At 41.0% G+C, this 144,179-nt stretch overlaps 5 protein-coding genes across 5 annotated transcripts; 3 read left to right on the top strand and 2 right to left on the bottom strand.

Annotated features, from left to right (window-relative positions):
• Positions 1-49,331: 49,331 nt before the first annotated feature.
• On the bottom strand, positions 49,332-55,877 carry hscb (HscB mitochondrial iron-sulfur cluster cochaperone). The gene is made up of 6 exons (XM_084358997.1): positions 55,406-55,877; positions 55,193-55,289; positions 51,508-51,597; positions 51,192-51,336; positions 49,801-49,848; positions 49,332-49,643 (listed from the first exon to the last, which is right to left on the bottom strand). The coding sequence occupies exons 1-6, from the start codon at positions 55,774-55,776 to the stop codon at positions 49,549-49,551; spliced, it is 846 nt and encodes a 281-aa protein (XP_084215123.1). The 5' UTR covers positions 55,777-55,877; the 3' UTR covers positions 49,332-49,548.
• Positions 55,878-55,963: 86 nt separating this feature from the next.
• lrrc8ab (leucine rich repeat containing 8 VRAC subunit Ab) lies at positions 55,964-63,530 on the top strand. The gene is made up of 4 exons (XM_084358996.1): positions 55,964-56,076; positions 56,715-56,840; positions 58,733-60,851; positions 61,020-63,530. Exons 3-4 carry the CDS (start codon positions 58,740-58,742, stop codon positions 61,293-61,295), a joined length of 2,388 nt encoding a protein of 795 aa, XP_084215122.1. The 5' UTR covers positions 55,964-56,076; positions 56,715-56,840; positions 58,733-58,739; the 3' UTR covers positions 61,296-63,530.
• Positions 63,531-66,595: 3,065 nt separating this feature from the next.
• ppil3 (peptidylprolyl isomerase (cyclophilin)-like 3) lies at positions 66,596-68,392 on the top strand. Its single transcript, XM_084359703.1, has 6 exons — positions 66,596-66,672; positions 66,953-67,027; positions 67,295-67,388; positions 67,478-67,545; positions 67,667-67,785; positions 67,877-68,392. The coding sequence occupies exons 1-6, from the start codon at positions 66,670-66,672 to the stop codon at positions 68,001-68,003; spliced, it is 486 nt and encodes a 161-aa protein (XP_084215829.1). The 5' UTR covers positions 66,596-66,669; the 3' UTR covers positions 68,004-68,392.
• Positions 68,393-68,528: 136 nt separating this feature from the next.
• LOC311261040 (3-oxoacyl-[acyl-carrier-protein] reductase FabG) lies at positions 68,529-70,631 on the top strand. Its single transcript, XM_084359393.1, has 8 exons — positions 68,529-68,610; positions 68,778-68,948; positions 69,439-69,617; positions 69,719-69,812; positions 69,894-69,963; positions 70,046-70,082; positions 70,199-70,262; positions 70,425-70,631. Exons 1-8 carry the CDS (start codon positions 68,587-68,589, stop codon positions 70,581-70,583), a joined length of 798 nt encoding a protein of 265 aa, XP_084215519.1. The 5' UTR covers positions 68,529-68,586; the 3' UTR covers positions 70,584-70,631.
• Positions 70,632-70,865: 234 nt separating this feature from the next.
• On the bottom strand, positions 70,866-138,504 carry col27a1b (collagen, type XXVII, alpha 1b). Its single transcript, XM_084359392.1, has 61 exons — positions 138,217-138,504; positions 136,705-136,769; positions 130,348-131,672; positions 126,503-126,556; positions 121,657-121,710; positions 118,370-118,423; positions 118,216-118,269; positions 110,391-110,435; positions 107,490-107,543; positions 106,186-106,230; positions 105,204-105,257; positions 103,241-103,285; positions 101,170-101,223; positions 100,306-100,350; positions 99,609-99,662; positions 99,373-99,417; positions 99,100-99,153; positions 98,637-98,690; positions 97,329-97,382; positions 97,139-97,192; positions 96,998-97,051; positions 96,868-96,912; positions 95,402-95,455; positions 95,127-95,171; positions 94,897-94,950; positions 94,511-94,564; positions 94,228-94,281; positions 93,243-93,296; positions 90,269-90,322; positions 89,785-89,829; positions 88,806-88,850; positions 88,618-88,671; positions 87,899-87,952; positions 87,760-87,813; positions 86,879-86,932; positions 86,582-86,635; positions 84,552-84,659; positions 84,399-84,452; positions 84,037-84,144; positions 83,907-83,960; positions 82,416-82,469; positions 81,292-81,348; positions 81,148-81,201; positions 80,979-81,032; positions 80,809-80,862; positions 80,623-80,676; positions 80,407-80,514; positions 80,212-80,319; positions 79,413-79,520; positions 79,264-79,317; positions 77,393-77,455; positions 77,169-77,222; positions 77,033-77,068; positions 76,498-76,515; positions 76,333-76,368; positions 75,263-75,289; positions 75,073-75,138; positions 74,701-74,860; positions 74,278-74,387; positions 73,243-73,461; positions 70,866-72,450 (listed from the first exon to the last, which is right to left on the bottom strand). Exons 1-61 carry the CDS (start codon positions 138,267-138,269, stop codon positions 72,304-72,306), a joined length of 5,109 nt encoding a protein of 1,702 aa, XP_084215518.1. The 5' UTR covers positions 138,270-138,504; the 3' UTR covers positions 70,866-72,303.
• Positions 138,505-144,179: the final 5,675 nt, after the last annotated feature.

The raw sequence follows: 144,179 nt of genomic DNA, 5'->3' as shown, positions 1-144,179 counted from the left end.
ATGCCTGATGTAGGTGCACTCCATGCTGAAAGTTGTCTTTTCACCTGAGGCTCGTTCATAGAAGAGAATACTTTCTTTCCGTTTGATGTGAGACAACTGTGGTGGCAAAAATATCTGCAGTGAAGATAACACTTTTTTCACGCACTAATGAGGTAAATCCAGCAAAAACATTGTCTGCTATTGAGTTACTCTGTTGAAAAAGGAGGTTCACGTAAAGGGAGGCAGAAGATTTTGAGAAAGATGTTTAATCTTTGAGAAAATATAGATTTAATACTGTAAGTTGACTACATGTCACACCTGAACTGCATATTGTGAGCTATTATAATTGACTAAGTAGGTAGTTAATACTACATTAGAAAGAAAAAAACTCAAAGATGATTACTGAAACACCCACTGAGGAGACCCCAGCATGCAATGGCCTCTATCCCCCCCTCTGTAGTTATTCCTTAGGCCATCTGAACCCATGATGCACCGCAGCAACGCTTCTCCTCCCACGCTTACCCCAAATCCACCGAGGTACCGGAACGGTTTGGCTCCGGGTCGGTAGAAATGGAAGAGGTGTTGGCATGTTGCAGATGAGGCTCAGAGATTGGAATATGCAAACGGGGAAGATGTGAGAGCGTGACGGAGATGAAGGCGGCGAACCATCAGAGCAGGTGTTAATTGGATACATCTGTGTACTGCTTTCCCACCCTCCTGAGTGTTGGAGCAAGGGAGCCACTGCTGCAGGAGGAGCAGTGGCGACGTGATGGCTGTGGACCGCAGCGGGGCATTGATTATGCACCGTCTGATCCTGGGGGAGACAGCGGCTGCAGCAGGAAGAGGCTGTGTTTAAAGAAGCGCTCTAAATGCAGTCTCAACCTGTTTTTATGTGGGCGTGTTGGTGTGTTAAGTGGGTGTGCGTTCACAATTTCCCTCCCTAACCCGGAGGGATCGGCCTCGGGACTGGAAGGCAGTTTTGGGAAAGACTCATTATGATCATACCCTGTGAAGTGCTTTCCCTAAGTCCCCACTTACATCTGCTACTAGTCCTCAAGCAACTAATTTTTATCAGTTACCTGTCCAAATCTCCATCGCCCTTGTAAACACAGCAGCAACCTGTAATGACATGCAGGAGCAGCCAGAGCATCTTACCCATAGCGACTGTTTCCTCAGGTAGACAGAAGCGCTCCCTTCCTCGATAGTTACGGCTCTGTCTAAGAATAGTCGGTGTCATGACGACTGTTAAGAAAATCGATACTCGCAGGTGATGAGGAGTCAGGCGTTCATTTTGCTGTGTTAATTGCTGGGAGTTTGTGCGACAGGCAAGACAACAGCCAGACCCCATCAGAGGCCCCAGATGCCACATGTCATCGTTCAGGCAGCAGGAAATGGATGTGCTTCATTTCGCCGCCCATAATATCTGCAGGGGCAACCACGCGACTCCCCAGAGGGCTTGTGCTGCTGTATTAAAACTGTCCATCGTCTTCGCAGCCATGTCTCTTGCCTTTCTGGCCGACCTACCAGGGGCCCGAGAGCCGAGGGAATTGCCGTACAGAAGGTTTGCGCTGAGGAAACTGCGCCTCGGCTCAAATATCATTCGTCTGCATGGCAACGGTGGCTGCTTGAGTCAGTCGCTCGCCGGATAAAGTCACAGAAAACTTGGCGAAATGGCAGTGATCAGGCAAGGGATTGGAGTCAAAACATGTCAGCGTAAGACGCTAGAATTAGTTGCTTTTCTTAAGAGAAATGCTTGCTTTCTTTTCCTCACCCACTGGGTTTTGAACTTTATTGAAGTTCACGTTTGACTGTACACTGATAGTGCTGCGCTGCATCTCCGTGCTGGTGACAGTTGATTCGCTGCAAACAACATGCAGCTGTTTGAGCAGCCAAAGTCTGAGGGATAGAGAATATTAATCTGCGTATTACTCACACGAGCCACATCGTTTCCGTGAAAAGTTTAGTCTGCAAAATACCCAGTGATTATGACAGCCATGAGCAGGTCACTCTTCAGCACTAATGCACATTACAAAGTGAAAGTAGGTCTCATGTCCCTAAGTCACAAAATAATAACGCGGGTGAAAGCACATTATGAGTTGACATGTTACGCAGAGGCGAGAGCTGCAGAGGAGGTTATGCGCCGGAGAGTTTTGAGGGTGAAAGAGCATGCAGCACGCAAACAAGACAGGCCGCCTCGCTCTGCATTCATTTTCAACTTTTAACAGCAGGGTGCAACCAGAATGTGTGCTCGTTCACCTCTATTGTTTATTCATGCAAGAGAGCATCCTTCACCAATATTCAGAGGGGCAGAACAACAACGAGAAGAGAAACATCCTGCAGTGCCTGGTTGTATTTTGAAAATTGTCTCTGATTTTATTAACAAATGTATTTTGATTATAACGACCTCAGCCACACCCTCACAAACAGCAATCAGCATCCTAGGAGCAACTTGTTTATCCACTAACATTTTGCTCTGATCCTGGATTAAATCTGTCCTTTGATTTTTTCCCCCCCTCCTCTTATTTCTACATCGTCCTTTGTTGTTGTGTTTTTTAGTTTTTTTTCTTTTTTTTGTTTCATCAATTTTTCCCAGGGAGTAATGGATAACATCTGATACTCATCTATAACTCTCACAGCTGCCCTAAAAATGTCATCACGGCACCACCATACCTCCCTGAGGGCCAGTATCCTTCCCCACGCTGCTCCAGCGCCTCGCCTTGTCTTCGCTGTGCCTCCTCTCTCTCTCTCGTCTCTTCCTCGCCTTCCCCACCCTTTCAACTTGTGCTGCGAGCTGAGGCCCTCTAACGCTTTTCTGTTTAGTTTTGTTCTTTCCTTTCCTCCCTTGCAAAAAAGCGCGCCGCACTTGATCAGACCGGTTTTTAAACAAAGGCTTCAAAATGATGTAACTTAGTTCTTTGACTCGATGTCGCCTTTGTTGTTGATTCGGAGGCCACGGCTCTGTGTTTCTTGTTAGTGATGTATCATACCCCGACGAAAGGAGGGTAGAAGTTGCGTATCAGGACTTCTGCAGCAGTGAGGCAACTTTGCGGCTCGCCCACAAAGATTCATGATGACATCTGAGCTGAGATTTTTCATACAAATGTTATAGCCGCCTAGAAGCAGCGGCATGTCCACACTGCACCTTTCACCATGACCTGATCATATCAAGCTTTTGCGCTTTCCATCTCGCCGTTAGCTCGCAGCCTTCCTGTTTGTGCGCCACCCGCTTCTGTTCTGATTACTGACGACTGCAGCATGTCTTGAACCATCTAATTCCTCTTCCTCGTGGCATCAGGATAGATTAATCAGTGTAAATTTACCTTTCACAAGCTTCAACTTTCACACACATTCGCACCGTCTTTAAAGCTGCAAAGTAAGAGAGCCACAGTCACGATTCCCCGAGGAGATAGCGTGTATTTTTAGCAGCAACCAAGCCTAACTATTGTTCCCAGAATAGGTCCGTGATGGACATACCCTAACGAGATACTGGCCTAGTTGTAAGGTTGTGTATTTCTTCGGAGCAGTGTGTGAGCTGGTCTCCTGCGTAGACCCAGTAGGATTCCAATTTATCCAGCGCAGCTTGATGTCATTGTTCGATCAGCTCCGTGAGGAATGCGCCAAGGCTGACTGATTCTGCCCTTCATCAAGATATGCAGGAATAAAGTTGCAGCGTGCCGGGGTTCCTCCGTATGTCATGAATAGTGATGCTGCAGATAAACAAGCGAGTTCTGTTAATTCCAGTCACAACCTGCATGTGTAGCTGGAATATAGCACGTTAGATGTCCGTGGCTAGAGGAGAAGGGAAGGAGTGCAGCTGCAGAATCACCTCCGTGGCCCTGATTTGTCTTCCAACCCATCTCTGTGGCTCCCTCAGGAGAAGCATGTACTGCAGTCTGAACCCCGGTGTTTGCTCTTGCTTTGTTCCCTTTCTCCTTTTCTCTGGCTCTGTCCTCGCCTTCCTCATCTCCTTTACGCTATTCTCTCCGTCTGTCTTCCCTTAACTCTTACACTAACTTCCATCTCATCTTCTACAGTATGTAATTCATACAGTGTTGAGAATTCAAGCTTTTCGGGGCACGCATGCTTCTTAATCATGCATATACATACACCATCGCCTGCAGTAGCCCGTGTTTGCTTCTCTCTGATCATTCGCAGCGTCGGCCTCCCAGGTCAGAGAAGACAGCGTGTTGTAAAAGGCAGCCCCAGAGAGTGAGAGCTGTTGTTTCAGGCAAACATACTTGTTCAATCACTGAAATGAAAGCTTTGCTAATTAGATTCCGAGAAGGAGGCAAGAGAAAGTACTGATTTTCAATTACTCCCAATATGAATCATTAGTCATCTAATTTGCTAATATTGGATTAGGTGGTAGCATAACGCTGGTGTGAAAAATGAAAACCTCCAGAGGTTTTCCCTTGAAGGGGGTTCTCATCAAGCTCTTTGGTGCCGAGCTTTCGCCTCCATGTGGTGCATTTCAGGCGTGAATGGAGACTTGAAGAGAGCATCTTCTGCTTCCAAAATAAAGAGAGATAAATAAGGCGTTCAGTGGGCTATTCATTTCTTTGTTTGCTTATTTCAAAAAGAGGACATTCAGGCTGCGAGAGTCATAGTGTCCTGTTGTCCTGCTGCATTCACAGCACGTGACAAATTTCCTCTTACCCCTTCCTGAGATGTACAAAGACCAGTTTGAGCTTATCAGCGTGACCCAGATAGATGGAGGACAAGTGTTGCAGCGGTTGGTCTTGTTTAATTCCACTGATTTGTGGCACAGACATTATAAAGAGACAGATTGTCCTCACAAGACTTCTGGCTCCCCTGGGAATTCACAGGAGAACCCTGTTAAGATCCGGGCAAATTACAGTTTCGGCAAGCCTTGAGGAACACGCTGCTCCTAAAGAAGAAAATGCCTTTCTTAGCACTCACTGAGGATACATGATTTAGTGGCGATACGGCATAATGACTCTCACTCCGGGGGCCTGAAAAATGCTTTGACTATGATGCTAACCTGTCCTAATAGATCTCGTTGCAAGGAGCCTCTTCAAGCATGCAGCTGAGATGAATGGAGTTTAGTGCAAACTTTGCTTAAGGGTAGTAACACTCCAGCAGTCGGGTATGTTGTGCTGTCGTCTCAGTTTGCTGTGATGTGAGTGTTCTTTTGGGGGATTGAGTGTTCTTTTGTTTGACTCAGGGGCAAATAACCTCTGACACTAATGAGGATATTACTGAAAGACTACAAAAGAAACGGTGCAAGCCCAGACTCTGGTGCGTGTGTACCCAAACTCCTACTATTTGATCATAAAGCATATTATAGACCAGCGACTGGATGTCTGACTGCTCTATAAAAGCAATCATTTAGCACACCTGTCTTTCTCAGGCAAACTCCGAACAGAACACAAAATTAGGGCTTGCTGTTCTGTATTCATTAAAGGTGTAAAATGTAAGAATCAGCCAACTGTCAGATTCACACACAATACAAGCAGGGAGCAGCATAGCATCAGATTAACCACTGACTGTAGCTACCGTTAGCTCGGTTAGCCGTGCATCTACTGTCCAGACTCCAAACTGCTATGTCTTCACATACTGCTGATCATTTTAGACTTTTTTTTTTATGTTTACAACTATTCTTACATATTGCACCTTTAATGTACAATGCAGAAGAGTAACAACAACCCAATGTTGGCAAAGTACGTTTCTACAAAACCACAAATTAGTTAAAACAATACTTACGATTTTCAATGTCTCTCTTGCCACAACCCTGTGCTTAGCTTTAGGCACAATATCCACTTTGTTAGTGTTCAGAAAACCTTGTGTTTTGGCTTAAAATACCTGTTTTGTTGCCACAAAGATGGCTGCATATGTACCAACTTCCCATCAAAAATATACAGTGACATCTAGTGTCCTGCTTACAAATGCTGAAACAGGCCGAATCACGGTCACTGGCTGGGGAGCCTTGTCACCTCTGACTCCACCACCTTCTCCTCCACCACCCAACACCGAATTATGTAAACACGATATGGCACGTCTTGTAGACATGTCAGTATTGTACATATTCTATGACACATACCTGTAGTTTGCTGAAACGCTAACTGCTTACATTGTATCCTAGTGACTGGGCAGGTAACAAATACCAAATACCAAATAATGTTTACTTAACAGCCTGCATACACTCTGCATTACAAATGTGTTGTAAATGTGGGAATTTGAAAACTTCAAAAACCAAAGCAGTTTGCTTCTATTTGCACTGATTTTGCTGGTTTAAACTGTTAAAGTGTGAGTGATTTAATACCGGTGGGAAATAGAGTTAAGTTCATATTACACCGCAGCTTTCGGGAGAGCCCTATTTTTGTGGGGGTGGGTCGTTACTCTTTATAATCACGTGCATTAACATACACTCAATAATATACTATCAGTACAATACAATGCAATAAAAATGCCAAAACACGATGGACAGGCAGTGTTTGTTAGACAGAGACCTCGGTTGCATTCTATGAAAATTATGAACATGCCCACAGCCTCAAATGTTGCTTTTATGGAAAATATTGCAAGATAATTTTTCTAACAGCTACTCTAAAGACGACACCTATGCTCACTGCACACTAATGCAAATGCAAATACACCATCATACAGTAGGCTCTGAGATTAGATGATGAAACGTTTACAGTGTGTAACATGCGTTCAGTGAGCGTCCATGCATTGTTGACAGGGAATAGGCAGAATTGTATTTATTAGACACAAATGCATGAATAAACACACACGGTGACAAGTTGACAAGTGTTTTCATTTTAAAATGTGAATTATTTCAGCAAACGTACAGTAAAATATACATTTATACAGAAAATAAGAACAGTAGCATCAACAAAGACAATATTTCATAGCTTCCCATGAGTCTCTTAAATGTGGCTTTCTGGGGAGCTCATGTGTCTTTCAATACAGCCGAGCTTATGTCGCCCTCATTTTGAACCCTGTACCTAAGTACATTTTTGAGTCACATTTATTTGGTCCATTTCATGCTGCTTTACACTTCTACTTCATTACTCATTCATTCTCCACTTTATGTACCTTTCGGTAGATGTGGTTTTAATCGGCTTCAACCAAAGCAGTAGTTTAAAAGTGCTTTTGACACGTTAATGCAGAAAAAGTTATGACCCATTTCATAATAATATGACACTGTGAAAGGAGCCATTCAACATGATTTGTACATTTATTTTTTTTATACTTTAAAGGGCTCTATGTAATAGTTTGTACCAATTTACATGTATTACACTTTCAATTGGCCATATGTGAGCTGATTATGAACATCACGTGAAAAACGAGACCTTCCCTGTCGCTCTCAGTTGTCTATACAAGCCTGTGGATGATTTGTTTAAGTTGTTTAATGCTGCTGGACTGTGGATTTCTTTGTAAAGGACTGTGACAGACCAAAGGATGTGACTTTATACACGTTCTCAAGAGCCTCGACTTAGTGCCTCTCTCCGCTCCGCTAACAGAGAGCAACAGTAGCTAACGTTAGTTTAGAAATGGAGTCCGCTAACGTAAACTAATGACCGGCTTCGAGCCCAACAAAGAAGTTCCACAGAGGGAAGGTTGCATTCTTGTTCTTTAAAATGTATTTGCCCCTTAGATGCAGCAGAACAAACTGCATACATGGCACTATATAATAATATGCATAACATACAATGATGAGTAATAACTAACTATTTGTAGAGCAACTTTAAAAACAGAGTTGCTTTGACAGAACAAAAGCAGGACACTCAGGAAGATAATGTAACAGGAGCAGTCAAGCCACACTAGTTGAAGTTAAAACGAGAAGGCACAAAAAAGAAGAAAGAGAGCACAAATACATACACATAGATACATACATATACATACATACATACATACATACACAAAGATACATACATACATACACACATACATACACATAGATACATACATATACATACACATAGATACATACACATCCATCCATACATACATACATTCACATAGATACATACATATACATACATCCATACATACATACATACACATAGATACGTACTGTACATATACATACAGACATACATATGTACATGCATGCATGTATACACCGACATGTGTACATGTCAGCCACAGCATCAAAACCACCAACACAATCACCTTATAAAGTTAGAGGGAGATGGTGAACATTAGCAAAGAATTGACAAATCTGGGAGGACACAGCAACATTAGCATTCATTTTGAGTCGTGTTTCTGACCACCTGATGGATGTAAGTCCGATATTCACTCTCCTTTCAGATTCTGTTTAGCTCCTAACTAACTCCTGGGGGAAATAATGTCTCTTTACCTGCTAAATCTATATTTGCTATGTTAAACAGGTAGTTGCTCTGTGTGTTTGCCATGTGGGTACTTACAAGTTTTATCAAAGCTTTAATACAGAAAACAGTAAACTCTTCTCCTCCTGCTGGTGGCAATGAGTGAATACAGTATGGTTGTGGTCCATAAAATCAAACCAGTTAGCTAAAAGATTGCTAAAAAGCTCAAGCTTCGATGAACTGCAGACTTTCTATAGGTTTGTCACGAATATTGGCAAACTCATTCTGATAAAACATTTCTCTTTTCCCTCAAATAATGTTGTAACATGCAGAGGTTTTAGTATTTTCAATTTCACAGTAAGTATCTGGACACTCGTCACTAGTCAACACAATATCAAATGTTCACGCTGATAAACTGCAGTAAATCTACAGCAGCTACTAAGACATGGCAACAGCCAAAGTCTTATCTATATACAGAAAGGCCCCCACTGGAGAGAAGACAGACGATGCGGCACAGTGCATTAAACTACTCTGATTAGGTTAGACCGCAGACTACAGAAGGCAGTTAATTTTCAGCAGGGCTGCAGCATCATCTGCCTCAGCTGCACATTTATTTGAATAAGCCAACACCACCGAGCGGCTCACAGCACTCGCTAGCAAACACCAGCGATAGAGGTGCGATAATGAAAGTAAAACAGTGGCGGATTATTCCTGTAAATTGTGCCTGATCCAGCCGATGCCTCCCCCTACCAAAGCTCCCTACTCCCTCCCTCATCAAGACTAATGTAATGTACCAAGCAGGGAGAACACACAACCTGTCTCTGCATTGTTAGCGCGGCTGCTCGCTGCATTATGGATAAATACCTCCTGCTACTTCACAGAGGAGGCCAGAGAGATTTGAGCCGTACTGCTCCGGTGATGGTATAAATGCAAGAAGAGAGGCACGGTGTTCCACCTCTGTGTCACCAGCTGTTCCAGAGCAAAGAAGTGGTTATTTAAAGCTCCATTGAGTCTCCACACTGAAGTCTGGATAATCAGAAATGTACTGTACCTGAATGGTGTTACTGTAAATTCATCCTTGTTTCAACTGTCTTGTGAATGTCAAATAAAAGTGAAAGGTGTGTGATTATTTATAACAGCTAGCTGGAAGTCATGGTTCAACATAAACATAATTAAAGGATTTCAATAATTTCACAGTTTTTTTTTTGTCTACATAAAGGAGCACCAATCTACTAAAATAGATGAAAGACTCGTCGTCAGAACCGTATTATTAATTCATTAAAGTGAAAATAACTTTTCAAGGTCTACAAAAATATTATTATTCCACAACCTTGTGACACCTGATGGCTTTGTGCTCGCAGCGATTACACAACCTTTTTTTCTTTCTTTTTTTAAAGAAAATCTTGCCAAGTATGCACTCATAATTAAAGGAATTGGTCGTATTAAAGCAACACTATGTAACTTTTTTACATTAAAAGCTTCATCAAATCATGTTAATGGTACAGTGTCTTGTAATAGGGTGAATAGTGTCTCTGTCTCAGCCGGCCCACTCCCCTAACACTTGTTTCTCTTCTCTTTACCTTAAAAACCACGAGAGAGTATTTTTTCTTGATTTTGATAACAACTGTGGTGCAAACACTAATGTATGTGATGTTTTTGCATTTAATTTTTCACTTGGCATGATTTCTTGTGGATGATTCTGTCAATAAAGTTTGACTTCCTATATGCAAAAGGTAGTTTTTTGTTCTTTCACTGTATCACAAGGGCTGCAAATAAACTTTTGTTGCTGCTGCAGAAAACACATAATGCATAATTTCAGGTGCACTGGAGAATATTTCCAGAGAAAGAGCTCCTCAGTGAGTACTTTAAAGTAGTTTGCTTAACCCATATTGTGTTATTGCGACAGTAGGCAGATGAGCAGTTGAAAATATGGTAAATTATTGCTCTGAATTGTTCAAATGGCTATAAATTGCCCCGATGTTCAAACGTACAAATAACAAAGCTTTACCGCATGAAGCTAAGTGCTGAATTCGGGTATCTCAGCGAGTTTCCGACTTAACACTATTAGTTTCCTGCTCTCTAACAAAAGTCATGTTGCCAAGTCTGACAGCAATTATCAGACACAGTGGTGTTGCATCTGAAAGTTGCACTGGCTCAGCACCCAGGGGTGTCCTAGTTGGAGAGTTAGGTTTTTTAGTTTTTTAGGTTTTACACAAGTTCTGTCACATAAAAGAAGACAATGTCACTGGGAACGATAGATAGCACAAATAAGGAAATACTGTAGAAACATTTTTTATTCTAAATAAGCGCTATTTTTCAGGATACATTGATCTTTGTAAAGCTTGTATTATCTGTGGCCCGCTGTGTGTGGATGTGAGTATGTGCGTGTGTGTGTGCTTGTGTGTGTGTGTGTGTGTGTGTGAGTGTGAGAGAGAGAGAGAGAAAGAGTGAGAGAAAGTAAGAGAGAAAAATCACAGGTGTGGAAGCAGGGAATGAAAGGGATCCGGTCTGATAATGGGTCGAGAATGACACCTCAACTCCCCAGAGAGCCTGTCACAATGGCCGTTTTATACTAAGACCTTCCCATACACACACACACACACACACACACACACTGCTGCGTTTGCTCACTGGCAATATATTGAGCACTGGAAGGAAGTCATTAAAACGGCAATCAGTGTTGCTTAATTACTCGGCATTGCAGAAAGATATTTGGTCTGGGGGGGCCAAGGGACAATTCTTAAACCTTCAGCTCCTTTCCAGTCAATTATGTGGGCCGCGTGTTAAAGACTTGCTCCTCCATTTCCATTCTGTTCAAAAACAGACTTAATGAAAATGCCCGGCTATCCGAAAGGCTGTGCCTTGTTAGTAGTCAAAATACAATCAACAATGGACTCCAACTTTAATTTGTGTCAGGCCTTGCTTTAATCGCCTCCCCCAAAATTACCATCAACAATAGTCGAGCGCTCTAAACAAGTTTAAGCACTACTCTAGGCGAGCTTTAAAAGGAGCCAGCTGTGAATGCAGGTAAATACTTCCTATGCTGGATATGGTAAAGACTCTCTCGCTTAATCCATACAATGAGCATTGCATTCTTGCAGAAGAAGAGAAATAAGTCTCGACTTCACTTGCAATTCAATGAGCCAATTTGATGGAATGTGGCCTGAGGGAAAGCTGCATAATTAGCAGACATGTCTTAAAAATGGAGTGTCTGCTGCAGCGTTGCGTCTGTCTCTGTTTGACTCCCTCACTGATAAACAGAAACCTTCCCTTTACATGGCCACGAAGAAGCATGTATGTGCTCACAGGGACAGCATGCACAGCCAGTCAAGGACACGTTCGCATAGAGACTTTTTCCGTGTCTCTATATCACATTCTCACACTGCATCAACAGGCACAGCAGGAAGTGTGCCCATCCACACAGTGCTTGTATCCTGATTAGTGGTGGCAGTTTCTGTGAGTGCCAGAGAAGACAGCTTGGAGGGCTTGTTTGGAATAAATGCTCCTCTGCAGGAGCAGAGGTTAAAAACCCATTGAGATAGTCACGAATATACTCAGAGTGAGTGTATTCTTCCCTGACAGAGGAGATTTAGAGCACCACTACCTCGGGCCTCGAGGACTGGGGGCAAAGTGTGGCATCACTGGTGCATGAATGAAAATTTTAAGAGCCAATCACGCAAATCAAGAGCAATATCCTGCAGTGGTTCCCAACACTACACACAATTTGTGTTCATTTGAATGTTTTTCTAAATGGACTATATTTAACACAATACTTTTAATGCTGAAGCTGCTATAAACAATATTTTTTAAGTAAAATAAGTGTTAAATAGCTCTTTATTTTAACAACAATCAATGAGTGTTTGGTCAGTAATCCATGCCCCTCCTCTTCCTGCTCGTGGAGTAAAAGAGAGGAGACATTTTCTGGTATTCCTGTCCACTTTATCCAATCAGGATGGAGAATTTCATAAAGAGGCAGTCCCGTCTGCTCGTGAATGCGCAGAGAGCAGGATCTTCCTGTTTACTGCAATGTCTGGCAATTAGCGTTGCACGTTCATGTGGTGACGTGGAGAGGAGGGAGGGGAACGCTAACTGCTAAACAAACAGACAGGAAGTTTGCCGACAGGACAACAACACTTACAGCAGCTTTAAGTTTAATAGAAATGTGATTATATTTAACACTATTTAAACTGCAGTAGACAATATTTAACATTTCAATGTGTGTGTGTGTGTGTGTGTGTGTGTGTGTGTGTGTGTGTGTGTGTGTGTGTGTCTAAATCAAGCAACCAATGAGGTTTCGCCGGCATGTAACCAGCTAACAACATTGTCTCTGAACAAAAGAGGGTAATCTGGGTTCTACGTGTCTTGGTTTCTTCTTTCTTTTTTACTGGGTTTGTTGTGCCAAGAGCTGTCGCGAGTGGCGATACATTTCCAATATCCCCTTTGTCTACAACGATGTTTAGTACAAAACACATGTGTGAACATGTGCCGGCTTCACACCGAGTTTTGGACACATTATGTGTGATGCCACGGTGCTCGTATCGAAGATTGGCAAAGAGGCGTGATGACCAATAACTTTTACGAAATAGGATACAGTGGAGTGTGTGTGTGTGTTTAGCGTACTGGCTGTGCAGCTTTTACCGACACAAAGCCGAAGCATGTCCAATTTCCTTTTCTGTGTTATTACAGGTCAGTGTGACAGTGTAATAATACGCCCCCCCCTTCCAGAGAAATCATGTCCTCCGCTGTTTCCTGCCCAACACCAACAAAGCAGAGTGCTACTGAGGCAGTCTAAAGAGATGTCTAGACCATCCTCACAGGCATCGCAGCTTACTCTGAAGCCTGGAGTGCTCTGCCCTAGGGCTGCAAAGCGCCAGAGGGGCGGCTCTGAGAAGACGAGTAGCGGGGAGAGGGACTTGGGGTCCTGGCGAGGGTCATGCTGTGGAGAGCGGGGGCCTTGCAGGGCAACCGACTCCATCTGCTTCCATTTAAACTTATCGTTATCGTTTTGTGGGAGCAGCTTAACAGAGCGATACCAGGCAGTGGAGAGAGAGGCGAGAGGTTTTGCTTTGTGTGTCTTCAAATTTCTGAACGCAGCTGAGTGGAAACAGAAAGTTGTGATACATTTAGATTGAACTAGAGAGAAACTCTAAAAGGCACTTTATCATGTTTTATCTACCATATGGGCATCCGAGAGGGCCACTTTGGCACCTGGGGGCCACTGGTGCCAGAACGGACAAACCAAACACTGGCTTTAGAGAGGGCCTTTTACACTTTTGCAGTTTTCGCTGCCACCATAGGAGAGATTGTGGCGAGGGGTATTTTGTTGGTTGCAATCTGAAACCTTACCGTGAGATGCCACGAAATCCTACACACTGGTCCTATAGTTTATCCATCACTCTAACCATTTATTCAATCTGTGTAGTTTTTCACCATTATTCAATTGGCTTACTATTCCAATAATGTATGTGTTACTTTTAGTTTTCAATCTAATTTCAGATTTCCTTACTTGTTTGATAACTAGTTTTCATGCATTTCCAATCACAACATGTAGTATTCCAGTGTTACAGCTGACTGTGGTCTACAGTCCTTCCAAGTAACCCCTGGCAACTGCAGAGGTACCCCTGGTTAGGAGCAAGTGCTTGAAAGCATCATGGTTGCAGTTTAAAGATTTGATTTATTGCCACAAAATAACACTTTTAAAGAAAAACTCGACTCAGGGAGACCTCAAAACAGCTGTGAGCCTCTCAGCTCAGCCTCTTGGCTTCGGCTCTGTTGCCTGTTGTGTTTTGAGTGGTGTTGTTAGAAGTAGCCCTTTTCTCATTGGGATTTATCTGTCAGCTTGTTTACTCTCTTTTAGTTGCTTCGGATTAGAATGAGCACCAGCCGGCCCCTGTCTGTTCCCTGCATGAAGTCGTTCTCACAAAAAAAAGAAGACCCAGCATCTCAGCATCTGAACTCCTCTGGAGATGAATACATGAATGTCCAAACACCCTGCTCCAAAAATGTTTGGAGTCAGCTCAAGTTTTCTTGCGCATTAGGCAAGGTCAAGGTGTAATCTCATGAGGGGGTGTGAATCCCCAAACTTTATGAAACTCAACAATAACACTAATAAGGCTGGAGCTCACCCGAGGAGGCTGTAGGCTTGCTGGAAAAAAAACTGATAAACGCCTATCAAGAAGTTGCTGAATTATTTATCACCTTTGCTCTGCTGTCAATTTGTTCCTGCCATTTGGTTTTGCTGTAAATTAAATCTGTTTGAACCGCAGATGGAATGCAGACGATTGGGCCACAATATAAGAAGAAGGGGATTATGCATTTCTTTTGTTTGACTGGGAGTTTTGTGCAACGTTACCAAAGCCCCTCGGCAAATAGAATCATCTCCCAATGAGCAATTGGCAAACAGCATAGGCTTTACAAGATTTAATTACGCCTAATTGTATCTGTTTCAGTGTGGTCGCATCAATCAGTCTGAGCCGTTTTCGGTCTCTTATGCATATTTAAATAGACGGAGTCCTGATTCTTTGATAATGATGAGAGGATGGGAGGAGAAAGAAAAGAATCGACGCTTATATAAGATGTTGCAGTTTCTATACTCAACATATCAAGGCAGTCCTAGCTGGTGAGTGCACTATTGATGTTGTTGTGTTTGATCACCCGCTGCCATCGCTGGGATTCTGTATGATGCAACCACCGAGAAAGCAGATGACGTTCCAGCCCGTGGCTTAAAGAGTGGCACACCACAAACAACAAATGTCACGGCATCTGCCCTCCAGACTCTTATCTGCAAACCTGTCTCACAGCCTCTGCTCTCCACGCGCCTCTGTGTCCTCTGTGTCCGCCTGTAAATGATGTCCCCGTAGACTGAGCCCCCTCCTGACCACAGGATTAGTTCCACCTCCTCTCACCCCTGAAGTTTTCCTCTAAAGGATTTGAGCTGGTTTATCTCCCCTGTGTATATTATAAACCAGCATATATTTGCGATAGTGTGTGGTCTGTTGACCCATCAGCACTTGTTATTAAATCTGCAGCATATTGTCATCCTCGAAGATGATTCAACAACAAATGGCCGCTAAAGTGGCACGAATAAATGTAAGATCCGTGACAAATAGGACCTCTATTCTACATGATTTTACAGTTTCTCAGAGGGCGGACATGCTGCTTTTAACTGAGACTAATACTTTCAACTTGGCTCAAGCCTGGTGAGAGCTGTCAGCTGGCTGAAGTGTAAGGAAAACAAATAGGACCCCACTCCTGGCAAGAACTGGGGGGGCAGGTTTTTTTTAGCTCCATGGCTTGGGAGCCGAGATGTGGGTCTTGATGTTGTTTTAATTGCTCACTGGCAAGACTTAAACCAATGATTCATACAGATAAAATGATATGCATTTATCATAAGTTTCCAGAGCCCTAGATGTTGTCTTAAAATTGATTGTTTTGTCAGAATAACAGTTAAACAAGGCTCAGAGTCTGCAGCTGTGTTAGACGCTCTGTGAGGCTGTGCTCAGGAACTGCAATGCTTTGAGTTAAATGCCAATATTTTTTTCAATAAGTAAGTAAAGTAAATACGTCAAGTTTATTTATATATAGCACATTTCAAACGACAGGCATGGACTCAATGTGCTTAAATATACAAATTAAAAGTAAACACCAAACATGATAAAATCATATACAATAAAAACATAGCTTGATAATAACATCATTAGTTAGTTAGTAATGGAAAAATTAAAAATTTTAACTCATCCTGAGGTGTTGCAGTTCTCCCTCAGGGGGACATGAATGTCTGCACAAGCATTTTACGTTAATCCATTTTTTGTTGCGATATTTCACTTAAAGAAAGTGTCAAACAAATGTCAACTGAGGAAAAGTCAGGGATCATCAAAGCTGGTAAGATTTATCCTCTGGGGATCAAGAATGTCAAACATTTTGCTCCTGGGTTCAATTCATGTATTGAATGTTTGTTTTTTGTTTTTTGTGCTTTACAGGTATTGGGGGTGATGCATTGTATTAACATGTTACTGTTACCAAACAATAATGTTGTTACTTGCGTTACATTAGTGCTTTAATTATCTGCATAACAGGCAAATATCATCAAATACTGTATGTCTTTTCCTGCTCGCTTGCGCAACATTCTCCTGATATCCATGAAATTCAACACAGTGACACTGTCAAGTGGGCCCGTGGAGAGGCTCTTCAGCCTCTGAAGTGAGGACAGATTGTCTGACAAACCATTTGAGAGACTCCTCTTCATGAGGTATAGCCACTGCTTTAGTTATAAGCCCATTAAACTTGACTAGTCAAGGTTTGGTAAGCGAATGAGTTTGTTGCAGTCTGTTTGGCCGGTCACATGTGGTTCATGTGTCATTTATGCATGATTTTGTTGTTGTTGCAGTTGTTGTTGTTGTTGTTGTTGTTGTTTTGTTAGCTTTAAACGGGCAATGTGTAAGACAATATGTCCATTGCAGAGACATCTACTGAAGTTAGCATGCTAATCAGCTAGTGATGTAATATGTATATATGTTTTAAGTATGAATTCAACAGGTCGCCAATTCCTACATATTGCACCTTTGACGTTATATTCCTAACAGACAATTACATGACAATGCATCTCAGGGAACATAGTGGTCTAATGCAAAAGTTGTGAAACATGTGGTGCAAGTAATTATTTTCTAAAGAATGTACACAGGTCATGTAATGCATTATATTACTTTAAAAAATGTGTAATAACCTGGCGCTTTAATAATAATTTGCTTCTGTTTGTCACTCCTGTTTTGAGAAGAGCTGAACTCCTGTTTGACGGTGGCAGCGTAAGCTAATGATGAGATGCTTTCTTATGGTTTGTTTTGCCCCCTGTGAGCCTGTATGAGTTTATTACACCCTCTGTAAACCAACAAACAATTACATACATGGAGGCAGCTCATCTCCCCATCAACCATATGTAACAGCTCCCAACACTGTGTATAAAAATGAAATGAGTTGTCATGTTTTTCAGTTCCTCGAAATGAAACCTGCCTTCCCTAAGTTCAATCTTCTACATATTAAACGCTCTGCCGTCATATGTCAGCGCATGTCATGTGGAGGTAGAATATGAAATGTACCACTTTTAATACTACAGCTGCAGTAGCTGTCACAGGACCCCAGAACAGCTCCCACAGTCCAATGACACTGACATACTTATCCTGTCATATTTCAAGTTAGTGACATTACAAAAAGAGACGGCTGAGTATTTTCTAGGGCGACTTCTGCAGCCATTACTTTCATGTTTCATGTGTAGGGGGGGAAATGATCTGCTATAGAAACTGATGGCCAGCGTGATATTTCAAAAGGTTACGCTGCATCTTGCTCAGCGATTGTTTTCCACAGATTTATATTTGTTTAAAGGGGGGTTGTGGTTGTCAGCAATAACAAATGCACTGACAAATAACTGGGCAGTGTGCCATTTGGAATTAATTTTGCAAGACAAGGTAGAGATAAGGTGCCACCCCGACTGTCTGCGGGCGACACTTCGTAAATCAGAGAACAGCATGGACGGATTACTCTGGTGAGAAAGTCTCTCTTCTGAAGGACAACAGCCGTGTGTCTATTTGCAAGCAGCTGGCCTACAGAATAGGTCAGCGCTCGCTCCTCCCCTCGTGTCCTTTTGAAAATGTTACACCAGGCCAGGATGCAGAGAGCGACTGGAAGAAAGAATACCAATCCAGAGTCACTTTAGCTGCTTTCATATCTTTGTAAAGGCAGTATGTTCAAGTGTCATCGCTCATTACTGTTCTGTCATCCGTGTGCCACATCTCTTGAATTAGACAGACAATATACTAGCTTAACAGTACGTCGTCTTAGTGATGGATGATGCTAGAAATCAAATCAAGATATATTATGTACACGTAGGGAGTTATACGACACCTTCTTGTGGTAAAAATGAATTGATTAAACCAACGCATTGTGGTATTGTTTTACAACAGAGATATAGATGAGTAATTATGAATCTCTGTCCGTGGATCTAACCTAAATCCATTGGAGGAATCATTAAAGGACATGACAGTGATATTCAAATTCATCGTCTGTAATGGTAAATATGTTTTTGAGAAGATAGAGAATGGAAAGATAGAAGAGAAAAAGTCTGTTTTTTCCAATATTATATAGGAGCTTGTTTTGACATCAAGCCCAATGTTTCATAAATCACACTGCAGCTTTGATTTTCTGCTGAATACAAAATGTGTTTAAAAGCCTTTTATAAAATAATTTCCCATGAATAATACAAGCCACTGTGCTCATTGAATATATCAGGGGCCAGGCAAAAGCTCATCAAGCAGAGTACATTGCACGCAGATACAATGAGAATTGCCCACTGAGCAATTTAGATCATGATTGGAGGGAGCCTGACAGAGATGCGGCCGCAAACTTTCCGTCCGTGTGTTTAAACCAACTTTGTCCGAGTGAAATGGTCTGGGCTAAACGACGTGGTTTCGAGTGGAAATGTTTGAAATTGAGCAGACGTCATTTGATTAAAGTTATGTTGATCTATAGAGCTCAATGGAAAACTGTCAGAGATCAAAAATAATGGTGAGTGTCATGTAGTCGTGGAGTGTGGTGCAGCCTATGTGTTGCTTTCAGTCCAGTCATGTCATTGCCCCTGGGTCAGTTTGATTAGGGACAGTATAACGGGGGTGCCCAGTGTCTTTTTATGAAAAATAAAAAACATAAAAATCCTACACATAGTCTGCCTGATGTTCAGACTCATTCAGCTTAAATGAAGTTCATGTACTAAACAAAATATTTCCAGAGATTCACAGCGAAAAACGGTGCAGCATCCTCCTCACCAATTGAAATTGTAAAAAAAAAAACAACCTAAGACCCAGAGAGATGTTAAAGCGGAAACGTTCACTGTAGCTGCAAAGTTAAAAGCATAAGCAATGTTTTTTTGTATTTTTTGTTTGTTTTTTTTATGTTGAGTAACAAATCTTAATGTTTTTAGGAGAATGCTGCAACGTTGTTTTGCTTTGAAGCTCCAGAACTGTTTTGCGGACTGCAAGACTTCATCCGACTTTCCATCGGCATGGGGCTGGAGATAATGACTGAACTTTCATTCCTTGGGTGAACTTATCCATTTATCTTATATACTGAGCTCTAGTTGGTCAAGAATTTCTTCCAGTCATCGGAAACATCTGTCGGAGTGCACCACAACTGATCTGTTTAAATAACTGAACACATTTGAGTAACTTTATGGGCAGCAAGACTTCTGGATCCAGACTAATGCAAAGTCGCTTTAAAAAAGTCTTGTTTCACTGAACAGTAATTTTGTTTGGCGTCCACAGGGAAATTTGTGTATTAAGTTTGACTATAATCTGATTAAAAATGCAGAGTAAACATCAGGCCGCCTCTGTTTTTAATCATTTCAGTGAGGAGCTTCTAAGTAATGATGTGTCCACCTCCACCTGATTTATGTCACTTTAGACTGAAAGGCTAAGAAGCTGAACACACATCGCACATTTTTGCACATATTTGGCAATTCCTAATAAACAATTAAATGCATAAATGACTGAAATCTGTATGTGTGATCACATGCTTGGAATATGAACATACAATGTTTATGTACTTTTTCCTAAATTATTATAATTCATAGTCACATGACAGGTAACCGCAAAGCTGGGGAGGCTCGCCACACATCTCCCATCCAACAAACATTGTTGGAACCCCTTGATGCCAAGACACCCAACTTATTAACTTTTATAAAAAATAGTTTGCTAATAAGCCCAACTTACATTTGAAGAGTTAAACAACGAAGCATTGATCAAATGCCATAAAACCTTGCAGTGTACTCCGCGTGCTGCTGCTGTCTGTGACTCAAATGCGACCTTAAAAAAGAAAAAAAACAGGGTCTTACATTTATCCTGAAGGGGGAACAGCAAAAACATAATCCTGCTTGTGGCCGAATCTACAGTCGCAGTAAAACAACCATAGAGAATAAATGGAAAACGTTGAGGGAGTTAGCTCCATTCTAGCTGCCCCTGACAGCTTCTGGGCCTCGCTGCATCTTCACCAGTTGCACCGTTGATATTTACGCCATTGGTATTTACTACTGTAATAGTGATGGCTGACATTGATTTGCACAGCTTGTTTGGAAAGTATAACTCCAAATGATGCAAGCTCAGATAAAATATGTGCATTATCATTCCCGAGGTATTCAGTTCCATAGGCAGAGAATCAATCAGCTAAAAAGCAGGGGAAAACTGAACACAGACAGACATGACTGATCCACAGCTCTCTCCACTGTGTGCCTATATTATGCATGCAGAGTCCAATATTTAACCATGCCAAAAATGTGCTGAGATATGCAAAAACTGCAGCACGGCTTGTGATATCTGTGGCGTGATTTATTTCAATAGATATCTTTGGAGGAGAGACATGAGAAAAAAAATGTAATTTTTATGCAAAGAAAAATGACAGTGTGGTGGAGTTTTTCTTATCGTCTCTCATTTCGCCGCCACTTCGTACCCGTCTGGAGTTGTTAGTGGATGGAGCATGTTGTAATGTATTACTCAAAGTCACCTTACCCTTCGCCGCGTATAGAAGCTGATTCAGTCCGACACCGTTGTGCTATCGATAACACAACTTTGTCAGTGCATCATTGGAAAGTTGGTGCCAATGATTTCGTCTCAGGAGATGCATCTGGTCCTTTTATTGTCTTTGATAATTGCTGGCCCAGACATGAAGCATTCAATTTGCTCAGTAGAAACCTTTATAATTTGTGTGAAAGGGAAATCTTTAATTCCGTTCAATAACAGAATCGATTGAGGTCGGGGAGTAGAAAAAAAGATTTATTTGGCTGGAAATAACAAGTATATTTCATTTTGTCTCACATCATTAAATAGCTGTCTCAATGCTTTTGACTTCACTACCCTGTGTTCGTGGCACTAATTCCTACTGAACGCTCATAGTGATGCATCTTCACCAGGAGTAAGTAACCTCCTGAATGTCCTTTTAGGAGTAAAAGGAACAACTCCTTTCTTTTACTCCCTACATTTTCACACAAATATCTGTACTTTCTACTCCTTACATTTTCAAAACAGGCAGAGGAGAATTGCACACCACCTTCCCAACATCACACGACTGACTTAACAGTGCATATCGTAGGAAGACAAGACAACTTAAAAGACGTAACAAGATGGAAATGGACAGAGCGGTAAACTGTAATGGGGAGAAAAGGTGTGCTAGTGTCTTGTATCTGCAGAGACCCTGCAGCCCTCTGCCTGGATTTTCTTATTTTTTGTTCTGCTCAGGACGCTTTATCAACCCAAAATGTCGGTATTTGGCATCCTGACAATGAGACTCAACAATCAAGTATCTTTCTGGTGTGCTTAGAAACAGCTCGGATAAATTCTACTGATTCTACATCTTAAAAGTCCTTGAATTGTATCAATACGTCATGAGGTTCAGTTAGCTTTGCACAGAAATGGCCGGTAGAAATGTCCTTCAGTGGGACACGTTTTACTTTTATACCTTGAGTTCATTTCAGAGCTTGTGCTTTCTTACCTTTATATCAGTAAAGAAAGTTGAATCAGCACTTCTACTTTGACTCTTTTTTTACACAAGTTTTTCACAAGTTATCTACTTGAGTAAAGGACGTGTGTACTTTTGCCATCTCTACTAAAGTTTGTTTTGCCACCAAAGGCAAATTGTTTAATTCGCCTCTTTGCTCACTTAGAATGAAAGTGAACAGGAGACAAATATTCATCACTGTTAATTACGCGCATGTGTGAGCATGCCCACACTGCCAGAATCGCCTCACCTGCTCACCCTCCCAACTCAGCTGTTTCCCATTATCTGATTGGCTCTCTTGTACATATACCAATCTATATCCACTTGGTCTTTGATGGTTTTGATCCTGATCTTGTGTTTCGACCCAGCCTGTATTATTCAGACTTTGCATCAGCCTCGTCCTGTTGCCCTGTAATTGCCTGTCTGGAATTTTTTGTATCCTTCCTTCCTTTTGAGTTGTGCCTTTGAATTCAATTGTGCTCACAGAGCAACAATGTGGATCATCAATGTGTTATAAGCAGGTTTTACGCAACAATGGAGGTCTATACCTCAAACGAACTACCTATATTTTGGTTTGGCTCTTTTTGGGATTTGTTGACAATAAGAAAAATATATGATTATATTTGTATATATAATATCTATACAGGATATAATAATATCCTGTTAGAAATGCACTGCAGCTGAACAAGACATGCCCTGTCTTTGAGAGTTCTAACTTTAACATCTAAAGCCAAAGTCCTGGAACAGGAATCAGAAGATATATTGCAAAACATACATGAGATAAAGGAAATGAGGCCAAATATAACCAATTTTCTACTCACGACAAAAATATAGTGCACATGAAAATAGCTAAAGCTTTTACAATCAGGTCAGTCATGAAGTCAGTTTATAACAACAGACTGTTTGAAGGTTATCCTGAGTATTTCATGTAGGGCAGAGAAAGTGCCCGGCTTTATTTCCTGAGCTGAGTGGCAGATACAGTACAACGCTTCATTGCGCTCAGAGCACTTTACTCTGGGCCCAAGCATGTGGCCTTGATTTAGGTGAATGAGCACATCCCATTTATATTCAAGCAATCAGCAATCGCTCACAGAGACACATGCACACACACAATCACATTGACTCTCTCGCTCACTCTTCGTCTCTCCTATGCTCTCTCAGCCAGTGGTGCTCATTACGCTGCTGAGACGAGCGAGCGAAAGTAAAGCAGAGACAGAGAGACCCCAGACGCAGGGGAGATCTGCTCCCACACCAGGCTGTTCACTCCACGCCGACAGTCGGAGTCACTGATCCTGGCACCATCTGCGTGGTGCCTCGCTCGCCCCGCTCCTTCCCCTCTCTGCCAGGGAGGTCTGTAGCGACAGGGCCCCCGGACTACAGATCCCAGGCCACCCAGCACCATGACCATGCAGTGCAAACCAGGTGAGGTGTGATGCTGCAAGGGACTTCAGTGGAGCAGGATGGAGGAGAGAGAGGTGGGGTGCACAGGAAGGTAACATAAGGACAAGCTAAAACTGACAACTGCCTCAGGGTTTTTTCCAGATTCAAGTTGTGCTGGTGCACACAGAAGTTCAAACACACATGTAACAACAGTGAAATGATACTTTATGAAGCTCTCGCGAAAGTTCAGACTGGAAGACATGCTTTATTTATCATGCCATCCTCTCACTCACTCCTCTTACTCATGCTCACTCATAATTGCCTGTCACTTTCTGGGGCTGATATCGGCTGCTCACATCAGCCGGGCACATCTATCCAATAGCACAGTGACACACCTTCACTGTTAGCCAATCATCTTGCTGCCGTCTTTTTAAATATAATTGTCTCCTGCCTTTAGATCATTAATGCTTGCTGTTTTGCACGTTCCCTCCAACTCCCCATCACCACCTAGCCTTCGCAGATTCACCAGCTTCATCGGCTTCGTCGTTTCATCAGCCTATCTGTCTCAGAAGAGTCATCAGCCACCAGCGCCACCCGTCTCTGGACTCCGTGGGGGGATTCGTCTTGCTGCTGCTCGGGGCAGACGCCCTTCGATCACAAAATCTCCCTGTAGAGTCTAAGCGCTAAAGACTTTCCAACAGGACTCATTATGACATATCATCTTTTATCTTTATTCACTAGTCTCTCCTGATTGAAATGAAACTGATGGAAATGTATATTCCACATACCTAGGGCTAGTTTGTGAAGCCAGGGGTCAGGAAGCCCAGGGCCCCACCCTCGCCAACCTATATCTCTGCCCTGCAGGTGGTGAGCCAACGGGGCATAGTGACCAAAAGAATGAGATTGCGGCAACAAGCGGCTGAAATGAGTCTCCTCTGCGGGGTGGCTGGGCGCTGCTTTTGAGACAGGGTGAGGAGCTCGGACATCCAGAGGGAGCTCGGAGTGAAGCCGCCGCTCCTTCGGGTTGAAAGGAGGTGGTTTGGGCATCTGATTAAGATGCCTCTTGGGTGCCTCCCTCTGGAGGTTTTCTGAGCATGACCAACTGGGAAGAGACCTTGGGGCAGACCCAGAACTCGCTTGAGGGATTATACATCTCATCTGGCCTGGGAATGCCTTGGGATCCTACAGGGGGAGCTGGAAAGCGTTGCTGGGGAAAAGGACGTCTGGAATACCCTACTAAGCCTGCTGCCACCAGTACGTGACCTCAGATAAGCTGATGATATAACATACTGAGGGATGTAACGTTACCTAATACCAGAGTCCTGCCGCAAATATTAGGACGCTTAATCAACTCTATGATAATTTTTACAACTTTAAAGCACCATCTTTGCTTTAACAGTGGAGTCCACTCACATTGCCTGTAATTTTAGCTCTGTTTTTAATCTCCAAGAGCTGGCTGTTCAGCTGCTGTTCAACTCTATTTACAAGCTAGTCGCTACTCTTTCAGCCATTTGATTAAGAGAGTAGGTTTACAAGAACTTTTGCAGGGTGCTGCCTGCTGGAAAAGGGGTTGATAAGAGTCGAGTCTGTGGGTCATAAAACCAAAAACAATTAGCAGGGCTAAAAAAACTCGAGCTCACAAAGCTGTGCTGCAGAGCTATAAGGGGATAGTCTACCTTCAATTGGTTCATCACTATGTGCGACTTTTTTCACATTTCTTAATAGAGTAGTAATTTGATCCATCAAATATAGAAAATTATTATTAGCGGAGCGGCTTAAATATACAAATAATACAAACAAAATGGCGATGGTCTGAGCTCTGTATCCATATTTAGCAGGAGGCTTAGTGTATTCCATCAGACTTTAACTGAAGTAATCAACACCTCTCTAACAGTCTCAACAAAAGCACTGTAAGCTGCGCAGTGCTGCTGAATCAAATCACATTATACTGTACAGGTGTTAATGACTGAGATGGTTTGTAGAGCCAGATGTTAGAGTCATGTGGTTGGCATTGCAGATGGTGCAAAACATGGCTGTGATGCAGCTTTTAAACAAGTGTAAGTGCCATGCTGGTGGCATTTTAACAAGAGTAAGAAAGGTAGACACAATGTCACAACAGTGCCGTTGGAAAACCACGGGAATTTAAAAAGCTCCTGTGCTTCTGCAGAGTCAGTAATTATTTTTCTGGGTAAAAACTTGATAGCAGCAGGATTAGAACTCATTTTTTTTGTTTCTTTCCCTTTTGACAAAACTCGCTCCGATTCCTGCAGCTGTGTCTCAAGACACACACTTCACTCGCGTACTCGGGATTATTATAGGGAGCTGTCAGCGTGGAGGATTATGCTAACAGCTTAATTAGAATATTGCGCTGCTTGCAGTGTTGATAATAGTCATTATTGTGCGTATGTAATTGTAGCCAGTGATCAATTAAAAAAATCTATTACGTTGTTAAATTGAATTACATTTAAAATCCTGTATTTATTAAACATTATCATTCCTTTAATCATTGGTGTGTTAAACTGATAACGTTTAAATCACATTACGACTGCACAAGACGCACTACTTTTCCACCAATTACACATATTAAAGCAGTAAGGATGATGGAGGGTTGGCAGACAGGTGGGGATGGAGGGATGGGCTGAGCTGACAGGTCCATCACTGAGGCTTGCGAGGGAAGCTCCATCTCGCCTCAGGGTCTAATCTCACCATAAATCTGTGCTTGTCCACACTGACGTACAAAAATCACAGCAGCACAATATCTGACAACAGTGCAGTTAATAATAAATGACATACTAAATGAACAACCGTTCGATGCGTGATATGATGAGCAACACAATTCTTTGTGAGCTCTGCTTGTAGTAGAGATTGTGTGATTCCTCCACTAACAGTGTGCTCCATTCATGCCGAGCGAGGAGAGGAACAGGTGACATCTTGTTGCTACAGTTACAGGGAGATACAGCCATTTAAATCGAGCACTCAAGGTGGAGACGGGAAGGTTATTTGCTGTTGACAAACTAGATTAAAATAAGCTGCAACAGATAGCGCTCGGTTTCAATAAGTGGACTTGATTGTATTAACCGATTATTTTGACTTTTATTGCCTTGGATGGTTGTCGTCAATGAGATACAGAATGACCCCATCTGCAGAATTACAAGAGATACAAGATGACAGGTAAGCAATTCCTGTGTTCATACTGGTGCTCACGTAACTGTAAAGTCCATTTATTATTTATTATGTCCTTTAAGGTAGGTTTGTTTATTCAGTCTTTAATTTGGTTTGTTTCAGCATGAAAAATCAGCCAATGAAGATTTTTTCGCTTCTGGTTAAAATTTCTTCCCCATAGCTACATAGTGCACATTTAAGAGAAGATTTTTTTTGCTTCACTCCATTACAATTTTCTGACCACTTTAGTGGTTGGACAGAACAAACATTGTGAAGGTGTGTTTTTGTGCTCTGGGTAACTATGACAGCATTTCTCACTATTTTCTAACTACAACAGTAAAAAACCTGCTCTTATATCAGTGCAAGAAGATTAATTATCTAAAGATGTAATAACATAATGTTCAAGTACATGTTGTTGATGTTTTTCTTCACTTAGTACTTTTTTTTATATAGTTAAGTAAGTAACATTTTCAACGCAGGACTTTTACTTGTGATGGAGTAGCCTATATTTACAGTGTGTTATCAGTACTTTTAATTAAAGCTAGGGTTGGTAAGATCGTAGAAACCAGCATAGCAAGCTACATTTTGAAAGTATCCAACCATAAAAAAGAGAACCACTCCTCTGAAACACATGAACGCACATTGACTACACCGACTTCCCCGTAGCTCTCGCTGGCCAGCAGGAAGATGCATTAGCAGCCAGTTTGCAACAATCAACGAGCTCCCCTCGCTTTTTTAGCCTAATAAATACATAAGCAAACAACTCTGTGAAATTCTGAAATGCCACTATCACAAGCAAAATAGCTGTTAGAAGTGTCTGAAAAGGCTACCCGACGGTAGCACGGCAGCTACTCCGCACAGCTGTAGGTGTGTGATTTGTGCTAACACTAGCGGCTGAAGGAGGCTGTGGTGCCACGGCTCTGTTCCTCAGTTTTGGCTGCACTTCTCGGCAGCCATTCTTGTGCCACTAGCTTGCTCATAGCGTTAGCAATACAGTACATCCATAGTCAGTGGAAGACGCAGGCAGGCAGGTACGTAGCAATACTGACAGATAGTCTGTCCAATATATTCGGGCCAATCAAAAATCAGATGAGCTTATTAGAGGCCTGCAACCGCCACAGTTACTGCATTCTTCTCTTCTATTCGTCAGAGCGTGCGATTTATTGATTGCGGTCTGGGTGTCTGCAAAAGAGATGTTCTGCAAATATAACAAAACATCCTTCCAGGATAACTTACCAACCCCTGCTTTAAGTAAAGGATCTGAATGCAACTGGTGTTCATCTGTGAAAACTCCATGACACACAGGTCATGTTGAATCCACCATGCTGGGAGGAACAGCATCGACCGCGTATTAGAAACATATATTTTCCACACATTTCGGTCCCTGCAGTGTTCCCGCTGTGACTTATACAGCCATGCTAGAGATGCCTGGACCCCCACGGAGGACCGATGGAAGCAAATGACATTTCCTGTCAACACTGTAACATGTGTCAGTGTCAGTAAAGGATGTCAACAGCGTTACAGTCTCAGGGTACACTGATGAGTCTCGGAGGGATCGAAAAATATTTTCTGAGGTTTTCTCACTCTCTGCGTGCCTTAACAACCTGCCGTGCTCTTACTATTCACATCCAGATAACAAAGCTATAAAGAGTCATTTTTGCACGCCTATGCAGGAACCTTCTTAAATGGAAATAAGACTCATTTTGAGAATTCGTGTGTGTTCTTCTGTTGGCCCTGGAAAGTTCATGCAGGGTTTTGGAGAAACTTTCCTCCAAAGCTTCAAAACTGAGAGTGCTGAAAGTCTAATCTGCATTGTCACATCGATGTACAGCCTGGAGCTGCTCCATTAACTATGATAACAGGGAGGAACAAACTCTTTTCTCTTGTTTCTGTCTATGGCAGACAGCGCTCACTGTTCACTAATACAGGCTGAACTCTCCTAGGGCAACGAGATGACACATTTCAAACCTCAGTACGGCGGCTCTCGTCTTTGTATTTCCACCACCTCCGAGGCTTTAACACTTTCACCATGGAATTTTGTTATTTTAAGCACAGGGCTGAGATTTCCAGGGCAAAAGAAAAAAAATCTAGTTAATGCTTGAGTTTTTTGAGCGTGATTTTTTAATGAGCATGATTCAAAGTAAACTCTCCTACCCGGAGAGCCTCGCTGGGAGCTTCCCCAGTAAGATCTTGCATCTGATCTTCATTGAAATTCTCTGTCCCAGTGGCTCAATGGAGAGAGTGACTCAGCAATGCAACCCTTTTCTCAACTCGTTCCTAATTTATTTTGTCTACTGCCATTCCATCGGCACAAACCCTTGTCAACACCGTTTACCAAATTTCCGATTTGATTTTAATTGCAAGGGAATGTGCTGCAATCCTTTATTTTTAAAATCTGTCATTTAAAACCACTGACTGAAGATAATGATGGATGATATAAGCTCCCCTAAAGTGAAGCCAAAATGTTTGATTGCTTCTTGGTGGCTGGCTGTAGTAGGTAATAAACCTCCTTCATGGCCAGTCTGATACAATTGCTGTGCCCCCCTCACGAGGGCTCCCCCCATCACATATGCATAATATGTTTCTATCTTATATTAGGTTCTATTAATTCACAGTAAATCCAATGTTATGTCATAGTTCATGCGACTGAATGAATGAGTTTTCTCATGTTATAAAAAGGATGATGTCACGATTGAGCCAAGTGTACAGTATGTATGGACGGGACCTTGATACCACAGCTTCAACCCCTGATAACTACTGTGTGCGTGGCTTACTCTTGTGGTCAAAAACATTGATCTAAAGCTGAATTCCAAGGTTGTTCAATGAATATTTTTCTAATAAACAATAATTACAGCAACTTCTGATCAAACCCACAACCTCCAGCTAGTCTGGTTCCCGCTCGCCCCTAACTTGGTCTATGCTTTAAACATTAGATGTTGCTGTATGTCTATACAAAGGCTACACACACTCACACTGTTCGTGCCATGAAAAAAAGACGTGAATCATTTCGATAAATCATAACATGTTATAAAATGGAAGTGCTGCACAAATGTCTGAAACTTGGAAAAACAAAAGTGGGTCTGAATGTATGAGAGTCATGTATTTCCCCAAAATCCTCTGAGTCTACACACAGCTTACACGTGCTCTATGTGTCTGGCTGTTTCCTGTCCTCTTCCTAACTCTGCCTCTTCTCCATCCCAGCAGTCCCATCCCTCTGCTTTATCTCCTCTTTCCCCCCAAATCTATTTCTCACGGCTTGTTTTGCTGTTTCCTCCTGCTCAAGCCTGCTCTCTCTCTCTCTCTCCCTCCATCTGTCTCTCTTTCTTCCCTTATCTCCCTCTGTCTCCTCCCCTTTCCCTTTACTTCTGCCTCTCCATTCTATCTCTCCCTCGCTCCCTCCCTCTTTCAGTCTTAAGCAAAAATCCTGGCTCCCATCTTATCTCCAGCCTCCATGTAGCGACGCCAACCATGACCAAAAAACAGTGAGGACTTACATTTCCTTGGCTAGTTGCCATCTTCACTGCCTCCTCTCCTTCCCCACGGCTTCGGACGGGTCATGTATCTGCCTGCCAGCAAGCAGAGAGTTGCAGGAGGGATATAAAAAAGAAAAAAAAACACAGACGATGGGTCTGCTTTACCTCGCCTTGAGTTGGTAGATTAGCACCTTTAACACCTTATCTCTTCAGAAGTTTAAGCAGTCGACTCAGCTATCGAGCCTGTGTCAGTAGCTATATAGTGTGTGAAGATTTGTATGGAAAGAGACAACTCACTTTTTTAGTGACCTGCGGACAGATTCCAAAAAGTGTTTTATGCTACCCTCAAGAGTTCTTCAAAATAACACTAAAGCTTCATAAGAAAGATATTTCTCTTATTTGTAGAACTGCTGAAAGCATTTTTTTCTTTTAAAAAAGATTTTTACCTCAGAATAGGTCAAAATCCACATTTAACAGAATAGGCAGGCTTCACAATGTTGCTATTATGTGCAAGAGAAACTGATTCACAGGCAGATCAGTCTGTATCAGTGAATTTATCAGACAAACATAAAAGCATAAGTGTTATAAATTATGAAAATTATAGAGGTTACAGGCAGGTTATGGCTTTCTCAGGCTGTACAGAAGGATGCTGAAAATGAAGTTTGTGCCACACTCAATTATGCAAGACTAAAAAATAGACGCTGAGAGGGATCAAACCTTGCCTACTTTCTCACCTCAAAACTCCTTGACGACCAGTTATCTGTTATTATTATTATTAGTAGTATCCCAAGTGTGGACATTTTGTGAGCCACAATGGATTATTTTGTAAATAATCGAGCAAGAGACTCTGAATAACTCTCCACTTCAGAAACCGCCAGAGAATGGCAGAGGGTGAGGCTGATATGCAGCCTCAATAAGACTGCTGTCGAATTGTTTATACTGTACATGGCACTATACCACCCTACACATAACTGTAGACCCAGTTCAATATACATCGGAATTTTATACAGTATGTGTAGTAAGAGGGTCACTTTTCTGTTTCTATATCAGCTAAGGGGTCTTTTGCCAGAAATCGTTGAAGTCCCCTGGTCCAAAGTATCCCCAAAGTGCATTCCTGATGATGCTAGATGAGAAGTCAATAAGAAGCCATTGAATATTTATACCGAAACTGGTGGCAGTGCATCCTGATTGTTGAAATATTTCACTCAAAACCAAAGAAGGATCACCAATGTCGGCATCATTTATTCTCTGGGGAACATTGACGTCTGTGCAAAATCACATTGCAGTTTATTCCTTTATCAATGAGCCAACCAACATTGCCATAGAAAAAAAGAACAAATCAATTAAAACAGCCAAATTAAGATTTTAAAAACTATTTAACAACTGGTTGGCCCACTTTCGAAACACTTCACCAGCAGGTGTCACATTCAGGACACTTTGGGCTTGAGTCCTTTCGACTGGCCCTGACTTTTCACAGATTAAGGAACTACAGTAGATGTGGAGCACTTCAATTATTTTAAGACCACAAACTCAGGAGTCTCAACATTAGAAGTGACTGATTTTCTTTTAAATTCGCCTGCTTGAAGCTACCTTAAGCCTTCAAGAATTTCACCTTAAAAATATGATTATATCCGAGCAAGACTAAAAGCTAACACAAAGCCTCTTAGCTCCTGAGGTGGAAAACTTGAGAAGTTTTCTTATGGAGCTTTAGAGTTTTTTTAGGCAAATGTCTACAGGAAGCCGAGACGGGAGGAAAGTACTCCAAACCCTGAACAACCGCGAGTTAGAGATGTCATTAGAGATGTATTTGGGTTCCTTAGAAACCGTACTAATCCTTTCTTGTCATGAATGTTCAGACTCAGTTTCACTTGTGAGCGTGCCAACAAATTAGTATTAATGGATAACACATCCCTGCTGTTGTGCTGTGTGGGGTCATTGATAGGACACATTTGCATCATTGCTCACTTGCTTCTTTTTAGCGTCTTTTTCGTGTGTCCTCTTCACTACGATTAAGAGTCAGTTACACTACATTTCAAATATTAAATCATTCTAAATATTTGATGAAGAAGGATTTTCATTTGTGAGAGAATCACAAGACAGCGATTCAATATAGACTAAATCGTGTTAGAATGGATTCATGAGAGCGTTCATGAGTGACTGAAGGAGGAGCGCTGAGTTTTCAGAAACTAAGAAGGAACAAAATACCTCCTCACTTGTAGAAAACCTCGCTCTGAGTCACTGTGTTCCTCAATCACCTCCTACGCCGAGACACCTTGCTAGGACTTTTTTTTAGGCAATGTTATGAGCTCTTTGCAAGTTTTTTTTTTTTCTTTTCTTATGATGTTCATGAACATTGCCCCAAAAAATTCTCCTCACATTCATGACTGTGAGAATAATTCCTCATGTTGTATTTGGAAAGCATCATAAATCGCTGCGTGTGCCCCGAAGACGCATGGTGGGCTGCGGTGATCGATAAATGTATTTACCATGGATGCTGAGCAGCTCATGAATTTAACATAGATAGATCGTATGGGAAAATCTCCCTCGCAGAAAAGGAACATGAATGGAGAAAGCAGAATGAATCATTACCATGGTGGACTGTGGGAACACTTTGGATGATATATTGACAGATATCCATTCCGGGCCACGGAGAGATACACTATTTGAAAACCATGTCTCTGTCTGTTATTGGTGAAATAATGCAGTCTGCAGTCGCTGGCTATCAGCGTCGAGACACAAGGCAAACAAATGTGTCTGACTCGGCAACACTGGGTACTGCAACACACGGCCAATACCTTTTTCCTGTGTGTTTGTAGCAGAACATAATTATGACACCCACGCAGTGACATTATTGCTACCCTGCTTTCTATTCTCACCAAACATTGTGAGCCTCAGCATAATAAATAATAAACAAAACTGGGAGAAAAAGAAGAGACATAGAAAAGCCAAACCATATTTGCACTGGAAATGATGAATAATTGAATCTGGGAGGCATACACACAGATGCAGACACAGACGTGCTTGCGTGCACACACACATTCACATGCACACACACACGTGCGCACGCACACACACACACATACTGGGGGGGAATAGTCAACTGGGTCTCCAGTGCCATCTAGAGTTGGTTTGCAGAAATGTGCATAAAAAATGCTAATGTTGGTTTTGATGATTTGGGGAGTTTTTGCAGTCATGGTGAGTCCAAATGTACTTGTTTTTGTCTCCAAATTGTCAATAGCAACATTCAGTCACATTATAAATATGAGGGATTGTTAATGGTTTCAACTCAATGAAGTTGCAGCCCTCCATGACCCTGAACAGACAGAGGCTGGTACAGAAAAGTCAATGATTCAATAGGTCTTCTCAGCAGGATGTATGGGGAAATCAAGACTTCTATGTTCCACACAGCGCAACAGTGAGTGCTCAGCAAACAACAGAGTGCACGCCAAGGGCCACCATGCACCGATCTCTGCGTCTGGCAGCTGTGTGCTCTCCCATATGCTCTCCGTAATAATGAGTAGATATGTCATTCTTCCGGCTGGCCGCTCATGACAAAGCGAGAAGCCATGCATGAAGTTTTATCAGCTTGTCAACACCAGCTGAGTGGTTATCCCTCAGTGCAACCGTGTTGCCATACATGACTTTTTCTTCAATTTTTGAGGTTAGTAACAGCTTTCTTAACCATCACTTGACATTGATCGCTGTTTGTCTGTCACCTCTCTGTGCAAAAACCTTTCTCTGTCTCCAGAAGGTTATCCTCTTATTAGAAGGGTTTTTTTACTGGTGCTACATGTGCTATTTTCCATCCAACCATTTTGTACCTGAAAAATTGAAGGGGCAATTTGTAGTTTTGGAGAAGAGAGGTATAAATAAAAATGTGATGAAATTTTAGTACATTTACTGAGGCCCTGTACTTAAGTAGAAATGTTAGGTACTTGTCCTTTCTATTTTATTTTATTATTTTTTGTATTATTATGAGTACATGTTAAGCTACTAAATCCACTACATTGCTGAGAAAAATATTATAATTTACTTCAATACATTTATGTAACAGCTATAGTTAGGATTTGAACTGCAAAACATAAAACCATTGTGTAAAATATGATGCATATTAATGCACTAATAGATAGTTGATTGTCAAGTTTCAGTCCTAGAACACCAAATACAGGCGGTTTGCATCCAAGCTGCCCACCCAAAGTGTCAGTTTTTGACAATCTGGGGATGAGACTGAACCATCAACTGTCTTTATCCAGGAAGTGACATTATATTGCTTTAAAGAACCCAAAAATTGAAAACCATTTACCTGCTGCTTGCATTTTCAGTGGTTTTGTAGCATGCATCAAATATTACAATAAATCTTTTAAAGGGATACTGCAATATGGCCACTTTTACTTAAAATAAAGTCCTGATGCACTTTTTGTCCAGAACACTTTAATTGCAGCATTTTTACCTGCAGTGGAGTATTTATACAGTACATTGTGGCACCTACTATCTACCACTGCTGTTTAGTTATTTTCTGCAACCAGCCGTCGATAGAGCATGTAGGAGCGCACACAAACATTCCAGGAACTTTCACAAACACACATCATGTCTGACAACCCTTTTCCCTATGGGCACTGGCACAGGAACACACATTATCAGCAGCTGTTGTTCTTTCCACCGCTATAGACGTTAATGTCGAGTTTCCCATTGGCAGCACTTCAGATGCCATTGGCAGAACCTGCGCTCGGAACATGGCACCACTCCAGAGGTTTTCCGTCCCTTGCCATTTAGTGTCTCTGCCTGCACTCCCAGTTCAGGGTCATTTTCCCCTCACAGCAGAACAACTGCGCCGGGTAAGAGTAGAAAAAGGTGCAGCAAGGCCGTTTGAGTAAGTTAAAAAAAAAAAAAAAAAGAAATCACTGATGCCATCTTTTGATCCTGTTTCTTGCACGGTAGAGTTTGAACTGAAAAAGAACAGCCAATACTGAGAGGGAAAGAGGTGGAAGGGAAACTTTTAATTGGCTACACAGAGCACAGCTGTGTTTTGTTGTTCCCCCCCAAATTCCATTTGTCAGAAGTGCAGAGGACTGTAATAGGGAGGCAGTACCTGAAACTAATACTTACTGTAAACAGCAGTGACAGGATTTACAGAGAGGCGGTCACCTTCCAGAGTCATCCGTCCCAATTTCCTGTGTATGCTAACTAACCAATACAATAGCAGGGCAGTTATTCAAATCGCAAACTATCGTATTTGTGAAAATGACAGGGGATATGTAACTACTGAATGTTTGAAGCAGGCTGCGTCTGACCCAAAATATATCTGCACAGGGCGGCGTTCCAGTGTAACATTTACTTTGATATGTTTTATTCATTCTCCTTGACTCCAGAGAAGGGAGGCGATGTTGGGAATCAGACCGTGTTTCCAATCAGGGACAGCGCTGCCTCATTTCACTAATCATTATTCAAATGAGATTGATTTGCTTCCCCACCCCTGCACCTAGTTTGAGTGTAAAATGGTTTACAGCCGAGCGGATTGCCTCCAATAAGGATTTGTATTGTACCCCTCCCTCGCCGAATTGCAGTTGAATGGTCCCCAAGTTCCCAACAATAAGCTCATGAATACTGAAGTAGTATTTTATTTCTCTCTGCCTGCCTCGATTTCATTCACTGTCATAAAAGAAATGAAATCCACTTGAAAAGGAGGTCTTTTGGATCATTTGCATCCAAGCTCAGCCCCGTAATGGAATGAAATATGACACACCAATTTAATTACTGCTTCAGAATTGTCTCGCCTCACAGTATAAATATTGATTCAGGTTTCTCTCTCCTTGGATTCCCTTTCGCTCCTTCTTCTGCTGCTGCTGCTGCTGCTGCTTCCACCTCTCTCATATTGTATTCCAGTCCCTTCTCTTTCTAAAACACTCCCCCTCTCTCTCTTTGTGACACACACTCAACGCTGCCGCCTCCCCCTCAATTTTCCCTCTCAGTCCATCCACCTCTCATCTCCCCTCCCCAGCTGCCCGCTCCCCAGTCTGTCCATTCCTTATTCTGCTAGCATCAGGTGATGCATGTCATGTTGTCGGGGGCAAAGACTGGCAAAAGGACCATCGAATATGAGATTCTGCCCTGGGTGCTCCAGTGTGATGATAGCAGCGCTCTATATGCATGCCTGCACTTTCACCGTTAACGGGCCCTGAAATTACACACAATTTCCATAGCAATAGGCTTTATAGAAGGCAAATGGGTCCCTGAGGGGGGCCCGGCCACGCCTTTACAGTGCAGGACAGAGCAGGGGAAGAGAAGATAGGCAGCGTGTACAAAAGCACAGAGGAGGAGTAGGAGGGGTAATTTCCCCTCAGGCATCTCCCATGTGGGCTTCTATAAACTCTTTGGCCCCGCCGCTTCTCCTAGAGTGTGTGATGGGTCAGCCTCATGGCAGACCTCAGCTCTTAGTGGGAGGGATAGCGGCCCAGAGACGTGGCCCTGACTGTGAATTTGTCGGCTGCGTTGTGGCTGTCTTGACTTCAGCCACTGCCAAGAGGCGGGAGGAGAAAGAGGGAGAAGATGCTGGTCCAGAAAGCCTGTAATGAATTAAACACATTGAGCCAACGATGCCCTTTTAAGCCTTTAAATGGAGAAGATCAGAGAGCCGGTGCTCTTAGCTCCTTGGACCTTTTTCTCCCCAAAGCTTTTCTGAGTCAGAGGGAAGAAAACACGTGGTATCCATAAAAGCCGAGGCGTTTTGTAAACAACAGATCCTTCCACTCAAGGACTAAATGTTCCTCATGTTTTCACAGCTCTTAACAGGCTGAGTGCCTAACAGGGGTGTCCAAACACGAGATGGAGAATTGAATCCTTGTCGAGTTTATCCATGAAAAGTGAACCGTCAATATGCTCCTAACAGCTCTTGTTGTCTTATTTCTATTAAATGGATTACGTTTTTACAAGTTTTAATGAGTGAGTTTTAATGAAGCCTGAAGACAATTAAGAAGATGGATCTGTAAATGTGTTTGTGCACAATGTCTGCCTCACACGCAGGGAGAGGGTATGTGGGCTATTAGGGCGCCTGTCTTCCAGAAAGCCTGCACTTTCAACCCACTCGCTTTCCTCCTCACAGGGTCATGAAAACATCCATTTCCTAATGGCTCACTCGTGTGAATCATCACAATGTAGCCTAAAGAAAATGTGACAGCGCTGCCCGAGCTGACGCATCGTTAACACAGTGTAGCCGGAGCAAAAGGAAAGGCAGAGGCATGACCCACCGGAAGATTAATCCACCAAATATTGAAGTTAAGGTCAGTGGCCGCAGCTACGGCCACCAGCACAACGCAGCCATTGTCACCGATGCCGAGAGGCAGACAAAATTAATGTGACTAAACTTTTTGATTACGAGAAACAAAACAGGAATTTAAGAGGTGGGAAAGGAGAGAGAAGAATGTGGAGGGAAAGCAGATGTTTTGTGTCAGTGATTAAACATCTCCGTCTGCAGGGATCTCACCAGCAACGATTATGCGACGACTGCAGTCTCTGATTTTTGTCTTCATGTCAGCTTACAAGCTCTCATGCTGAAATGTTGTGTTTGATCTTTCAATTAGCTTTTTTTTGCAGAACTGTTTGTGCAATCTGTGCATAAAGTAGAATTGAAGGAACCATTTTAGGGCGGGATCGGAATTTTTACGTGGCAAATGTGATCATTCACCAGAGTCCTCGCAGTCCAATTAAATCGCACTTTTATCAGTTCATGCTGGAAGTTGCAGCATTTATTAGCAATGCAACTCAACTGAGAAATATGTGCGCCTCTATTTCAGCCAGTGACATTAAGATTTTTTGGATGGACAGAAAAGACTTCCAGCTCACCACAAAACAGACCGACTCATCAGAGACCCCAACTATCCCTTTAAGGAGGCAATAAGTATGGTTTTTACTGCCCCATAGCACAAAACGACCATAATATATCAGCAGAGGGTTGATAGGGTTATGCTTTGAAAACTCATTTTCTGCCTCATACTCTGTTTTAAAGCACAAACTTTGAATTCCCAAAAGTCCACTGGCTTTTAAGACACCAGTATCCCAAAGTTTATTCTTCTCAGGGCAAAGCTGTCAGTGACAAAGCACTATTTATATTAGTTATTAATGTGACTGGGATAATTATTGCATCTTCACGTGACGTTCCTGTGGGACCTCCGCTTTAATTATCTGGCTCACGTCTCTCTAATAGGAAAACGTGACTTAATTGTTTGTCAATGTTGATAGTCCCCACAGAGTTTGATATGGGTTTAGGGTGCAGAGATGACTCAGTGATGCTGTAATTACTACTGCTCATCTCCTGAGGTGGATTTATTATCAAATACCTGATGCACCTGTAAGTTATGAAGCAGCTTTTAGGGTCTGATGAAATTTATACTTGTGACAAGGACGCCAATCAAAGCATTGTCAACCTGCGACTGTGCGCTGGCAAAGATGGAAATAGTTTGTTACAGATGCTGCCCTGTGCCAGAGATCTTATGGGGATGCAACCAAATGCCTTTTTTGGCTTTAAATACCTGTTTTGGTCACCACAAACACAGCTGGAGATTTCCCGACTTTTGTCCAAAATACCCACGGCTGGAAACTGTCCTGAGCTCTCCTTAAAGGAGCACTGTGTAGTTCTGGGAAGACATTTTAATCAGAAGAGAAAAATCTTCATTGACTGACTTTTTATGCCTAAAGAAACTAAATAAACAACCTCTTTGTTTCATGACTGAATAAACTGAATAAATAAACAGACCTTAAAGGGCAACACAGTTTCAAACTGTTTCACTTTGTTGATATTTGGCAGACCCTGCCACCTTTCTAGCTTCAAACAGTGTACCTTATTTTCCTCTGAGAACAGCGTGTTCATTCAGTAATGGAAACAATAAATATTTTGGAGTTTGTATTATCATCTTATTAATATTTAAAATATAAAAACTCTGAGCTTGAGTTTCTTCTCCAAAACTTCACATATTAAAAATATCTAGTGGTGTCACAGTTACAAATATTGAAACACAGTGGTTTTGCACTTAAAAATGTTGAAACGCAGTCTCAAACTGCGGTCATTGGCTTGGCAGCCTTCTTCACCTCCTAATATGAAAGTCAAGTCTTGAACATGCAATATGAGCTTTAATAACGACCACTAACATAAGCTAAAAACTGGCTTCCAGCAAAACACAGAAGTTTCAAAGAGCCGCTTTAATAGCAGGTAGATCGTGTATCAAACCTCATGTGACTACACTCTTAAAAGCAAACTCGTGAACTACAGTCTTGTAAATCCGCCGGCCAGCCAGCCATTAATCAGGCCATTAGAAATGCTTGGGTCCCTGTGCATCTACTGCACTCTATTATGTTAGTTGTTACAGAATGTAAAAGCTCAGTAAAGGCAATAATACTGCTTAAGTGAACGTGTGTAATTGTGCAATACAATTGAGGGTCTCTGAGCATTTCTCAGTGAGAAAATGCTAATTTATGTGCTTTCCATATATGTGAAAGTCCATCGGGATGAAACTAATAAAAATATGTTTGATAATTTAAATTTTAATAGAGCGTAGGTGGGGGAGATAGCGTCATTTTGCTCACAGTCCCAGAAGAGCTGAAAGAGCAGAGAGCAAACACTCTGAGCCGGTAAACTGGAGCAAATTTAATTTTCTTGCATACTCACATTGAAACATAAGACTGCTTAACCTTGATGAATATTTAATCTTTCTGTTCAGATATATAGGCAATGTTGGCGCACTACAACTTGCCCTCGCGTGGTCCCAAAATATAGAAAATCATTAGATCTTTTTATGGTTCAAAAAAGAGAGAATGAGGATGATCAGTATCTTTTTATGCATACCTCCACCTGGACGACTTGCAGGCGAATCTTGCAGTATGTGGAGACATTTTATTCCTTATCATAAGAACTGCTCGGCATATTTTACAGAGCAGGGTCTCTTGCTGCTGGAATGAAGAAAGACAAAACAACCGGTTCACTATGTCAGTCATACTCTGAACATAAAACACAGCCCTGAGACCTGCAAGTATTAAAGAGTTGATAAAATGTCACCATTTTGACTTGGCAGCTTATTTCTCGTTTCGTTTTATTCGAGGATGCATCTCCACTCAAGAAAAAGTTTTCTTCTAATGCCAACTTACCAAAGCTTCAATTTATTGGACTTCGCTGTCAGGTGCTAAGTTGACAGCTTGTTTTTCCGAGGTCGACCCAGGTAGTGAAATTCTGCAGGCTAAGCAAATTTTCACACCTGGACAAACCGACCGATATCTTCATCCCTTTGAATATGCGTCGGCAGTGGGCAGAAAATAAACTTTGGCAAGCAAGTCAGAAAAGCTTGTCTGGGACATAATGAAGCAGGCAACATCCTTAAGCCTTCCGGTTACCAGTGCAGAGCATTTCTCTCTATCTGAACAGCATGTTGTCCCATGCAGGCTAATGTCAACTCAGCTGTTACATCTGCCCAGGCTCTCCAAATCTCCTCCTTAATTCCTCCAGCAGGCAGCTGGAATCAGCGGAGGGGACATGCCAGAGATGGAGAATCAGGTGGCAGCCGTTCTGAACTCTTTATATATTTTATTACACTTTTTTTTTGTGGTGATTCCCTTTTCATAAAGGGTTCTCTGTTCAGAGCAGCAATGTATAACAGTGACTTTAAAGGCTATCACATATCTATTCAAGAGTGCGCAAGATGATATGCTTACTCTAGCACTTGCATTTGCTCTGCCAGGGGACTAACCAGTGTTAGAAAGTACATCAGCGAGTGGAACATTTAAGAGATTTCGGGGAGGGCTGTGAAGATAAGTGTAATGGCTGTAATAGTGTACTAATCCAATTACAGCTATCCCATTACATTAAATTACAAAATTTCTCTTTAATAAGGTATTACCATGGGAGGGGTCACGGTGCGGCAGGGTTTCCATGGCTACAGCCAGAAACCCAGAGTTAAATGAAATATAGAGAGGAATATAACACCCACGCACACTACACGGTTTCAGGACTTCAAAATATTTCCCCTATCTGCCGGCAAGTATTTGTCAGGCAGAGAAAACAGATGGAGTCAAACCCACAGGATGAGTTCATATAACCGACAGATAGGTGGAAGATGATATTTTGTCAGGCGGTAAATGAACAGGTAAGATAAAAGAAATGAGCACACGTCTTATTGAGATGTATCAGCGGCGGGAAGAGGGAGAGAGATCCATACTGAGGTGGGAGACTCTGATTAGCCAGATTCAGACTGTCTGCTGGGGGAAATATGTATATTCCACATGACCTATGCTGTCAAAAATGCTGCTCAGATCCGACACAGTACCAGTGGAAACACACCGACAGACAAGTCAGATATAGCTGGCTTCATTACATGTCGACCATCTGCTTTATTTCTCTTCATCTGACTTCCATTCAACAGCAAGTGGGTGTCCAGCTCCAAAACAACCATACCACATTGCTCTTTGAGACCAATTATACAAGACAGTTTCCAAACATTGAGGTTATTATGTGATTATTTTTGACAAGTGGCCTAAAAAAGGGTTTGTTTTTATATTATCATTTTGAAAAGGGAACTGGGAATCAGGTAAACTTGTGGCCAGAGATATTTCTAGAATAGCTAGAATAGCAATTAAATCTAGTAATGATGGCAATTTTTCATCTCGACATATGGTTGAATTAAAATAATAACACCAGTGATTCTCGAATTAAGATTCCAATGTTTCCCACTAATAGATTCAATTGTGTGGAAGATAACAGTCATTAATTTCCATTTAGCTCGGTGGAGAAGGTGTTTTGTGGAAATCTGTGCAGGAGACAAATACCCAGGAAAGAGCAGGACTACATTCTGGGCTGTCAAATGAAAAAGAATAAGATATCCTAAGCGTGTTGTCTACCTCACAGGCAAGCAAGCCCCTCGAGAGGCATTGAAGTAAACATCAAGTTTGTCCAAAAAAATGAATCAAGGGGAGGCGGTGATATGTGGGACGACACCTGCTGAATGAGCTTTCTCTGCTGCAGGTTTGACGAAATATCATGATGTTGTCTCTTCCTGGCTGAATTTTCTTTTTTTTTTTTTTGGATCCATGAACTTTGTTAGCTCGAGATGTGTCGACAGTTTTGCTTAAGCAGCATGACTGGAGCTGATCTGAGGACGCGGTGAGCTAGCGCCGACAAACAATCCTCGGTGCTGCGGCGTATAACTAGCATGAAATCAGCTGCAACTTCCTGACAGCACGGCTCCACGTTAATGCTGACAATGCACCTGCACTCAAACGATTCATATATATCATCACATTTAGCAGTGTGCCATTATCTGTGTTGTCTTATTTTTGCGCGAGCCTAATCACTGTAAAGAGCGAGGGTCCGCGGAATTACAGCATACAAGCATCATCGATCCGTCACTGTCTGTGAACTCCTGCTCTCCTGGCACAGATTCAGGCAGTGAATTAATCAAAGGAACCGTTATTGCCAAATTACTGACATGGGTTCAAAGATAAATGTCTCCTGGCTGACGCCAACTGACAGCCCAGAGAGTGATTAATCTCATCCTACTCCTGTGATTGGCAAGAGACTCAAACTGAGGCTGGGGCATCATCATCACATGTTGCTCATGTTTTTCAGAATTCAGAATCCTATTACTTTGCGAGCTGAGGTGGACAACATATTCTTGGGGTTTTTTTTATTGCTGAAGAGGCACAGAGTGAAGCCCGTGGGTCAACGGCACAGGACTCTCTCAAAAGCCTCAATTTGAGCCGGTGACAGGATTGAGTTATGTTGTCGCTTTCCTGTCAGATGCAATAAGGAAAGCAAGGCAGAGAAGAGCCCAGTGTTTTCTTTCTCGAGAGCCTCATATAACACAGCTATCCAATACCTGCTTGCAGGCAATAATGCAGCTGGTTTCATATAGTGCGAGGACAGGTCTGCATCTTTTCCTTAGAAAGAGACTCACCTGGATATAGTATGCGGTTGAATGCAACCCCCCTGCAAAAACGCCGGAGGAATCCAGTCATAGCTCCGACGCTCTGCTCAGAACTATTCAACTGTGGCAAATTTGTAAGTGGAGCAAAGACATTATCACCTTTTGATCTCTGCCTGTTAGCCTAAACACCACTATCAGTCTTGATATCGGTCCCGTGGAGAGAAGCGAGATCAATCAAATCCATTTTCTGGCTTTTGTGTTTATCACGCTTTAAAGTTGCAGCAGGGGCTTGCGTTGTCATAGAAACAGCTGCAGTAGAAAGAGGTTAGATTGTTGTTGAACTTGGTAGGATGCATGGAGTAATGAGAGTCATCATTATGTGAGATATCAGCAGCACAATTGGAGAGGGGACTGCTTCTTTTGTTTGTTTGAAAAGCAAGGCCTTACAAATTAATGTGCGCCGGCGACTGCAGATTCTTCTCTTCCCTCCTTTATGAAAGTGCGGGGGAATATGGTGAGGCTCACGGACAATATCGAGTCAAGGCAATATACTGCCACAGGTGCAGGGATTTGGCTGAATTCCTGCATAGTAATAAAACTCACTGATAGAATTTTGTTTTCGGGGCTCACAATTGGTTTGTGCCTGCACCACAATGCAATCATCTTGTCTTGCCTTCCTTCAGAAATGAATCCTGTCTGGCCCACCTGCAGTAAAGCTGTGGCACGGTGTGATGTCTCTTTTACTTGAGGATTGCACATTAGCATTCACACCAACTGGTGAGCTTACCGAGCGCCCGCAATACTGCTTACAATCTCTGAGACGCAAGGCTGTTTGGAACAAGTGTTTGTGCTTCAACTCAATTTTACAAAGACATGACAGTAAGAGATCTGTTATGTGAAGAGCCATTTCATTTTCACACATGGAAACCACATTACTGCCTGGTGCGTTTATCCAGGCAAGAGAGGACATTTTGTATTTGATGCAAAATCAAAATCCGATACAAATCTTATTTCCACATGAGTTCCAAGTAGCAAACTGACAGTTTGTCAGTTATTGGAGGAAAACTGCTGTAATCAGATCAAACAATTATATGCACGTAAAAGGGGAAGCTTGTATCCACAGAGATTATGTCTGATTCTGTTTCCCTTAAGCTCAAAATGGAGCATTTTGATGTCTTTCAGCTGACTGTTTTTGTTTTGTTTTGCTTCCCTCCCGCCGCTCTCATTAATGTCATTTTCAGCATAAGCAGGCAGCTAATTTAAAAAAAACAAAAAACTGTAAAATCCCAATCTAGGCCATCTGCTCCAGCACAAAACAACAGACAGGCAAAGTTAGCAACTAGGTGGTGAATATAGTGGATTATTTCAGTGCTACAGAGACAATATATTTCTCCGGGGCTGGTGGAGACAAAAGCAGGGCTAAATGGAGATTCACTGTATCAAATCTATACAGTGATAATTTGTCAATGGCATATTATTTCGCCTTGGATGCCCCTATGGTAGATAAAACATGATAAACTGCCCTCGAGGTTGCCTTTCCAGTGCTCTTTCTCTGCGCTCATGCCCTACCAAATATAGCAGGTGCCCTTCTTATTTTTTTGCCCCTGCCCCTCAATCATCCTCAGCCTGCCACTGGTCAGTGGTGTATTTTCAGCTTTTTGCACTGCCCTCAGGGCTTACACGTTGGTTCAAAGTTCATGCAGGCAAGCGAAGTGGCTCAATTGGGCCAGTAAACTAATCCATTTCAATCAATCTTTATTTGTAGAGCACCTCCCATACGGGTCATACAGGTCAGAGTGCTACAGTTACAGGTGACTCACAAACTGGGTCACAACAGTTATAGGGCAGAATAATGTACTAAAAGAGTAAAACTATAGAGAAATAAGATTAAAATGTGAATACAATTGCTTTAAGATAAGATAAAAGGCAATAAAATCATTAAACAAAACAACTAAAGATAGGATATATATATTATTATGATATATATTTTTGTAATTCCACTCTTATGATACAATAACCTTGATGGTGGTTGTGGGTTTGAGCGTTTACATCTGATATCATGATACTGTATTTCTTCAAATTTCCGTAATTTTATGATGGAAAATCTATAAATCTGAAAATGGAATTTGTAAGGCTCATTTGTCAGCAACGATGGACATAGACAGACATCTAGTATATAACTATGAAAGATGAAAGTATTTCCTAACAGAGGCAGCATGGCGAACGTTTCTCTCTGTTTCTTCCGTCTGAGTCACAGTTTGCACTTGATGTTGATGGCTATAGATTACTACTCAAGAAGATTCACCAGGGAAGTGCAGCGAGTACAAAAGTTTTATCTTGTGAGAGCCACAAGGTCAGAGTGGAATCAGAGTTGAATCCAGTGTTTCAGCGCTGTGCAAGGTATTCAGACAAGATGAGAAAACAAAGCGGCCAGATTCGAAGCGTGGACAATGTGATTGCTGCGAGATAAACAGCGGGGAGTATCGGCTGCAGCATCGCAGAGGAGATAAGGTGAGGAGAGCCTTCTCACCAGAGGTGAGTGGTTTGCACTCAACTCAGCTGAAAGTGAATGGCTGATCTGTGTTTCCACACGCATACACCTTGTTTAAAACCCCCAGTTCTTGGCTTTCAAAGGCTTTCCAAACTCAAGAAGCACAAAGGGGCCTTTTGAAGCAAAATCTCCTGGTGTTTCAATGGGACAGCTGAGCGCCACCAAAAAATTCCTCTAAACTTGCGGATCCACCCACCGCCTGCTGCCTCACAGATGTTTAGTTAAAACCGGACCCCTTCTTTTCCCCTGAGGATTCTACTCAGAATGGTGGTAAACATTGCAGATGTTTGATACTTATTTTTATTGGACTATTTGACTTCGTAGACGCAAACATATTAATCTTTGCAAAGCCACACATTCAGGTGAAAAAAATCCTGCTGTAAAATGTGGAAAATCAAGACCCAGTTAAGTTTGAAACACGTTTTCCTGCACAAGCTCTGCAGTGGAAATTGGGTTTTTCTGTACACCTTCTCCATCCTTAAAAATTTAGTAGAGAAAGTTACAATAGTGACCCCATTTGCACACCCATAACAAGTAGCTGGATCATGACTTTGTTTTGCTAGCAAACAAGAGAGACCTAATATTCACCAGTGGCACACTTTAAAAATCAGACTGATTTGAATAATGAAAGGAAAAACCTGCCATCTTCTGTAAATCTTGGAACATACAGCAACACAATTTAGCGGGCTCACAGAAAGGAAACTGATAATACGGATTACTTGATAAGTGCTTTTTTTAATGGGACGATTACCCATTCTGAGAAGTCAAAGGGATTTGAAGATTTGGCTGCTCTTAGTTCTACAATCACGTGTGCACAAACACACAAACATGCTGTGTCTAAATGCAAAGGCCTTTTGATTCCCCCAGAAACCTCTCAGCAGGGCCTATATCAAAAGCTCAGAGGAGAGGCTCGCACCTCAGGGAATTACCCACACAAACATGCAGCCGAGAAGAAAGGCGGTTATTGTCCAAGTGTGTTTTGATTTGACTCATAATTACATTCAATGAGGGAAAACAACAAAGCAATCTGGAGTGCTTGAGATGTCACATCCATAGTTTTAATGAACTGATTCCCCATTAAAGGTGACGATAAGATGTTTACGATAAGCAGAAGGTGAAGACAATCTGCGAGAAAATGGATGAGTGCTTACCCACAGACAAATAGCAGCATTTGTTTCATGCTGCCGGCTTCTATTTTCCAATACGTTCATTGGATCACGTTAGCAGACATACATATGGGACAAAGTGTCACCAATATGCATGGCTGTGCTCAGACTAGAAACCATATCAAGGCACATTCAAAACTAAGAAAAGGAAAGCGGGAGTGAAAACATTCAGAGAGCAATAGGTTTCAAAGTAGGCCAACAGTTCAGGAGCTTTATGGAGCGGCAAAGACACGGCTTGGTTATGCGATGAGGCAAACAATATAAAAACGTGGATTAAGGGGCGGAAAGAAAGCCTTATGGAGGTAGATTATAATTCCATTACCACCTGGTGAGACACGAGCACACACGGCAGGTTTGAGGTGTCTGTGGGATGACGGGGCTGACACACAGCTGAGTCACACAGCAGCCGAGCGGAGGGGCGAGGATCATACAGACTGCTGCTCAGCACCAGTGAGTCATTCTCCATCGGTTTAGACCTTCGTCAATCAGACCTTTCATCAGCTGTGTTTGTATCCACAGCTGAAGTTTGGATTGTGTTTGTACTCCATCATTATGAGCCAAATAGTCTATAATCTCAGTCTTAATGTGACTAAGAGAACATTATGATTAAGACGTGGGTCACGAAAACACATTAATCTTATTATGGTATTTATGTTTAGGCCATATGGAGGTGATTAATATACTGCAATTATGACACGCACTGTTAGTCACGTTGTTGGGGGCTTATTTAGACACTTTAATCCAGGTAAGATTGTTCTCCACTGATGTTTTAAGTTGCACGGTTACCCATTATTCCTCAAATAATTTGATTTTTCACAGGTCTCAGGTTGGGTTGCAAGAAAACAACATCTTTAATACAAAGGGACTCTTCTGGATGCTATGAAAAATGAAAAACAAAATAAGCCCCATTTATTACAAAATTCCAAATAAATGAAAATAAATATTTAGGTATTAATGCATGCAGACAGTCTCATTATTATCCCCACTGTGTTACAGGAATGATTTGATATTTTGGGAAACACGCTTGATCGCTTTCTTGCCGAGAGTTTGACATGCATCAAATGTGAAGCTACAGCCTGCAGCTGGTTAGCTTAGCTTAGCATGAACAAAGGGAAACCAGCCAGCTTGCTTTTGCTCCAAGGTAACAGAAGCATACACTTGCATGAACTTAACCCACAGTGCGTCATTTCTGCTGCCAGGAGTCCCTCACTGAAAACAAAAGATGGAGTTTGATGATGTCGTGACATACCGTGGGATCATGGGAGTTGTTATCCTCACTGTTAAACAACCAGTATTTCCAAGGAACAAGACTTTCTTCCTCGCTCTCTCACATATCATCAGTGTTTTCTGGTGTTTCTCTGGAAGTTATAGCAAAGGCTCTAGCTTCACATTTAGCAGACAGATATGAGAGTGCTATTGTTCTTCTCATCTAACTCTCAACAAGAATTTGAGCAAGCTTATTTCCCAAACTGTCGAACTGCTGCAGTAACTAACATAACTAAGAGGAAGCCCTCATACTGGGTCATGTAGACTTGTTTAGAATATTTGAAATAACCCAGTGAACCATGACCAGTAAATCTAAGTAAACACTCTGGCAGTAGCAGTAAAGTGTGTAGTGTGCCTGATGCTGACCTAACTCATTCCATGGTGGTCCCATGTACCTAGTTCATTTTGCCAAGCTTTCCCATCCAAGTCAATTTCACAGCCCAGCTGTAGTGAGTTTTTTTTTTACCCCCTGCCTTTCGTCTCTTTCAAACTCAATTTCAAAGAGTTCTGGGAGACAGCAGCGTCTTCAGCGTTGGTCGATCACATTTTCTCATTAATTTAAAGGCGCCATAGATGCCTTCCGATTGCGACATGAATAATGAATAGGCCTGTTAGTCTCCTTGTGGCGGGAGAAGCCCTGTTTAATTCGCTGTCTATCCATGTGTATTAAGGAAACTGCTTCTCCGTGGCAAAAAAACCTTAAACAGCTTCAGACACATGACATTGTTGTTCCAGAGTTAATAAACAACCAGTCAGGATGTGTTACAGCGGGATCTTCCAGCAGGGCTCTGGGGCACAGAAAAGAGTGTCATTGTAAAGCCACTAATAAACACAAAACGGTTTAGGATGCGATGCTAGTGTGTGTCAAATAACATTTTTCATATGACATATGATCTGATCGTTCACTTTCTGCTATCAGATTGAGCGACGCCTCCCATATTTCAGTGCGATTACACCTGTATCAGTTTCTCGGATCAAAAGCCACGATGTGACCGAAACTCCAATTTGCAAAGTAATTACAGATTATTACATATTTTTCATATCGTCATAACATCATATTGAAAAAAAAAAACGTGAAACATTAAAGAGGGAAATTGATGAATTTACATTCTGTTGCCCCCATCAGTGCGCTGCAGGCATAGATGTACAGGGGTCAATGTACATCAATTTATGAGCTAGAAATTACACAGATCACAGATCTTTGGCTCATCAAGTGATTATCATTCAGTGGGGCATTCCTTATTACCATAGCATTGATGCTACATATGAAGCCACCATTAATAATTCAATAGGCTGTCTCCCTCCATAAAGGACTTCCTACTGGTCTCACATCCACTTCATACAACATGTACTGTTTCCCTGCATGATGACTGTCAAGGTGTTATGTCTCCACCTAAAGGTAACCCGAGGAACTGAGTGAGAGCCCTGCGTCTGTGTGTGAGTCCCACATGACAAATGCTGAACTGATAGGCAGGGTAATCATATAAACACTCTGAGCACCATTTTAATCAGAGCCTGTTATAGATCTCTGTCATATTTAATGATGCATTGGGTACAAGTGGATATGATTAGGCTTGTGGAATTAGTGGAATTCAGAGGGGATACTGTATGCATCAAATTAGACCCTCATATCTGGCGGTATACAGCTTTTAATCAGAAAAAAGCAGATTAAGTACAAATCACCATTAATTCAGTTGTGTATTATGGATTAAAAGTAAAGTTTTATTATTCAACTTGAGCAATACATTTACATGAGCCCAAAACAAATGTGCAATAATTTGTGCGCTTCTGTGCAAAACTTTTTAAAAGTGGGTAAAAATATGAAGTGACACAATGTGGAGCTAAAAGTTACATTAAATCAGAAAGTTTCTCCTTCACTTTCTCCTCGATGTTTGCATAGTATTTCATTTGGGCAAGCAGTGCTTTTGCAGTCTGAAGATCTCCTGATAAAAAATAAAGAAAAAGAGAGAGAGAGTGCAAAAGGAAGTTCAATCAATGACTCACTGAGCGACTTAAAGCAAATGTTTCAGCAAAGATCACAATACAAACAAAACAGTGAGTGGGAAGAGCAGAAAGTGTTTCAATGCAACGGCTGAATACCTTTGAGCAGGGCAGCGTCTATCTCCTTTGTCAAGTCTGCCAGCTTCCCTATAAGCGAGGAGGAGACGAGTTCCGGTTCAACAAATCACATTAGAAAAAACACATAATCACACATGTTGTGTTGACACACAAACCAAACAGACTGTATACACAGAGATAAATATGTTGTGCATGCGTCAGTCATTGGTCTGAAGTTTTCAACCTTGTCATGCACTGCTTTTTAAGATTTTCATGAAATCACATCCCATTTTTGCTACTATTTATGTTTTGCATTATCCGTTCAATGCATTGCCATTGTGTGAATGTCTTTCTTTATAGTAGTTTTCATTGGTAGGAATGGCACCATTCCAACAAGTGAGATTTGCTGTTGGGTATAACTTATAGAAGACGCTAGCAAAGCATCACAGTTCATAAAATAAGCACAGCAGAAACATAAGATAGGTTGGATTACGTGTTCAACTATTAACGTTACAGAAATTACTACAGAAATAAACAAGTTGGCCGATTTCACATATCTCTCCAATGCAAATCAACCGCCAGTTGTCTACTTGGAAGTAGTCTCTCATTGCCAGACCTATCTCCCAGGACTGGACAAAAGGTTTGGCTGTACCAATTATTATTCTGGTATCGGGGAGAACAAAACCTCTCTGGCTTGTTTGTATTTCTCTAAACCAATCGCAATTGTCTTGGGCGGGGCTAAACCCAATATGCAGCGAGGGTGGCCCCACATCCATACAGTTAGCGATCAGTTTGGTGTTAGACTAGCTTGCCATATTCAGCGTGTAGATTGTTAGCCAAGAGGTTATTCTTAGTGCTGTATCGTAGGCAAGTGGACTTGTTTCAGTTTCTTGAAGACGTTTCGCCTCTCATCCAAGAGTCTTAAGAGTCTAGCTCTAACTAAATGGAGGGGAGTTGCCGGCTTTAACACTCTGTGTGGGAGTGTCCTTACAGAGTCGTTAACGACTGTAAAACAACTCCCCTCCACTTTTTACCATGACCTGGATGACTGAGAACCTTCATCAACATGTAGCTAAGGGGTTGTTGTTGTTTCCTTTTCCAACAGGGTTTTTGAATACAGTAACACACAGGTAGAAGAAGGGAGTAGAATGCAATGGCAGGCTTATACCTACAGTCTACATCCACCGAGTCAGACTTATCTGGAAGTAAATGTTATCAGCTCGACGTCACATTGATTCAGTCTATGAAACTGTCAAATAGAGATTTTTTTTCTTTCTTAATATTATTATTTTTTTGCCTAAGACGGATAGTGTGCCAGCGCCAATTAGCCAGGCACATACTCTCGTCCTCCAGTGCTAGTTTATGACCAACAATCAGCTCAAATCAATCAACCAGACTTCCACTCAATAAATAGAACAGACATATTCGTTTACCTTTTGTGTCTTGGCCGATCCTATTGGCCGCTTCTGGAGTCTGTGCTTCATCAAGGGCTTCATTGATCTCCATCAGCTCCATTAGAAACTCCGAATCAGCGCTGGAGTTGGTGCCCTCTTCTATAGGCATCCCCTCCAGCTCCAGCTGAAACACAGGATGGGAGATCGTGAAACCCGGCTGCTCCTTTAAATGCATGTCACTACTCTTTGCTCTCAGATGGTGGAGATGTTTAAGAACAAGTGATCAGACAGACAAGGCTCGCAGTTATTAAAATAAACTATTCATTAGAAGTTTAGTCAGGGATTTCAAACTCACCATATAAAGACCTCGACTCAAAGGCTTAAGCAGAGTCTTGTATGCTTTGTTCACAAGTGCCGACTGCATTTCTGAATACTCCTGTTCTTTCTGCAAAAGAAGGTTCTGTTAATTTTTATTCATATAAGGGCAAATGCATTCATTTAAAAAAGGTAAGAAAATATATAATTGCTGTTTTTAATTGGCATACTGTGCATTTGGAACAGCAAATATTCACATTATCTGGAGTTACAAGTCAATCTGTTACAAAAGGTAATAACATCTGAGCTAGTTTACACCTTGCCACCCCAATCTATACCGCTGTCTGTTTCTGAAACACTGAATCCTTGGTGATACTGACAATTAGGTGTATGACATACAGCTACTCTTTTGTAGTCAAGCAGTTTGGGACCCTTCAAGGGATGCAGGTGTAAGTCTGACACGACAGATGTGTGGAAATAAGCCGGGGAGGAAAATATCTTGGAAATGGTTGGCAGATCCGAGTACATTTTGCAGCTATCAGGTCTGTCAGCTCTTGTGAAAATCAATAGTCTCAAGCTCTGGCCCATGGGCCCATCGTGTGGAGCTGTTTCTGTAATAACAACCAGTGCAGTAGGTGGCTGCCTTGTAGCCTTGTATAAGTAATGAGTTTTCTATATATGATGAAGACCCCTGAGGCTGGAAGATGTCTAATTAAGAAAAAATGGCCAGAGGTGCTGATAAATAAAACACAGTCGGTACAATATTGGACAGGCTCCGTGTGAAGAAAGCATTTAGGTTACCCTTCCTCTCTCACAGTCTGATGAATATGAGTTTAGCTTTCACACCATATGATGACAACATTCTGCATTGTGCTTTTCCACCTGAGTGTACAGAATAAATTACGTGCGAAGCAACACACCCCCGCACCACCTTGTACTCATTACGCTTACTCTTCTTAACTGCTGTGCGATTTTTTTTTAATGATCCACGGGGGGGAAACTGAATAATGTGAAAATTTTGTCGATTGTTTACCACTTTGTGAAATAACCTATAAACAACTTGTGCTTTAAGCTCCTCGGCAGCATTGGGGCAAGTCTTAATTCTTTACGGACGTTTTTAAAGCTGCACTACTCGAGGCTTTTATGTAAAATATTGGCCTAACTGTCCTGTCAACCTGACTGTGCTTTGGGCTGTATGTGATTTACCAAGTGCGTGAGACCAACTTTTCCACACACAATTCTGCCGTTAGTAAAGTGCACACTCTATGAGAAGTGATAAATCAAAGGTGAAGACCAAATTCATTTCCTTCAGAGCAGGTTGATCACTCCATCACAAGACAAGTGGACAAACCAGAATTGGATTTCTTTCCTTCCTTTCTTTAATTATAAGCCATCACCATGAGTCTGCTGTGTGCATTTTACTGATGACATTTTATACGATTCCTAAAAAGCAGCAGAGGCTGAGACGTCCTGACTTTAAGTCCCTACTGCATCCTACATTTTCCCACAATGCAACTTGATGGCACTCTCCCTGCTTGGTAAACACCCGTGTCTTGAAACTCGACTCCCCGCTTGGCAACACGGGCCTTCTGTTCTTGTAGCCTGTAAAATGAAATAACTCTGATGACATCACTATGGCATAACCTTGGTTATTTTCTCTGACTTGACAAAGCTCCTCCAGAGCCACAGAAGACATTTAACAACAGTTTTCATAAAACTGTTGACAACTTGTAACTGACATAAATGGAGTGCCCCTTTAAAATTACAGTTCAGGTAACTTTTCAGGTAAACCTTTTTCTGTCAGCTGGAGTCACTAACATTTTATGTTTGTTGGCAAAATATAGGTTTACATTTTATGACCTTGATTAAGAAATTAATAAAGACAATAGTCATTAGCTCGGGCTTATACCTAATTTTGCCGGGTGTTTTGGGGGTAAAAATTTACACTACTTAATTTTTCTCTACTGCCCAAATACACCTTTAAGCCTAAATTTGGATTTCAGCTTTAATTGCATGGCTTAATTGAGGCATGTTAGCCAGTATTTCTTACGTAACAACTCTGCAAGTTAATTCAGCTGTTAGTGGCATAGATGCCATGCAATTAACTTGGAACGACTTTGATACACTTAAAACCTACCATTCGATTTGTCTACTAAACTTTATTTGTTCTGCACCTTTGGCATTTCATTCTTGTGAAGCGTTTTTAACACTTGTTATATCTCTACTTTGTTCTTTATTATTTAAAAGGGAGTCATTTGCCTGCTTTCTTTTTCCCTCTTTGCAATTTTCTAAGTTTCAAATGGCCAGTAAGTTGTTTTTCACAGTAGACATCTCGACACGCCATCGCAGGAAAAGCATGGGTGTATTTAATGAGTCATTCCATACCGACTCACCCAGGCCCTCCCAGTTCATGTCATGGATTGTCTTAAAAATGAATGTGAAAACTTCTATTTAATTCATGGGACTTGGCAAAATCCTATAGCTGTACTCCCAAATTCTTTTTGAGTGACAAACTTTGAAGTTTGGTCCCAACAAGTATTCATTCATTAAAATAGTTGTTGCAGATTTTACAGTAATCACAAAAATATCTAGCTTCAGAGCAGTGGATATCTGTCAATGTGTGATTCCCTTTTGAGCCCTATTCTTTGGGTTCAGGAATGTTACAGCTTATAAAAGGTTTGGTTAGTTGCATAATAGATGAGGTGAACTAATTTCTGACATCAACTAGTAGTATTAGAAAACCATACAGCAAGTCCTGGCTAATCCGACCTAAAACAGTTTTGGGAGGACTATTGAAATTGGACTGCAGTCTAACCAGAAGCATTTAAAGAGTGCAATTATAATTAATTTCATCATGAAGCAGTTTGATGTGGTAGTGAGATCATTTAGACTCGCTCACTTGGAAATTATATATTTCATTAAGTTAAAGACTGAGCTTGGTTCATTGACAGACACAGGGAACAAGATGACATCATCTCGTATGCAACAAACCAAGTCATTACATGCTGTAATGTGCAGTGAAAATAAGCCAGTGGTGAGGCTTAGAATACACAGATTTAGCTCAGAGGGTCAAACCTCTTAAAAAGTATTTTGAGTACAGCTATAGGATTTTTGCTTTTGAGTTTAATCAAAGTTTTTATATGAATTTCTCCAGAAAGAAAATCCGTGATAGGAACTGGGAAAGTTCTGACGTCAGGCCGACTTGGCATGATATGACACAATAGTATAATGGTATTGTGTATACTGGCTTGCTGGAAGCGCCTCTTGAGATACTGGCAACTGAGACATTTTTAATGTCATTAGACACACTTGTGCTTTTTCTGAGAGAAAATATCATTCACCCCCCCGTTTCCTTTTTTTGCACGTTTTCCACTTGTCTTTCCTCCTCTCTTTCATCTTTTCAGTTGTTTAGCTTTTGATTCCTCCGACTTGCTCTGACCTCATTTGCTCAATAGCTTAATATATGCAAAGCTGCCTTACAAACAAGGACCAAAGTTTGCCGTGTCTTGTTACAGACCCATTTTTAAACTTTGTCCGGAGTTATTCCCTTGGCAAAATCACAATGAATCACACAAACAAAACACAAATGCACAGAGAAGTGGCGTAATAGGGACACTGGGTCAAACCCCATTTCCTGTGTCACACTTGCACTAATAGATAGGCCAGCCTCAGCTGACTCATACACCATGTTACTCAACTAATCCCCATTACATTTCCGTCCCTACCACAGATTTTTGGCTGAAGTTGTCTGGATGTAGAGTTCGCTGGAGCTGCAAGTATCTTTTCTGCAGCTTTTGTGTGTCCAATGTGAATGTGTAGTCACTGAAAAGAGGCAACACATGGTAACATGGATTTTTTTTTGCTCACATACTGACTTGTAGATACAATTGTCATGAGTTAGATAATGAGTAAATTAGGTAAAAATAAATAAATCTCACCAATCCATAATTTTGAAGAAGGATGTCCCTTCATCAGAGGGCTGGACTACTTTGCATGACATGCAGAAGAATGCAGGCGCTTTGTCAAGAGGCTGTTTGCATTTCCAGCAGTTCAGTTTGACTTGACCTGTACAGTAGTTCCTGGGTGAACGAACTAGGCTGGTATAATAAAATGTCCCTCTTTCCTTTCCCAGTGCTTTGAAGATCGTTGTGTGGTGCCATGTGTCCTTCTTGGGGAAGCTGGCAGACATGCAATGTGCTGAACATGTAACAGCTTTATAAACAGACTCTCGGTTCGTCGTCATGAGCCCGTTTGGGCGCAGTGAAGCCCGGGATGAGCACAAAATCCGCAGAGAGTTTAATGTCAACATTTCCGCTATTCAAATACACAGTTCAATACTGTTGTGGGTTCAATCAAACACATCAAGGAGGCTCCTTACTGTCATAACACGAACATCTCTCCTCCAGAGAAGGGAGCGGAAGTGCGTTCTTCTTCTACGTTTTCATGCATGCACCACACTGACACCCGTCGGCCTGGCGGTGTAACTGCTCCGGAGGTGCTGGGGAAAACAACAGCTAGCAAGCTGAGCTGCTAGCAACAATGAACGCGATTTGTTAGCAACTATTGATATTAAAGTAGAGTTGGATTAAATCGCAGCACATCGAGCGTCGTAAGTTGAATATCGTAGTAGTTTTAATACATGTTAGCAGTGTAGCACTGTCATTAAGTTCAGCGTTTGATAGGATGTAAACTTCCCGATGACAGAGAGAGCCGGTGGTCAGTATGTAGTTAGCTAGGTTAGCGCACTAGCTAACAGCAGCCTAGCCTAGTTCGCTAACGTGCTTAACACCGAAAATTGTGCTTCTCTGTGGTCGGTGTTAGTATGCAGCTTGCTGTCAGATATCGTTGTACTTACATAAATACAGTGTGTGTCATTATTTAGTCGTAGATATAATGAAACAGCAAGTTTTAACAAACTTTATGTTCAGGAGCGCTTGCTCAGCTACCTAGCGAGATGACAAAGACATCTCATGCTAACGTGACGAGCGGTGACAGATGTATAGTGGGTACGGTCATCTTAATTACCACATGGATCTGACAACACGAACCATATCTGGCACGATGTATTATATTACCAAAACCCGTCAAGGCAAACGTCGTTTGTTAGAAAGTATTGTTGTTTAAACATAACTTGGAGCAGTAGGACGCATTCAGATAACTTTCTTGACGCATTGGTAAAGTATATCACTCCCGAGTATGCTAGAAAAAAGCTGAAACCACATTTCTATCTGCCAATATCTCTGTCAGGTTTTCAATTCAACCCCATGGCGATGAGAGAGGCAGTGGTCCATGAAGAGTTCTGGATACACAGAGAGTGGCTTGTCCACCAGGGACATCATCAGGCACTGGAGCACAGATAACACATCCAAACTGGTGAGTATTTTATTTACTGAGTGTACTTGCTGCTGATCCATCATCTACCCAATCCAGGCTGCTACACTGGAATGGTTATTATGTGTGCAAAAGTTCCTCTGAACTGGAGCGAGTCCAAATATGCTTATTTGGCTGAGGATCAGACTAGACGTCTTGACTCCTCGCCTTTACAGCTTCCTAACAAAGTACAAGCTCTGATGAATGCCCAGCCCCGACACTTGTTGTGTATGTGTAGGTGTGGGTTTTTGGGGGCGGTGGGGTTGCAAAAGGTGACGGTGGAGTATTCCAGAGAGACACTGGTTGGAGACAGCGGCTCCTATAAGGTAAACAGGATCTCCTCCTGAAGGTCAAGGGAGGTGCTTCTCAAGGCCCCCGCAGACAATACTCTGGGTATTATTAACGGAAATGGCTAAGAATAGAGAGCAGCCGAGCAAGGTGGCTCCTCTGGCGGTCGTGTTGTTTGGGTTAAACAAGCCAAAACGGAACATCATCTTTAGAAGAGTGACTTCTCAAGCTTACATGCTGGGTGTGTCACACTCACACAAGGCTAGAGGTTGATTTGGGTGGTTTTATCCAGGAGTAGTTGTGGATTGCTCTTGACTGTTTAGGTATGGAGTTTTGTGCTTTCAGATCTGTAAGTAGAACCTTTTTTTTTAAGTGTATTACGAACATTTTTATCTGTCATCACGAGCAAATATTTCTCATGTGTGTTTTTTGTTGAAGTAATAACTTACGAGGGTCTTCCAGCCTGTGTGCCTGATGTAGAGATGAGGTGTCGTGGTTACATACAAGATTTACTCCTAATTAGAGACAGTAAATATTGATAAGGTCCTATTTCACAGTATGTGTAATTTTATTTCATAATATCATTATCTAATACTTTTTCTGAAACATACATTAAAATTGGTAATGGATTACATAATCATGCAGGAATTTGTGGTTTGGGCTAATCCAACAACTTTAATACCTGAGTGTATAATGTCTAACAGCATGTTATATCACCCTTCTCTAGTCCAGGTTAGTGGGGTTGCATCTATAACACCCTCGAACAACAGTATCAGCACCATTACTGACTCACAGGATATTTCATAATAATGACTGATCTATGTTTCTAATTCTTTATAACTTTTAGTTTTCACAACTTTTCAGTTTTTCCTTATTTCATATTTTCAAAGTATCACAGTACTTGATACAGTTTGAAGTACTTAGTTTCAGTGGTATAATCAGAATTAGATGAGGAAAAGTGGGATCAGTGCAACCCTGCTAATTACAGTGCTCTCCCAATGAAAATCGGGCACAAAGGTTTTTCTTGATTAAGTCTATCCGAAGTGATTGTTCTGTTAATTTAGTCATTTATTTTGTTTATAGCCTGGATAGACTTTCAAGGCAGCTGCCTCATTGTCTTTTTTTTCATTTGCTTCAACAACCACTTAAATCTTGTAGGGACTAAAATAAATTGCAGATAAATTACCTTAAGATTCCATTGATTGCTGATCATTTGGCCAAAACATTTGAAACACTATGTCCAGTGTGGTACTATTTTAGAAAGCAAGATTAATTGAGTCTGTTTAACAAAAGTTAAATCGATAATATGGTAGCCCACTCAGTGGAGTCAATCAGGCAATTCTTTGTCACAAGCATGAATCTTTATTTCATTACTCCTGACAGCCTTCAAATTAACCGTCTGCAATGTTCAGATGTATGACCTTGTTAGTTAGCATTCTAGTAGTGATTTGTCATCTTGCTATTGTGTTGTGGTTGAGGTAAAGGCTATTCAGGCATTAGGGGGATTTTGTAGAAAGCCATTTCTGCAGTGTCTTGATGTTTTAACAAAGTTATTTAATTCAGTTTATCTCTGTCTCATGATCATGTCCTGAACTCTTTTTCCACAGATAAACCATGATTCCCATCACTGAGCTGCGGTACTTTGTGGACACACAGCCAGCCTACCGCATCCTGAAACCATGGTGGGATGTATTCACGGACTACATCTCCATTGTTATGCTTATGATTTCTGTGTTTGGGGGGACGCTGCAGGTCACTCAGGACAAGATGATCTGCCTGCCCTGCAAATGGGTAGTCAATCAGACCTGCAAGAAGAACTTCAATTCTACCCTGGCCACATCGTTGTTCTTGGAGCCCAAAGGGATCCAGTATGATCTGGACCGCCACCAGTACAACTATGTGGATGCTGTGTGCTATGAGAATAGGTTGCACTGGTTTGCCAAGTATTTTCCTTACCTAGTATTACTTCACACGCTTATTTTCCTAGCTTGCAGCAACTTTTGGTTCAAGTTCCCACGGACAAGTTCCAAACTAGAGCACTTTGTATCCATCTTGCTGAAATGCTTCGACTCCCCATGGACAACTAGGGCACTGTCGGAGACTGTGGTTGAAGAGAGCGACCCAAAACCAATGAAAATGAATGGCTCAATGGACCACAAGGAGTCTGTTATCAGTGAGGATGTTGAAGCAAGTGTTCCTATGCTCCAAAGGACAAAGACACGCTTTGAGCAGGGCATTGTAGATAGAACAGAAACCGGGGTTTTGGACAAGAAAGAGGGCGAACAGGCGAAAGCCCTGTTTGAAAAAGTAAAAAAGTTCCGTATACACGTTGAAGAAGGAGACATTGTGTACAGACTGTACATCCGTCAGACTATCATCAAAGTCATCAAGTTTATTTTGATAATCTGCTATACAGGGTATTACGTGCACGATATTAAATTCAGTGTCGACTGTTCGGTAAATATAGAGAGCCTGACAGGTTACAGCGTGTACCGTTGTGCTCACCCACTGGCTACACTTTTTAAAATTTTGGCCTGTTTCTACATTAGCTTAGTGGTGGTGTATGGTTTGATCTGCATGTACACACTTTGCTGGATGCTCCGGCGCTCTCTGAAGAAGTACTCCTTTGAGTCGATACGGGAAGAGAGCAGCTACAGTGACATACCCGATGTGAAGAACGACTTTGCATTCATGATGCACATGATCGATCAGTATGACCCTCTGTACTCAAAACGCTTTGCTGTGTTCCTCTCAGAAGTAAGCGAGAATAAGCTGAGGCAGCTCAATCTCAACAATGAGTGGACACTGGACAAGCTCAGGCAGAGGATTACGAAGAACTCTCAGGAGAAGTTGGAGTTACACCTTTTCATGCTGAGTGGCATACCAGACACAGTATTTGACCTGATGGAGCTGGAGGTTCTTAAACTGGAGCTTATCCCTGACGTCACCATCCCCCCGATCATCGCCCAGCTTGTCAACCTGCGGGAGATGTGGCTCTACCACACGCCAGCCAAAATCGAAGCTCCTGCACTGGCTTTTTTGCGTGAGAACTTAAAGTCTCTGCACATCAAGTTCACTGACATCAAAGAGATTCCCTTATGGATCTACAGTTTGAAGAACCTGAGTGAGCTTCATCTTACAGGGAATCTGAGCGCGGAGAACAACCGTTACATTGTCATTGATGGTCTCCGGGAGCTCAAGAGGCTCAAAGTTCTTCGTCTGAAGAGCAATCTCACCAAGCTACCTCAAGTGGTGACAGATGTGGGCATGCACCTCCAGAAGCTTTCCGTCAATAATGAAGGCACCAAGCTAATGGTGCTCAACAGCCTGAAGAAGATGGTGAACCTGACTGAACTGGAGCTCATTCGCTGTGATCTAGAGCGTATACCGCACTCAATCTTCAGTTTGCACAACTTGCAGGAGATTGATCTGAAGGACAACAACCTGAAGACCATCGAGGAAATCATCAGCTTCCAGCACCTTCATCGGCTGGTCTGCCTTAAGCTCTGGTACAACCAGATCGCCTATATTCCCATCCAGATCGGCACCCTGACCAACATGGAGAAACTGTACCTGAACAGAAACAAGATTGAGAAGATCCCCAGCCAATTGTTTTATTGCCGCAAGCTGCGCTTCCTGGACCTGAGCCATAACAACCTGACCTATATCCCTACAGACATTGGCTTCCTACAGAATCTTCAGTACCTGGCTGTGACAGCCAACAGGGTGAGTACTTGAATAATCACTTTTAAATTTTTGTTGATCGCACACATACATTGCAATATTTCTTTCTATATTGTTTGCAGCCATTTGTATGCTGCTGAAAACTTAAACATTGTTATTCTGCTTTGCTTCTCTCCCGTTAACCTCCCCACACACACCTTGAAAATGAAGATTGAGGGCCTGCCTAATGAGCTGTTCCAGTGCAAGAAGCTTCGCACTTTGAACTTGGGGAACAATTGCCTGCAGTCTCTGCCATCACGGTTTGGAGAGCTGACCGGGCTGACACAACTAGAGCTGAGAGGAAACCGGCTGGAGTGTCTGCCCGTAGAGCTGGGCGAGTGCCGACAGCTAAAGAGAACCGGTCTCGTGGTAGAGGAGGACCTTTTCAACACCCTGCCCACGGAGGTCAAGGAACAGTTATGGAAAATTGACAAAGAACAAGCTTGAACAGGACTGTGGCTGTGAGTGAAAACGGATATTATACAACTGGGCTCAGACACAGGCGAGAACGCCTGTTCTGTCTGCAAGAGCTTGTTGAAGCAGGCAGTAGTCCTGCTGCAGTGTACTGTCAGTAAGGATGGGTATCATGAACAAGAGTCAGTTTGGCAGAACCAAATTACTGATGGTTTCAGGTTGTTCTCTTGAGTCTTAAGTGTGCAGTCGGTTTTCCATCTTTTACAAACAACTTCTCAGGCCTACCATTACAACCCAGTAACGATGCTTTTTAGCAATAATGTAGCATTGCAATTGTGATCAGCAGTGTGTGTTTACATTTTATGCTTCGTGGTTGTGGTGAAGTTTAAAAATGTAAAACTGCAGACCAACTTTGCTAAAGACAGAAAAGAACTTGAACAAAGTTTTACTGCTCACAATAACTTAAACAGCAGGTCTAATGATAGAATACATTATGAAAATAATCTGTCCAGTATTGTTAGATTTACAAATGAGATAGCAAGGAGATCTCAAAGACCTCTCCATTTTTAATTGCTGTGTATGCATTGTCAAACTGCAACCATCACTTGTTCCACTTATTTTAAGTTTTAGTAAATTCCTAATCCGGTCATAACATTAATCAAGAAATTGTGACAGGACAGAGGTTGTAACTCTCATTTTCTATTTTCTTTCAGAAAGAAATATGCAGAGATGTTCACTCAAAATATTTGACAAGTGATCTGATTATATTACCGAATGCTCTATTTGTGTATAGGGAATGATATTAACAATCACAAACAAACTGCACAGTCATGTTAGCATCTCTGGTGGTCATTGCCTTTCTGCTGAAGAGGGATGACAATGGCGGAAATGGCTTGTGTACTTGTTTTGAAATTCATTGGAAAATCATGAAAGTAAGTAATCCAGAATAACTAATGATAGTGTGACTGTGACTGTTAGTTGTACAAGTCCTGCAGAAAGGTTGTCCTTGGTTGGCCTGAGTCTTGGTAGCAGCAAAACATGTACTATCAGACAAGAAAGTGGGGAACCAGTTTGGCAGAGTGAATTCCTTTTCCTCGGGTAAGATTGGTATTGTGTTTGACCACCAGCTGTGCTTGAGGAAAGGCAGTTTTTCCACCGTATGCTACCAAGTGTATGAGTATTACAAAACATCTGCCTCGTACGATTACATCTGTGAAGCATGTTATCAGCACGAAGATACCCAACTCCTTACTGCCAGTATACTATCACTGGGAATTCTATTCTAATCTATTTTATGATCATGCTGCATCTGCATTGTTTGTTTGTAATGAATTGCACAGAACAAAATGAACAAATCTGGGGAAAATGCTGAGAAGGTTTTGAATGAGATGAATCATGTCTGAGTCAAGTTTATGCAGGATAATAGTGTTTTGACATTGAAATTGAGCCTCAAAGCATTGGTAATATGTCTAAAACGTACATAACACTAGATTGGTTTCTGACCCTTTTTGTGGTGCATATGTAGTAAGCACTGGTCTGCTCTCATGTCCTGAAAGTGGAGTGATATTGTCTGCAAATGACAAGTAAAAAAACAAGACGTTTCTTCAGTTAGGTTTTCTAAGCACCAGGCCTTGTGTTTATTTCAGTTTGTTACCATAACATTGTTTATTAATTAATACATTAATTAATATGTTTCTACCTTCAATTGGGTAGTGTGAGATTACATCTCCAATCTAAAAATATTTAAATAGCTGTATTGTAATTTTGGCCATATATGGCAATTTCTGACACATTTCTGAAATTCAAATTTGAAAAAAGGCTTAAAGCTTTTTTAATCTATAAAGCAACATTCCAGTTAATGGAAAGAAAAATGGTGGTTACTATAAATTAATTTGTCATTGGCAAGAAAGATAATGAGGCTTTTTTTTTTTTTTTTTTTTTTTTTCAGAAGAGCCATGACTTTCTTGTCAGTTGCCTTAAAATAACTCCTTCTGTGTTATGTACTGTTTCTGTTTTTGTTGTGGCATCTGTGCAGTTTAGAACAAGTCATTATACCCTTGATTATGATTTTTATGCAGATAAATGTCTTTAAATCTGCACTAGACTACCCAACCCCAAATTCTAATGGGAGTAACAGGACAGGTCTGCTGATTGTTTTATGTTTTGCTCTAATGTTTCATGTCCTCACTTCCTGTGTACTTTTCACAATTGACCCAACTTGACACCAGTAATTAGATTTGGGCAAATTAAAGAGAAATATGGTGTCTATACCATCTGTGATTAATGATACGTTATTTTCTGTTAGAGCTTCACTTTGTCAAATTGGCTGTGATTAACTGTATTTTATTAGACCTCTACTTTAGTGCAGCTTTAACTCTCTTTATCAGTGTTGATGTGCACTGCTGACATTTTCTTTAGAGTGTTAAAGTAAGAGGGGTATGAACATTTTGATTTAAGTTAACCAGTAAAAAAAAAATCTGTTTCAGTTTGATTTGTAAAAGTGACCTAGAAATGTAGCAGCTGGGTTTAGATTTTGATTATTGAAGTGACACAAGCTCAGTTTGGGCATGAAAGTGGTTTTGTTTAATTGTGTGATGGATTTCTTTTTTTGTTTGTGTGGGGGTTTATTTGTGCCACATACACTCACCTCTTATGGAAACCCCTCCATGCCAGGGGATTAAAAAATACAAAATTATAGAAATCATTATTTTTTTTCAATCTCAAAAACAAATTACAAAGTAATATCTAATTTTAATTTAAGGAATTATCTATGTGATAGTTAAATCTCACAGCCATGTTCTGGTTTTAAACCTACCAGGCATTACAAATTCTATCTTGTGTAGGAAATGTGAGAATTTGTATTATTATAAATGTTTATTTTCTTTTTTCTGTCGCAAATGGGCCTCCATACATGTCAGGTCATTTAATCGTCATTTATTTCGCAGCTTTCAAAGTGTGTTCATTTGTGAGGGATTGTTAAAAACGTTTTGCCTGCGAGTGACTGTTCTGCCCTTGTGTTTTGCCACAATAAGCTGCACGATGCTAAAATTGTGGAATTCAAAATCAATGCACAGCTCTAACAGAGCACAACACACAATAGGGGTGCTGGTGTTGATATAAAATATCTGTTTATGTCTTGATAAACCTAACTGCAAAGAAAACTTGGAGAAGTAGCAATACACAGTACAGGAACTGGGTTAAAAAGTATAGAAATAGTTTAAGCTATGTACATTTATTTCAGTAACATGTTTAACTATGCTATATTGTGCAATATTGCCTTTATTTAAACTATGTAAAGGTTAGTCGTGATGTAGTTTTCTAATGTGCATGGGCATTCCTTTTGTCACATTAATTTTTACTAAGGTGATGGTGAGAAGTTAACTAGATTAGAGGTGATTGTTTTGGTCCTAGAGAATGCTTTTGCACTACAGCACCTCTCCCACAAGTTACATTTAGGTAAATGCAAATCATGGTATACAACTTGACGTATACAACACATGTTTTCTATGTTCTCCGAAATGGGAAGGTTCAACTGAATGACTGCCAGCCATGAGATTTAAATGGTCTTAGTTCAAATTGATTAATGTTGGTCCTTTAAGTCCCAGCTGGAACATCCTAAATGACACCTCAGCAATACTCCTCCAATTAAGACAATCAACTATTAACTAATTAAGAGTGACTTGAGAACACCTTGTGTCAAATGTTGAGCACTGAAAGTTAAATGGTCAGTACAATAAAACATAAATAGTGTAGGTTGCTAGTAATGTGCTATCAGTAACTAAATTAGCTTTTGGTCTCATAGTGTTATTCTCTTTGCTTTCTGCATTTTCCTGCATTTTTTTATCCTTTGACTTTTTTCTCTTTTTTTTTCATTTTGACAGCTATTAGTATTATTACAATACAACTAAATTTCTCAGGAAGCCAGCTAGTACTCACTTCTTTTTTGAGTTGATTGCCTATTTTTTTATTACACCTGGTATTTTTATTAATTTAAACAGTTGTTTTATACAGTTACAGTTTTATATGCATTTCTATACATTATTTTCTAGTTTGGTGTATTTAATATCGACTGCTGGTTTAAAACAAAATGTGTTTGTGTTTTTAAAGAAACCACTCTGTTTAACCTTGATTCTGCATTTTTCCTCAATGATGATGTATAAATTGAGCTGTGTTGTTTCTCAGTTGTGTTTTCATTGTGAATAGCACAGATGAAGTGTGTGTGTGTGTGTGTGTGTGTGTGTGTGTGTGGGAGTGTTATTTGTGTGTGTGTGTGTGTGTGTGTGTGTGTGTGTGTGTGTGTGTGTGTTGGCGTGATGAGACTTTCTCACCCCTCGATGTTCATCTTCGTTCTTTCTCCTCATTCGTTAAGTTTGGGTACATTTCTTTTTCTCCAGACTCAAAACCGGTCACAGGTGATGTACAAATTTGATTTGGTTGCCAAAACTTTTTCATTAGTAAGGAAATCATCAGTGCATCAGTATTGACATGAATGATGTGACAGTGAGTATTCTGTTTGAACACGTGTCCCATCCTCTCCTGCACACCATCCACTAGAGGTAAAATAAAATAAATTTGTTCGACCAAATTTGTGTTGAGCGCCTTTTTTAATGTTGTGAATGACTCGGTTCTCTGTTACATTTCTGCGTTGGCTAGAGAACCTGTTACCTGCCCAGATAACATATTAGATATTAGTCATAATGTTAATCATATTATTTGAAAACTATTTATAAGCCCTGTACGTGGCATTTTAGACAAACCCACAGGCTGTCTGGTTATGGGACTGTCTCTTTTAATACAAGGCCACTTAAAGTTAAACTCCAGTTGCCGTTTTCAAAGTTTGTTATTCTGGATTATGATACACTAATGCACAATATCATCTAACATCATGAAGGCCTGAAAGTGCATCCTGTATTGTTATTTAATGTTGAGGCCCCATTCTTAAGACAGTCCCTGTATCAAGATCCAGTTTTAAGACATCCATCTTTCAGTTTCGTGCCTATGTGTTGCATGTTGTGAAATGTCTCCAGTCATATGCATGTAGTTATTGTATATATGTCATACATACATCTGTATTGTTTCACAAAACCAAATCAGTAGAAAAGAAAAGACAAAAACAAAACGACAACTACATAAATAATTAAACACTTTGAGGCTTATGACAAAATCATACAAATCATTTAAAGACTGATTATCCTTATATGGCATCTTTATGGATGACAAATAGTTTTACATTTTTTTAATTTTAAAATTATTTTTAAAATATACAGTCCTATGTCACTTTATTAAAGCTATGAATGTGCTCTTTCTAAATTACCGTAAATTCCTTGCGGAACCATTGAGCGCTGAGCTCCTGCACCGACACGGACATGTTTCTCCGACACACTCGTTCACAGACGCGACGTTCAAAATGGTAAATTGTGTTATAGAAATTTCTAGTACATTAGTATCATTGTGAAAATAACATAACAGTTTAAAAAGCTATTAACTTATACGGTGATAACATACGGATACGCTTGTTCGGAGCCAGTTCCCAAACTTCCTGTTTGTAACAAGAACTAGCTTGTTTTAACAGTCTGGATAATAAGCTAAGTTAAGCTAGGTAGGAAACGGTAATGAATAGCCATTCGTGAGCCTCTTAAAATGTACCGTTTGACGATTTTATGGCTTTCTGTCTCTTGTTAATTTCACAGGCTGTTACCCTTCACACAGATCTAGGAGAAATTAAAATTGAATTGTTTTGTGAGCGCACACCGAGAGCATGTGAGGTGAGTAACGTTACACTACAGTAAACTAGGTAACGTAACTTCAACGTTACACGGTCCAGTTCTTCAGGGGGCTGGTTTCCGTTCATTTCCAAACGGGAATTAATTTAAGTTGTGTGTATAAGCATAAATTTTGCAGTTTTTTTCTAATACTTTGTGGCACCCTCTCTGATAATAGAGCTACAGTCATTTTTAAAAAACTTAAATGTAGATGTACACATTTGTCCAACAGTTTTATAGAATATCCTAACATATTTTTTACTTCTACAGAATTTCCTTGCGCTGTGTGCCAGTGGTTTCTACAACGGCTGCAACTTCCATCGAAACATTAAAGGTTTCATGGTTCAGACTGGAGATCCTACAGGTGCGGGATTGTTGATGCCCCTGCTGCATCTACTGAAATGTCACAACTCACATTCTCACTCCCTGTTTTGTTTTCATCGCACAATATAGGCACAGGTAAAGGAGGAACAAGTATATGGGGCCGCAAATTTGAAGATGAGTACAGCGAACACCTCAAAGTGAGTACCAGCTTGACTCTGGGCTTGTTTCGGCTACATCTGGAAGAAGTTTCACTAAATGTATCACGGTGGATCAGGATGTAACATTGTCACTTTTGTGTTCTGTTTTTTTTTATTTCAGCATAATGTACGAGGTGTGGTCTCTATGGCAAACAATGGCCCCAACACAAATGGCTCCCAGTTTTTCATCACATATGCCAAACAGCCCCATCTGGACATGAAGTACACAGTGTTTGGAAAGTAAGCAACCTGTATATCAATAAATGGGTGTTATGTGAGATGGACGTGATGATAGCATTGCAGCTGACACCTTGCTCTCTTCAACGTGTAGGATTATCGATGGCCTGGAAACAGTGGATGAACTGGAGAAACTGCCCGTCAATGAAAAGACGTTCCGACCGCTGACTGAAACCCGAATAAAGGATGTGACCATTCATGCCAACCCTTTTGCTGGATAGACGACTTCCTCTTCGAATATGCAGATAGACCTTTGACACAGATGTGGACAATATTTTACATTGCCGAAGTTAAAGTGCATAACTTAAGTGGATAAATGCTGAGTTTTCTTCACAAAATTATGTATACCAGCATTTCAAAATGGGTATAACTCAGAATCTAAATGTCATTTGTCACCTTGATCACTGTTCAGGGAGTGGGAGCATGCTTTCTCCAGTTTCTAGCTGCATATGATTGTAAATTTTAAGAAACTGTTAGATGCAACTAAGTCTTTGTAATGACGAGGTACAGGTCATTCAACACCAATTCGTCTTCATTCAGACTCATCTTTTTTTTAAGGTCTGTGTAAATAAATTGCATTTTCTTTGTCAAATAAAACTTTTATAATTCATGTGTTTGACCTGGTTTTTAACATTTTCTGCATGCAAAAATACTTATTTTGTATTCATATTCATATGTTCTGCTTAGAGGTTTAGAGGAGGAGTAGTGTTGTGGTCATGTACGAACTACAGAGCAGGACCTGACGCGTCAAACTGCGTCATCACTCGTGGACGAAGCACACGCTCTAGCACAAACAACACAGAAATGGCAACAAGCGATGCGTTTAAAGTAAGTTTACTTTCTTGCACGTGATTTCACGTTGCTTCCTTGTATTTTCAGCGCTGTATTACTTTTACAGATTGAACCAAAATAAACTAATCTCAATTCAAATCGGTTAATTTATTGATGGTGAGGCACAGCGTGAACAGCTGATAGACTTGTGTGTGTGTATTTAGGTGTCTTCACTGAAGGGCAAAGTGGCTCTGATAACGGGGGCCAGCTCGGGCATCGGGGCAGGTACGAGCGTCCTGTTCGCCAAACTCGGAGCTCTGCTGGCTCTGAACGGCCGCGACGTGGAAAACCTCACCAAAATAGCCCAACAGTGCACCGACTGTGGAGCTGCTGAGGTAACTCATACTGAGGACACTGTGTGGTTTACATAACTGGAGTAGAGACATGCCGACACTGAAAAAACAGCTCTTTGTGGAGCAGGATACGTCTGAATACTAAGGGAACCTTAAATGCACTTTAAATCTGTATTTTTTTGAATGGGGTTTGGCGTGACAGCATCCAGTTTCAAAGTTGAAAGTTAAAATTTTGCCTTAATATGTAATCAATAAGTAGCCGTGGTGCATTGTGGGATGAGCAAATAGCATTTTTGTTTTCAACATTTCTTTTGTAAATGAAGCATATTTAAATTTAACTTTAATTTGTGTTAAGCCATTTGGGCATATGCAACATGAATGTAAACAGATGTAAGTACATGTAGGTGATATAGAGTGGGATTTAAAGACATGCAAACAACCGTACTTTATCATCCAACATTACTGCCTTTAACACAGTATGTGTTTTGTACTATGACCTGTCTGAACATAATGAAACACTGAATGTGTTTAGCCTTTGCTTGTTCCTGGAGACCTCACTGATGAGGAGACGGTAAAGAAGACAGTGGAGCAAACTATCGCCAAATTCGGCCGGCTGGACGTCCTGGTCAACAGTGCCGGTATCTTGGCCATGGGCAGCATCGAGGCGACAGACCTGGCTCAGTACGACAAGGTCATGAACATCAATGTCAGGTAGGATTTCACCTGATATCGTGACCTCATAGAGACATGTTAGTGCTGAGGGCACAGTAGCCGGCATATGTCCCATGGCTGTTATGGTGTTCATTTTCAAGGTCTGTATACCACCTGACTCAACTCTGCGTGCCCCACCTGATCAAGACCAAAGGCTCCATCGTCAATGTATCTAGCATCAATGGACAGAGATCAGTGGGTATTAATGACCTGGCCAACAAATGTTCCACTACATGTCTTCACAAGAATTGTGCCTCACAGTTTTTTTCTCTGTAGTTCCCCGGTGTGCTGGCATACTGCATGTCCAAGTCGGCCATTGATCAGTTCACACGTTGTATTGCACTTGGTGAGTGTGCCATTTTTCCTCACATACTGCACGTTCATCATTGTAAAAGTTCACAATGTAAATAACATGACTTTTGTTTCAGAACTGGCGTGTAAGCAAGTCCGAGTGAACTCTGTCTGGTGAGTGTTGTATACATTATTCATTAAGGTAAAACACACTATGAATTTGTAATTTAGAGAGCGTGATGTCAGTTGTTTCAATATTATGTATCTTTGCGTCTGCTGCATTTCTTCAGCCCTGGTGTGATCGTCACCGATGTCCACAAGAGAGCAGGACTAGATGAGGATCAGTATGCCCAGGTAAAATATGTCAATACTTTATGGTGCCATTAAAACTTTTTTTTTTTCCTTCAGAGGTTTTGTACATGAGTGTTGGACATGTTGAATAAATACATTGAATAAAGGTAAACACACGCCCAAAATATCCTTAGGTTCATTCTGTAAATCTTTATCCACCACCAGTTTCTTGCAAAGTGTAAGCAGACCCATGCCCTCGGTCGCCCAGGGGAGGTGGAGGAAGTGGCCCACAGCATCGCCTTCCTGGCATCCGACGCCGCTAGCTTCATTACTGGAGTCAACCTGCCTATTGACGGGGGCCGCCATGCCATGTGCCCAAGATGAGATCACGTATAAGATACAGCAGTCTGCTAATATGGTGATTTCAACTTCTGTCTGCCTGTTTTTTGTAATAAATATTGCTACAGGTGAATGACAACTAAAACCAATGGAGGTGTCACTTCATGGATAAAATATTTCTCCATGTTTACAGGATTCAACGGTTCCAGTTGTGAAATGAATGGAAGGAAGCTAAAAAGCAGTGCAGGCAGTTTAAATGCGTTTTATTTTCTCGCTTTGCTTGAAGTTTTCTTTGATGGAAAAAAAATTTGAAAGCTGCTTATCAACAAAGGTTTCAGACATTTATTGAATTACCTGTTGAGTCGCTAGACTTCATTCACGCAGCATGAAACGTCTGTACAGACCAAACACTGTGAGCTCATGTACCATTTGTGGTTTAGTGTTGTGTATTGTAAGAAATCCTCTGAGTTTTTAGATTGGCGGGACCAACCTTCATTGCTGCACCTTTGAGTGAACAGTTATAGAGAAGAAAAAAAGGATGGAGATGTCCTAGAAATACAGTTGATTTTCCAATTAAAAACAAACACAGACTGAAGAATCCTTAAAGCTCCAAATGAAAAAAAAAAAAGTGATAAAACATGACTGATGCCTGGTTTTGTACTTGAAAGCTTGTCAGAATTTAAATACAATTTAAATAGAATCCACTGTAGATAATAAAGGTTGCATAATTACTGACATTTACATTTTGAGAGATAAAAAAAAATAATTAACTTATAGTTTCAGACTCAGTGTCAGATAGTACAAAGAGTATCGAAAACGTTAAAATACCACCTTGAAAATATAATTTAATGAATTTGGCCTGCGTGTATATTTTACAATCTTCCCTTTTCTTCATAAGGACATAGCTTTGCTGAGAGCTGACAAGACGTTATCGTTCGCGTGTCAACTGTTGCAGCACCAGGTGTCACCTCTCTGTCATCTCGGATTATATCAGGTAACATCTTGCTTGCTGCTAGATGAGAGGTGCGGTACGAGGTAGCATATTGACACACTTTTCTCGGTCCACGCTGACATGGACCGTACCACACAGCAGTTGTTTGTGTGAAGACATCTGTATAAACGTGGGTTCTCTCAGCACTGGACAGTTATTAGAGGCTCAAAAAGACTTACCTGGAGAAAGTACGCCTGTGTGTCTGAGGCACACCGTATACCTGAATGAGTGATATGATGTTGATACTGTATATGCCTAAAGGCTGTGGAACAATAACTATTGCACTTTATATTACAATATACAGTACATATACATGTATAAATAATACTTAAACATTAAAATAGGAATTATTGCATTTGCAGATGTAACTGCTCCATGTCTCTGTACAGACCTCTTGAAAAAAAAAAAACCTTTTAGGTATCAGACCGTGAAGAAAATATGATACAGCATGGTCCGAGAGATGACAGAATGAGACGTTCATACTACTTCCTCTCAAAAGCGGCCTTCAGGTCTTGTGTCACACAAACAAGTCTCTGAAAAAGAAGCTTATTGTTTTCCATAGGCTGATTAGTGCTAGAAGTCTCTGCATTTTCAACGGGCCTTCTCACTCTGGTGCCCCCTCCTGTTCCTGCAGTCCAAGCATATTTTGTGGAGGGAGAATTGAGAGCCAGGGTCTGTTGATCTGGAAACCACAGAAGCTTTAGTCTCCCTCCCATCCACACTCCTCCATGCAGTAACTCCTTTGAGGAGTATTCCCAGCCCCTCCACAGGGTGCTATAAGAAGCACACGGGTCCAACCTCAAGGTGATAGCGTGCACCGGGTTCTGTGGTCGGTAGGTTGTACACATCCACGATGGGGAGTAAGTTTGGGTCCTGGGTCTGGAAGATAAAGTGGGTCTGATGCCAGCGGCCATCTTTGATCTGAAAGTGAGGGTTAAATGATGTCACATGAGTTGAGGATGAGGAAGACTTAAGAACATGAAAGGGTCATCGATTGGAGGCAGAAATATTACAAACCGGTGTCTCAAAACCTGGACTAATGAAACCAAACCAATCTGCGTGGCCAGATACAACAAGAGGTAAGTGAGAATTTGTGTATGTGTGTGTTTGTCTAATTAGGGAGCTAGCACAAAAAGGTGCTTAGCTTAGCATAAATACTAGTAAGTAATAAATACTAATAGCAGAGAACACAGCTAGCCTGGTTCACTCCCAGGTTTAATAATCCGCCTACTGATGCATAATTAACATCTTTGTTTAATTTGTGCAAAAACAGAAAAGCAAAAACAACATTGTGGTTTTACAAGGACTTATATGCAAGACTGCACAAAGTCCTTACGCCTGGCCAAGAAACAAGTCACAGCACGTAACTCCGAGGGTTGAGCGGGTTCTTAGCTGAAACAAGTTTCTTGGTACAGATAATGTACTTTTGCTGATTAGACAGGTCGATAATCAGTCGACCCATAGTGCACAGTATATACGCCCAAATGTGTTTTTTAGCTTTACTTGTATTTTTGAGACTGAAGTACATTTAATATCAGCTACTTAAGGACTTTCACTGAAGTACTATTCATATGGACGACTTTCAACACATTTTAACATTTTAACACAATGTCTTTTACTAAAGTATGACTTGTGGATACTTCTAATCTTCTCGTCTAACTCTCAGTAAGAATTTCTACTTTGGATTCAGGCCAGAGAAGTAGCAGTTCATACCCAGCAGTCGTCCCTGGGTATGAGTGGCTCCAGGAGGTCACCTGCCTGAATCTTCTCTCCTGTCCAGGCTTTGAAGCTCACAGCCCCGTATGAAGGCTGCAGGGACGGCCCTGCTGCCCACACAGGTGTGTTGAGGCAGTGAATGGTGATGTGCTGCACCGCCTCGGTGCTCAATAGGTGGATGAAGTTCATCTGGATGCGACCCACTCCTATCTCCAACTATAGAGTGGATTATAAAGTAAAGTTTTGATAAGTTGATTTGACAAGATGAAGAATTAGTGTTTCTCAAAAAATCATTACTTTCAGAAATTATGATCGTGTCAATGACCGTTTGCTCATAAACATTCCTACATGTCGGCAACTATTAGTCTTTGTAATAGAAGAACTTAAGCACAATCAATCTAGGAGCTGATAACAGACTCCAGTCCTGTTATTTATTAGAATGAGTTACATCTGGATCACATATTGTGCACATATTGTATGACTGTCTGCCCCCAGTGTTTCAGTTACAGTTAATGCAGGCAATGAGTCTGTCTGTATTTGTGTTTGTGTGTGTGCGGTGATATTTTGTCATAATATCTCATGGCTGAAGTAAAACAAAACAAAACAAAACAAAACAAAACAAAACAAAACAAAGAAATGTGAAGAAAAACTGAGGATTCACAAGGTTTTCTTGCCAAGCGAGTGTGCCTTTGATGATGCCAGCAGGACGAAAGGGAAAGTCTTAAGATTCATTGTGAGAATTATTTTTTGAAAAAGAGCTAAGGTTTACGGTTTTGAGCCAGAAATTGAACAGCTCTGCGCCTTCATTTATCACACGAACAACATTTAACCCTTAGCTTTTCTACTGTTTAAGAAAGACAACAGAGAACATTTCTCACATGCACACATGCAATCTGGGATTTGATATCCATCTACTGTCTACACAGTAAGCTCCCAAAGCGATCTTGTCTGCTCCTTAGTGATAAGAGTTAAAAGCTCATTGGGCGTTTTGTCTGGTTGGATTAAATTGCTTAAAATAGAAGTGATCTGAACCTTGGACACTGTGATAGGTTTCAGGCAAGTCTGTCCTCCACCGGTGAAGTTGCACGTCACCTCAATAGTGTCAGCAGCACAGCCGAGGTTTGGGTCGATCCAGTAAGTGCCTGTCAGAGCAGCAGCAGAAAAAGAAGTGTCAAAGAAAATGTGTTTGTCAAATCAGACATTATTTGTAAGTTATCTGATCGGATTTCTGTGTCCAGACATCACCGACCTCTCTGCATTGGTTGCTATAGTAACAATGTAGGTGTCAGTAACTTGTGGTGGTGACGCGGCTATCCAACACGGAAGTGTGAGAAATGGAAATCCATCATCTCACCCTCCGAAGAATCGCACTGTCAAGTGTTGGAGCAGCAACTTCTACGTTCTTGTCCTCAAAGCTACTCTGCAAGTGACCAAGCAGTTATATTGTCTCCTCACCATCGTACATCCTCTGTTCACAGTTGTAGAGGTCTCGGCAGATTCGTGCAGGGTTGTCGCGGGTTCCTAGCGGGTTCTTAAGACTTTGGATCAGAGTGCTGAGATGCTGCAAGGTCTTGAGGATCTCTGTGCCCTGGTCTAACATGGGCAGGTCCATCCTCTGATGATTAGACATAAATAATGGCATGATTATAAATGTAATTTCTATAAAAATTGTATCCTATTAGATCAAGTAACTTTTTTTTCATGGACTTTAATTGTATCTCTAACTTATTCTCCAAGTTTATACAGACTCACAATAATAAAGACCATTAGGCTCACATCAATCAACGGTAATTCCTTGCAGCGAGCATAATTTCCCTCAAAACTAACCTCTGGCCTTTGTGCAGCATGGGAATCGATAATGACTTGAAAGGCGGCACCAAGAGCCTCATTTGTCTACAAAGAAGACAGCAAGACAATGAGGAAACCACAACCACGGTCATTTTTACTTTCCACTTTGTACACTAACACATCATCGTTCCCAAAACCCTGAATTGACAATAACGACAAAAATACTCACAAGTGAGAGGGCAGGTGTGGGGAGACCCTGAAAAACAATGAAAGACGTCTGTATTATACTGACACACTTTGGTTGTTTTATCTTGTGAGCACTTTTGTAGTGTAGTGTATTAGTGTTCAGGAAGCATTTCTGTAAAACCTAATCTCCACTCTCGGTGGTGGGTTCTGCCATCCTCACACAAGATGCAGATATGCAAAGAAACAATCATGAACGCACAGGAAATGAGGCATGAACGCACAGGAAATGAGGCATGTCAAATGCAGAAAAGAAGAGCCGCTGGCTAACAGCTATTTGAGTCAGATCACAGTGGAAAACAAGCACGGCTATAACTAGTTAGATTATTCTCTAAATTACACACTTGATATGCTCACAGTTTAGCTTGGGTGTAGAGTCACAAATGACTTTTTCTTCTTTCTCAGATTATTTTCCAGCATGCTGTATGCTGTGCCCACAGCTAAATCTACTTTGTTGTCCTTTATATGCAACTTTGGGATCTCAATTACGAGAAACACACTCAGTGTGACTCCCTCAAGTGTCATCAGATCCACCAGGAGACCATTTTCAGGATTAATACCAACTGGAAGAAACTGCCAAAGGTGTAACATATGTAATCTTGCTTGTGTTCAGTGCAGATCAGCTTATTCTAATAATTAGGCTTGACAGATTTATTGATCAAGTAACCATATTTTGATCCTAGTTGAGCAACATAACTTATGTCTAAATGCAGTTTCTTGATTCATTATTCATTAACTTTTTAAAATGCATAAAAAAGTAATTTGGAAACAAGTGAAACTTTTCAACAGGAAAAGTGACATTTCATCACTTCTGTGTATGTGTTGCTATTTCCCTTCGTACAATTTGACACTCATGAGGACACAGAAGAGTCAAAACACGAGTCTGTCACTGTAAAAGACTGCAAATCAGACGTATCTAAGTCAGCTGCACATTTCAGTAAAATATACAAAGAACTCCTTTCATCTAAGCACACATCTGATGCAGAATGTTTTCCTCTAGTTAAGACACTCAAATCTACATTGAAATACACAAAATGCACAAGATGAAAAACTTACTGGTGGTCCAGGTGGTCCATGAGGGCCAGGAGAGCCCTGAAAAATTGCATAATCGCATTAGCTTTCAAATTATTTAGAAGTTGGCCTTTATAGTGGATGATAGTAGTTTGTTCATTTCTTCTAGTGCATAGAATAATTAAGCTACAGAACTGAATGACTACTCACCCTTGGTCCCTGCAGCCCCTGTTTGAGATGAAAGAAGAAGAAATCAATATTCATAAGCAGACAATCCAACAATAGGAGAATGAGTTTAAGAATCAGGTGCAGTGTAACAACGTATTTGTGCTGCCAATTCAATAGAGTCTTTATCTGCTATACATTGGCTTACCCTCCTGCTTCTTTGCAAGCCTACACCCAGAAATCTTATTTCTACACAGCAAATCCTATTCCCAAGCAAGCAAACCCACACATTAGTGTTGGGGTTTTAAGAGTGAATTGTGAATTATGCCTGTGTACGAGCACTCAACAAACCTCTTAAAAAAGCTTGAGATGAGCATGCAGCCAACATTTATCACCCTGACAGGAATTCCACAGCAGCTAAGTGTCACTGTGAGTGTAACAACAAACAGCGGAGCACAATAGGAAATGAAAAGTGCTAAGGGCAAAAGGAGGCTGAGTGGTGTGCTGTCTCCATACTAAGTATCCTATTCTGTGCTCACAGTACAGACAGAAAAGGATTCATCAAAACAGCGCCACGCACCGTCTCCCCACGACTTCCTTTGTCACCCTGGGGTCCCTGATGGAGAGAAAGAAGACAGAGGATCATTCCATCACTGCTGAAAGCAGCGAGAAGTCACATAAAGCTTGGCAGATTGGATGAGATATGAGGTACATACAGGATGACCGCTGGGGCCGATGATGCCAACGGGGCCCAAAGCTCCCTCCATACCCTGGAAAGCGGAGACATGTAAGCGACTGGAGACATACAGTATATGATGGAGCATCTGTTGGAGCACTGCTTATTTTTCACTGGAAGTGTGCAGTTTGTGAGAGTTCAGTGCACTTGCATTGGCTGAAAGACTGCACAGAGATACCAAACTACCATTAATTTTAAGCTTACCATCAAACCTCGTGGTCCTTTTGGTCCCTGTATCCCTGCTGGGCCAATGTCTCCTGGGGGTCCCTGGTGAGACACAGATGCTTGTTCTTTATCACGGTGGATAAGGTATGGTGAGTTTAAAGGATAAACTAGCGTGAGGTAATCGATGACCTTTGTTGACCTCTATTGGCGACAAGTATATACAGAAGTATAAACAGAGCATTTCTCTGCAATTTACAACTGGCAACCACTGTGTTAAATGCTTAAACACCTGAAAGGTCTTAAGCTGCAGTAACTCTAGGTGGTGGCACTAAAACTATAAACCTCCTGTTTTCAGACTACATGCTGATTACAGTCTGTACTTTATGCGACTTATTGTTGCAGTGTGCCATTTATGCAGTTCGTGTACAGAATCTGTTTTCCATTTTGTACTAAAAGTAAATAATGCAATATTATGATTGATGTCTGTCAAAATATATGTTTGGACTGCCAAGTAAAATTTACAAAGAGAAAGCACTTTCCTCAAAGTTTAAACACATTATCTGTTATTTGAGGTGTTTCTACTGTACACCATTTGTAATTCACGTATTTAAATTAATTTTAATTGACTGCAGCTGGGAGTAGGTTCTTTATTTCCTGTGTGCATTGCATTTTTAGGAAGAAGGGTCAGCTCACACAGAATTCAAGTGGGTTTACTGAGAATACAGACAGAAAAAGTCTGTCCTGAATTGTGTCACTTTTCAAGAGTGAACAAAGAGCATGTGGAATTAGGACACAGTGTCGGTCTCTATGGGAAACAACTAATTTTCAGCTTCAACCTTGAAAGACAAAATCTATCTATCTATCTATCTATCTATCTATCTATCTATCTATCTAAAATCTGTCATTTGATCATGTTGATCATGTCTTAGGGGTGATTACCACTAACTCATCCCACCGCACCTCCACCCAGGTACCCCTGTTCTAAAAGACCTCTACACAATTTCCAAGATATCCCCCTCAGAAAATGGTTTGTGTCATAGATGATTATATGGTGAAATGTTCCTTAATCATACAAAACAGTCTCTATTTGTATATTCACGTTGTAAAACTGCTTGAAAATAAACTGTTTGCCAGTAAATGTTCTGGCTACGTGTATTATAATAGCCCCATAACTTAGTGTCGGCATGTGCTGGATAAACACAACAATTCTGAGGATGTGGAAAAGTTTTATCAGAAACTCAGACAAGCAGCTTTATCTCTCCTCTTGTTTGGAATAAGGTCAATATTGTTGCGTGATGTTATTACAGACATTAAACATCACTCCAGGGCAAGTTTCCACATATTGTTTCAGAGCCTTTACTTCTGCACTTCTATCTGACGACTACTCTAAATATCCTTCCTCATTTAGTTTGAACAAACATTATAAACGATACTGAACCCCAACACAAAGCTCATCTGCTTCACACTCCTGTTGAACTCCCACAGTAGGAAAATATCCAACATCACTCTCAAGGTTTTAAATTAAAGAGTGAGACTCCAGTAAAGCCTGTTCTGTTTCTTCAGCTGGCAATAATCTATCGAGCAGCAGTGCTGGAAGTAAAGAAGACTTATGTTGTAGCAGATGTCATCCTGGGGCATGTTACAGTAATACCTAACAGCTTTCATACCAATTTTTACTCAAGACAATATAATGTAATGCACCTCCGGAGAATTTTAGACGTTCAAAATTCATAAAAGTACATCAACCAAAAGGTGAGTTAAACCCCAACATTACTTTTAAGGTCATCTAACTGTCTCACAGCCTTATCATATCTCTAGTCTGACAGAGAAAGAACTCCACTCAGAATGGAAAACTAAAACTTTATAGGTCATCATTTTGGTTGTGAGTGGAGCTTCTTGAGATCACATACCTTTGGTCCAAACAGACCAAACACCCCTGGAAATCCTTGTTCACCAGTATCCCCCTGATGAACAGAGAGAAGTGAAAGTATCATTACTGAACAAGCAAAGTATATGTCATGGAAAACAACTTCATGTTATTTGACAAATCAGTGCTCACTGGTTGTCCTTTGGGTCCGGAGTCTCCTTGTTTTCCTGGTAATCCCATTCCGCCAACTGAGCCTTTTTTTCCTGGTGCGCCAGTTTGGCCGGGAAGACCCCTCTCACCCTGAAGAACAGACAAGCCCTCGATAACACATGCACATCCTTCTCAAATACCAACCGATAACCACTGCGCAGACACCTGGACAATAAGGAGAAGCCGCTTGTGCAGCGACAAACTCGTGATCCCTCACATACTTCCCATTGATGGGCACTTCCATTTATATTAAACTGTCCAATTTGATAAATGAATAAAAAATCATTATGATCCAGTCAGAATGAAACTTTATTGCCTAGCAATGGGCACCATGATATCAGTTGCTTAACACCACAGGTTGAATAAATAAGGCCTCTGTGTTTCTCGCCATCATGTCTATATAAACTCGATGTAATATTGGCAAGGCCATGCAAATTAAGACTGTGCCAACTCATTAATATTTGCAACAGTAACTTCCCAACAGTATGAGGTCTTTTGAGAAATGCTGTTAAAGACTTTGTGCAGAGCTTGGCCTTTGAGATCACAACACACTCCTAATACAAAGGCAGCATTATGGTGCCAAGTGAGGCAACAATGGCAGATTAAGGCTGAGTTGGCAATTTCCACTTCATATTGGCAATAAAACTCCCTGCACTGTGATCTATAAAAAGGATTGTGCCATAACTTAACATTATGGTTCTTTGTGAATAAGATCAAAACGTTGCACTCTTAACTCAAGCAGCTGAAATTAAGATAAACAATGTCCATCTGTCATTCTCACCTTTGGTCCAAAGGAGCCTTGACTTCCTGGAAGCCCAGTCACACCAGTGTTACCCTGTTGCCCAGGTTTGCCAATTAAACCCTCTCCTCCATCCTCTCCTTGCTCCCCCTAAACACAGGACATAGTTGGTGAATAATATTAAGAACTGTTTTATTTTCATTCATTTTAAAGATCTACCACAATCAGTGTCCTCACCTTGACCCCTTGAGTTCCATCTTTGCCCAGCAGTCCATCGATGCCAGACGGGCCCTCCAGTCCCTCCCTGCCCACAACTCCCCGTGGGCCAGGAGGACCCTCTGGACCCTTAGAAAAGACAATTAGTAATGTTTACATCAGCGTTTACATTGGCTTTAAATAGTAACATGTAGCTGGACTGTGAGTTATGTAAGACAAGAAATGTATCCAACTCACTGGTGGTCCTTTGGTCCCAGATGTGCCTCTCTGCCCTGATTTTCCTCTCTGACCCTGGAACAGAAAGAGTCATGTTCCACAGTTCTGACATGGTTGTGTGATGGAAAATGCAATCCAATAATAATGCATGAGGTAACTGGGTTTTCTCTTACAAAAAAAACATGCCACTATTATTTATGTCCTTACTTGATCACCTTTGGATCCTTTCGGTCCTGGTTGTCCCCTTGGCCCAGGATGTCCCTAAAATGATTATTACTGTTTGATTTGAATTACACTGACTGTGTTTGGGCACAGTGTCTATATATACAGTATATATATGAATTTTACATTTTGAGAGGCATAAATTAGAAACTTACAGGAAGCCCTGGGGCACCAGCTTCACCTCTCTTTCCATCAAAACCTATTTGACCCTGGAAAACATGTTCTGCTTTTCAGTGTACAAAACATCACTTGAACCTGTTCAACACTATATCTGAAAACAAAAGCAAGCAACATGTCATTTTTTTAAATTTTTATTTCACTTACAATATGTCCAGGGTCACCTGGCTCTCCTCTCTCTCCTCGGTCTCCAGGAGGACCCTGGGTACATATGGAAACAAATTAGTAGAAAAATCCAGCTTACTGCTGACTAACAAAACATAAAAAAAATGGTACATGTAAGAAACTCACTCTGTCACCTTGGGGACCTGTAGGACCTTCTGCCTTGCTGTCATCTCCCTGTTCACCCTAAACAAGCAACACAGAAACAATCAGGCAACCACAATTGCTGGAATTTCCCTCTAAACCCAGTAGTCTGTGCAAAATCAATGCACGCTTGGTTTGAAATAGTTTCACAATGGAAACACATTGCCCACTCTCCTCATATGAATGGCAAGTCATTATATGCGCTATTACCCACAATAATCCCACTTCACATAAATGGATCCTGTGTCTGTTCAAGGGGCTTTAAGGGATTCATTAAACAATAACCAAGGATGTGTGTAGGAATTTAATAGTCATGCGTCGTGCATGTGTCACATGAAATAAATAAATGAAGAGCCCAACGGACATCTAAAAGTAGGAGAATAATTAGTGATGGCCACAGGCCAAGCATAACTGACACTTATATTGATGGAAAGCAACATATTGCGGCATTAGTGCTTTTAACATAACTGTGACAGACATCTGCAGTTAACAGATTCTGTGGCATGCTTTAGTGCCAGGGTTACCTGGCTCTCTCAATTGACTATCATACATTTTGCATCGACCCATGTGATAACATGATACTGATTTAATTAGCAAGCAAGCATAGCCATTATATCGTGGATACTGGCAAAGAGAAAATAACAAATATCCTCATCCAGATGGCTCCTGCCCAGGGACTAAAAAAATGCAAATTAGCGCCTCACTAAACTCTGGTGCAGTGTGTTCGATTGTGTGCCGCGCTTGTCACAATAAACACAAATTATGGTGCTAATGTCCTCAAAATCATGGGCAGAAGAGTCCAGGTGCCTGGCTAATTATATACATTTGACATCACTGAGTTAATTGGATGTACAGTTCATATCATTGATCAAATTAGGGATGACTTTAGGAATACTGCAAGGACAACAAGACAGACAGAGGAAGCACTAATTAGGGACACAACTGAAGCTCCAATGCATCAAAAATACTGACCGTGCACTCAAAGACAATGAGCTGCATGACAGTTTTACATTGTTAAGTAATGTGACCATTACAGGCCAACAGACCTCATTAAACACAATAAAAGTGCAGACAGCGATATGGGACAGAAAGTAAGTGTGCAAATGTACCTTTTCACCTCTTGGCCCTGGAGGGCCCAGGGGGCCCTGCGGTCCCATGTGACCCTATGACAAGACAAAAGAGTACGTGGCTCATTTCACAACTGTTAGCAGCTCCAAACCTTCACTCCAATTTACTGAGTGAAATATTACATTTAAAATGTAGAAAGGCATTTATTGAGGTAGAGACGGATACAACTTCTGAAAACTGAGAATATAACAGTGTCATCAATCACCACATTATCTTTTGTTACCATGGAGAATGGAATATTGTGATTCATCACTCAAGTCCTGGTTATGTGTGTCAACAATTTGATTATACTGTAGACTTAAATCGACGTAATGATCGATTTTTCAACCCCAGTCTCATCCTAGATCTATTATGTGAATAAACAAGTATGGACAAGTAATATTGCTATTCCTATTTTCATCTCTTTGGACAAGAAATGGAAGTTTTAAAGGTGTCAAAAATCCATTGAAAACAAAAAGGTTCTCCACCACACCAATCTTATAACCAGCAACATAATGTGTCCTCTTTGTTAGTCTGGTTAGATAGAGGAGAAGTACATTTAGCTAGCTGCTTGCAGAAATGGCTTGCTAGAAAACAACACCCCACTCTCTTTTTGCTATCAAATTTTCTTTTTTTGTTTTCTTTAGTTTTTTTAACATGTGCCTCCATAACACATGGAGGCACACAGTTGTTTTTGTGTCTACTTTCTGCCCCCTAGTGGTCAGCTTAAAGTAAAATATACATTTATATAAATTAAAAATTGGTTTTACCTCCATCCACTATTGCTATCATGATACTATGTCATACTTAAGCCTTGTTTATCCCTTTAAATAACAATTAAACAAGAAATCACAGTTAACACAATGGATGAAGAGACACCAGTGACTTGTCCTGCTCTCCATAAAAAAATTAAATCAGACAAAAATACACAAGGGGTTGGTGACGCATCTGATTACTGAAGAGGATTCCCCGCACTGTGGGGTCAAGAGGAATTACAAATAAGATTCAGCCTATGACTCATCAACACTCGAATGACGCAAACATTGTATCTACTCACAAGTCATATGTGTCTCTAAGTAGTTTGTTATATAAAATTATATAAATTCCATACAATAAATTAAGCTAAAATATAGAGAAAAGGCTACCTTAAAACAAGATCCTTTGATTGTCACAATATTTCAAATTGACAGCAGATTAAAGACTTCTGTAAGGTTTTGGTACTGTTGTACATCCCACACTTTTGTAACATCCTACGATGTAATGTATAACTCCATCAATGTTAATGAATGGATTGGTAAATTGACTTTTTTATGGACATTTCTATAGTGCTTTTCCAGTCTACTGACCACTCAAAGCGCTTTACAACACTTGCAACATTCACCAATTCACACACACATTCAAACACTGATGGCTGAGGCTGCCATGCAAGGTGCCGTCCTGCTCATCAGGAGCAATTTGGGGTTCCTGAGCCACAGCCGTCAAGAAGAGCTTACCTCGTAACCTGATAAGCCTGGATCTCCTTGTTGGCCCATTCTCCCCGGAGCACCCTAGGGGAATGTATATATTTAGTCCACATCCGCCAACCACAGAGCAAGTCCTTCAAGCCATCTGTTGATGTCTTACCACTGGCCCGATGGTTCCTCTCGCTCCCTTCTGCCCGACAAACCCCATCTCTCCCTGTTCTCCGATTGGCCCGATCTCACCCAGGTGACCTTGGTGACCCTTGCTCCCCTGGAGAGAGGCCGCAAGTGAGCAGGTATGCAGTGAGTGTGCAGACTTTAGCGAATAGTTGTGTTGGTAGTTTGACAATCCAAACATTAAATGCAAACATTTAAGCACTTCCAGTGTCAGGCTTATGGAGGTTACTGACCTTATTGTTTACCACTTCATCAGATAACTATGTAAGCCGTTACACAAGAGAGCAAATTGGCAGACATTCAAGAGTGAAACGTTTTTTTTAGCCACAAGCACGTGAAGTGACAAACCTTTTCTCCTTGCTTTCCTCTTTCACCAATTTTGCCAGGTTTACCCTCCGGACCCTGGTAAAAGAAAAATCGAACCGAGTTGTAAGTGAACAAAAAGAGCTGTCTCTTCATGGGAATTGAATGACACTTGGAATTGGCTGCGGAGACACTTACCCTTACACCCACCAGTCCAGGAGGTCCTGGAAGTCCTTCCTTTCCTTTAAGACCAATTTCACCCCTGTCTCCTTTAGCGCCCTCTGGACCAGCGTCCCCTTTATCACCCTGAGAAGAGTCGAACAAGTCCAATTTTGGTGTTATCACAGGCAACCTTAGGCAGGATTTGAGCCTATTGTAGTTTGAATACATTTAAAGAAAATAACTAGATCGGAAAAAATATTTATATGCAAAAACCAACAAAATGTTCAAATAAAATAACACAGAACTTTGCAAACTGCAAAGCCTGGGGGCCCACAAAATTAAGGAATTTGGACAGCAAGGCCTGATTTCATCAAGAGCCTTCCAATCTAAGTAGGAGTGTGAATCTGGAACCATTTAAAGTTATAAATAAAATCTTAAGTTGTATCATGAATTCACACCCCACACACAGCTGGCTCTACATAAAAGTATTGATGCTACATTGTGAAGGAGATGAAGTTTCTACAGTGGCCGCTTCGGCATGTAAACAGAGAGTTAGAGTAGTTTCGCCAGAATGACACAAAGCTTGACTCATTTCTTAGAAAAACACAATAGGCTGTAACTTGGAAATGTTTCCAAGTTGGAAAGAAAGAATGTCACGTTGACTTGGCATTCTTTCAGCATCGTTTGTTGCCTGAAAATGGGCTGAGGTTCAGCTGTACATTGATGCTACATCATCAGTTTTGTTGCAATTTTACTGAAAGGATTTGTTGGCCATGCAACTCCCTCGCAGCATACAAGTAGCTTTGTAGACGACTAACATGTACAGCTGCATAGTTCAGCAAGCCCCGTCTATTCAACAAGAGTAAGAAACAAAAGCAAAAGAGACTAATGGTCTGTCCGAGTGGACATATGTCAATACAAAACAAGACTGGACCAAGTATTAAGCCCTGAGGAACACCATGGATGAAAGGAGCAGAAGAAGGCGGAATCCTATTCTTATACCTCATCCTCCTTCACAACACCGTTATACTTGCCACTCCCAACATGCCCAACATGATCTTCTGTTTAGAAATGTTTAAAGTTTTGAAGTCAGAGTGTTTTTAGTTCACCTTCTTTCCACCTTGTTTCTTTACCCTTAATTTTGCCTCCCTGCTCAACCTTGTATTTAGATACAAATATGGCTTCTCTCTGAAGCAACAAATACTGCAGATAAACAGTGATACAGAGACTTGATTTTTGCCTGACACGAGAATTAGGTTTTTAATTTGCTACAGGCGCCTGGAAGGAGTTAGTCAATAGTTTTTAAAATCCTCCAATTATTTGCTAAAATTAAATTTTGCACAATTCAACAAATAAAACAACAGTGAGCCATGACCATGCACTGATTTTCATTCCCCTAACAGCTAACAGCAACAGCTGCAAATCCCTCTTGAGCTGCCGTTTTCCATCCAGGAGCTTCACTGTGGCCAAGAAAAGCTCAAAGTAGTTTACTCTCCTGACTAACAGAAAACGTCCTGTACACAGCACAGACCAAAACACTCTCTTAGGTTGACTCTATTATAATCCTTGGTGTTCTCAGCACTCACATTTTACCACCTTCTCTAAGCCAGCAGTTGTTTGTGGGTCTGTCAGCCATACTTCCAGCAGTTTGGCTGTGCTGGATCAGCAGGCTCTTTGTGCTTCCCAATTTCTTTTTTTTTTCCTCCAATCACAATATTTGCCAGATTTAAGAGCTCTTAAAATAGCACAACTATCTGTTTTCACTGAGTGTCAACACAATGCAGCTCCAACTGTACAAATGCCAATATCTCACAAACAATACGCTCCTTGCTGTTATTACAACATGCTGCCATAGTCAACAAGAGAGTTTAGTAAGTTCACAGACATAAAGCTTCAGAAAAGAATGAATGAATCTTTGTTGAACTTATTGACAACAATTTTACCACAATTCAAGCAACGTTTTTTGAATTTACTGTGGGCCTGTACAGTAAAACACATTTCATCATTTCAAAGTGGCAAATAAATCAAATTTTAAATCACAGCATGTTTTGTATTTTTCAACTTGCCTTGGCTCCATCAGGTCCACTTGTTCCAGCTTCCCCATCAATGCCTGGCTCACCCTGATAGAGAAATAATATAAATTAGATAGTTGCAGTGTGTTTTGTTGTTACAGTAGGACAGTAATGACAGGAAGCAAAAGCAGATGTGTAGCATGCCAAAGATTGTATTTGAATATAATTTACAACACATTGAGCCCTAGGCTTGTGATGCGTCCGCTTTTAAGGATTTTTGAAGGTTTGTGAAAATAAATCCACTGCACTTAAACTCAAAGACTTTAAAGAAAGAAAACATGGGACACTCACTCTCTGGCCAATCAAACCCTGCTCCCCGATGTTGCCAAGTAGACCAATGGCACCCTGTCAGGAGAAGAAATGTGATGGTCAAGTCACCAGTAAGGTGTTGTATCTCTTGGTGAACAACCTTTGCTTCCACCAGAGTTGTTTAACCAATGCTACCTGCTCAGTAATGTCAAGTAATATGGCTTTACATTTTGGGCCCCAAATCATGAGTATGCACATGGACATTTTGTTCAGAAAAAAAAGAAAGAATTTGATTTCATTATTAACATAAATGCAAAATAATCCTTTCAGTTTCACTTTACCACAATTACAGCCAACTGGAAAACTAGAGCAGGTTATTACTGATTGGCTGCCCTACGATTACTGGGGCAAAGGCATGGAGGCACTAAAGCAGTTTAAAAAGTCATACCTTTTTTTTCCCATTTCTTTCCTGAAATTTCACTCAGGATTTTAGTCTCTACATAGCTATCATTGAGGGTAGCTGACTAACCTCTAAACCAACCAGTTGTGCTACAGTAATTTAAAGAATTTACTTCATTCTGCGAGTGCTTCCCTACTTCTTGATAATCCTACAAGCAGTAGTATTGGAGACAAAACAGCCAGTCGAGTCTTTTTGGCTGGAATTGTGATACACTTTAACACCATGTCTGGCTGAGTGTGCATGCAGGAAAGACTTTGAGTGCACGGAGCACTGTGAGGCACTTTTTGTTAGCTTAAATTAAAATATTCGTACATATAAACAGATATGTATCTGCTTGCTTTCTTTTTGGTCAAATTTCCCATCTCACTCTCAGGTTTGAGGGCCAAATATAATTCCACATCCACCAGACAGATATAAATATCAATAATCAATGAAAATGTCAACAGCATATGATCATCTTCACCTTCTCTCCAGGTTCACCAGGCAATCCTCTGTCTCCAGCCTTGCCTGGTGGCCCCTGTCAAAAGCAATCACAGCCTTTAGTGTTGTGCTAAAGTAAAAGCCAGTTGGAGTTCTTACACAAGCTGTGTGATCAAACTCACCTTCAGCCCCATCTCCCCCAGTGGCCCAATCGTTCCTGGTGGCCCTGCTGGTCCCTGCGGGATAGCAGAGGCATAAAAAGCATAAAAAGGTTAAGAGTGCTTTCTAATCTTGGACAAACACCTCTGAAAGTGACAGTAAAGGAGGAAAAATGTGCAAAGAAATAAGAACCAGGCACAAAGTGTGGATTTGTGGAGATAAGTTAATCTGCAGGGCTAAGAGACTTCAAAACACAGAGCCAAAGCTTCTGCAAGTGATGGAAACAGGCCGGCTGTTATAGAGACACATTCAGGCTACAATAAAGCTGCCTCTCCAGGAAAGAGATGGTGTAAATCAAATTGTCTCAGACTCACTACTTCTCTACTTCTGAGACTTGGGCAGAATGAGAGAAAGAGGATTAGGTTGTTCAGGGCTTTTTGACCAGGATAAGGGTTTCTGGAGACACTGAATAAATGGTGTCAAAGTGGAAATTCAGACTTTATATGCAGAAAAAAAGGTGCACAATAGGTGTTGGAGAGCCACAGGTCATTGCAGATAATGAGACACTTTGCCTATAGTACTTCTTCTTTAAGAGATTCTGTGATTGTTACATTTTACATAATTGAAACAAGTATAATGGGAAAAAAAACACAGTAGACCATTGACAATTGGGTTAATTTTTACACATGGAGCAGAATAGGCTCTCGTACACAGCATTCATGTAGGCGAATAATAAACTCACTGGTTCTCCTGCTATTCCTTTGGCTCCTGGAGGTCCCGAGGGTCCTTGAATACCCTAAAAATTTTACACCTGTTTACAACACACACACTACTGATATTCATGCATGTGTTAAAATGCTACAATACCCACTAGAACAACAGCGAATCAAGACTGACCAAAAGAGATCTCTGTTAGCCCCAATCACTTACTGGAAATCCCTGAGGCCCAGCTTCGCCTGTCTCTCCGAACTTTCCCTGCAGCAAAATTACACAAAGGGAAAAATAAGCTCTACTCTCATAGCACTCTGAGCAGTGCGTTTTAAATGGTGCTGTTTGTGGTTAAATAGGTGTAGTTAGCATAGCTAGGTTTTGCATGAGGACAACAGACAAAAGAACACAGGGAGGGTTAAAAATGTGCCTGCAAGTAACAATCATCTTTATGATCTGTCAATTACTTTAAATGTCTCGTCTTCAAATAAAAAATAAAGTTGAAAATGACAATTGCATTTTGTGGGAGCCCAAAATTATCTTCAAATTGCCTTGTTCTTGTTCCACCAATACTCCACATCCCAATGATATTCAATTTAGAGTGATATAAAACAGAGAAAAGCAGCACAATTACATTTCAGGGACTGGAACTGGAGTGACTAGAGTGAAGGTTCAGCCCTTTGGCTTGATGAATGATATAAAACAAAAAGCAGAAGTGGAAAGTCACTAAATAGATTTATTCAAGCACTGTATGTTGGTATTGTTTTAAACACTTTAGTTGAGTATTTCCATTTGTGCAACTCAATACTTCTGCCCCCACTGCATTTCAGAGAGAAATATTGTAGTGTTCACTCTACTACATTCGTTTGAAAGCTATAAGAGTCAGTATTTACTTTGAAGAATCAGACACTATATAACACATTGTTGTTGATCAAACTATTGTGTACAGTGTATAAAGTAGGTAACATTCGCTCAGCGGCTTAGTAACAGTAAAGTGATGCACTTGGCCTTAATATTTTCAGTACATTTTACTGGTAATACAGATGTTACTTTTACTTCAATAAGACTAAAAATAAAGGACTTCAGCTTGCAATGGACCTTTTTCACATCGTTATATTGTTACTTTAACATAAGTCAATTATCTATATACTTCTTCCTGAACTATTACAATGGGAAAGTAAAGAAACCCCATCTTCCTTACCACCTCTCCGGGGAGACCCAATTTTCCTGGTGGACCATCAGGGCCCTGCAAAGAAAACATCCAGCTCAGTTAACTCAGCTCTCTGAAACCCCCAGAGTCAAAATGTTCTCGACTGCTAAGCACTACCAGCGCCATCAATATTTTAAGACTCTTTGATTTAGGGGTTCTGTTGTTAAGATTTCTAGTCAAGACTGTCCTCTAAAGATTCTTTAGATGTTAAATATAGCTAATAATTGCAGTCCGCTGAACAAAGCTGCTTGTAAAAGTTCTCATGATTTTTTTTTCTTAATTATAGAAACATTGTGTTTACCCTTGCTTTCTGTGGGACAGATTTGCTATGTGCAATTAGGAAATTGGAGGGCAGAAATTTCTCCAAGGCAGTCTGGCATGTAAAGCAACGTTATCAATAAAGGACCATAACCTTGAATAAAATCTAAGACTTTAGTTTTATTAACTGTTGTCAAATTTGACTTTCTGTGCTCACCTTTACTCCAGTGGACCCTTTCTCCCCCACTGGGCCATCAGGACCCATCAGACCCTACACAGAAATAAAGTAATGAGAAATAAAAGTTGTCACTGATGAATAGCTTTGGAAAAATTTGGCCTTTAACAGACCCGAGGCACATGTTGTTTGACATATTAAGTCAATGAATTAGGGTGCTTAAACTCCATTTTTGTCATCCGTCTTGAGTGGAGCCTGGGAGGCAGTTCTCTCGGTTTTATTTCGTGCTGTGGTTTAGCCCACACCGAGTAGACATCATCAAAGATTGTGGCGATTTTGCAAATACTTGGCATCAGCAAAATAGCTCCAAAGCATGCCCAATCCACACTGTGTAGACTTTGTCCCCATCTTTCCACAATCACACACACACAGTGGTACCGCCTGCACACTGGAGTTATTGTAAAGAAGCCTTGGGAAAAGGTCACAAATCCTGTCGCTGATTCATCCTCGCCATTAAAATGGAACCAAACTATTCACTGATGTTAAATATTAAAGGGCTGACTGTGTATTTTGCTGGTTGTTCACGTAAGCACTTCATATGAAAATGATCAAAACCGAGTCAGAGCAGACTTAAGTTTATCATCATCATTAGTGCCCGAGTACAGAGGGTGCCGGGATCTTATTGATTTTGTAGCGATTGTTATTATTCTGCTGCGTAACACATTTTTGAGGGACTTAGTAAATTCAAAACCTCAAAAAAAACTAGAAAGCCCATCAAAAGTGGCAAAAATTGCAATCTGACATCTCAGGAATGGTTGTGGCAAAATGACTCGAGTAAATTCGTTCATGTGATGCTGCAAATCTATCTTGCCAGATTTCAAGCTAGGCATTTCTGTCCAAACACACAGGCGATGAACCACTTCGCATCCTTTGAGGAAATATTTGGCAGCTAGCAATGGTTGCTACGGGTGTGTTTTGGTGTGAAGACAAGAAAGAAAGTCTTGGTGCCAAAACCTGAACCCAAAGGGAAGTTGGCCATTTTGAATTTACTGTCCTTTTTTGGTTGCCATTTACATGTTCTGTACTTTAATGAACTCATCTTAGAGAATTACACAGACTGACTTCAAACTTGGTCAGTGAAATCTAAATACCTTTGCAATGCTGAAAAACCAATACCCCAGAAAATCTCCCTCTTTTTTTACAGCCTAATGTTAGCAGGTGCAAAAGCAATGTTGACTGTGTGACATAATTTGTTTTTTTAGATCCGTTCAACCTGAACAGGCACATCAGCCAGAAGCTCACACATTTTCCCTGGCTTTCTTTTTTAAAGTGCACCAATTTTAAAGCTTTTTACTTGAAACCGCAGAGATAAAAAGATGGTAATGACATGCTTACATATCTGAGAAACGCGTGACATTAAGATTGAAAAGTTGCTTAAATTCAGTGGAGTCACTTTGGATGCAGGCACTGGGGATACAGCTTTTAAACAAAAATTGGATTACAGAGTGACATGATGCTGACTAAACCTTAAACTAAAGTAAAATGTAATAACTTAACAAGATATGAGAGCAAACAGAAAGAAAGTAACAGGATTGGATATATCTTCCAAAAGGCTACTACTGCTCTTGGAATGATTCATTTATTGTGCTACACATATTGTTTTCACCCAGAAAAACCTTTGAAGTGAAATGTGTATCTGGCTGAATAAAACTATCTTCTTTTTTGGAGGTAATATCACAATTTTAAAAAGAAAACACTGGGGAAGGGGATAGGTTCTTACTTGTTTGTCCCCTTCTTGTTGACTGGGAGTGACTTCAGAAAGTGAAATAAGGGCACTAGTGTTTAATTATACTAGTCTTTATTCTATATCCCAAGGCCTTCATGTAATTTTCAACTATTATAGTTATTAAATATTACATCTGTGACTGCTTGTGATATCAGGGGAGCCGTGTAAAACCAATCCACAGAATTAAATGCCTTAATTATAGCACTTATTCATGTTAGATCAATTATTCATTTCAGTCCAATGATCCTGCTGTGCAAACCAAGGGCTATTTTCCCAAAGCAGCGCTCAATTATGAAAAAGTGAGAACACTGGAGTTGGAAGACAAAGCCAAACACATACATTTAAAAAAACTAGGGTTTTTTTACTGTATGATGATGGGAAAAGCTCCTTAAATTCATATGCTTAACTAGTACATATTCAGATTCAACCTGTTGTGTCAGTGTAAACATGTGACAGTACAATGTTTCTGAAAGGTTGTTCTTTCTTTGTTGTTATGCAATCCTTCAATGTGTGGTGTTTTTGCACTGCACTACTTAGAGAGTGATACGAGAGTGAGAAGGAAAGTCGGCAAACGTGAAACATAAGATCAAACTTTAATATATGAGCTTGTCTCGTTCGATAGATTTTCAATGCCAGTTATGGTTGTCTAACAATGAAGACAACGATTCCCATGACCCTGCGCTATCTCATTATGTCAGCAAACTACGTCTTTTGTTTACACTGTTTTGATTGAAAAACCCGACCATCAGAAATGACATACTGTCTTTTTAAAACAATTTATAGCCATGTTACCATGTGAGGCTGGAGCTCAATGCTGAAGCAAACAACAAGCGACACGCTCACATGAAAAATGCTACGTGTTTACCAGGTATAATGTTTACCATGTTCACCATCTTTGTTTGCCGTGTTAACATGCTGACATTTGCTATTTACCACTAAACAAAATAACAGCTGAGGCTGACAAAAATGTTATTAGTCTGGCAGCCATTTGGACAAATTAAATTTTTTTGGGACCATTCGCCTACATAAAATGTAATTGGATCCATCAGTGTGAGTGAATGTGTGTGATGGACCAACCAACACATCGACCTACCTTACCTCTTAGCTAGAGCCATGATGTCAATGAGATTAAACTGCTGTGTCATATCATAACAACAGTAACCGACATTAGTTGCACATCACCTGATGGTTATATAATCTTATAACACAGATTTCAGTTATGTTACTTACCCTCCTGCCTTTAGGTCCTCTGACGCCGATGGCTCCCCGCGAACCAGGAGGTCCCTGAAATGTGAGAAGAAAATGTGTTTGAGTTTGTAACAAACTGTGGAAACTATTAACTATTAACAGTGGTAAGTTGAATGCCGGTACACAGAAAGTAGCTATTTTAACAGTAAACAACAGTTCAGCTTTTTAATATAACATGAATTATCAAGTGCCTTTATAGAAGTTAGGCTGATATATTAAATCAATAATGGATTTTTGTTAAAGAGTGACTTCACACTAGCTGACAATGTTTTTGGTGAAATCCAGTGGTTTAACTTCTCACTTTGCTGCAGTGAAGAGTGCAACACAGCACGTTTCTGACCATACCAAACAACTCCCATCACCGGCTAGGTTTTGGTTAAAGAACATGTGATTGAATGCTTGATACCATCCACTAATGTTATACAAATATTAAGTATGTTCATCGAGAATAGCAGGAGGTGGCGCCAATTCTCTAGTTGGGTGCAATAATGCCATTGCAGAAGAATAGGGCACAACAAGATGATGTAAATTATTTAGCGCCAACAGTGAAAAAGGATATAGAAAACCCGATGATGACATTTGGCATTTTCTAAACACATATCTGATGTTTTACTCTGCGGCTATTTCTCGTCTCTTCGGTGGGGTGGAGACTTCAGTGGATGTTTAAGTCACATGCTTCATGAACATGAATGTTTTTCTGCCAAGTCTGTTTCTATTGCACTTCGTTGCTTTCATCAACAACTCATTTTACACCAGCCAAGAGTAAAGACTTATTTGCAATATTTCCATGCAGGTTTTTCAAGCGCAGATTTAAAATGTGCATAAAAACAGGTGGATTGAAAAAAAACCCACTGATGCTGGGTGAAAACAAGTGTAAAACACTTGTATTAAGTATCAGACAAGGTCCAGTTATGTAGTCCACACATCAGGAAGGTGTAGTCTCTGGCAGTAATAACAGTAAACTTACTGGTATCCCTTGCGGTCCAGGTGGTCCAGTCACTCCAGGTATTCCAGTGTGACCCTGATGGATACAACATTACTCAAATGATATATCTATGTGATTTATCTGTGAAATCTTAAATTGGCTCTCAGATGACAAAACTCAGTGGCCTTATTTTACCTGCCTATGGATGATTACTGTTAAATCACTGAAATCAGTCTCTCCAAACAGATCCTACCCCCAAAACCCTTATATATGTAGAATTGAATGCCCCCTGGAACGAGAGACGGGGTCCAGACTTACTCCTTACCATCGGCCCCAATTCACCTGGCGGCCCAGGGGCACCTGTTTTCCCTCGATCCCCCTGAGGAACGATGAGCCATGATTAGTGAAGCATCACCAGAAGGCCTGCAACTGATGTTTCATCTGTCTAACACTTTTGTAGATTAATTGATAAAGCGTTTAGTGCAACACTCAAAGATATTTTTTTGACATAAAACAAAGCAAATGTTTGATTCTTGCTTTGATTAATGACTTAAGGTATTCATCGATTAACAGATTTGTTGTAATTGACCTATTGTGTCAGCTCTAATCACATGCTACATCAACAGAGAGCAATATAACAAATTCAAACGGACACTACACAAGAACAAATTGTGATCCTTGCAAAGTGTGACAAATTGAGAGCATGCTAACCTTTTCTCCGGCAATTCCCGTCTCTCCAGCAGGCCCAACAAATCCAGGCAGTCCCTGAAGGAGAGAGATTACACTGTCTCAACTCTCCCTTATTTCTTTCGGTTCAACTGAAGTTAGATTTCTCATAACAGGCTGCACAGCTTTGGGATTCGAATGAAAAAGACACACACGGAGACACACAGTGAGAGCATCAGACAGAAATCAGCAGAAAGAGGGAGAAAAGCCTTTACCCTCTCGCCAAGCTTTCCGACCTCGCCAGTTATCCCGGTCTCGCCCTACAGCAAAGTAGACAATTAGCATATCACAAACTTATTCATGCCTACGTTTTAGTCGAAATCAGTTGAAATGTACTCAAAGGCTCGTTCCCCTGTGGTAACAAAGAATTAACATCTAATTTACACATATTCAGATGATACATTATCATAAAAGAAAGCCGGGGAGACAATGTTCAGTTAAGGATGACAGTGTTTCGGTGGTGTGTGTGTGTGTGACTATTAGGTCTGACCTTGAGTCCATCTGGGCCTGTCAGTCCAGGGAATCCCTGCCTCCCAGGCCTGCCCTGAACAGAAAGCAAAAATGACACAGAGAAGTGTACCGCAGCTCCACACCAAACACACAATAAACTCTGTATCTCCTGTAAAAGGTGCAGTCTGTGAGTCTGCCGTCCCTCGAGAGGCCGCGGCACAAAACAAACTGATGCCAAAACAAAAACAGCCCTTTAAGAAACTTAATGATCCATAAAACAAAGAGCCGTTTGCAGCATCAAAGGCCTCTTATTACTCACACAAGTCATTGGGTCATTTGTGTTTGTTTGCAGTAATCACTTGTGGGTTACACTTCTGGGAGACAGCAGACTGGAGTCAACCAATGCAAAAATAGAGTGTTTCATTGGAAAAGTCGTCTCTATTGTTTCGCCTGGGATGACTCCAAACAAACACTTTTTTTTGGTACAAGATAATTACTGTTTTATTCAAACTGCAGAACAGTTCAAAGGCATCCCTATTTGTCTCTTATAAAGTTATATGTTTCATTTCATTTACAGCTGCAATGATCAATTAACTGATTAGCTGTCAACTGTTGTATTAATCAGCAATTACTTTGACAATTGATTCATCAGTTAGAGTAATTTTTAACAAATTAAATTCTCTGATTCCATCTTCAGTCAGTAAACTGAATATCTTTGGGTTGGAGACAAAACAAGATATTTGAGGATGTCATCTTGTATTTGGGAAACACTGATCATCATTTGTCACCATTTTTGGACATTTTATTAGACCAAACATCTAATTAACTAATGAGAAAATAATCAACGACAAAAGGATTGTCAAAATTTCTCTTTTGGTTATATTTATTTCCTTGTTTTAAACATCATTATTTAGCCCTTTTCTTTTCTTTTTCAAAGCTTTTTTCAAATAAATAACTTTATTTTTGACCAAAACCATCTGGTTTTATGTTGCTTCCCTTCCCCTTACGAGCTGGGTTGTAACACCCTTGATTCAATAACTTTAATTGCATATTTGACGTCCCGAGTAGACACCAATGTAATAAATTCCTGTGAGGTTTAAGGTTAAAATGTTCCTTTTTCCTGTATATTCATCTTAAAACGAATCAGTCATCTGACACAGCTATACATTTTGGTTTGACACTTAAGTTGCTTTTGTTTGTGATTGCGGGTGATGATTTTATGATAGAAAAGAGGATAGCAATTTGCTGACCAATCTCGTAATATGAGTATCCAGTGTCCAATAGGAAGTCTTTCAAAACAGCTTCAGAACAATAGAGAAGTCAGTCAGCCAAAGGACTTACTGGCCATACCGGGTCATAGTTATTCCTCCACAGTTAAATTTAGGCAGAAACACATGGTGCACTTGTGCGTAAGCGAGCATTGTGGTGTAGTGTGTGGATGCTAAAAGATAATTGTGTTATTGTATTTTCTAACTGAGCTGCTGGGCTTATCCAATCAGCACTCACCTCGAGTCCAGCGGGTCCAGCTGGGCCAACCGGTCCCTCATCACCCTGACAGAAAGAATCATGACAAAAGGTCAGAAAGGGACAGATTCCTTATATATTTCATCTTCAAACTATATAAAGTCAACCCCACCTGAAGTCCTGGTATCCCTCTTGGACCTGGCAAACCTCTTGTCCCTTGCTTTCCCTGTGGAAGAACCGCTGAGCGTGAACTTTCACTTCATTTCTACTCACTGAAAAGTCATATCTAAAGCGTTAATGTAACATCACTAACCTTGGGTCCTTCAGGGCCATTTTGTCCCGGTGGGCCAATGTCACCTGGAAAGCCCTGTGAAATGACAAGAAGTAAACCACAGCTTCATCAGCACACATACTTTATGCACACCATATTATATTGACACATACAATGATGAAATAACATAAATATAATGCATCTAATCAAAATATAACACCAGTAATCCTACCTCTGGGCCAGGAGGGCCAGGCAAACCATCAGGGCCCTTTTCACCGGGTTTGCCCTAAGAAATGTCACAAATGATGGAATTATTATTATCACACAGATCAGAAACTTCAAAATAACCAAACTGACAATACCATAGCCAAAACTCACTAGATGGTGCGTGCAATATAATGTGATAAAACCCTCAAATATATCATACAGTATATGCAAGTTACTTGGAAATTTCTGACAGGAGGAAAGAGCTACATCATGTAGCAGGTCAAAGCAAGTACGAGAGTGTTTTTTCAAACCTCAAATCAGATCAGAGAGAACTTAAAATATTAAGGAACCATAAGATCACACGAGTGCCAATTTTGGTGGATTAGTCTTAAAGCTAAGGCAGCACATGCACTGGCGGTGCCCTGCGCTTTGAGAGCTTGTTTATGCCACAGCTTTATTAACACACATTTCTCGGAGCAAACTTCTCCTACACGCATGAGTGCTTGAAGTTTGCTTTTGTATACATTTGAAGATTTCCACCCATTTTTCATCAAAGTGCCAGCATTTTTTCCTGAGTTCATCTTATGACTTTGTGTACTTTTTTAGCACACCAATGTGCTTTCAGAACTAACTTCTTATCTGGAGCAGCTGAGGAAACAAGTAGAAAAAGCCTTCACAACAAAATGTTAGAGAAGTTGTGACTACTCAACGCCAACTCTGTGCTCCATTAGATAGAAGGCACTTTATTTATCATTTATTGATCACAAAGGAAAATCTACACAGTGCTTCAGACACTGAGAACAAGCAACCGAAACAGTAAAGCATGAAAAGAAATCACTTAAACTATATGTCCGCAAGTGATGCAGTACAAGGTGTTATGCCTTACTCCTATCACTCACGTTGAAAGGGCAACATCGAAAAGGAGCGGTGGATTCATAAAGTTGAAATGAGGAGTTATCTGAACAAAACCGTCTATTTTTACAGCAAAAATCTGAATAAGCTGCGAGCTGGCAGGAGGGAGATCACCAGGTGAGAAAACACACCATCTGCACTTGCTGTTGACTATATTGTAGTCTTTTCCAATAGAGTAAGAAAATCTAAATATCACAGTATAAAATGTGTGTTTGCTCTTTAAAGAGTACAAATGTTGGACGATCTGCTATCTAAGCAAACTCACCGATCTTTAACTTGAGCAGTTAAGGCTCAAATCTTAAGTGCACAGCTGATAAGTAGTCCATAATGGACATCAATAATGGACATGTTGCTAATCAACAGGCCTTTGTCAACTTTTTCCCCACTGGTATTGCGTGTTTTAGTGGAGGATAGAAAATACCTGTGGTCCAGGATTTCCACGAGGACCTGGCAACCCAGGTGAGCCACGGTTGCCCTGTAACATAAAAGACCAGCTCAGTATAAACAGGTCAAGACAAACACATAGGTCAAATGTAAAAGAAGCAAACTAGCAAAATCACATTCATGAACATGCTGATTAGATACAGAAACACACCAGCTACATCTCTGTGATAGGAATAAAAGAAATTTGTTGAACCGACTGCGCTTTTACAGCTCTTTTAGACAGCAGAACAAGGTGCTTTCTGGTGTAAACAAACACACAGATGGAGGCAGAGATACCCTGCAAGGCACTGGTCTAATCATGAGGAGCAATCTGGACTTCAGTGTCTTGCAAGGAACACTTTGACATGCAGATAAGAGAAGCCAGGCACTGAACAACAAATCTTATTATTTATGGATGACCCGCTGTACCACCTGAACACATAAAGAAACATTATACCTACCTTGTCACCTTGGTATCCACACTCCCCTGGCTCTCCTGATAAGCCGAAATCCCCCTGAGAAAACACAAAGAAACATGAAAAAATAATCTGAATGTTGTAATGCTGTAAAAAATGATTTGATCAACATGCACCACAGGAGTGCTGGGTTACACAAGTCACGCATTATAGCTTTTCTGTTATCTGTTAGCTTTCTCGGAAGTCATTGTGATTTGTCACATCGAGCATTATTGTAAATACAAGGTTAGTAGTCTGAGAAAGACATATGCAGATCACCTTATCACCTTTCAGTCCTGGCTCCCCCGGGTTTCCAGGCACTCCCTTGCAAGCAAAACAAAATGTAAAAGAAAACATGATTATTGAGCAGTCTTGGTGGTTCACATACACACAAGCGGCAGAGTAACTGAATCCAAACAACAACTACGTGACCTGAATTACCAAAATGTATGTTATTTATAATTCATCCATATCAAAACCAGATGTAGACAGAACCAGAAAACTGCATCATTTACCTTGAGTCCTGGTGGTCCTGTCAAGCCTATAATGCCAACAGGGCCCATGTCTCCCTGCAAAAGACAAGACACACAAAAACCAGGCAGTATACTTAGAATGCTGACTGTCCAGGGAAATCCCCAAAACCTTAAATAAAACTTAGAGTTCAACATATATTTTATTTAACAACTTCTACTATAACCCAGGACTTCCACGGCAATCTGAAAATTGCATCTTGGTGTCTGTATCTATAAAGACCCTACCCTCAGCCTGTATTTTCCTATTTTCTTCTTATTTTGCTGTGCTCCAGACGTTTCTGGGCATCAGAGATCTGGACAGAGATAGCTGATTCCTGAGTCTCGTTCCCAGGCTGCAGACACTTTGGGTTGGTGACTTGCCAACTCAAAGTGTCGTTATTTGTTGACCGCGGAGTGAGACTCAACAATCATCTATCTTTCTCAAGAATCGCTTTCTGCACTTTGTGAGTTTACAAACAGAAACTGACAAAAGCTGCATAGTGTGCCTTTAAAAACTGACAAAAGATTGATTCAAATCAGAACTAACTTATCAGGGAATACAAGTTTACTAAGATGGCCTGACACTCGATGCCAGCGTTCCAGAATAAATACAAGAAGGACTTAAAGAGACAGAGAAGACTACATAAACCGTAAATATAAAAATATAAAATATCAGTGAGAAGAATACAGCAAGACTCACAACAAGACCAGGGACTCCAAATGGGCCAGGAGCTCCTAGTTCACCCTGAGAGGACAAAGAAAGAGATGCATAAAAAGATTGCAACACAAGCACAGTCAGACAGAGGTGAAGAGCTATAGAAAGGATATGCATATAAGAGCTTCCAGTTTGTGTCTATATTTGTTTAGTAGTGTTTTCCACCGCTCAATGATAGCCTGCGTAATGTTTCTCCATTCATTTGAGCGTAGTGAGTGAGCACTTGGCACTTGACACAGAGAAGCTTGTTGTCTAAATGATCTACCCCGCAGCCACACACCATGCCCACATCCTCTCCGAGCTAAGCGTCCAATGGAGAGATGGATGACACACGGCCCAGTGTGGCCTTCCTGTCGCCTCCTCTATTCCTCTATGAATGAAAGGAGATGAATTCAGCCAAATGGAACGTCCCCACTCTTCCCTCTGAAGGCAGAGGAAATGAGGCCTGGAGGAGGCTCTCACGGGGCAGCCAATCACAATCTTACAGTGACCCTGTCAATCATGAGCAGTGTGGGTCACACTAGAGCAAGAGGAGAGGAGAGTGAAACTGCTGATGCTGCCCTCATATCAGTATGGCTTATGATGGGTGAGTGAGTCACTGGCATGGATTTGACTCAAAGCCAGTCCAGCTCAGGAATACAATTTTTTTTCTTCAGGCTCGACAATGATGTAATAACATCATTTTTTATTATAGTTGTGTCTCCTTTTTGCATTTGCCTTTATGCTTTTGTATGAGAAATGTACTACCTTAGGTCTGAAATCTGGTGAAATCTCAGGTGTAATGTTGTTGGTGTCCAAGTGGAGACAAACTGCAGTGAAGGGTGCATTTATCTCCGTCATTTCACTTACTGGGTTCCCATCAGGGCCAGGAGGTCCCCTCTCTCCAAAGTCACCAGGAAACCCCTGAGCACACAAAGAAACAGGATAGTTATGTAACCAAAGGGAAGGGGGGGAGGTTGTTTACACTGTCAAAATGTCTTTTTCAATGTTGAATTTATTAATATGTCATATGGTTTGCCAGTGAAGTAATCACACCACTTCATTAATATAGCCCGATTACAAATTTTCCTCCAAGGCTTTTACAATTTGTACAGCATGCGACACCCTCTGTCCTTAGACCCCCAAAGTGATTCCCAAAACAGAAGTTTGACGGCTAAAGCCAAGCAAATCCCATCAAATGTGCTCCCAGCGCTTCATTCCTGGGAGACCGGCAGGAAATTCCATGGCTGAGTGTTTCCGAGCGACCGGGTGTCTGTGTGTGTGCACGCGCTGGCAGGGAGCACTCAGCAGCCCGCGAACCAAACCCCCAGGACTTGCCTAAATGGCTGAATAAAGCTGCTTGGCCTAGGAACTGCTGACTGTGTTCTTTTTTTTTGCTTGGTGCTCGTAATTCTATTATAGAGGCAGAACAAGAGATGTGATGCAGCCGCGAGGCCACACGCTCATCGTGCGCTTGTAAATGTGCCAAGGTCAACATGCAACCCGCCGCACATCACGGCTCAGCACTCGCCCACAGAAGGCGAGAAGCGAGCGCTGTGGTTAGACAAATGATAAACAGCAGAACGGAGGAGAGATCTGTCGTTCTCTGTCAACAGGCAGAGAGGAAAATATCAAATGTAAGCATGAAGACCTCAAGAGGTGCCAGATATAGGATTGTTTGTTTGGCAGACTGCTGATTTAGGACATTTGGCATGTGGATAACAGTAATAAAGTAATAAGCAGTAATTGGTGCAACATGAAGCTCACAGGAAATGTGGAAAAATGTGCCTTTTTCCAGAAATGTCAATAAATGGCTTGGTTTGATCAGAAACACATGCAAGTCTTTGTCTCATATTGACAACACTTTCAGGGAGGTTGGCGAGACCCTTTTCAGTCTGCCCGTCTGTTATGTGAAAAATACAACATCCACTACTCTCCATCTGCAAGGAAAACACAAGAGGAAGGGACTGAATAAAATAAAATCCACATAATCTCAGAATTTGCTTTTTATGTGGCAAGTTAGGCTTTGGGACATGTGAGTCACATGCGTCACTGCTGGATCAAATATGCCAACTCTGTCTCTTGTGCATCTTTCTAGATTTTGTTTAACTGCAATACTGCTGACTCAGGACAGAAAAAACTTCTTGCGTAAAGTGACTGGCCTCACTTTTTACCACAGAAGAAGAGTAATGGCTTGCTCATGACTTGGCTATTCTGACCATATTTTTTTCTGTCTTCAGTCTCTGTCTATGACCATTGTGGAATAATAATGTTTTTTAAAAAAGCATGTTCAACCAGACTTGGCCTGGGAAAATATCAGATTTACATAAGTGGTTATGTGCAGCTTCAGTATTTTCCATGTAAGCCTGAGAGGATGGGGAAATTTACTTCCAGGCGCCAATGACGATAGACTTCCCGGATCTGTGGGTAAAGACTCCGAGAGCCAAACCCACAACTGACACATTACATTATCATATCAGTCTAATGCAAAACAAGCACAGTAATAAGCACACGCTATAACGTACAATGTTTCCTAATCAACTTTAGCCAAAGGAAATTAATCATAAAAGATTTATATAAGGGATTCACTGGTTTTAGTCATTTCTTATTTTAAAGTGGTAACTGACTACGAAATTCAATGTAGGTTGCTGACAAAGGCACGTTATGCTGCTAAGGGTGCATATTTCTCCCCCCGTATTAATCCATAGCTTTACTGTGCCAGTGTGGAAGTTACCACAACTTTTCTTTGCAGATTTACGACAAAGGCTAGGAGGGGTTTCACACTGAACCAGAGCCTCTCTGTCAGAGTAATGGTCATTTAATACACTTTAAAGTAGTTCTGCACTACAGTAAGAGTCCATAGATCAAGACAAAACACCCTCACTTTCATGAGGCTGCATTACAAATGTGCTCTGAGAAGTATGTTGAGAGAAAACTTTACCGGCCTACCCATCTTGCCCTTCTTCCCATGAACGCCAGGAATTCCCTGGAAACAGGAAAGAAAACAGATTTGAGAGACGGAAAGAGAAAAATGGATAAGGAGCTAGAGGAGAGATGAAAGTGCATAATGTAAAAACAGAGTCAAACAAAGTCTTCAAAGTCTTTAGTCCCACAAACTGCTCTTACACAACAGCCTTTGACAAAACAATCCCAAGGGTCCCTTTAGTAGCTTTCCGATGATCGAAAAATCAGAACAGCTACTAGATCGACCTCTAGGGGAGAGTAAGTAAAGTAAAGTCAAGTAAATCATAATAGCTCATCTTTTGTTGGACAGCCATTTAAGACAGTTCAGACTCAGCCCGTCAGGTTCAGGTTCAAGTTCTACATTGTGGCTCAACTTTAATCAGACTAAACTGCACTTTGCTACATTTGCATGCTAATTTGCTGATTAATAGAAATTGTACTTTCACTTCAGTCTCTATTTTAGTGAATAAATGTATTGTCATTTGTTTTCATTGTCTGAAAATGTTTGTATTTTCTCAGACTGGACTCTCCCCACTCTACTCCTATATTTATAGTTACACTAAAAGCTGAATGAAGCACCCTTCATTAAGGCGTCAGGCAGAGGCAAGCTTCAGGACGACCTTCCCTCTCTCTGGCGGAAACAAGAAATGCAGTATTTTTTTCATTTCATATCTGCATCCTTTGGAAATGGCATGTCTTCTTTTTTTGTCAATATTTTCTAGTTTTTCACTCTGATGTTGAGAACCTGCTTGGTTTTTGCAACAGTCCAAATTTGAACACATACCATTTTCTGGACTAGAGAAGGGTATATTCGATCTTAAATACAATTATCATTAAAAGGTGTTAAAGTGGAGTAATTAGGCCATTCATTACTCAGCTTGGATCCTAAGCACAAAAATGCTCTTATTTTATTAAAAGGTTTTAAACCAGCCTGTTAAAGCAGAGGAATTTATGCGAATCAAACTGACAACGTACTTCTATGATTAAAATGGTGCATTTTCCCCTCTACTGTAAAATCTGGCCCTTCTAAATAACAGAATAGGCCTGGTGTAAGGAGTAGTTTGAGAAAGGCCCAATATATATTATAACTGGTAACAGAAAACAGACCAGAATCCAGTCTCCATCCAGCATATCAATAAACTGAGACAAGGTCTCATCATATTTCCAGGCAGACAGACTGGACCTCCTCACATGCTTGGCAGAGTAGGTAAAAGGTCAGGATCAGTACAAGGAGAAACACAAGCATCTTATGCCTAAAAATAACTTTTCAATCACATTTTCTAACATTCAATATAAAACCTTAGCATGTTAGCTTCTCTGCATGCCATGTCAGCTTAAACCTTAAGGCAGACCTGAGGCTGTCATTAGTTTCATTTTTGGTGCAAAACTTGATTCGTCATTATTTGCCTTGATGAAAAGATGAAAGTCAAGGAGTTAGCAAAGCAACTGGGATTCATCCTCTCAGGACCATGCTGTAAAAGTTTGAAATATAATTTCATGGAAACCCATCCCAATGTTCGTGACATTTTTTACTCAAAGCGATGGATCAACTGACCGGACTGACTGACGCACTGGAGGCCCAACAGTGCCGAAGAGCCACTTGGCTGGTGCGGCTAATAACAAAAAACAACTACAAATTCCTAATTTATTCCGTGACACTGCGATAGAGGTTTGTGGGAATTTTAATCGTGGCCGGGTTTTAAGTAAATTTAAATCCACCTCCAACATTTGAATCATATCCTAGACATCTGAGGTTTCGAATGTAGGTTGTTTTTTCGAGCTGGCTTGATCCAATACAGTATAAAGGGAGCTTGTGTTACTTTGGGCTTATAACAGTGATTTGGTGAGGTGTGCCTGCAGTGTTTCGAGAATGAAATCTATTTCTATTTCATATAATGCAACCCAGTGGGCATTTTACTCTCACAGCCCATAATACTCACTCTCTCGCCATCAGGACCGGGAAAGCCAAAAAGCCCAGGGAGGCCAATGTGACCCTGGAGAGACGAATAAAGGAGGGAGTGGAAGAGCAGATAAGGCAAAGATAGATGGAAAAGAAAAATAAGGTGGACAATGAGACTGAGCAGAGAGGACGGACATTGTCAGGAACAGTTAGGTGCCAGCAACGCTAACACATGTCTATAGATCTCTTGAGCTGCGATGCTTTGATCTGTTACAGCACCGCAGGCTGTTTGCTACAGTGGAGTGGGTCTGGAAGAGCCAAGCCTTGAGGCAAGTGTATATGCCCATGGACTGCATGGTGCTGGCTTCCACGATGTAGTCCAAGGGCACATACCCTCACATCAGGGATCTCTGAAGTTCTCTCTGGTCAAACCTGCTCAGCGGAAGAGGAGAAAAAACAGCGAGAAGGCTAGAAACAGACATTACAATTACGTTTGACAAGAGGTTAAAATCTTAAAGCATCATGGTTATGCTCATTGGCAGCTTTATGATATTTGGCGAACTTTAACAAGAAAAGCCAAGCATGAAAGGGATCTGCAGAGAGCCAGAGTTCATTGCTCATACAGTGCTTTAAATACACTCACAACACCAGCTGTCATTATCATCATGTAGTTAACAAGGGCGCATAAGTGGCGTTTATGACATCGGGCTTTTTATGCACCCACACTGGTTATGGCAATTTATTTAGCGGGCATTTCACAGGTCGTTTAAGACAGTTAAAGTTCAAAAGCTTTACTATAGAGAAGAGTCATGCTACTCTCCCCAGTGGCCTTCAGAGGAGACTGAGTGAGGGTGCACAGCAACAACGTAAAATACAAGTAAACAGTCATTCTGAGGGTGCTTGAAACACTTTACAGTGCTAAATATACAGTATTTACTTACAAAAGACCTTTTCCCTTGCAAAGATCAAGCATACTGCCTTAAAGAGTTTACATTTAATACAACAAAGCAGCAGCTTCTTACCCTGACGCCTTTTGGACCCATTTTCCCTACAGGCCCAGGTAAACCCTGTATGTAACAGAAGACAAGACATATTTCTGTGGTTACAAATGGTGGCAGAGCTTCATTTGTGCCGCTGGGAGACTACTTAATTGTGAAAACAATGTTATGATATATCTAACCAGATTAAAATTCCTCACTACTTGATGTTACGCATCAACTTCATCCAGACTTTTGCAACTTTTTTAAAATCCTAATTAGCCTCTTGGCGAGCGTCTGCTGTGTTAATACTTCAGCGGCATTCACATCAATTTCTCAGAGACGCTGCCAGCAAATCCATCGGTGCAGAAAATCTCCCCCTGCAACTGTAAAGATCAACTCTCAGCTGAGGAGAACTCCCCACAGCAAAGTGCGACGCCTTGACATAAACCGACAGCCCCAGTGATTCACAGCCCCACAGATGGTAGGGGGTGCTAAAACCTAATCCATCACACACCACTAAGTGTCTATAGGGATCAGGGTTCAGACATAGTAAGTGCGCCAGAGCACAGAGGCAAACACTGAAACCCATGCCTGAACTCTACGTTATCATAAACATTCGGGAAGCAAGCGGGTAGTTGTCCGACTGTTTATGGAGTTTCAAATTTGCTTAAAGCTACGAGGAAACAGATTTTAAACGTAGAGAAACACTAATGCTCCCCAGCTCAAGTTTAAAACTATTCCTAGAAGTGAGGTGAGAAATTAAGCTCACAGTTTGGTAGGTCAGAGGAAGCTTATATGTACCCGGGGAGCTGCGGCATTAGCCACACTTTTATTACCTTTTCTTTCTCCAGAGTGGCACTTACGATGGAAACCTTTTGACATTTTATTTCCCCGCTCGACCTGGAGCGTGAGCGCTGAAATTCCAACAGGTGCTTCTCAACAGCTCGGTGCCCTTTGTCGCTCTTTCTGAGGCTTTTTTTCCCCTTTCATTAAACTCTTTTATTTCGATTTACCAACATTTTAAATGCCTGTGGCTGAGATTTGCTACCAGCATACAGGCACATACGGGGGTTTGGTGTTTCCCCTACAATTCACGTTTTTTTCATCATTCTGACAGTAAGCAAAAATCATTCAAATTGGATTTATTATAAAGGCCAAATATTTAAAAAAGCTGAATTCACAATAAAAATGATATCCTACCCTCCATTTATTGTTTTATCTTTCTTTATGTGTGAGTGTGAGTGTGTGTCTCCGTGTGTGTGTGTGTGTGTGTGTGCGTGTGTGTGTGTGTGTGTGTGTGTGTGTGGCCCTGCTCAACCAGCACCGCAACACTAGATTTACTGCACCTGCCTGCCAGGATAGCCTTTGGCCCCAGGGCTTCCATCATCTCCCCGCTCACCCTGTGGAGAGAGAGACAGGAGAGAAATCAGTACTCGAGGAGGGGAAGAGACTGAAAAAAAAACAAAAGGAAGGGGAAAAGGATTGAGGGACGGAGGGAGGAAGTTTCTTTAATGCACACATGGTTTCTGTTGGAGCCTCACTGATTGTCTTAATAATAAGCTAATATAAAAAGAAGATGATATAAAAGAAGATAATAAAACATGAAAACAAGCACTTTATTTATGTTGTCATAAACACTAGTCAACTGGTCCTATAGAAGAACTTAAATCTCATAGCTTTCCAACAAAGACCTTTTGTTTAGTTAAGTCAGTGTTGCCGAAGGAAAGAGGCGCCACTGCAGACATCACCGCTCTATCTGTTCAATTAAGCCGACAGTAAGTGCTATTATAATGTGGTTGAGCCACATGCTGTGAGCACAGTGTTGCCTTTATATGTTTATCCTCATCACCAGTACAGTACAATACATGAGTCATTCCTTCCTTGTGGTGAGACCAAACCAAATGCATCCCTCTGAGAGGAATGTTTAATTTTGCATGTATGGGAAGAGTAATACAGGATTAGTTAGTGAAGGCATGCAAGAAATTACAGGCTGTTCATACAGCATACTGAAGGCTGACCACATTCATTACACACTGGCGACAGTGACGTTTCAGTTTCCTTGGAAAACCAGATAATTAATGTTATGTAAGAGATCAAAATGTTACGTACTATTATCAATGACGTGAGAAATGTTGTAAAAAGCCACAAAGAAACAGTAGTTATAGCAGAAGTACTAGTAGTAATGGAACATTGTTGCAATACTAGATATGCTGCACAGCATGAAGGTTATTATTGCACAATAAGCCTAAAGAGGTAAAAATCATAGGTACCCTGTTGTTCTTTTTGGGTTAGATGTTTTGTATGCGTCTGCAAAGGGTGATAATCCAAATGTTTTGTGCATGTTAACCACGCTATTCCACTGACTGACAGTTGGCGGCAGTAGCATGCCAAAGAACATCGAAATGTACGAGTTAAAGGCAGTGAAGAAGACTGAGAATCAGCATAAACACGGGCTGCTTAAATCCCTCCCTGGTTTTCTCTTTTACTTCTTCCTGCATATCAGACATTCACTATTTTACTTTATACTGTGCAGTATGTTGAGATTTGGACGCCTAATTATCACTGAAAGCTGTAGCATATTTGCCAACCTTGAGTCCACATAAAAAGGGAGGAATTTGAGAATAAAGCAATAAAATTCAGATTCAAGAACTGTGTTTCCTGCAAAGAATAAAAAAAGGACAAAATAATAAGAAACAGCATTTTTATGTCAAATAAAGCGTAAACTGGCATAAAGTATTATCCATCACTTTTCATTAATTTTTTGTGAGTCTGTGACACTACTGCCCTATGTTTGTCAGCCTCTAGATGGGGACTGACATGGTGCAACCCCCATGATTGACAGAAAAATCAATGTTTACAGGACCTTTCCTTTCGAACTTTACGCAAGAAACGTGAAGTCTTCTCTCCAGGGTGTCTGAAATTCGTTTAAATATTCTTTCACATCGCCATCTCTATCCATCTCTCACTCACTGAGGAGGACGAGGCACAACGGAACAGCAGAAATTGCTTGCAGTGCCAGGATATGAAAACTAAAAGAGGTCAGAAGTCGGGAGAAATATGGGAGAATTGCGACCCCAGAAGGAAAGTAGGAGAGGGCAATGAAAACGGAGTCTCCCGGGACAATTGAGAGGGTTGACAAGTATGAGGTGTAGAGTTTTGTATAAGTAATTTTCACATCTATAAAATGCACTGCAATACATGTTATTAGTTATACATTATAAGTTTCATCTTGTTAATTAGGTGAGTTTTCTGTATCCAAGAAGTAACTTCTTTTTGGCACAATAATTTTCCGAGTGCATCGTCCTTAGAGAGTGCTGTACTCAGGAAAAGTTCTTCTTTTCGTTGTGACACAGCACATTCTTCTCAAAGATAGTACACAGGATTTGGGCTCAGGAAGAAGGGAGAGAAGGAAGAGAGGGAGGAGGAGGAGGAGGAGGAGGAGGAGGAGGAATGACCTAGGGGTGTCCAAAATATTTAGCCCACTTGTACCTCTGCCAAAAATCTCTCCTTCTTGATTCCCGCCAAGATTCCATAACAACTCATGTCTAACGTCTCGTCTCTCGAGCTGTAATCCTCCACCACTCCCACACCTCTTTTTTAACGTCCCGATGTGTCTGTGTTAATATTTTCTCTCTGTCATTCCCTCCTTTTCTCCTGTTTTGTAACTATAAATGGAAAGATGTGCTCAGGTCTTATGGGAACTGTGTCTGTGGACTCTTGGCTCTTCTGTTTGATGAGTAAACATACGATGACATACAGCTAACACACACGGCGCAGCCATCAGACAGACAAACAGCATGCAGCGGATTTACTCAGCATGATAACACTTCAAAGAGGCGGAGGAGGGATTGTGTCAGAGATATCGGAGACATCACATTTTGGTTGTTTTTCAGATGCTGCTCAGAAACTGTCTTTGGTTTCCTCATGACTGTTTTTAACTCCTACAATAAAATTCAGACACTGTTGATCAAATTTTATGAAGCATGTCGCCTCAGAGTTTACTGGAAGCATTTTCAAAGTAGCATAAATTGCAGTGTAGCGCTTTCACATGATACTTACTGGCCCAAGGGGGCGCTACAATTTACAGACAATTACTGATGTGTTGATTAATGGTTGACCCGAATAGGAGCAGCATTACAATTTGCTGGTAGACTGGTGAGGAAACTGAGAAAGAAATACTACATATTGTATGTTACACATGAGAGAAAATGTATGATATAAATCAAACTGTAACAATAAATACTCACAGGTTCACCTGGGAGACCAGAAGGACCGGGATGACCTTTTTGTCCCTGTTTAGAGAGAAACAATAAGTTAGTCAAAATACTATGGCACTGTATCTTATTTAAATTCTGATCACAAAGCCGCAGAAGTACAATGCTTAATGATGCGCTTCAGAGAAGAGATTGCGTTGGTCATGTGTAAAGAAAATAATAAGTAAATGGTCAAATTAATCAAATATTTGTTGTTCAAAAGTTTATCACCTTGCGTTTAACAGCATCTCCATCAACACTGCAGGGGCTGATATTATGATGAACGATTTTCAAAAGAGGACTTGACTTTGTTTCCTTCTAAAATATTCAATAAAATAACATGACAAAGACCCGGAGGGTTCAGCTTAAAAGGGTTCACAGCACAGAAAAACTTAATAGCAGTGAAACTAATGGACCACTTATGAGCAACACTGGCTGGTTAACCCTGAATAAAACACTTCTTTACAATTTCTACCCAAGAACAATGCCATTTTTTATTTATTGTTTCAGCACAGCTGCTCAGCCATGAGTTTGTCTAATCATCGCCACCACGGCACCCTGACGAATTTATTTAGAACAATCTTGTGTTCATTTAACCAGTAAACCAATTAGACAGGGACAAGTGAAACCCAAAAGGGTAATTAATGGTCACCTCAAAGCCCTGTGGTCTTAAATGAGCGTGCCAGCTGGTTACAAAATGTATTCATCTTTTCATAAGGCCTACAGTAGTGCAGATAGAGTCATGTGTAGTCATGTTAGAGGGAAGAACACGTCTACTCCCTCAAGTGCAAAGTCATTAGCCACCAGCTGTGTTGGTCGACAGCCGAACAAGTAAACCACGGCGCCCAGCGGCTGATGTTAAAAAAAAAATCAGTGTAAACAAACAAGTCACCATCAAGAGAGCCGTACCAAGTACTCTCAAGCCTGCAGCCAGAGTGTATACACAAGGATCAAAATGTCCTTCTGCAAACGTCCTGTGAGACATTTGGTAGTATTGACGTAAAGCAGAGCTAAACTTTAAAGGTTACTTCATTGAGTTTATACAAGCCTGGGGATGATGATGTGGAATGGGAAGATTTTTTATTTTTTATCAGCACTGGGCTAATTTCAAGACTGTGATTGGCCAAATTTTGAGTTGTTCAGGTTAGATTGGATTGATTCATGTGAACAGAAATCAGGATGAATTGTTTGTTTATACTTAGAAAGATGCTAAAATATTTATACTTAGCAAGATGCTAAAATCCTCTGGTATCTGGTTTCCAGCCTTTACTTTAACCTATGCCAACTGTCTGCCTGGCTGTAGCTTCATATTTGCCATTGTGAGAATAGTATCGATCTAACTCTCTGCAAGAAAGTGAATGAGCACATTTCCCAAAATGACGAATGTTCTTCTAAACATGGGCTTGTTAAACTGTAACACATCAAACTTTAAATTTAGAAAAAAAATGAGTCCAAACTGTGTTGAAATACCACATGCCATACACAGTACAGTCTGTTTCTGCTTCAGCACATCACATCATCAAGCTGATCTGGTGCTTACAATCAATAAAAGAACAAAACCTCTTCTTGATCAGAATTTAAAATGAGGTGTGTGGTTGGCTAAATCGAACAAGGAGAGCAGGGCAGTGTGTATGCATGAGAGAAGTGGAATGAAGGGGAGACAATATCCAGGTTATTATGTAAAATATTGATTCAAAGTGAAAATACCAACAAAAGACCACCACTAACTGCCACCTATGAAGCAGTTGCTGGTCACTAACGCTCCTACCGGCAGGTTAAGAGGATTGGGGTCAGTAGTCGATGGCGGTATAATGAAGAACAGTCAATAAAAAAAGTTTTTCAAAACTTGTGAATTACTGCAACCACAAGAGGTTGTGAAGCATACGCTCATAAATGTCCACAAAAAATATTAGGCTAATGGGTCCAGTAATATGCTCCAGACAGATACACACATGCGATCATACACAAACTAACCAAACTCAAGATCCCCTCCGGACTCATGCCCTGCAGAGATAATGATTAAAGCCTGAGTGATATATCAGTTTGGCGATATTATGGGCTGATATTAGCCTATAACAGATATATCAGTATCTGCATATATGTTGTTGAACATGTCGTTCAACAATATGAAACAATAATATAACAATAAACTATATTAGTTATAGTTTTACAGTAGTAGTGGTTTAACAATAGTTAACGTTTATTGTTAAACCTTAAAATATACTGCTTCCATTACATATTTTTACAAGTGTTTCAGGGGCAAAATGTGTGTACATCTACATCGATATTGGAATTTTTTACTCTAGTATTGGTATTGGCCCCAAAAACTGGTGGTCGGGCTCTAATAATGATGCACCGACTGGTGGGTCAGGCAGGGTTGAGAGGCTGAGGCAGAGTGAGACTGACATGCCCAAAGCTGTTAAGTAAAAACATGCTGGCAAGCTGACATCCCACATTGATAAAAAGGCCAATATTTGTCCCTTGTATCATCTCAACTCAGAAACACAGTTGTACTGATTCACTAGAACATTTCTGAAAACATCACAACTAGACTCATGGCACTCAGTAGGACACATCTCTCTTCACAGAATTAAGTAACAGAGACTTAAAACAATCATGAGTTGATCTTTGAGAAATGGCCAAAGCTTGTCCTTGAGTCCAATAAAAACTCAGTACAAAGAAACAAAGAAATAAGACACACTTTGAAAGTCGACTATTTTTAAGATTAAAATTTTATGTCACATCTCCTGCAGCTTTCTGAGAAGTGAAGCCAGATGCTGGACCACTGGCCTCTGTGATTTAATCAGACCCTGTCACACTTTAGTTCTGTCAAACTCCTTATTGATGATCATTTGCCTGTTACTGCCAGGCAGCAATATGCTTCGAGTTGGAAATATCGGACAGGATTTTTGGGAGTAGATGAGTCTCCTGCTGGAGCCAAAGCACTGCAGCCACGAAAAAGACAAAAGAATGTGTCTGGGCCTTCCAGCAAGGCCAATACAGCTGAGTACAGTAAAAGAAGGGAAAGGAAATCTGTCCCTGAAGTGTGCACGTGTGTGTGCATGTGCATCTGCATGTGCATCATATATGGCTTTTAAAAAAAAAAAAAAAAAGGACAGCATTCACAGCTCTGTAAATCCATCGTGTGACAGAAAGATGGCAACGGATCACATTCTGCATTAGTTCTCCCTTTATATGAAGAGCAAACAGATCTAATTAGTGTAACTCACACCAGAGCAACCCTGCAGGCAACAGAGGCAGCAGTGTCTTTACTGCTTTCAGAATAAGTAACAGACTTTCCTTAGCATACAAAATATACGTTGTGCTTTCCATAGTTCTTATTTTTATTATAACACAAAAACATATTCCCACCTGGCAGGCCTCACAATTCTTCCTTGGACAAATCAGACTCGGCAAATAAAAGGTATAAGAGTGTTTTTTATACAAAGCCGAGGAGCAGGAAGGGAAAATCTTGAGGGCTGCGCAGATAATAAAAACCTGAATGCTATTCCAGCGTGAACTAAAAGGTACACTGGTCCAGGGCTGGTAATACTCCTCGCTGTGTTTCGGTTTGACATACACACACACACACACACACACACACACACACACACACACACACACACGAGTCTCCTCTTACTTTACAGTGCAGACCGCTGACTGACTCCCAGGCAACCTCCCCATTACAACTTTACACATTTCCCACAGTGAGGAAGGCTTTCTCTGGCAGCAGGCCAAGGACTGAGCACAAAACTCAGCGAAAAGGGTCCATAAAGCAGCGGCAGGTCATAGTTTTACTGGCTGCTCGGACAAGAGCAGGGAAGAGAACAAACCCCAAGCCTCATCTATGGCAGATGATGGAATTACAGTGTAATTTGAATACAAAAGTGCCCTGTAAGGACTTTTTGGCTTCCAGCACCAGAGTATGATCGAGAAAAATAAGAGAACAGCTAAGAACAGCTGCAAGCAATGAGGTGTCTGGTGGTTTTCAACATAGCCAGCTAATTGCCTTGTCTTTATTAGCTGGACACAAACACATTTTAATACTTTGTTTGGCTGTCAGCAGTTCCTTGTGGGGAAGCGAATGTGTTTGACAAGGTTGACACAGACTTGATCAGTGGAAGCAGATTCCACCTGAACTGATCATCAGAGCAGGAAAAGGGGATCTGTTACAACCACTTAACCTCTGCCAGGACGGTGGTCCACGCCCAGCAAAGATCCATAATTACCATAAATCAGGAGGACGACGATCAGCTTTTTCCCATGACTCCCCGTTCCATGACTCACAAGGCGAGAAGAGGTTTTTCTTGTTTCGAGCTGGAGTCCTCCCCACTACTACTCTGAATGGAGGAACCTTGAGCACACCAGATGGTTTTTCACAGTCAGCGCTGTCCGATTGCATAACAGATGTTGGAGCTCTTGCCAAGGCATTATTGCGCTCATACTATTGTGTCCCAAATGAGGACGGAGGTGTGTGTATGTGTGTGTAAGCGAGAGGGAAAAAGTTGCTTACAAAAGCAACAAAAGTTGCTTACTTTCTTCTATTGTGTGACAGTCATTTTCTAATTAGCACTCTACCAATGTTCAAAACCTTGACCTTACTTTAACCTAAACTGTACTGATGTACAATTTTTATCTCCAACAAATTATAATTCTCATGACAGACCACAAAAGGAGAAGTGTGATGATAAACTGCTGAGCACAGACTAAAAGAAGCCCTGTCTGGGGATTTTTTCCACAAGCTTTAATGACTTTGTTTTTCTAAACAGATGTTACTGCAACACTCAGACTGTCAGGTAAAGCAGCACTTATTCCCTTCGCAAATGTTCCCCTTTTCATTCTCATGTCATGCAGAATGAAATGTACATCCATTTGAACATCATCAGAAATACATTCCTGATGTAAATCTTAGAGATTCCCTGCCACCAAGTAAGTAGAGTGGGTCCGCCTGCTTGAAAAGATGATAAATGAATTTCATGCATTTGGGTTTCAGTGCAGAGCTTTTGCGTCCCACAATGCAATTATCCACGGGTTTTCCCACTGCAAACACGATGAATCCGGAGGGAAATAATGAATTTGTCAATTTTAGCATGCAAATTAACTGCACATTGTTGTCCTCTCCTGTGGTGGGAGGTAACTTTTAGCAAACATGGAAGATTTTGTGAGGTCTGCTGTTTATAAGAATCAGCCATCGCTACAGACAGCTAGCAACCATTAACCAGACTCATGTTGTTGATTAGGGGAGAGAAACTACAAAGAGTGTGAAACATATCTCTTCCACTGGCTCCGCTTTTGAACAGAATGTGTTCAACATTTGTCAGCAGCACATTTAACATCATTAATGGATACATTTGGTGAGATTCTCCATACTGGTAACAAATCCAATGACAAGACGAAACCAATTCTGAAGTGATCCTAAAAAGTATATCCATGCAAGCAAAGCCTGATTTTGTTATTCCTCTCAGACATTGCTATCTATTGTTGACCAAAAACCATCCACGTTATCTCAAACTTCATTATTACTTGCATCATTATGGATACGACTCCTCACTGATGCCAGATCTCCAGGTCATTCTCCTGTCCCTCAGTGGCATAGCTCGTAGCTCACACAAGGTAATACAGAGCTAGGAAAGCTTGGATAACATAGACGAGCTTTGTAATAGGCAACATTTTTCTGCATTATGATACGCATGGCCACTGCTCATTTTAACCCCCACCACCATCCTGTTGCAAATACTTGCTAAAAAGCCGGAAATCCGCAGCTGAAAATAGTCCTGAAGAAGTGCACAATTTACTCCTGCTTGAGAAAAAACAGTGCCGACCTGTTTAAGGGAATTGTTAGCCTTTTTAAGAAGATAGAAAAAGATATAAATAGCCGTTTTTAAATGATTCCCATCTTCAGTGAAAACCAATGGGCTTGGGTGCCACGAACAGCGTAGGGAAGTATTGAGAGATTGACTATCCCACTTCTGCTCAAGGTCTTTTCAAGGGATTTGTTGATATAACAAAAATATAGAAAATGGCCAATTTTATTCTTCAGTCAAAGCAGGTTTTATGATTTGATAAGACTGATTAAAATGCATTGCAGTTACCAAAATAAAAAATATCCATATGTAAACACAAAAAACCCCAAAAAGAAACAAAGTAAAAATATTGTCTCAAAACAAACAAAGTCAGTTTCAGTGTACTATGTCATTTGCACGCTCTGCATAGTAGGAAATCCAACAAGCTCTGGCCCACTTGAGATGTGTAATTACTGTGAGCGGGATAACAGACTTTGGGGAAAGGCCAAGGATAAAATGCACAAGGCCGTGAAGAAAGCACTCTGCTGCTAGCCATCACTCTCTGTCAGGATAACCCAGCACAGCAGCATGTAAAGAAGTCAAATAATGTCAGTTAACAATTCAGAGCAGGACCTGATCACAAAAACTACATTCATAACTTGTCCTACTTTTTAGAAGAACAGTTCTCCAGAGAGTCAATGACATAACATGCATTTGGAGGAAGTGCTTAAAACTTATGTTTCACTTAGGAAACTTCAGCTCTCCTCAAATGCCTTCATCATTTTGGAGGCCTGTGATACTGATGATGTAACAGCCCAGATATTCAAGCCTTTTGGTGCTTCAACTCACAGGGGAGACAGAACACAGGTGTGCTCCTTGACGCCTGCATTATGTGAGGCTGCTTTCCAAACAAGAGCTCAAACATCATGTTTGGCTCGAGCCTCTAAACACTGCAATTTCACAGATTCTCTCCTCAAAGAGCGGGCCAGCGTCTGATTTAGTGATCCTCGATATATATAACTCCACTCTTCCATTCACTCATTCATTGAAGGTGTCAGATTTATGTCTGAAAACATTTGAAGAATGGAATAAAAGAGCAGACACACACATGCACAACATGAATGTTCAGACATATGGGCCAGGGCCGGTGATATCTGATGAATATCAGTTGCTTCTTTGTAGGGCTGGGGAATAAGGTTGTGACGATACCAGAATCCTAAACTTCAATATAATACTACTACTGCTACTACTACTACTACTACTACTACTACTACTACTACAGAAAAAAACTCATTTGATACCAAGGCAATACATAAATCCTCGGCATACAATAAAGGACTATTTTCTTCTTTTTATTGAAATTAATGACCTGCTCACAGTGCTGGTACAGAAAAGGTTACTAAACATACCAACTCATTTGCAATAATGATAATATCTGTGCAGCCTTGGTTTGGAAATCTGATTGTAGATCTGTTTTATAATAGCTTATAGATTCATCTGTTAATACTATCATATCATATTGGGATATTGGAACGTTTTAAACACCTGGTATCGAAAAATGATGCACATTACTATTGATCCTTTTTGACAACTTCAGCGGGAAAAACAAACGATTTTTAGATGCATCACAATTGCCTCTTTAAAGATTATGTCTCGATATAGAAATGTTAATAATTGGAAATTTAAAACCAAGTTCTCGACTTTATGATAGCCTGTAACAATTTTGGAAGACCAGGCTGTACGTACCTTACGGCTGAACCGACTGGATGGTCAATCCTATCTTTCAAAACCATGTGACGTGGTTATGTTCGAAGCCAGGCTACTCCCTAAGTTTAAGTGAAGATGGCTAACCATGAGCAAAGATAACTGAAGTGAATTCATCTGTGTATTTTAAATATGGATCATTACAAATACACTGTTTATAACTAACAAGTAGTCACAGAGTGAGACAAATTAAATGGCCCTCTGAATCAGAATTGAATCGTACCCCTACTTCCTTGCAGATTTGAGTTTGTGAGACAAAACAGATTTTCTACCTTTCGTCCATCTTGGCCAGGCCGTCCAGGGGGGCCAATGATACCAGTCTCTCCCTAAAAAAAGACAAATAGGGTCAATATGGCAACATAAATTGCAATTATGTCCGCTAACAATCAAGTAGATCTATGAAAGAAAAATTGACAACTTGCATACTTTCTCTCCTTTTGGGGCATGACCGGGGGACAGTCCATGATCTCCTTTTTGTCCCTAGAACATAAAAAAAGAAAACATTCACTTTTTCATACTTTTAAGAGGCACTTACACCCCCTCTCACTTTGACATGGGCACAAGATTTGTCGTGTTCTGCACCAACGTTCACTGCATATTTCCTGCGTTGCCAAAGGATTCCAGTCCACAAGGTGCAGAGGAGTTTGCCGTTTGCATTTACACTATCAAAGAGTAATGAGTTCATACTACTTATTGGTGAGTGGAGCGGTTGTATTTACACAAGCGTGCAGTCCATTTATGCCCTCCGGTGACTCGGTTTACACCAAGCCAGCAAGAAGTGACGGGGAGTGTTCATGTACATTCTTCTCCCTTTTCGGGCAGTGGATTCTGGGTCAGCATTCAACATCCAATGCCACTGGTGAAAGAGCAGCCCGGTTATCTACGCAAATATAATGTTAGGAGGTCCATGGAGGAATAGATGAATTCCTGTGTTAGTGCTTGTCATATTAAAGTAACCAGAATTAGGAGAAAATGCCACAGCACTGAGTTGGTTGGACTGAAATCAAACAACGGCTGTTATCAGCTGATTCCAAGAAAGACAAATACCAAGACAAATTTCTTTTTAAACAAACAGAAGTTTTGGGCATGGAGATAATTCCAGTATTGTGACCGACTTTGATGTTATCCTGATAACACTACTTTTTTAAGGAGCACAAGGGTTAGTTTTTTCCTGACCTCTCAGTGCAAAAGACAACAGCTCAGTCATCAGTGGAAAGAAGTGCACTGCTCCAGAAGGGTATGTTTTATTTTACTGGAGAATGGAGTTCAGTATAGTGTAGTATAGTACTTCCCCATCTACGCAGTATCAGCCCATTAAATCTACATGTTCATGTCAGCTACAACTTGGCAGTGGAAAGTCTTTGTGGGAATTTTCTCCAGACTGATTTCCTAGCAGAGCCAGGAGTGCAGCTCCAGCCAAGAGCTACATACAAACATGAACACTGTGTCTTTTCACTGTCTAATATGTTTTCACTTGAACTTCATCCTCTGAATAGTTTAAAGCTGAAGGAGATAATTTCTCTTGAAAGCCAAACGCCCTAATAAGCATCTGTACCTCCCATGTATTTTACTTCTTCATTCATTTCATTTTATGTCTGATGGTAGGCTTCTTACAGCAGTAGGTAAATAGATCATCATCTTGTCTTAGTTTGTCATCATTAAATCCAGATGAGGTGACACATTCAAAACAAAATTCAGCTAACACACAGCATGTTTTCATCCGGCTTGTTCATTTTTCTTAAAAGGAGAGATCTGTGCCAGACCATGCTGTCTATTTGAGGTTTGTGTGCAAATGGGTCAAACTGAGCTGGGCCGGGTTTGGTCCAACTCCAGGTTCACATATGTATGATATAAGAGTTTTTCCATGGTTGAAGCAGGCCAAAGCATGGTATCAATTATGTTTCATTTCTAATGTTTAAGGACTGTGCGGAAAATGCTGCAATTAAATGCATTTGTATGGATTACATACAGCCTTGAAATATAAGCAATTTTCCATTTTATTCCAGCAAAGTTTAACATAGAGACTCCTTTATCAGACTGACATATTATGGAGCTAACCGAACCCCTCTGTTGACAATTCAAATCAGCTGGAACGCAGACTCATGTCAAGTACTTGCAAATGAGTGAGTCAGAAAGACTTAAAACTGCTGTTCTCTCCTGAGGGGAAACAAATGGCTTTTTAAGAGTCTAGAAGAGTTGTACTGAGAGGCCAAGAGGATCTGACCTCAGACATGCAAACTAAGTGAAATCTCAAACAAACATTGGATAACGATGGAAAAACAAGAAATACTTAAATTAGCATTTTTGTTGAAATGTCCTTGTTACACTGTTTAGGCTGTATTTACCATATACAGCTTTAACATGAAATGTATTTTACTTGTGTCATCGTTTTGTACTTTTTGGAATCACTTGCATTCTCAAGAGGTGCCTTGTCAGGTGCCATGCCTACATGTAAGCCTCGAGGATCCTGAATTGTTTTGAGACAGATTAAGTTGAAACTTAAAATGTCCACTCTTAATTTTCTGACCATTTGACCATCACAGTTGTCCTGATGGATTTTGCTGCCGCTCTACAGAGTCATGTGCGACACCTCGTGGTTAAATTGCCTTTACATGTCCGGTCAGGTATTTGGCTTAATATCAGAACATTTTGAAAATGTTAACATCAGCCCAACCTTAGGTATATATTACAGGAATATGCAATTATGTATGTTTTATGTATTTGCAGAGTTCAATATAACTATCAACTTGAAATACCGCCTCATGGTTGTATGCCTCCACACTCTTGTCAAGTTGCTATTCCTGAGCTACGGTGTTGAATAATGGCCAGATCATTTTTTGTAGAACATTATGATGTCACAGTGATGCTGACCTTTGACCTTTTGGAAATAAAATGTCATTACTTCATCATTTTATCCTGTTTGACAGTTGTGCAAAAAGTTGCTCAATTATACTCAGTTGTTGAGTAATGGACAAAATGTGTTTTGTGAGGTCATAATGACCTTTGACCACCAACATCGAATCAGTGCGTTCTTGAGTCCAAGTGGACTTTAGTGCCAAATTCGAGGTAATTCCCTCAATGCATTTCTGAGATATTGCTTTCAAAAGAATGGTAGGGATATACAGACCTATGGACAGACAAACCAAAAACATAATGCCTCAAACAGAGACCTGACTCAGTGTTGGGTTCTTGATGTAAACAAACCACTTAGGAATCAGAAAAGGCTGCTGTTATTCTGTAATTTTCTTACTGAACAAATCCAATAAAAAGACCAAAACAAACAGTGTGGTACTCAGTCTCTCGATAATTTCAGACTTCCTACTCAGTCTTTGGTTCTCAGCTGAAGACGTTAATCCTTAAAAACAGGTCAGAAATAAACAGTATTGTTGTTGAAGTAATTTTCTAAAACAGCTGACACTGCAGTTTAAATAACAAAATAGCTCAAACAGAAGTATTGTGTATTTGTTCGTGAATACTTTCAACCGCAGTTTTGACTTTTTTTTCCATGGGACTTGCTGACATAAAAAAATATAAATACATGGAAATATAGGCTTCTTCTTGTGTTGTTTCTGTGTATAACATTTATTTGGCTGGTGGTATCTGGAGTCATGGATTGTGCTTTTAACACTTCGGCTGACAAAATCATTATAGTCTGGCCAGGATACTCTCATTCTGATAGAAATGTGACATAAAAGAATTTGCTGACTCCGTACCTTCACTCCAGGAGATCCAGGGCGACCAGGGTTTCCATGTGGGCCGGGAGGACCCTGAAAACAGAGACACACGTGATTAAGGAAGACACAGAGTAAAGGTGATCATCAGGGTCAAAGAACAGGCCTCCATTACAGCTGAGCAGTAGGGGTGGGTGAATACTATATGTTAGGTATACACAGATGTAGTCACACATTGTTCCCTTTGCACTGTTTGTGTTATGGGACAGGTCAGCGGTGCCCAGAGATCCGTGTTTATGTATAGGTGCTCTGTGAGACGTACTGTGTCTCCTGCCTGTCTGCCTGCCTATCCAAGTTATGACATATGGATGTGATTTTCCTTAACCCTACACTTTTCCACTGGTTTCTGGGGTCCCACAAAGTGAAGGCCACTCATCCATCACACCATCTGTGCCAAATGTTTTATCAAAATGGACTATCTCCTGCAAGTCAGGCAAAACAGGAGCAGAGAATGAGGAGACAAAACCAATTTATTTCTGGTTGAAGAGACTATAAATTCAAGTGAGTTGCAAAGACGGATTGTTTGGAAAAATGAAGCCACAACTTCCCGAGGCATCCAAGTGAGCAGTTCAACTGCGCACTTGGGTCAAAATGCTGCTGAGCATGGAAAATCTTCCCCAGCAAAAAACCGAAAGCATTGAAACATGTTCAGATGGCCCGAAGAGGAAGCTACTGTATCTTCAGCCCCTTTTTTGACTTGTTCAGACTTTCCATGGGCTGTGAGACCTTTTCCCCTGAGCTGGAGGTGAGAGTGAGGGATAGGATTACTCCGAGTTAAACAGACGGAGGAGGCCAAAAGGTGTAAGTGTACGGTTGGGTGATCCAGCTCGTGTCTGTTATTTATCTGCACTCCGTTAACAGACTGTGGAGAGGAGTCGAACAGCCCAGGCAGCTCCCCTCCCCTCAAACTGGCCAGAGCTCTCTCCTCGCAGGCGCTCACTGCTGGGCATATGGAGACACTTAACAGAAGCTCATCTACAGATTTCCTCCTCCTCTATTCAGAGCATTCCCCCTTTCAGTCGCGCGATATTAAAACGTATGGAAGTCATTATCTCCAGATAGGAAGCAAAGGGAGGAGGAGACATGGAGAAAAAGGGAGGTCGGGACAGAACGTTACAAATTGCATACTCGCAGCACACAAGGTGAGGAGGCACGGCGCTGATTACTAGGTGGGTGGATATTATCCCGATGGAGACGAGCATAATGGGGAGAATGAGTCACTTTGTCCATCTATCTTTGCGTGGGTGAGAAGAGGAATGAAGCACCTCCTTGCTTAATTATTGAAGAGAGTTCCTGACAAGGAACCAATTAGAGACCACCAACACAAACATACACATGAGGGCTAATGTAAACTCAGGTCAGCACATATGCAAACACACACACACACTCACAAGAGGCCTAAAGATGAAGGGCACCTGTATGCCAGAGCTGTGACCAGGTTTACGATGTGGGCCAATGACTTTTACAGGAGTGACACGTGGAGTACTACTGTTTTTATTGGCCATTAACCTTGAACAGACCCACTAACACCTTTACTGGACTGCACGGAAGGAAACACTATATCTTTAGTCCGATGATTATTCAATATAATGTATATTAAAGGATCATAACTGTTATTTATTTTATTTTAAGAACTTTGGTGCTAACCAGGTGCTAATTGCATCCCTTAGATCCCTGATCTGGCAGAGAAACAGTGTGACCTGTAGTGCAACTAGTAATGTTTTTTTTTTTTTTTTAATTAATTGACTAATTGTCAAGTATTTGAAATGCCAAACAACAGCACAAAATACAACTGTAAAAAATAAGTGCCAGTGCAGTGCTATTTTAATCAATAAATGGCTTCAGTAATTAAGATGGGGAAGAGAGGAATTAAGAAAGGAAGAAACAAAGAACGAAGAAAACATTGTTATCTGCTGTGGCTGTAAAATTATAATTTCAAGTTAGTGTGGAAACACTAGCAAAATGCTGAAACATCTATCTACTCAACAGGGGCTTGAATTCCAGGAATGCCAGGATGATCACACACAGACTGTTGCTACAGCTACCTCTCAGGCTACCTCTCAGGCTACCTCTCCGGCTACAGCTAGCCAACAGAAACTAATCAGGAATCCATAAGGGAATCGAGTCAATAAGTACAAGTAAATATTTTCCCCAACAGGGATTAAATGACATTACATGCAAAGTTGTTAAGATTAACGGCAAATCTAGAGACTGACATATGCTTACTTACAATTTAAGTGTCAATGCTCAGGATCGATTCAACAGTGATTAAAAACACAGATTGCTGGCATCTTCTGTGAACCCCCTGCCGCCTCACTTCAACTCTCCTGACGTGCTCTACATTAGCTTAAGTACAAGCAATAGCTGAAAATGTCTGTCTAACCAATAAAAACCTAATCAAGCCTCTGAGAGACTCCTCATTCATGCCTACACATGTAACTCATTTCAGAATAATCCAAATTTAACAACAGACATAAATCAGTTCAGTTTTTCTGCACCAATCGACCTCAAAAACAGAGCTTCCACTGTTCGAGTCTTCATTGACTCCTTATTTCATGTCATAATAGCAACGAACCATTCTTTAAGGAATTATGCAAATGTTTTCAATTTCACAGACACCCAGCGTCACATACTGACTGCACACTGGCAGGTCCGTTTCTCTGCACAAAGCCCTCTTTGATCCATTCTCAAGCCTACCCCTCAGGGCTGGGTGAACTCCAGCGATCTGCCGGGCTCGTGGCTGTGTCGGGGAACGTGGACGCTCTCACGTGTAAGGGATGCCGCTCGGAGGTCGCAGCAGTGAGACTGCCCGGTCAGACATGACACCTTACTGTCAGAGAGGTAAAGCCTTAATGGTGCGCTGTGATCCATACTGGTGTGAGCTCGTGTGATGTTTAAGAATGCCCACACGGGTCGCACTGTGACTATATCTGACTTAAAAGGCCAAAGCCAAATGAGATAAACGCCGTCCAAAGATTAAAGTTGCTCACTACAAATCAGACAATCCTGAGAAGAGCAAATTTATCGCACGTCCTCGATTTTCTTCTTTTGTTTTTATTTCACAAAGGCTACCAAATAGTCATACTGTCCTTAGCAGTCTTTCCGGTACTTTTAAACAAAACTTGATTAATCTATACATAGATATTAGTCTTTAAAAATTCCCAAAATGAAGAGACAACCATTGCAAAATGTAAGTCTCGTTCATGTTCATGTATCAACGATTAAGAAGAATTGAATGTCACATTGAGCTGTCTGTACAGTAAATCTCTTTCAAACAAACCTTTATCTCTAAATACTTAAAGTTTCAACACATCACACTTAATAAAATGGACATAAACTATAAACAGCTGTTGAAATATGGGAGTTGCTGTTCAGCAACTTTCTGCATATGCAAGTACAGTACATAGAAAATCTTCCATCACAATGAATGTCACTTTTATTCCTAATGTTTGGTGAAGTTATGCCAAGACCAGAGTCCACGTTAGAGCTTTCTGTAGATCATGTGTGTAGCTGTGAGGTATTTCTTTCTAATCACGTGATCTATCCAAGAAAACTCTGTTGGTTCAAGAAAACAATCAGTAAAAACCTGAACTGCACCCTCTGGTTCGTTTTTTTGCTCTGAGTCGGTGTGGCCTGCAGTTGGGTCTCAAGAGCCTGATGATGAATGAACTCTATAGAGGTTGGTGTACCACTGGATAGAGCCGCTGAGCTCCAGACAGGGTCTTAAATGCCTTTAATAAGATGGGGACAAAGCCCTCTTTCTTTCTTGTTTAAAGAGATTGGGTTCCCACACAGCCCACCCCTCTGAGGCCTGACCGCAGGGCACAGTCTCACGGGCTGCGGCAGGTAGCTCATATGCACACTCCTCAGTAGCACAAGTACACTGCAGGAGTACTTCAGCAGGCCCTCTGCAAAAGAGCAACCAAAAGGGGAATCATTTTTTCACTGTCTCAAGTTCTGGTATATTTATTTCAGCTTAGGACTCACTGTAGTGCCAAATTCCACTTCTGCTTCATTCATTTTCAAATGACAGGAGGTGAAGGGGCAGTTTAAAGGGCAGCAACTACATACATAACCATCAGTTAAAGGTCTTAGATATAAATCAAAATAACAAACCATCCCTCGTGGCAAATCATCTCCCAGTGTTTTCTCTTCTCGTACATTTCTTATGAAAACACAAGCTTACAATAACATCTGCACTCACTCCATGTGGTTCCAGTAGGAGCTCACAGTTGTAGACGTTGAGCTCCAACATGAGAGATATGGCACCAGAGGACTCAATCCAATACACTAGAAGCATTCACCGATGTTAACATAGGATCTATGCCTAATTTAAGTAGTGTTACTGTTTATGTATGGGATGGAAAGTACTTATTCTGGAAATATAAATACACAGTCGAACAAGTTACCTTATTTTTTTCAAGTCTATCTAATACTTACCGTATGTGCTCAATTAATTTTACATTGGCAACCCACAGATTTGCAGCTTATAGCTGTTTGCTCTCCAGCTTTACAAATGGACCTTGGCAGCAGAGAAGCACAGCTTGATCAAACTCAGAGCCAAAGCAAACTAACGTCTGGCTGAATAATGCTCTGTAATCCAAAGATGTCACTGAGTGCTCGATCAAAATGCTCAAAGGTCTTCCATATCAGTGCACTGTTGTGGTGTACTCTCACTATAATGTACATCAGACATGATAACAGCGTCATTCAGATGCAATGTTAAAACATATGGAAGATTTGGAAGGCGGATGGAAAGCGGTAATGGAAAAAAGAGGAACTATGAGAAGTTATATAGGAAACTTGTCACTGGTTGGGAGACACTGACCCTTGGGCCCCTTTTTCCAGGCTTTCCTGGTAACCCTGGAAGTCCTTGAGGGCCCTGAAAAGAAAAAAGATAAAAGATGTCAGGGACAGATAAAGCAAGTCTATAAATACAAAAAAAAGGAAATTGCTGTGTCACTTCAAGAGAGTTTTGAGCAGTCATGAATAGCACGAGAGTTTCAAGTGATCATGTAAAAGTCACTGAAGCGTGATATTCAATCAGAGAATACAGCTTAAACTTGTTTTTTCTCATTACAAATTAAGTGATGTTAGCTGAGAGCTGCAGAGCACTCAGCCAGTAAGATGCTGGCAGGCATGATAAGTCTTGTTAGAGCAGCTCTGTCCCTCTGCAGCCAATATGATTTCAGCCCAAAACCACTACAGTGCATGGACTGCAAGTCTGACTCATTGTACTGGCAGGGAGGTCGGCACTGGTTCCAACTGCAGCCAATCACATTAATTATGGGCATCAGCTAGCTTTAAAACAATTTCATACATGGATTAGCAAAGCTCTGAAAGGTCAAATCTAATGAGAGGTCAATCCGAGGAACTTGAGTTTGCTTGACATGTTAGGATTTGTTACTTATTTTCCCATGGCTCCACAAGTTTAAAGAAAGAGGTAAAAGTAATAGGCCTAAAAACAGCTCGAGGCAGTCGCGCTGAAATTGGGCTACTGTATTCACGTCAGATGTATAGTGCACTTTTGTCTGACTCGGACAGGACCAAAAGCTATAATTATACTCTTACAGCCAAGGGCTTTCAGCAGCTTTTAGATTCTACAGACTGTAACCATCAGGCTGTCCACACATGATAAGCAGTCGCAGCTACAGTCGCTGCCAGTGTGGATGTCAAGGGGAGTGCTACAGTTTCCAGAATGTATACAATTTATAAGCAATAAATAAAAAGGGCATAATAGGATGCACTAATCCTGAGGATATTTGCTGATACAAAGTCTGTACCAATATGAGGTGCTTTCTTTAAGCCTAATTAAAGGATAACTCGACCAATTTTACACATTAAAGCGTGTTTTACAGGTCTTGGGGTGCACTAATGAATATGTGAAAAAAGTAGTTTAAAGCCTTTTGTGGCTCCAGAGGAAGCTGCAGCTAATCTGATGAATTCCCTCCAGTGATGTCACTTGGTGGCTATGTTGCATTGTGGGTAATGTAGGAGACAGGTTTTGAAAAAGGTCCACTGGTCCAGCATTACACTCTATAACACTGTTGGACTCATTATGGACAGTTTAAAAACAAATCAATATCTTTACAGCAGAATCAGAGATACTGTCTTTTTTATTCCCCGCTTTTTTCTTCCTTTTTTGAACCTGGTGCCTACATTACCCCAAATGCAACTTAGCCACAGATTACATGCAGCTTCCTCTGGAGCCACAAAAGGCTTTATACTACTTTTTCCACATATGCAGCAGTACTCCCCAAGACCTGTAAGCACACTTCAATGTGTAAAACTGGTGAAGTTACCATTTAAAAGCAGTTTACCTCATTGCTTGAGCCCGGACTGCTGTGGCACTAAAACAAAGAGTCAGCTGCAATCCATGACTGAATAAATGTCACTGAAACACTGGATTTTATAATGACATTGACACAGAAATTGTATTTAATTGTGGATCGCAGCTGATAACTGATGCTCGGTTAGGTCAGTATCAACTAAGACCCAGCATACTGAATTGATGCATCACCACACAATGTGCTGACAGTCTTCAGGAACCCCAAAAGGGGCTTTGAAGAAACTCCTCCAGCATGAACTTAATAACTTTGTCTGAGACTTCCAAGAACAGAGCAGGTCATCAAGAAACACGATCTGGCCAATTTGGTCAGTATCTGAAAACATAATGATCCTGCATGTTAGATCAGTGCCTCCTACTCAGAGCAATTTTGCTGTTGATCATGTGTTGACAGTCTTCAGGGACCCCAAAAGGTTTGGAAAAACCTCCTCCATTATGAGCTCATTAACTTTGTTTGAGACTTTGCAGGTCATCAAGAAATGTTTCAGAAATGTCTATCTGTGGATACACAATGAACTGTAAACAGTCCCTAGTCCTCCACTGAAGAACTCACTTGATTATCTAGTCATCAATTTTGATCCTCCCTTCTTCAGAGCTTAGGCCTGTTGAAGAATTCATGATTACTTTTGTTATCTATCAGAGCTGACATGCTGCGGTAGGCTCTGTCATATTTACTTTCAAAGACATTCCTGCTCTTGTGAGCAGTTGAAAGTTACGCCTTGTTAAACAGTCCATGGCCCACTAATGTCAACCCTAATCCCAGTGGAGAGGGATCAAAAACTCAACAAGCTCATGTGCTTCTAGTCATCACTAAAATCATTCAGATTTATAAAATAGCTTGAAAATAGTTTTGCTTCTTTATCTGACTCAGCAATCTGTTTTGACTTTAAACAAAAACATTTGCAAGCAATATGATGGTGAAAAGTCCTCTGGATTGTTTCTCGCTCATAAAAATGGTCTGAGTGGCTTCAGGGGCATGCAGAGCTGTGGTCTCCCTCATTGCCAATGCAGGAAAGCTTTACTTAAAACATTCCTCTCTGTCAAACATGACCTAATACAAGACAGAGAAGCTGTTTTACAATGGAAAATGTGGGTAACCATTTTATGTTGAAAAGGGTAACAGTGCCTGACAAGACCACATGGTCAACATGAGTACAGTTTACAGTCAAGCTGGTCGATGAATAACAATATGAAATACTTTGACTATGTACATCTCTAGTCAGTCTCACTCTGCAGTCTTAAGATGACCCCATAAAAAGGATTGTTTATATCTCTCTTCCTTGGTTACTCTTCAATTCTTGACACTGATGCTGGTCATGTGATTGAAATTGTTTATTAGGTCTGCAAAACTTCGGGCCTACTACAGGCACAGTTGAATATTTAAGAACAATTATACATTTGATTTAAGTTTTTTAAGTCTATAACAAAAAAAATTGCATTTCCTAAAATTCCTGCATGCCACCACTCCTATACCAAGAAAGCCAGTGGTTCTTTAAAAGAGAAAAATACTACAGCTCTCAACAAAGGGGATAAAACACTGTCTTTAAAGTGTATAGGAATGTATATTTATATCCTAAATGGTTAATTGTGCACAAGCAATGTATCCTTTTTTTACCTTCGACCCTACTTTAAAAGTATCCCTTCTCTGAGCAGTCACACTCCCCCTCAGAGGAATCTAACACCTCGCCGCCAGCCTGTTCACCCAGGCAAACACGAACAAGCAAAGGCCAGCTATGAACCTGACTATTTCTACCACAGCTGCTAAAAAAGAAATCACACATTAATCAGCAACAGTTTGACAGGGCACCACATGCAAGTATTTTATCCAAACAAAACTGACGACTAGGTTTGGAGCAATTCTTCATCATTAAGACAGCCTTCAATTGTCAAATAATCAAACATTTCAGAGATGCAATGATGATGGTGGTTTTGTGAATCTGGCAGTGACCAAACAAATAAGAGACACGGCAGCAGCTGCTCTGGACATCAGAGAGAGTCAAACCAACTTTTAAACAACAATCTGGACTTGAATATCATCATGAGCCATAGATGCATTAGGAAAGTGACCAAAAGAATGGAAATGTGGCATCCAAGTCTTAAAATATGCATCTAATACAATTCAAATGCACTAATTCGTAAGCTATTCATTCATAAAATAAACACTAAAACACTATACTGTTAGGAAGTTACAAGATAAACAAATATGTCTGCAGTTTATGCACACAGAAGCACTTATTGTGGCTCATAGGTGTGAAAATATACCTATACGCATGTATAGGTTTCAGGGGCAAATGTGTGTTATGTTTGTTTAGAACTCATATACTCACCGGCGGTCCTGGTTCTCCCTTTAGTCCAGGTGGTCCAGCCAGCAGTGAGAACTGGGTCGGTTCCAGGTCAAATGTTTGGAAGCCATCTGTTGCAGCTGGAGTGACTGGAATAAGCGAGGTGGGTTTAACATCCTGCACACTGGTCACTTTTGGCTCAGGTTTCTTTGAAGCTACTGTGCTCAACTGCTGTTTATGGGGAACGTAGGCGTTTGAAGGCAACCCCTGTGTGAAAGCAGCTGCGGTGTGGAGGTTTGGCTTCATCTCGGATGGTCTGGTAGAAGAAGGTAAATCCATACTTTCGACAAAAGGTTTCTGAGAATTATGAGTATCTCCTTGGTTTGTGTTCTTTCTGGCACTGTCGTGTGAGGTTGGTTTGGGGTTTGGTGGTGTCACGCTGATCGTAAGAGATGTAGTAACAGTCTGAGTCGGAAATTTAGACGGACTTTCCAACCCTGGATGAACAGGTGGAGAAACAGACACAGCTTCAGGTTTTGGAGCGCTCTCAATCTGATACACAGATGTTTTGTTCAACATTAGCGAGCGGTCAACTGGAACAAGGATGGTAGTCCTGAAGCTTTCATCAGTCAAAGCCAAAGTAGGTCTCTGGGCCTTTTCTGATATCTCCGTCAATGACAGTGGAGTTATATGAGTGACAGTAATGTTTGGGTCTGTGGGAAATAGAGGTAGCAGGGGTGGAAACACGGGCCGATACGTGTCAGCTTCTCTGCATTGTTTCTTAATGTAATCACAATAATTATGAGCTGCCTTAGCAGAGGGATAAATGTCAAACTGACAGATGGCACCTTCAAACGGTACCGAGTTGTGGTTCATTTTGCCCAGCAGGAATGAGCCCTCTGCATCCAGAGCCTCCTGTCTTTTAGAATGCAAATCTGCATGTACACTTTTCTGTCCACAGGACGTGTGGAAGAACACCTGGTGGCCTTGGATATCCAAGGCCAGACTGTGCCACTGGCCATCGTGGACATCATAGTCAAAACTCACAGTGCTCCTGTGCCCCACGTGCACCACGACCTTCCCCGGTACGAACTGCACTCCGAGCTGCAATTTCCTTTTCTTAGATAGAACCGAGAAAAGAAAAGCGCTGTTGATGCGATGAACAGACAGGCTGAAGATCAGGGACAGATTGGTGGAGCTGTAGGTGGCAGGGATAATGGTGCGCAGAGGCACCTGGATACGTGCCCTTGGGGTGAGGATGAATCCTGACTTGATGGGGATGACGCCATTAGGGATCGATCGAGCGCCTGCAGTTGAAGACCCACCTGCCCTTCGCCCAGAAAGCCCAAGCTGCTGCAGAACATCCACATCTTCAGAAAAACAACAGAGAGAGAGGCCAGTGACTCCCTAGCATCTAGCGATACTGAACAAGAACTCAATATAATGATAATGATTTTAAAGGAATTTTTTCCTATAATTCTCATTCAACACTTAGGTAAAGGCACAAACTGCAATTGGGATTTACAGACAGGCATAAAAGGAAATCTATTACAATATGTGTCACAAGTAAATAGGATATAGAAAAAGTAATTGCATAACACATTTCACTTTATAGGAGCACCTAATAAGCAATTTAAAATACTATCCCAAATTAATTGGTTTGAGATACCAATTAACAGCCTCCATATGTGGTGCACATTAAAATATAAACTGGAAAACAATAACATAAGTAATCTAAGTAATATTTGTGACCGTTATGTTGTGTTTCCAAGCCGTTTACAGTTAGACTAATGGAAATCCTGCGGCAAAAGCAATTTAAAATGGCTGCATAAAATTTCCGATTGGGCCGCACATCAACATCCAGTTTTGAGGATTGCTGCAAATTATGTAATGGTTACATCAGTCTTAATTAGAGCGATCTCAGGGAATTCAGGCTAAGCGAGTCCCTGGAGAGGATATGGTGCTGGGGTTTCTTACTGGAGAGAGAGAAAAGCCATCTCATTTTACGTATGTTGATTAAAGATGATTGCTCTGACAGGGGCCGGAGCTCATGAAAACATACTGCAGTGTTTTCTGCAGGTTTTAATTGCTACTTGCATCTCACGGGAGGAAAATGTGGGTAATTTTCACACATTACAGTGTTGTGTGTACTGTATATTGCTCCTAATTGGATCCACGCCTTTGTGTAAGAGTTTAATTGAATCCACATTTCACTGTAGCAAGAGGAAACAACCTTAATCTCAAGAGTATTCTTTACATTAAATGTGCATTTTTGATCTAGCCTTACAGCTCGCGACACTTATAGCATTTCATTGTCTACTGTTGGCTATTATTACAATAGGCACAGAGAAAGGATAACATAAAAGCTCCTCTCTAGGTTGTGATAATGAATTGACACTAATTAGTATTTCATAAAAGCTGAAATCAAAGGGGGGAAAAGACATGCTGTTATCCTCTAAATCATCTCTCAACTCTAAAAATGTCATCCTTTTCAGCCCCTAAACCTGATGTGGTGGCCCCGAAGCCCAAACAGAGAACCGCTGAAACAAAAACACCAAGGTCATGCTAAATCAAGGATATTACTTTCACAATCATAACATTCAGCACTATTTGAAAGTTAAATCTGTTTTTGGTTTGAACATCAAAACAGGTTGGAAATTTTCCCATCATACTATTGTCTATTGTTAGGAACCGGTGCAAGTCATCGGTTATGTCAGACAAAAGGATTTTGTGTGGTTTAGCAAGGTTGGAATTAAAGAAAAATTGATTATCCCTAAACAAACAGCATATTCTGAATACACTACCTCAATCCTTCCAGTACAGAAACTAAAAGCTTACATATAGATCTAAAATATTCATCCTTCTCCCACATTAATAGCAAATAAATGTGGGCAAGACTAAAATAAACTGCTAAATGATGAATTACAGCTCAGCAGAGGAGAAACTAGTGTAAACAGTAGACATGTGAGGGGGGAAACCCTGCTCACTATGTGCAGGCAGCTGGAGGTCAGAGTGAGTGAAAAACCCACACAAAGAAAAAGGCTGTCTTCAGCTGAATTTCCCATACAGCACTCATTTGAATTGTTAATATGGTTTGAGGAAATCAAAATTGTTCTTTCATTTTGTGATCTACTCTCAGGGCTTTTCCTTGCATATCTTAATCTAAGCGGGTAGACGGGCTGCCTGTGGCTAATTGTGCCCTCCTGACGCACTGAGGAAAATAAAAAAAATAGTATATATAGTATAACACATCCTGGAGACAATGAACTGCAAAAGATTAAAACCTTTCTCAGAAAGCATGCATGGACTAATGCATTTCCACTATTGGTATGAAATCAATGTAACATTTCCTGCTTCACAGTAAAAATGTTCTAGTTAACATGAAGAACACAAATAAACTGAAACTTTATTAGTTCATCCAGAAAAAGTACAAGCACCAAGAAATTAAACTGGTTCCTAACATTCAATATAAACTTTGTTGACAGAAAGATGGAGAAGGTGTTTCAAGAACGCTGCACCCAGAGAGGTTTTTGGGCTACAGTGGGCCTTTCTCAAACCACCATGGACACTCTCTCCCTACCCACTTCCAGTCCATTTGAGTGTCCATGTGGAGGGTCGGCCAGATTAAGTGCCATCCCAACCAATTAGCCGGGAGCGGAGGTGGGTTTTAAAACCTTCCAACATCAAGTCTACATAGATGCAGACTTAGTGACTGTGTGCAACGCTCGGGATACGATTTTATTGATACCAATGTCATTATCTATTCTGATGAAAGTCCATTTCTTAATGATTCCCTTATTGATTCCAGATCAATTTTTGTTGAGCTAGCTGTGGCCTCAGAGCTAGTTGTAACAACAGTCTGTCTGTGTGTCTGCTAATCCTGCCTGTGTGGTGCTAATGTTGTTATAAGATAAGATATTTACTCTTAATAAGACACCTGCTGCTCAGTAAGAAACAGTTGCACTTGTATCATTTTACAGACGTTACACTGTTGTCATCTTTCGTCTTGAAATGAAGCCACCCAATGGACCGTTTCTTCCTCTCTGCAAAGACACCTTGTTGCAAGTTTCCAGATCAAATGTACCCTTCTCTAGTCTGGAAAATGGTAGACGTGGTCATTTGATTGTTAAGTATGACAATTCTTGTTTCTGCCAGAGAGAAGGAGGTGGGGAGTGGTAGGGGCCGGTATGAGAAATGGTTTCTCAAGAAACAGGGAATGAATTGCTGGCCTGTGACTCAGCACATTAATGTACTGGCCAAAAGATATTACCAAAGGAAACTCAGTAAAAAAGTTATCTCAGGTACACATTTTACTTTTGAGTGTATAGTGAGTGAGTGTATAGTTGAGGGTACCCACAGGGTTGCTGGTTTGATTCCCAGTACTGACAAGTGAGCCACCATCTGGAAAGCGTATGGCATTGCATTTACAGTGACATACTGAGCCCCCAAATCTGTTGCCGGGATGCTGCACTGTGGTTGACCTTGACCAAGCCCTGACCCATCAGAGAAAATGTGTAGGCAGTCTATTCATGTGTAGCCATGGTTACTGTGTGAAGAGTACAAGGCCTGTGCATATTGACAGCTTTCTTCTGGTATCTGAGGTCAAAATGTAGACATAGCGGTCAATGGGGCAGAACCCTGATGAAAGGGTGCAGTGCACCAATCCTGGATTTGCCGTATAATACGCTGGAGTATTCAGCACCACTCAAACAAAAGCAATACAGTAGCTTGTGTTTGCACAGTCACTTTCCATATGCACCTCTTTCACTGCACGTTATTTTCTCATGAAACAAACAGACAACAAAGAGCATTTATCTTACAAATGATGCAAGAACAGTCTGAGGATTTCGATACCAGCAGCACTGTTTTTCCAGTGCACTCACTTATACTCTCACTGGAATATGAGAGTTTGCAAATTAACACATCGTCGCACATACAAAAAAAAAATCTGTCTCCAGGCACTCGGTAGCGATCATTGGAGGAAAATATCAGGCAGTAATTGCCTGAAACAGTTATCACCGAGCACGTACATTATCAAAAGGCTTCTAGAAACTGGGAAGAGCTTTGATTACACGAGATCTGGCAGATTTGATTGGCAGCGACATCAGACAGCTAAATGTGAGTCAACATGAGGCAGAGTGCACTCTAACTTAACAGGGATGACTTTGGGAGTCAGGGGTCAAGGGTGATGCAACTCCTTAGAAACCTTTATCAGAGAGGGGTATGGAGGAGTAAGTGACTTAAGAGCTGAACTGCTAGAGACTGGCAAAAGGTTTCACCATTGAAACCATGCCAACAAAATAAGCATGAGCAGTCTGTTTTCATCTACTCTGAACCATCATATATTCTCAACGCTCAGTGCGAGTCCTCACCCTCTGGAAGACGATACACAGTAATGTAAACTCAGCAGGTTTTAAAGCTCATTTGTGCCTACGTCAATTAAAATTTAAAATAATGTTGCTTAAGGCTGCAAGGGGTTATGCAATAGCTTCATGGTTGTTTTTATCACCGGTTGTTCCATATTTATTGATATACATTAAATATGTTTAATGCTCAATAAGTATATGTTGCAGTTGTGATTGCCTATAATTTGTGCTGCTCTTATTATATATTGGTTGTTTTCAACAACAGCCATGTACGTGTGTACAGCAAAGTCAAGGAACAAGGTAAATGTTCCTACAGGGGCAGTAAAGTATATTATCGTATTGTGTAAATGAGCACAGAAATGCAGTTTTTTTCCCATTTTGGGGACTGTACAATGACTTCTTTATACAAAATTGCCAAGATATTTGATTGAAAACATGAGTGTGCTGTCTCTTATGCTCAATTTACACAGAATACAGTTCCATGAATAGGAAATCTTGCTCTGAGGGGCGTCATCGGTTTTCAACTAATCCAGTTCATGTGGTCAGAACACAACATTCACTTCAGGGGAAAAAGGAGGAGAAGTATGGACATTCCTATAAAAGGGTTAATATAATTTCCAGGGAAGAGTAAACTCTCTGAATCAGAGTTTTTGGCAATGCTGACAGAGGCACAGCTGACCAAGCTGTGAGTGTAGTTGCTGATCAGTTCGGTCAAAGATAATCCCTGGATAAACATGTGCACAACAAGGGGCCCATGGAGGAGTACTGTACTTACAGTTATGTTCACTTCCTTCGTCCATTTTGTGGCCTATAGCTCTTCAGCATCATATAATGATAATATTACCTAATCTCAGATGTGTATCGTCTCTGTGAGGTGTAGTGTATGAGGAAGTGCTACTGTAGCTTCCCATAAATCAATTTTAATTGCCTCTCTCCCACACTGCTTGTAAGGCACAATTGTGACACAGCCCGCTCAATGTGTTTCCATAAAAAGAAATCGAAACATTCAACCATCCTTGGCCTAAAGTTTGCTTACCTTGTGCCTGTGTTAGCCTTAGAGAGCAGCTGCAACAGAGTATAGTCCAAAGAATCAGAACTTTCCTAAAGAGAAACGAGAAAAACTTCAGAAAGATAGTCGGGTACAGGTCATCATTCTTACAAATGCAATGGTAACGTCACATCAAAAGGCAACTAGAGCCATAATAATACGTGATGATATGAAACAGACAAAACAAAGATAAACTCTGCATCTTTGAAGCTGCAACCAGCAGATGGGCCTGATTATGTTATCAATCAATGCTTCAACACTCATTAATTGCCATTAACAGCAGCAGCTCCAACATCTGTTTCAAGTCAACAAGCTTCGTCTTATCTTGCTGCCTGACCAGATAAGCTACTGCTCAGTGGAGCTAGGTGAGCGCCTTCACAGGACGAGGGGGAAAAAACCCTGAAAACCTACAACTCCAGGTGAAAGTGGGTTTTCGTGGATCAAGTCTCTTCACATGAAAACAACTGACATTCATCATGCCTTATCAGCAAGGATTCTGCAGGATTCATTTCTAAAGACAAGAAATCAGGAGGAAAGTTGACTGGTCACATGCAGAGGTGATATGGCTCTATTGGTATTAGAAAACCCCTGGCTAGCGTAGACTCATTTCAGCCGGATGTCAGGTTTTTATACTCTTGGGGCTATCAAGCTGCACAGTCGTCTGCACTAGATGAAACTGGACGCCTGCTCAGTAAGTGCTGTTTGAAGTGCCATGAAGCGGGCAAGTCACAGGAAATCTTTTATATTTGTGGTTTCCCAGAAAGCCACTGGTCAACCGCTGACACACTGACTGCTGGTTGAAGCTTTAAAAAAAAAAAAACTTTCCCTCTCCCCTCTTTGACTGCCATTCACTGCTCTCACAACACACATTAGCTGAATCCAAAAAAAAAAAGAGGGGGGCTGGGCAGTTTGTGAGCAAGTCTCCCATATGTCCAGCAGTTATATGATGCAACATTTTGACTTTTATTTCCCCTCCTTAAGGGACAGCCGGGCCAACCAGCTGAGTGAGATGCACAGCAGGGAGGAGGAGGAGGAGGAGGAGGAGGAAAAAGAAGAAGAGGACTGTCTCCTCCTCTCATACATTTCCCTCAAATCAGTCCCAGATCATTTGGCAGCTCATTCTGATACAAGCTGCGGAGGCACAAGTCCGAGAACAGTTACACCAAAACTACACCAAAGCTCCCACTGAACTGTCTGAAGAGCGGAGAAAATCGTTTCCATGAGCTTCCCTGCAAACTATTAAACTGTACCACCTGTTCAAGTGCATAACCGCCTACATTTTCTCAGATATCAACTTAAAATGTGTGCCATTTCCCAGCAAACACTGCTTCACAACTTCTGCAACAGAGTGCAAAATACTACAACTAGCATCGACGCTTCTAGAAAATGAATACCAGTGTCAGATAATGACGCAGGTGATGCTAACGAGCACACAGATAAGAGACAGGAGAACACAAAAACAAGCTTTTTTGTTGTACTTTTAAAAATGTGTCGACTCACCCCCCGACTCCAGTGGTTTTGAGTTTGGAGTACGGGGCATTGTCCGGCTCCATAGCGGTTACTTCATTCTTTCTTGGGAGTTTTTACTACAGTCCAGACGAGGTACGTGATAAAGTTTTTCCATTCCAGGTGGTCCCTGAGGAGTGAACGCGCCAGGAAGCAAAAACAAAAAAAAACACACTTCAAACAGTGTGCGGGGGTTAACCGGCAGTGAACAGGCTGCTTTCTGTCATTGTCCTATCTCCTCTGGTCCCTGTAGTCTCCTTCCAGAAGATGACAGCAAATTTAAAAAAAAAAAAAAAAAAAAAGACGCTCCGGAGAGCTCCACCTGTGCGCTTCCTATGTTTCTCCTTCCTCCTTTCGCGCGTTTTGTACAAGTACAATGAACGTCAAGTCAATAGTCCGGCTTTCCTTCCCGGGGAGCCGCTGCAGGACAAGATGAGGAACTCCGTTGTGTATGTATGTGTGTGAGTGTAAGTGTGTGTGTGTGTGTGTGTGTGTGTGTGTGTGTGTGTGTGTGTGTGTGTGTATGTGTGTGTGAGTGTGAGTGTGTGTATGTGTATGTGTATGTGTGTGTGTGTGCGTGTGAGTGTGTGTCGACTTTCCAAAATGAAAGTTTATTGTGGAGTGAGGAAAATCTTGAGAACCGGGAAGGGGGAACACCTCCCTCTGTCGCCCTCAGCTGACATCGAGAGAAACGGACTTGCAGCACAGGCTCCGCAGCCAGCTCCTTCTGCTGAGGAAGGTGTGTCCTTTCTGGGAGGGGGGAGTGACAGTCAACACCCTCGGATTTGTGTCACTTGTATATTTCGTGTGTGTTGCCGGGTTATCGTTTAAATGAATGAATGAACACACCCGTGCATGAGTCAGCCACTGGGGCTGCACGTTGTGGGCTGTTTGGAGTTTGTTTTTTTTCAGGGCTGCAGCAAGGATTTAGAAAAAAACCACGCACACACACCCACCTGAAGGAAGCTTTCACCTGACACCCAAAAAAAACTTTACTATTAATTTGCATTTTATTTTAAAGAGGTGTATTCTGCTTCTTTTTTCCCCCCCTTTCCTTTATTGTGTTTTGTAGCATTTTATTGCATGTAAAAGGTCTGCAAAGTGAAAAAGCCCAAAGTCCACGCCAAAGGTAGTTACTCTCTCCGACAGAAAACGCTGCTCCTGCACTGCCTGAAACGTGTCATCTGGAGTCGAGCCTTTACTTCCGTAACTTATGTTTGTCACTATGTAACAGGGATTTTTATTTTTAGATATCTTTATATACTATAAAATATATACACTCCAGTTAGCTAGCAGACATACTGCTGTAGGCGTTATTTTAGATCACACTACCTTGCTCAGCATGACCCACTCTACTGTGCCTACATCCTGCCCATTAAGTAATACACATGTGCAACGCTCACCAAAGATTGAATAGAGGCAAGATGTCTCACTCCGTAGCTAACAGGGATGCTGCAACAGTGCACCATATGAGAAACATGTGTTTTTTGAAAATTAAAGTATGTAAACCTGTTCTACTAGGACCCCCAAATAAAAGTATGAACCTGAAAATTAGCATTATCATTAGTTTAATGTATGTGACGACAGACTGTAGTCTTATTTAGCCACTCGTTAGCAACCACTGTTTTTAAGAAACAAAAGCGCTTTTCTAATTCAATTGTGGGACATTACATGATGTATTTCATGTCATCGGACAAATTGTGTAAATGTCTTAAGCCTGTGATAACCACAGACATTATTTCAGGCATTTAACCAAAAAACTATTCAAAAACTACACCACTCTATAGGCCTATTGGTTGATATCCATTAAGCTTCATTTCAGTTCCCTGGTATTGTGCATGCTGACTCACTGTCATGACAACTGAATAGCACAGAGGCATGGATGTTACTGTTATTTTTCACAGTCAGAAATGTGACAAGTCATTTTCTTCCAAGTCTCAAGCAAGTCCCAAAACATTTTTTTTTTCCTGGGCAAGACGAGTAACTAGTTGTGTCAAGTCCTTAGTTAAGGCAAGTCTATGCTCTACTATATGACTATAATATCAGCTAATTTTCAATTTATCTAACCTGTTGTAAAGACTTGAAACAAAAACTTTTTAAAACCTCATTTGTCTCTTTATTTGTTCTCAATCAAAAAAAATCCCTCTAAAAAAAACTAAACTGAGAATATAAAATGAATACAGACGAGTCATTCAAGTCATCATGTTTCAAGTTAAGTCAAGTCACGAGTCTTTAACTTATAAGTCATGTCTCAAGTCATTTATTTTTCCTTCATGTCAAGTTGCAAGTCATCGTTGCAAGTCATCAAAAAAGTGACTCAAGTCAATAGAGTCCACATCTCTGGTTACACGTGTGCTTTTCTTCCTATGACACTTCAAAATGTCTGCAGTGAAAAAAGTGGAACTTGATTTTTCTCAGCCTTTAAAACTGAAACATGGCAACACATAACAATTGCCTTACAGGAATAAATAGAGATGCATTGAAATTGGAATCACTTCTCCAGTACACCATGTTTTATTCACCCAGTTTTAGCCTTCAGCTATTATGTCTGATGAATAAAGCACGGTGTACAAAAGCAGTTGTGTGATGTGTTAATTTTTGATAGATTTCCACTGAAACTCACTCTTGTCTGCACATTACAGTGTTGGTTGGTTCGAGATGAGTTTTTGGCTGAAAATTAAGTCTGAATTTTAATTATTCCCTAATTTTAAAAAGCTCTTTTTAATGTAAAAATGCACTCTGCTTCGTCATACTGATACCAGATGTTTAAGACTAATATTTCAGAGGTGATATGTCGTCCAATAGTCATCTTTTAACTAAAAGTTAACTTAAATTCCCAAAGATTCACACCTCTATTAAGAATTGTGACCTATACTGTACATATGCACTTTGTCACAGCTCTGTTAATGATTAAAACAATAACATCTCATAAATAAGATGTAAAAATAAATACAAATAAAAAATGTACTCTCAAATCAAGGTCCACTTACTCACATGTTCTGAAGGTTTGGGCCTCAACTTTAAATACAACATGGACAAGATATCCGAGAGGCGCTCAAAACCTTCAAGTGCCATAACAACTAAGGAAATTAGCTGCTAATGAAGACCATGTGGTAGGTTTAAAAGTAAGTAAGTGGGCCTTTTTACTTAATTATTTGCACCATGAGTGCGATACTCATATATCCAGCTTACGCTAATATCAGTCAATCATATTATCAGTCACACTGAAATAAAAACGGCATTTCAGGTCAGAAAAACCTGAAATTGTTGGAACCAAAAACACAGGACATGATCTTGGTATCCAAAGCATTTTTCTTCCTTGTACTGTATAATCATTTTATGTTTAGCCCAATCACAATAAAGAACCTCTGTGTAATCACCTCAAAAATAAACTGTCTCTTTCTGAAATGTATTTAATTTCTTATGAGAGGGCTGGTGTAACTTCCAGAGTGTAATCTGTTTGACAGATGAACATTTGCAGTGTAAACACTCCTACTGTTAGTACTTCACAACTGCTCGGTTGGACTCCAGCTCCAGCAAACTAGTGCAATGTGATGGATGTGTTTCTGCTGGGACAAACTGACCAATTCATTTCATCAACTCAAAACTTGAACTAATAGACCGGCTTTTTGTGACAGCCTTCCTTCACCTCCTGCTTCACCAACATCCACTTCCGTTCTCACCAGAGCAGCAGAGGTCTGGGTTGCAGGGCTGTACTGGTTCCAGTGTGTGTGTGTGTGTGTGCTGTCGTGTGCTGTGAAATTCCTCTGCCAAAGAAAGTCCTCATTGACCCGCCTTCAGCAAACACGTTATGACAGTGTCCAGGGGAGACCCAACAGAGCACCAATTCAGCTGCCTGCAACTGGATCCCTCCTCCTCACACAGAGCCCCCTCACAGCTCGTCCTCTCAGGGCCAGGAAGGAAGGGAGCTCACCACCTTGAAAGAGCACTTCCCATGTACCTGTCTGAGCTACGTCGGATGTGAGCTTTTGTTACCATGAGTTTTAGTTCACAGACAAGAAGGGCAATGTCCTCGCGGCCTGTGGAGGAGAGCAGAGGAAGATCTCCAATCTGCGGTGTAGTGTTTCATGGAGTTCGTAATGGTTATTGCAGCGGTCTATGGAAGCAGCTCTCAAGCTGTGGCCAGGGGACTGTGTTCTTGTAGGCATGCCAGCGGGGGACAAGTGAATAGAGGGATAGTTTAAAGGGATAGTTTGACATTTTGAGAAATATGTGGTTTATTTGTATTTTATTTTTGCTGACTCGGTTGAGAATATATTTATACCACTTTCATTTTTGTACAGTAGATATGACGCTACAGCTAGCAGTTGGTTAGCTTAGCTTAACATAAACACTGGAAACGGGGGAAACAGCTAGCCTGGCTTCGTCCAAAGGAAACATGGTAGCTCACTAATTAATACAAACAAACAAAACATGACATTTAACACTTACATTTTTGTATAGATTAAATCAAATGAGATGTAGAATGCTAAAAGTTAGCTTTAAAGCTGCTGGTAGGTGGATTGAGAGCAACGGTGTTGTGTCACTGTTTACTCCCCGTCTGATGTGTGTTTCCTCCTTACAACCCGGACTAGAGCCGGGTCAAAACTGGCATTCTTTCTATTAGATCAATAAGTAACTAAACCTGCCTACTTATTAATACAACTGGGTCTTTTACTCTGCCTTTTCATAGCACTAAGATCGGCATTTCTTTGTTGGGATTCTTGGTTGTTTTTGCTTTGAAGAGCCAGGCTGTTCTCGAAGCCCATATTGCTAATAGTAGCCTAATACCACAGGGAAACATTCCAAGGTAGGAAAAGTTGAAATCTTATTGGTGACAAGCCTATGGACCCATACTGATGATGCAAACCGTTATCCAGGTAAGAAATATACTGTATGCATTCATTTGAAAAAGCTACGTATTAGTATTTACGCCATGGCCTAGCGATGTGCTTTGTGGAGCTCTAAATGTCTCAGCAGAATAAGCCACGTATACCAGACACTTGGGCTTTTACAGAATATCACCAGACCTTTAATGGAATACATAATGATTGAGGAAAGGTGGTCTGTAATAGCTGTCAGCGTCGTCCATCCATTTCCATCTAACAGAAACTTATGTAATTGTTATGTAAAGTCTTCCACATATGGTTCCTTGGGACACACTGGGGTTTGTGGTCTGATATATTAGCTGGTGGTCCTTGACACAAAAAAGTTTGAGAGGCTTTTTCATGTCGGCCTGTGGGATGTTGTGCCTGAGGGCAGGAGTGTTGCAGTTTTACCACTGATTTTCTACCTGACAGCAGTTCAAGAAGAGTCTCCTTACAATCCGGGCAAAGACTTTCATCCACTTAGTTGAGGCCAAATTTTTCATGGAAACCATGAAAGAGCAGCGGTGGAAAGAGAAATTAAACAGAGTAGACTTTTTTTTTTTTAAAAGACGGATCCGGAGGCAAGTTTTCCTGAGTGTTTTATGAGTTGATTTTCTTCCACTCATCACATATGACTGCCATGCTGGACCCCATCTTTAACCATTGACAGGTGCGGATAGGCGCTGAGACTGTTTTTACTTCAGATCAGTGGTGGGTAATAGAAGTCAGCTGGCCTGTATACGCTGACATTACGATGGATATTAGAAGTTCAGTGTCTGCAGGAAATTAGGGGATTTTCCTTCAGACGGATGGTGTCAATGTAACGAGTGTCCCTATACCATATGTATGTGAATCATCTTTAGTTAAAGGAGCAGTCACATAATTTATGAGCAACAGTTGGCTGTGCGCACCCCGAGGATTGTGGTGATTTATCCCACTGACTGTGACTATAAATTTTAAGGTTTTAAAAACATAATAAAAAAACAAAACAGTTAAGATTATTATCGTTTTAGAATAAAACGTCTCGCTTTTCTATTTTTATAACAGGCCTTAACTTTGAAAATAGCACATGTATCCTTTCATGTCACG

Source organism: Pagrus pagrus (genome assembly GCF_965226575.1).
Source record: "Pagrus pagrus genome assembly, chromosome: 8".
Classification (NCBI taxonomy): domain Eukaryota; kingdom Metazoa; phylum Chordata; class Actinopteri; order Spariformes; family Sparidae; genus Pagrus; species Pagrus pagrus.
Note: the sequence above shows the minus strand (reverse complement) of the source record. Positions and strands in the feature narration are given on the sequence as shown.

Excerpts from the sequence above, each read along its gene's own strand:
- hscb (XM_084358997.1), bottom strand. The coding sequence starts at position 55,776 with ATGTTGACATTAAACTCTCTGCGGATTTTGTGCTCATCCCGGGCTTCA. Across the intron at positions 51,598-55,192 it reads ACTTCAGCCAAAAATCTGTG|AAAGAACAGGAGTATTCAGA; the intron begins GTAGGGACGGAA and ends CTTCTTTTGCAG. Across the intron at positions 49,849-51,191 it reads GATCGGCCAAGACACAAAAG|GGAAGCTGGCAGACTTGACA; the intron begins GTAAACGAATAT and ends CCTCGCTTATAG.
- lrrc8ab (XM_084358996.1), top strand. The coding sequence starts at position 58,740 with ATGATTCCCATCACTGAGCTGCGGTACTTTGTGGACACACAGCCAGCC. Across the intron at positions 60,852-61,019 it reads TGGCTGTGACAGCCAACAGG|ATTGAGGGCCTGCCTAATGA; the intron begins GTGAGTACTTGA and ends TTGAAAATGAAG.
- ppil3 (XM_084359703.1), top strand. Across the intron at positions 67,028-67,294 it reads GCACACCGAGAGCATGTGAG|AATTTCCTTGCGCTGTGTGC; the intron begins GTGAGTAACGTT and ends TTACTTCTACAG. Across the intron at positions 67,546-67,666 it reads AGTACAGCGAACACCTCAAA|CATAATGTACGAGGTGTGGT; the intron begins GTGAGTACCAGC and ends TTTTTATTTCAG.
- LOC311261040 (XM_084359393.1), top strand. The coding sequence starts at position 68,587 with ATGGCAACAAGCGATGCGTTTAAA. Across the intron at positions 70,083-70,198 it reads GTCCGAGTGAACTCTGTCTG|CCCTGGTGTGATCGTCACCG; the intron begins GTGAGTGTTGTA and ends GCATTTCTTCAG. Across the intron at positions 70,263-70,424 it reads ATGAGGATCAGTATGCCCAG|TTTCTTGCAAAGTGTAAGCA; the intron begins GTAAAATATGTC and ends ATCCACCACCAG.
- col27a1b (XM_084359392.1), bottom strand. The coding sequence starts at position 138,269 with ATGGAGCCGGACAATGCCCCGTACTCCAAACTCAAAACCACTGGAGTC. Across the intron at positions 118,424-121,656 it reads CTGGATCTCCTGGAGTGAAG|GGACAAAAAGGAGATCATGG; the intron begins GTACGGAGTCAG and ends TTTATGTTCTAG. Across the intron at positions 103,286-105,203 it reads CCGGTCCTGATGGCGAGAGA|GGAATTCCTGGCGTTCATGG; the intron begins GTGAGTATTATG and ends TCCTGTTTCCAG.